Genomic DNA, 144,179 nt, shown 5'->3' with positions numbered 1-144,179 from the left:
AAGTAGTTCTGTAGAGAGATCTTAGCCCTGTTCTATGAACCCCAAGCAGTGTAGAAAACACTGAAATTGGGTATATTTAAAATTGATTATTAAAACTGTATAAGCCTAAGGATGTTTCTTTTCACTACTGCAGTAGTCATGTATTTACAACAATGTAGCAATTAGATTTAATTTCCACATAGGACTGCACTGACATGGAGGGGTGATTTTGAAGAATTACCTACCAAAAGAAATCAGAAATTATTTTTCAAGCTCAAAGACAAGTAATTCTTTCCCTTCTCATGCATTATGAATGAATTAATTCCCAAAAATTTCTTAATACAGAAATACTTTGTTACAGTTAAGGGATAAAAATCTCATGAAACCAAAAAAGAAAATGCTTATTATCAGAAATGGAAAAATAATAAATTGTCAAACTTACCTTCATCTTCGGTTCATGAAATATTCAGGAGAAACTTGAATCCTTTAAATTTATTATTTGGGCTTACATAACATTTTCTCCCTCCAATGTGTTTTGCTTATTGATTATCATAACATTCAGTACTATGGATCTGCATGGCATCTTCACTTGTCAGTTGTGATTAATCACATAATTGTATTCATGTAATTTCTCTTTGTTGATTGGATGAATGTGATTCTCTAAAATAGAAGTTCTTGATGTTGTCTCATGGGCTTTGAAACTCACAGAGAAGGATGGAAGATAAGTGAGTTAGGAAATGATGGAAAATGCTAAAGTTTTTTCTTTCTGGTTCACTGAGGTCTCAACAGAGTCACAGTTCCCACCAGGCTAATGTAAGATTTATTGGCTGGCTACAGAATTTGAATTTAAATTCCTTTTTCCCAATGTCATGTTTCAGTAGATCTCACTTGCCTTGCGAGATGCTTGTTGTGTTTAGGGATTTGCCCAAATCTGGAACTTGAAACTAAACAAGAACACACAAACCATGAAACAAAGCAAGAAATGTGATCCAAATTTGGCTTACACTTGCAGAAAAGAAAGGCTTTGACGAAGTGATGAGTTCTCAGTGGAGTCTATCAATTCAAATGTGTAAGGGCTTTTTTTTTTCCCTTTTAGCACATATCAGGCTTGGTAAGTTACTCAGCAGATTTCCAGATAGCCCTGCTGGAATCTCATGCCAGCAATCCCTCATCTGACAGGTCTTACTGAAATGCTCCGACTACATTTCAGAGGACTATACTTCAAGCAAATCTTTGCAATGTAAAAATAAACATTCGTCTGCTTTGACTTGACCATCTTTCCATTACTTATAGGTTAATTTCAAGGCTACTAACAATCAATTTCAGAGTTATCTATTAAGCATGGCTCCAGAAGTTAAGAATTTGGGCTTAAAAGATCCTAGAGACCACTCTAAGCACCATAGGTGGAGTTATACAATGACAATTTTTCCAAAGGTAAGTTAAAAAGAGACTAGGAAGGAACAGGACACTAAGATAGTCCAATTTCTTTTTAAGTTGCACTCTTATTCTTTGATACAGCTGAAAAGTCTTGCTAGAATATTTTGTTTGTTCCTTCCTCTTACCCCTTCCCAAATTTGGGATAGCAGGATGTTGTTATATTTTGCATTCATTACAGTCACAACCTCCTGAAGACAGGGAACACAAAATTCATTCCATTCCGGAGAATCAAAGGCAAGCTGAAGTCAGAGTAACATTCATTTATATTTGTGGAAAGCATTAATCAAATCTGAAGCTGCCTTTTATTTTTTTTCCCCTGAATTCTTTACAAAATAGATGATAAACCATCGATGTGTCAAAGCTTGGATAATGTTACCCAAATGAGTTTTTAGTGAAAGAAAATCAGATGGTATCTTCTATCATAATTATTCTTTCAGAGCTATTGTTGTGTTGATCACTTGCTCAAGGAGCACAGAAAGTGAGTCAAATGGGGGGTCAAATATAACTTCTGAAAGATACCAACTTATAGATAAGACTTACAAATAGGCAATAAAATATATTTCAGCTTTAATTTTGTAAATGAGCTTCTATGATTATGAAATTATTGCTTTGTGTCAAACCATTTATAGGTAGCTTTCCCCCTCTCGACTTCCCTTACAGTGGTGATTGTTTCTAAGTGCATTTTGGAAACCGAATGAAGCACTAGGTTGTCAGAGCAGTCTGAATTAAGGATATCTGATTCAATAATCCGGAGATTTAGTCTCATCATGAAGACTTCCTAATTGTACTCTCCTCAGATAGACTAGAATTAATTCTTGCCATTCTTCCCGTGAAATGTATCTGGGCTGATATACTGATAATAATTTTCTTATCTCAGAGACAGATAGCTAAGGGAAGAGGCTGGAAAAAAAAGGGAAATGTTGAAGATGATTATCATAATGAGAATATTAATTAACTCTCTTTCAGACACCAATTGTTGTCACATGAATCAGCCAGCAACTTTCCAAGTGTTTTTATAAGCTGCTTCCAATTCTCCTGCTGTCATTACAGTCAGGAGGAGTCTTGTTGATAATGAAAATAAAGGTCAATTTCAGCAGCTGGAAAAAACCCATACGTATAGTTAGGAAAGACTCAAAATCTCTTCTGCTGCTTTGCTCCTTTAAGCACTTCCCATACACAATCACATGAGCATCGGACAAAGTAGTTAAAAAGAGAAGCACAAGGTGACTTCTCTCTTTTATTCAGTGAGCAGGGGGAGGTGTTACACAACTGTGAAATGGTCATGCATGATTAGTGCCAGGAATCTGGATTTGCACATAAAGAAAAGTAGAAGCAGAAACTTATCTGTTTTTTTCTTTTCCAAGAAGTTATTCAAGCCCTCGTTTTCCCCCTCAACTCTCTGTTCTCTGGAAACTCTAAGAGTAACTCTTGTTACTCCTAGAAAATGCCACCATTTCAAGGTACAGCTGAGGCTGATGCTCTAGAGAGAAAACATTTTTCTCTGCTCACTACTCTGATGTGCTTTGTAAACAAGGGCTCTGGGGCTAATATTTGGATTAGTTTTTTTAACCAATTTGCACCACAGGTTAGGATTCTCTGAGCCATACTCTCCTCAGCAGTACTCTCTTAGGTTTCTACAACCCATTCAGAGGATGTTGCAAACTGTTTATATCAGAAGGGTGTAACTGTGTTTTCTTCCCATTTGTCTGATCTTCCTGTCTCTCTGGTATTAAGCCTCTGGTTTTAGACGGGAGTTTCCTAGTTTAATATCAGACTAGAAATTCAACAAGATGACATTTACTCCCATTCCTAAAAGAGTCACGAAATGTACAATTTCATATTCAAGCTTGCTCTGCCCCATGGGACATCACCCCATACTACAGGGTCTAATGCTGCCTGCTGCTTGCATTTCGCTTGTCATCAGAACACACGTTAGCACTGTGCTAATTTAGGTTATAAATTCCAGTAAAATTTCATGGGCTATATCAAGTGCTAGTGAAACTCTGATAAGTTATATCCATTTGTTACTCTGCCCACTCATTACTCAGCCAAATGATACAGCTGAGTTTATCTTAAAAACTCTGCTCTTCATAAGGTCAAGTCATTATTATTGAGAGCTTATTTGTCAGTTACTGGGTTTGGTTTCCCTGAAAATTAGTGGTATGGTAAAGTAGAAGGATCATCTTAGCCATGCAAACTGTGAATAACAGCTGCAGGGGAAGAATATAGAAGTTTGAAGCAGGTTTTGTAATAGATATGAAAAGATATAATACAGAGGCCTTGAAGAAAGAAACGAAGCTGTTTTCAATCCTTAGTAACTTGTAATTACCCCCTTTGTAGCCCTATCCCACAGTGTATAACTCTTATCCTTTAAGCCTCTGTTATAACCTCTCAGAGGACAGGATGCTCTAACTGCTCCATCCATGCTACGTTTCGACACACAGCTGCTCTCCTTAGAAACATTTTCTTACCTTCATCCTCTAGCTTTACTTCAGGGCATTTGCTTAATCAATTCAACTAAGGAGCTTAATTAGTGTCCCACAACCCACTTTTATAGCCTTCTCAATGATAAGCACACCTGGTCCCACAGCTGATTCCAAAGAAGATGTATCAACTAGCTTGCTAAGTTCCAGGGCATCAATTCTAGCTTACAATCTCACTTTTCCTTGTCTCTGAGGCAAAAATCCTGTACTTTCTTTTCCATATTTCTAAAAAATTGTAAGTTTTGTATTTTCCAGATTTTTTTTAAAATGTATGTATTACTACACACACAGTGATTAGTTTGTGAATAAAATAAATTTGTTTATTATTTTCATGACTGGGAAAGTGTTTAGAGCTAAAATTAATAGCCTAGATTTTTTGTGGGCTTTCCTATAGCACTCTTCCCAGCAGTAGCATTTGCATAGGAAAACAGCTACAATTAAAATATGGTGTAAATCCAAAGTGAAAGTCCTGGATTCTTAATACCATTATTCTACTATTTATTCAATTTGTATAATGTATGCAGCAACACCTGAAAGCTACATTGCTAGGTAGTATGTAAACAGACAAAATTTAGGGATGAGGTCTATAAATCCATGATGACCTGTGTTTCGTTTCTTTAAAGGAGTATAAAAACCAGATACCCACCTATAAATATATGTTGTAGATGCTGAAGGATGTTAGACCAGCTGACTGAACATGAGCCAGCAGTGTGCCCAGGTGGCCAAGAAGGCCAATGGCATCTTGGCTTGGATCAGAAACGGCGTGACCAGCAGGTCCAGGGAGGTTATTCTCCCTCTGTACTCGGCACTGGTGAGACCGCTCCTCGAATCCTGTGTTCAGTTCTGGGCCCCTCACCACAAGAAGGATGTTGAGGCTCTGGAGCAAGTCCAGAGAAGAGCAGCAAAGCTGAGGAAGGGGCTGGAGAACAGGCCTTATGAGGAACGGCTGAGAGAGCTGGGGGTGTTTAGCCTGGAGAAGAGGAGGCTGAAGGGGAGACCTCATTGCTCTCTACAACTACCTGAAAGGAGGTTGTAGAGAGGAGGGTGCTGGCCTCTTCTCCCAAGTGACAGAGGACAGGACAAGAGGGAATGGCCTCAAGCTCCACCAGGGGAGGTTTAGGCGGGACATCAGGAAAAAATTTTTCACAGAAAGGGTCACTGGGCACAGGCAGAGGCTGCCCAGGGAGGTGGTTGATTCACCTTCCCTGGAGGTGTTTAAGGGACAGGTGGACGAGGTGCTAAGGGGCATGGTTTAGTGTTTGATAGGAATGGTTGGACTCGATAATCCAGTGGGTCTCTTCCAATCTGGTTATTCTGTGATTCTATGAAAGTACTCTGTGTCTCTGGGGATGCTTATATGCTGTATTTAGATGTACACTGTATTATCACAGGACTTGGCCTATACATCAAGACAATCAAACATCATGTAGCCATGCTAGTATTATGCCAAAGCTAATTATTGTTTTGGCTTGTGATTGTGCTAATGGAGTCATAGAGTGTTTGCTCAATTCAGTATTGGCACAGTCTAGGATAGGTTCTTTATCTTCCCATGACAGCAAGTTAAAATACAGCATTTCTATGATTTTAAAGGACAAGTTTTATAAAACAAATTAGGATGCTTTGACGTATTTTATTTATTTTTGCATGTTTTTTAAAATCACGTTTGAAAAATATTTACCATATTTCATCTGTATTAGGCATTATTTTATACTCATTCTTAGATCCTTTGCACTTAAATTCATTGTGACAATGAATTAGTATTTGCTTACCATTATTTCTAATGACCTATGACATTTCCCATCATAGTCAAAAATCCGTTGTTGCACCCTTCGTAAGAGGAGACTGGATCTTTAGGAGAATTGTTTCTGAGTGCAGTCACAAACCGTTACTCTAACAAGCAGCACACAGACAGGTTTCCTCTCATTTTTCAACAATTCCTCATGTCAGCTGGAATTACGTGTCCCACAAACTACCCTATTTAAATAGCCTATTTATAACTGTTTGAGAATGTCTGAGTGCTCAGATGTGTAACATCAATTCACTGTTTTGCTTTGTTTCTTCTATTTCTGATTAAGAGAACAGTCTCTCTCCAATATAATTGGTGTCACCCATAAAACATTTTTACTAGTTTATACAGTTTTCAGACATTATTCCTGGTAATATGTTTCATCATTTCTCATAAGCTTTGCAAATCAAGACCAAAAAAAATGCTTTTCCACCTTTTTTTCCATATGGGCTTTTTTTCTTCCAGGCTTGTTTTTTACCCTACTTTTTTCTATATTGGTTCATGGTCTTGGATTTATTTGTGTCAGGAATCCGTAATTCCTCGTGGACTGGATTCCTTCAGGCTACCTGTTCCCTTGAGGGCTAGCCAGTACTTCTTTGGTCTTACCCTACAGTTCCCAACTTTGCATGGATCTTATGATCTGTCTGTGTTCATTTTTTATGTGTAGTGTCCAGCTTAAAAGCATAAGTGTCTACATTCCTAAACTTAAATTACACCTTTCTTAAAAACAAATAAAGGATGTAATTGTCAGTCAATGACAGTCACTCAGTCTAGTCATGAGCAACTACACCATCCTCCTTAAGCTTTCTCTCATCATCCTCTTCTTTCTGTCCTTTTATTCATGTTGTCATTTTTAAGATTAACATATAGAGTGGATTAAATTTCTCAGTGGAGAGCACAGCTATTAAAAGCTATACAAATACAAACTCAATGCCGTCAGAAAAGCTGCAGTAATCATATGAAGGAAAATGTTCCAGGCAATGGAGTGAACATGTTGGGGGGCGGATGAAACCAACCTTTCTTTGCAACTTACTGAAGCCCACCAGCTTGTGATACCTTTGCAACACTATGTGACATCATTAACAGGCCATGCCTAGTCTCCACAGAAATTCAAAATCAAGCCTGATGGAAATTATATCTTCCAAAGAGATAACACGAATATAGGTGATTGTTGCCATGGATGACATTTTCTTCTTATTCCTTCAATGTCCAATTGTAACCCTGGTTCTGCTCTCTGCAGGAGGACACTAGCTTCCCCAAACCCCACACAGATGAGCAGAAACTGCTACAGAATTAGTTGGAAGCTCCCCACTGCAGAAAGACATATGCATCTTCATGTATTTTCAGGGTAAAATAATGTCTGCAATCGTAATGATACCCAGTGTACTGAAACCTCTGGCTATCATCTGCAAATAATAGGAAAGCCATGCTATTTCATTTTAGTAATATATTAAGTAGCAAAAAAGAGCACTGGACTTCATCTTTTTATGAAGCAATTCTACTTTCCAGCTTCCGCTGCTGGAAGTTGAACTGAAGGATGGTTCTCTGGTAATTTGTAATAGCTTGGGAGATATGGCTGCCACCTCACCCCAGCTGGGAAGGGCTGCAGATGAATCAGCAGCAGCTTTCCCAGATGAAAATAGCTGTATGTCTTTTAAATTTTTAATGGAGATTAACACTTTGTCATTGCAGCGCATCACTCGGAGTAGCATGTTGAATAATGCTCTGTGTTGAATAAGGCAGGGTAATGGTATGATGCACTGAAAAGATACAATGACAAATCTCTGACACGAAACCTGTCCTTGTTTGAACTGGTATTTGCCTTTCTAAAATAAAGACAGATACATTCCCATGATGGAAGACAAGAGGTGGCTTTCCATTTATTTGTTAGTAGATGTATAAATCCAGAGGATAAAGTTAATTAGACTCCCTGCGTGCAAGGCAGTGGAGTACACTCCTATTGCTAATTATTTTAATATAGGTAAACAGCTATTGACAGTACAAGTAATTTTCCTCCATCCACAGTTAAGAGGCTGCCAGGTATCGGTATAAGAGCTCAAAGCAAACCTGAGGCAATCTAAACTATGGGATTTAATCAATATGCAAATTGCTATTGTAAAATACACTAATGACATTTTAACCCAGCTGGCTCATCACTCCTCAAATACTGCAGCTGGTAGTTCAGGTCTGGGTATTAGTCACTATTCTTAATCCTGATGGCCTGTGTTTCTGAGCTGACATTACTCTTCTTTGTCTACATATTCTCTACATATAGGATGTCTCTCTCTGCATAGTTGCTCAGCCCAACATAGATGAAACTAGCAAGATACAAAACCCCTCCAACTTCCATAGCTGAAGAATCCCAATTGTTATCACTCAGGTTAATCACAGCCCACAACTCATTCTGGTTGCTTTCTTTGCTTAAGCTTCCTTGCTTGTGGGTATCAATACGCGTAGAGAGTGCTTACCTAGGTATTTTGTAAGACTCATGGTCAAAAGTGCCTAATTGTATTTGTTATTGTCTCACAGAGGCAGGCTGCTAATGCTGTAGGTCTGAACTTTTGAAGAACATTTCAGATCATCTACCTCAGCAGCCCTCTCACCTTGTATTGGCCTTTTATTTTCAACTTACTTGTTACCATAATGATAATCAGAAAAAAGAATAAATGCCTCCAAATTATTTTCTTCTAATTTCCTATGCTACAGTCTTTAAGTTATAATCTAATCTAAAAGTTCTGAGTTTCCAGTGTTTTGTGAATAATATTCCTGATGCAGCAAGATGCCTTATCTCATTTGTTATTGCAATTGTGTCAAAATACTATAAAATATCTTAAATTTTAGTAAGTATGTTTCTTTTGCAGTTTAATTGCTCTCTTGTACAATTTCCTTTTGGTGAAATTAAGTATAACACTGGGGTGAGGCATGTGGGGTGTGAATGATAATCAAGGTTCTTCTCTATTTTATTTAGTTTTAAATATTCCTTGGGAGTGCTTGCCAGTTTTAATACGCTTACATATATTCAGCAGTGGAAAACAGAGAGTTCCACTAATATCACTCCTTCCAGCTGGCAACAAAACCTTGACTAAAAACTGTATGGTTTGAAGCAGCTCTGGATTAAGAAAGGAAAAAAAAATATTTTCTTACAGTAATTAATATTTTCCTCCAGCTAAAGATCTAAAGCAATTGGCATTTCAGATCCAAAGATGTCCAAACTGCCTCATAAAGTCAGGGGTAAATACAAAACCACTTTAAAACAGGGTAAGAGGCTAAGAAATTAGCGATGAATTAGTCTGAGAAGAAATACAGAATAAGAAAACCACTCCAGAAGACAGTAGCAACATCCTCTCCATCAGCCTGAAAGCTTCTGCTTTATTATGAGAGATTGTTCTGGGGCAGTGACTGCTGGTGCTAGAGGCAGCAACAGGGAGGCGTCTGGATAAGTTAACCTCTTGACATCCACCACTGGCCCTAAGCACAGCAAAGTGGCCAGTCAAAAAACTGTATGAGACACTACCTTGGCTGAGGTTGGCACTGAAGAGAGTGGACAAGATTCATGGTTGAACTGCAAGACTTGGCAGGTCTATGAATTCTCCAATTAACCACTGACCCACTTTTAGTAAATTTGGTAAATTGATACACTTATTACCCAAACATTGTCTATCTCAGCCCATTAAGCATTATTAGTGCCGGGTTCTATTTGGATCTCCTCACATCCACAGCACCGTGGCTACTCACCCACCACTTCTGTTGAATTCTGCAGAATTGCTGGTGACACCATCCAGGATTTGCTTAAAGTCACTATGTGTTTCTTTTTCTTTGAATTGAGCGCTGAACATGTTCGTGAGCATATAGCAAAACTTCTGGCCTTTGTAGTAACAAATAATTTGAAACAATCAAAAAGTATCCCCTTAAAATATTAAAGATTAATGTGTTCTTGTGGATCTCTGTTCTTCTGCAACTTTGAAACTTCACCTGAATCCATTGTAGACATAGAAGTCGACTCATCGTTACCTCTAAAATATCCAGGATACTTTGGGCAATAAAAAAAGTAACATCGTGAATAACATCATGAAAAGTTTCTGTCCTTCAGCACTACTTTAGAGAGGCAGATTCCATTGGGATCTGTGGACTGTTATTTTTATGTATTCATTGCTCATTGACCAGGATAATCAAATAGAATATTCCATTTGCTTCTTGCTGCTTAAATGCCTAATTCAAAGCTAATTGAAGTCAATGGGCAGATATTCATAGACTTTAATGGACCAGCCATAATCTTATGTCTACTCCTGTTGTAAGTTATTTTATTTATCCTAATTATTTTCATTTTCACATTCATGCATGTATCTTATATTACATTCATAACCTTCATCTGTAGCAGAAGTATTTTAAAGTAGTTGTTAAAAGGTATTTCAAGACATATATTTACAAAGACCTATGGCTATGATAATAGCATATATATAGGTTTTAAAATGGTATTACTTTGATATCCAGAGTAACAATTACCACTATTAAATCATATTCAGATTGCAAGGGGTTTTGTTATTTCAGCTACTTGGGCAGAACTTAGACAATTAATGTGATTATACAAACAACCTATGCATAGTTACACTTTAACGGTATAAGTTTTCAACTACTGTGAATAGAATATAGCCTGAACAACATAAGATCTTTTATATCCTGCAAAAAAAAAGTCTTTTAAAATATTTCAACAGTGCTTCACAGGGAAAAAGAAAATCCAACAAAAAACCCCCACAAAAACCCAAGACAAATGTGAAAAAATATATAATTGTTTTCCTCGATATTAAAATATTATCATTTAAAAATTGTTCTTCCTCCAAGTTGTATCCACAGGTATTAACTTATTTCCATCTCTCAGTTCTAAGGCAACCAGCCTGCAAATTTTTCAAGTGTTAATGAATCTTATCAAACTGTGATAGGAATTGAAATCAATATATTCTGTTCAGGCTGATATTTCTGAAGTAAGAATAATTCTGGAAGCATGATATGAAACAAGATAACCAATGATATGCACTAATAATTCGTATTGCCTTCTGGTTTCTTTGCTGACAATGTTTTTGAGCATTTTTATAGTCCTTATGGTGCTGAAAATTCTAACGTCACTCCTTGTGAAGGTGTGAATCTTGTGTGAAAAATGACAATCTGCCTTTCTACCTTTCTCAGATGCTTTTTTTCCTTTGCTTATATTTTGAGAAACATCTTTATGTGCTATAAAAAGTTATTCTTACCAAATTTTTTGTGGTGTTGTTGCCAAGAATTTGAAATTGCATGTCTGACAAAAAGACAAATGCTAAATCTGTATTAACAGAGGACCTGTGACACTTCTTTCTCCTGTAATGAAATACAGCATTGAAAAATAAACTGAGGATTTTCTTAATGTGACAGCTTTATAGAGTATCACACATCCTAATGGACAGCCCATGATTGCAGGTGTAAGCAGCAACGCATTTCCTTGTGATGAGTTGTAATACCTGGGACAAAACATAATGCTGGTTAATTCTGTCATTGATTTCTCTTAGTGTAACCACAGGTCAGTCCCAAATGTTTGAAAAAATATTTCCTTGCCATAGAGTTAGTTCATAATCCAAGCATATAATTACAATTTCATATACACAATATTTGGATACTTAACAGTGTATTAAGCAAGTTACTCAATATTTAGGCATAATTTGATCTCATTATATGTCAACATTTAACTCTTAATTAATAGCATATTTACTTCTCTTCCATACATTAGTATGCGAATTATGAGCATAAATACCCTTCCCAGTTCAACACACACAAAGAAACTTAAATACTGAACTTGTCTATGATGTAACTCCATCAAAGGCAATGAACTCACTTCAAGAATATGTTTTATCCACTGCATAATGTTAATAAAATCTGAAGGTATTTTATGGATTGTATTTTCCTTCTGTGATTGTTATTGCTTTAATGGATACTGTACATATCTAATAAAGACAGAAGTGCATCAGAGGTACTTTAGTCATAACCTCCAGTTTGCTATACACGGATTATTACTAGTTCATCTACATTTCAGGTTTATTTTGGCAATACATTTGCAATTAAAGCAAACACATCAAGTACTATGAAAACTGAAATTGTGCCTGACACGCTATTTTTTTGTTAGAGAATTGATTAATTAAGAGGTTTATCTAGTCATTTTTCATCAATCAATTGAGGAAGAATTTTGACAGATGTATATTCAATTAACCATCTTCCATCTCATTTCACCTTTTCCCATTTAGCCCTTATTCTGTGCAGAATAACTTCATTACCTGGAATTCATAAAGAATTTATGTCTTCCATCCCATCTTTTTATTGAATCAGGATAATGGAGCTTTACTCTTCCAGACTTTCTCTTCCGACTGTATAGTTTTATGAAAATCCTCTTTATTTTCTTCCTATCTGTAGATACATATATATATATGAGCAATAATATTGACATTCTATATTTTAAAGCAGTAGATTTAGTGAAAGAGTTTCTATGATTCTTTTAGAGAATCATGTATTATTATACATCATTATACATGCTTGTATATAATTCTTATATTACAATATTATATTTTTTGTATTGCATTTTCTAGGAGTTTAAAGTTTCTTCAGGCAAAAAAATTATACTGGTCGGGATCCATTTCACATTCTTACATCATTATGCTCTTATTGGTCTATGATAAACTGTAGTATAAATTGCTTAAATGCAGTAAGAAAAGACTGAGAACAGAGTTAATATATCCACCAGAGGACGTTAAATACAATATTTTCCCTCTGGACTCCACAACAGTGCTTACTGCTGCTGCTCACAACAGATTTGTCTCAAAAAGGCACAGAAACCGGAGTATATGCATGAGACTTCGTGAGCAGCTGGGTTTTAACCCTTCTGCTTTGCTGAGGATGTTTTTCTTCTGGGAGAACTTGCATTTCATCGCAGTACTAGTACAGCTTTAACGGCTGGTCTGAGACTTCGCTTCTCTCCTTTCTCCGTGCACTTTATCAAATGCTCTGTGAGTTGGGGAACACAAAGGGGAAAAAAATAATCAAACCCGCCCCCGCAGCACAGCTGGGGAGCAGATCACGACAGAGATCACAACTGCTCTGCAGGGCAGCTGGCATTTCAGAGACTTGTGACCCTTTTGTTTCCCAGTGTTTCTGTTGCTGAAATGTTTCAGAAATTCCCACATGAAGAAGGTAGTAGCAGAGTAGAATCAGAGAAAGTAATGCACAGAAAAGAAGCAAAATAATTACATGAGATCATCAGCAAGTGAAGAGAGATTATGTAAACAGCAGCAGCATGGCATTTAAAATACATTTATTTAGTAGTATCTGATAAATATAAACCATGTTAGCAGGGCAGAAATCATCTGGACATAGGTTGAGAAGAATTTGCGTGAATCTTAAATGAAAGACAACCATAAATTACTTTTGGAATACAATTTTAAAATGTTGATACTGTAAATAAAATAAAAAAATGACTCAATTATTTCTGTTAGAATTCAAGAAGAATTAGAATTCAATTAGAATTAAAATTCAAGAATTCTCCCTAGAAGGAGAAACAAAGGAAGTTATATGATTAACACATCAACAAATTGTTAAATATTGTCAGAGCAGAATTTTACTTTTGTCTTTCTAAAACAATAATGGAAATGCTAATACAAAGATTGAGTCACTTCTCATTAAATTCAAAGCCAGTGCTAGCTTTGATAAGACAAAAAAGAGTATGGAAGTGCATCCAACCTTAGTTTGCAGAGATTTCAGTTATTTTGGTTATTTTATTTTAAGTTTAAAATGTTTTAAGAAGTCAGATATCACCATCTTTTGTTGCCAGATACTGTCTGTCCAGCTCTAGTGTGGCGTTCCTTGCCCGTCTGTAGTTCCTGACAAGTTTCTTTATTTGCCTTGAGGGCTCCCAAGTGCTTGGTCAACACTCTCTTGTTTCTAGCAGAAAACAATCATCATCTTTATTTTACATAACAGACGTCCAGTTACACTCCAGTTAAGACGGAAATATTTTTTTCTGAAAAAAAAATCTTTCCTCATACAAAAATTCTCGCATTTGTTTAATAAATTTTTCTTTTCTCCATGCTGCCTTCTACTGACCTCTTTGGAGACATGCAGAAAAAAACCAGCATTCAATAAAAGCATATCACTACAAATTATCACACCTGAAATGTTAAATATCAAGGATCAGGCATGCAGTTAATTGCTGGCAGTTAATCCAAAAAGGAAAACAATTTACCAAAGTTCAGTCTAACCACGACTACATTCAAGGAAATTGTAATCAACTCATGACGATTCTGCATTGAGGAAAAGACTCTGAACTCACCAAGTGAATTATTCATTGTGGATTGTTTGCAAGTATTACAGCAGGCGCATATTTTTCCTGGCATGTCACTGAAAGAAATGCAATTGGATTTCCTTGAAAATGCAAATGTAAATATAAATGCAAATGTAAATGCAAATGCAAATTCAATTGCAAAAATGAGATTTTGATTAGTTGTCATTGTCATTAAAGTGTAATTTATCACAGTGATTTAACAATAAACTTCTTGTCTACAGGTTAACATCAGAAAAAGTACAGTAAAACTTCAGCCTGTGGCTATATGTTCGTTTTCAATAAAAAAGATTGCCCGACTGGTCAGAAATGCAGCTCAAAACTGCAGTTCTTCACTCCCTTATTAATCACAGAGAAATAGGATCAATGCTTTTTCATTTCTTAGACATTCCCACGAGGTTTTCCTGTGACCAAAAAGGATGTACTGTTATTTTTTTTTTGTCTCTAAAACTTTGAACAGTCAACTTGATATTGAGTTCCTAGAAAACTATCTATCAATATTAAGCCAAACAGGAGTTAATATCATAGGAAACCGAAGTATAACTCTAAAGAAGTAGCTTCTATATTTGTGTTTTGAAGTTCAGAAAACCTTCTGAACCAAAACTTTTTGAGGGCTGGAGTACTTACTAGATATGTGGACAACCTCAAGGAATGTTTTTCAGGATATTTTGAGGAAGACTTAGGCTCTGGTACTATTTTCTACCAGGTAAGTGTTTCAATCAGGTTCAGTGATGCTATTTTGGGAAGGACATAGAGAAGGGTTTTATAGAATCATAGAATGTTTTCTCAATTGGACGTGTCTAATATGTGTCTTATGTGACAATAATAAACGGCACAGTGAAGTAGATACCCTTTAATTAGCAATGAAACGGTACCTAACATGGCACTCAGTTATAAATACAATAAATATGTTTTCTGGTTTTTATCTGCAAAATACTGGGAAGGACTAAAGATGTCATAAAATAGGTAGAAAAGCATTATTTCTCTAGTAGGTCCCATTCTTTGTTGAGGAGGCAAACCTGAAGTTAATGCAGTGTAAAAGCAGTTGCCTGAAAAACAGTGTAATGCCCAGCTATATCCACTAAGGCTTAAGTGGTTGCTTCTCTTATTCCCAGAGGAAAACTAAGCTAATATCACTTGTATGATGGGAGCCATTTTCTCCTTTGATTATTCACAGACATAACTTGGGATCATCACTAGTCCCATTTTAAAAAAAAAAAAAAACCAAAGAAACTCAAAAATCCCTAGCCCCCACCACCAGTTGAACTCAAAACCTCAAAGACCTCAAAATACATACATGCGAAACATCTTTTCAGTATGCACTTCTGTTTCTTTATTTGTAACTTCTGATCAAAAAGCAAGGTCTAATCTCATGTGTGGTTTGCCCAAAATGTTTTCATTTCTGCTATAAACTACACCAAGCACACATGGCGGCATTAGTCTATTTTCTTTTGATTGTTTCTTCTAAAACAATAACATTAAATACTAACATATGAGATATCCTTTATAAGTAGTTAGAAAACATGTTTCAGTATTTACCTCTATAAATTCTGTTTCTACACCTATATAGTAAAGCAAACTTGGAGAAGGGGAATCTAGTCTTGTACTTAGTTATAAATAAATTAAGATTTAGTGAAAAATACAGGATGCTTTGTTAGGAATGCATGATGAGAATATTTCTAGGCTTTTAAGCTCATGATTTGGAACATATCTTGCTGGAAATATGGAATTTTTCTGGCACACTCCTCCTGGCCTCTCACTAACTACTTTTTAAATAGGTTTCTCACCACAGCCACTAAGGGCCTTTTCTGTCCTAGTTACTAACAGTAAGTGTTCATTTACTTTGCTGCTGTGGAATTCTGCTATGGCTATAATGGGTTTACTTGTTAGAATAGTACGAGGAAAAATGTAAAAGTCTCGCTCTGAAAATTGTCCCCAGAATGTCCAAATTTATAATTCTATGATCTTTTATTTTCACAACTGATTATTAAATGAAACAGAAAACTAAGAAAAAATAAAGATTATTTTTCTGTGAAACCAGTAAAGAAAGACCCGGATAAGCTATAAAGGTAGACGTCTGATGAGGCGTATCACTCTGGAAACACTCACGAGGCTGAAAAGCATTCATTCTGTACCTCATTTTCCCCTGTTTAGTATTGAACTTTTTCCTCTTCTTTTTTTTTTTTTCACTTTTCCCTAGAATGTCTGATTCATTCACCTTATTTTCAGTTTGAATGGATTTAAATGTCATGACTGTTTTCATTTTTAATTATTTTTCCATTCTGCTTAGCAAAGCAATCTAGATACTCAGAGATTGGAATTAATAAATTTTCATCTCAGTGGGTACCTACTAGGTCCTCCACTACCTATCATCTTTAGTTCACCTGGTTGACTAATTACTTTACTTATCTTACCTATATGCTGTTTAATGCTTTCTGTCATTTTTCATTTCTTCACCATTTTCTAGACCCTTTCTCAGATTTATTTAATTAAAAATGTTTAAATAAGCTACACCTATGTAGTTTTACCCATTTAGACTAATATTGACTGACTATATAGACAAATTTTGTTTTTGAAGAAAACAGAGGACGACTCTTATTAAAAAATGCAGTTTCAGTGATGGCTGGAAGATCCAAAAAAGGCATAAATGAGCTGAACTTGTCTGTTGTGCTTCATTGCTCTTTTTGATTAGTATTATCCATGCAGAATAAATAATGAAGTAGTGATAAACTGAGTTGTAATGCCATGTAATGGATATCATACACATGTATTAAATCGTGACACTGAAATCATGTTATGACTCCTTATTATTAGTAATCTAGTTAAAAGAATTTATTACTCAGAGCAAAAAGTACCTCTTAAAAGCTTATACTCAATCTATCAGGAATATAAACTGTGCATCTTTCTCCTTAGTGCTTTGAAACGCTTACTTCAAACAACAAGTTTAAGTAAAAGCAAGAATTAAATTAATTATAAAATCCTTACCTTTAATTTATACAGCTTTTTTACATGCTTTCTTCTGTATAGGCATTTTATGCAGTTTTATTACTGTTTCTCAAGCTAATTCTCTCAGAAATTGTATTGAAAAATAATGCAAGAGCAAGGAAAGTGCTCTACTCTTTGAGAATCTGAAAAGATTCTGAATTAATAAGAAATAACAATTAAAAAATAAAAAAGGAACTTTTGCATAGAACACAGATAACAACATCACTTTATTTCATTCAACATTGTTGCTGTTAATATTATTAAAACCAGTAATGCTAATCAGCTTCAAATTTGCATTAGAATGCCAGCATTCATTCTACATTGAATATTATTCCAAATTTCATTATTACAGTTTGGCATCATTGGAACTTGCAACACACAGAGTTTTATGAATCTTCTTTCAAAGTTTATTTTTCTGTAAATTCAAACAGTGCTTATGTAAACAAGATTATCATGTTTGGGAAAAAATGGAACTGGAAAAATACTTTGCTTTTCCTGCTTTCAGATATACCTAAACAGCGAAACTTGTGAAAATATGACAAGTACAGCTGAATAAGAAAAGATATTGAATACTTTATAATGTTAAGATACAGGGCTGCCTTTACATTCTGTCTTCCCACTGCTGTTCCACTGCTGCAAAGTGACCACAGGCTTAATTGAGCAATTAAGGGAAAATAATAAAATGCTGGTTTGCCTTTTCAGGTCACAGGAGCCAAACAGTACTTGGTATTCTGGAATACGGCAGCAACACCTCTCAAAATCTGATTGATGACACCTACACAAAATAGTTTTATCTTTTTAATTATGTATTAAATATGTTTAATCTGCCTAATGCTGAAAATGCAAACAGAGTTATGTTGTTCAGCAAGAAAAAGCATACCTGGATTTCCCTGTAAATTAAGGAAGGCCTGAATATATTTGTCTGCCTCACAAACAGAGACACCATACTCATTGTAGGGGGACGAAGGGAAGAGTCCATTAAAACACCTCCTTTTTGGTGTTGAAAAGACTTTTCAACACTTTATTTTAAAGTTCATTTCAGAACCTAACTTAATTTCAGCCTGGTACTGAATGTTTTTGAAAATCTGGCTAATTCAAGGAAGCGCTTGAGAGAGCTGGTTCTATTATAAATCCTTATTATAATACAGATCAAATTGGCAGTCTCTTCCATGTAGTTTCTGTTAGAAAATGCAGAGGGTTCTTGACTGCTTCTTCTCATGATTAGAATTGTTTTCTGTCATGCAATTACATTTTTTAAATTCTGTTCAGTAAAATATTTCTAACTCCATTACAATAAATTCAACCCCGTGTCATAGCTACACAATTCATATTAACAATTGCCTCTCCTGTTGCTGCCTGTTGATTAGCATTCAGCTGCAAATGTGGAATTGGCTAGACATTTTTTCTCTCCTTCAGTTATATCCATCCTTACATTGTGAAAATAAAACTAGTATAAAGATATAGGAAATAAAGATATTGCAGGCAATCTGCTAAGCCTTGTCTCTTCCCAGTTATCAGACAGCAGATTTGTTCTTCAGCCTCATTGAGAGGTTTGACATCTGCCACAAAAGCTCAGTTGGCCTTCTCCCCTTTTCTCTGTTAAAATCACCATCATCAGGAGGCACTGCTGACACTCAGGCTGATATCTTGAAGACCCATTGACTTTTTAAAGATCTCTTAGGCTCCTTTTTTTTTCCTTACAATTTGTTATAAGCAAGAACATACTCCTAACTATGAAGAGAAGCTGAAGAACTATAGGAAATACCCCGATATACACAACAAATCACCTGATAAACTCTTCTGGTAGGAGTAAAAACAAAGAATAACTTGACAGTTCCTGAACACTTGCTTTGTGTGGTTAACTGACAAGGATCACGCTCACTTCTCTCCAGGGAAACAAAGTCCTTGTAATCTGCTCCCATAGAAGCCGATAGCTAAACTTCATTAATCTGTATATATCCAAAATTTCATGCTCTGTATACATGTATCTCTTTTTGTTATAATCAGTTTTACAGTATGCTGGTCCTGATGGAATCTTTTTTAGGGGGTAATAATTCTGACCCCTCAGTGGTTGAGCTGGTGGAAGTGAGTACCAAAGCCTCTTCATCTTACTCTCTTGGAGGTGTTTTCTTTCTAAGCACCTCAGTTGGCCAAAAACCTCCTGTCACCCAAACAAAACGTCTTCCTATGCAGTTAGCTGAGATATAACAGCTTTACTTTGTTAGCACAGAAATGGGAATTTGTCCTACTCATTTTGTGAATTTATGTTCTATAGTCATGCAAAATAAATAGTATGTTGTTTCTAGAGCCTCATGCGTTGATTACCCTTGGGAGTCAAGATGTGATATGTCACCTGTTTCTGTTCCTTATCTCTTAATGACCTTTCAGAAATGTAGAAAATAAAACTTTCTTCATACAACTACCACTTGCAATATTTGAGTAATTTCTGTATGAACAGTAGGACCCCTCAAGTATTTGGCCTTTTGTTTAAAGTGAATTTAATCAACACTTGTTCTACTAAACAGATTTTTTAGACATAAATGTGAAACTTCTAAAGAAAAAAATTAAGTGGATAGGAGAAATATATACAACATCAATTAAGTTGTTAACTCTAGATGAAATTCCATGTTTTTATGTTTTTCAGTGGGCTGATGTATGATGTATGAAATGACTTGTACCTAAATCAGTAACAATCAAATTACCATTCTCCTCACAATCCAACTCTGACTGGTTTTGATGTACAGAAATTTAAGAAGAAAGCGATTATATACACAGATATTTGAAGTTATATAGGCAAATGGAGGAAGTGTGAAAGCACAGATTTCCACAAAACTTCACAAAAACTTAGTATAAAAACTGAAAACACTATAAGGATTTCCTCATTACCAGCATATGAATTTGAGAGGACATAATATTCCTCTTTTGTGACATGAAAAATGCTGCAAATTTTTACCAGACCACTGGTCAGTCAGGTCAGAAGAGAAAGCAGAGCTATAAATAAATTCATGTAAAGACACAAACATTTGGCTATCTTCAAAAAAGGAATTAAATTGCTTTAGTGATTCAAAATTATCTTTCCCTAGACAGTTTCCTCAGTTATATAATTCATGACTGAACTCTCTCAAAAACTTTCCACTTGACAAAATGAGAATAGTCTATCTTCTGAACAATGTTTTTGAACTGTGGATATGGCAAATAATCCCAGTGCATTTTCTGCGGGGAAGACAAAAACATGGGCTCTGTTCCACCCCCAGTGAACTAGCAGGAGTTTTGCCCTGGGCTTCAATGGAAGGAAAATGAGATTTCATGTCTTTAAAGAGGGAAGACTATCAAAGTGGACACCACACAATACACAGATATACTAGAAAGTAATTATGTATTGCAAAGAGAAAAATATAGGCCACTGTTCTTCTGGTGTAATTTCCCATTCTCTTTCATATCTCAGCATCTCCCACTTTCTGCTCCTGCATAATGAGTTGATGAAGCTTAAGTTGCCTCCATCACTCTGATCTGCCATTCCTCCTAAGATGTATTATGTATACAAATTATTATACTTAAGAAAACTTTTGTTCTGAGAAATCTCATCAAAAGAAAGTACTTTTCAAATGAAATAATTAGTGATGCTATTTGATGTATGAGAAAACACAACTCTGCTTTGGCATAACCATTGCCATTTCTTTAATGCCTGAGGCCTTTTATACACTTGGGTTTGGAAAAATTTGGCTTTTAAAGCTTATGAAGTTATTAATCTTTATTTTTGAAGGCTCCTCATCAAATTAACAGGTTATTTTCAAGCAAAATAATTGATGAATCTATCTCTTTCTTAAGATATCAACTATCAGAAACTTTGTAGACAGAATGGGGCTGAAAGTAGTCATATGACAGTAGAAGAAGAATTCATGTGGATGTTTAATGGACAAATCACTTACCACCTGAGACCCGAGCAGGCAAGTTTTTTGGATGGCAGTCTTTCATTTTTTCCTCAGTAGAACAAATCCCTCAAAGATCTGGTGCATCCCTAAAAGATTAGAATTTCATTCTGCATCACGGGTTTGAATTTTAATCACATCTTCTAATCCAATCCTGCCCCAGGTGATTACGTACATCAATGGACTGCTTACTGGTGACAGAAGTGCTGTGCTCCTGTTTAACTGGTCTAACAAGCCAAATATTGGGTCAGACTCAGGTTAATGCTGTCTCTGTTTTATTGTATTTTTCCATAATCAGAATGGTTTGCAATCATTAAACTTCTCTGTAAACCTGAAAAACTTTTGGATAATTAGATAAACAACTTTTAAGTAGCTGGTCAAGTCAGGTAGTGTTTCCTCTAAATCACCTTGAAGTGTTGTACACTTCAGTGAAAATTATTTGTGGAGATACAAAAATGGAATAGCATTACTTGTTGTGTTTCAAGTATACAAAATGTATGTATTTAAGGTGCTTGAGCAAGGGTATACCAAACAGTTTAATAATGACATGTTTATTTACATCATGTATTCAGCAGTTTCCAAAGGGCTCATCCTTCTGGTGAAATTCAAGCAAGAAGATTAAAACTTTTCATGAAGTTCTCAGCACTCGAAGATCTGCTTCTTCACTTAAGCTGATAAAACTGTCACCTTTTGGGTGTTTTATTCAGCTCCATTTTCAGAGGGGAAGTCAAACATTCAATCCCAAATGCCCTTGGAGCAGAGAACTTGCACGCCCTGTTGCTTTGTGATGACTGTTGTCAAAATAAATGACTACAGCTTTGTGAATGTATTTCAAATATGGAATAAATTCATCGTGTATAGCTGGTGTGAAAGCAATCTGAAGTCTTCCTGGGAAATATATAGAGAAGTGTGAGTGCAGATGTAGGTGTTTCCTGGCTAGGTGGGACGGCATTTTAGTGAGTCAGTTTCATTCTAGTAATATTTCTTTAAAGTGCAGCTAAATTTGCTCTTGTGTGCAGGAAGTGTATAATCAAATGAAGAATAATGAATCTAAACGTGCCTTATACATTCCACTTATGGATCAGCTGATATGTTCAGGATCACACTGGACAGCACCAAGTTGCCTCACAGTGGTGGAGGTTTGTTCACTGCACAAACGCAGCATTTGCATAGATGGGAAAACAATGGAAAACCAACAACTAAATGTTTGTTAGTATTTTCAATACATTCTCAGAATTGAAGCGTTAAGTAAATAATATCATCCTTAGTAGCTAAACACACTAACTACTGCATTCCTATATGCAATGAAGACAACATGTCCCTTTGCTAGCAATGTAAACCTATGTTACTGTGTTTAGCATTATCCACAAGTCATTTTAAACAGTAGCTATATGCTCAGTTATTAAGCTTTCACTTTTAGTTAGATTTTACTTTCATTCTCAAAACAGCTGAGTTTACTGTCTCAAGTGCCTTTTTTTTTCGGCCTGTTTGACAGTTCAGGATGGCCTGAGTAATTCTTTCTATACATTAACAGGTAACTTTTGCCTGTCTCTCATGATACTTAGATTTTCTTGAATGCAAAACCGTGACTTGTTGTTAACTGTTGCACTTCTGAATGCTGCTTCTGGATCCAAGTTAGCCACAATAATAGTTTTAAATTCCAGGTTGGCAACTGACTTGTCAGGCAAGCACACTGAAACGGATCATATAATGGTTATTCCTTCCAATCCTGCAGTGGATATGAAAGGTTTAGTGCCTCCTTCCTCTTTCCCATTAGCTTTTCTTGAAATAAGTCGGTCCTGCTCAATAACATGGTCCTGCTTAAAAACAAAATTTACAATCTGCTGTACATTATTGCAAAACTTATTTTGGGTTGAGGCTTTTTTTCATCAATAGTAAACTCCAGATCTTTCATTATCAAACTTTCATCTCTTGAAAGTCTTCTTATATTTCATTCCTTCCAGACAAATTACTCCAGCATCCTATCTTCTAGTTCAAATTGGATAACTGTTAACATCAGGCTTGTGCAAAATTGTACTAACATCACAGTGAGACAAACACAAACACAGTCTTCCAAGAGGAAATAATTAATTAACATTATACTCAAGTACATGATGCACTGTGCCTCTCTGGGACAATTGGTTATTTTATTATTATATTATTATTATACACTTTCTATTATTCAACATCTTCAAGGCTCATACAATTTAAGGAATATTTTTGTCTTAAAAACTAACTGATCTTTACTGTCCTCTTCAGGCTTCTTTTTAAATATTCTCTATATTTTAATGTAACCTTTCCTATGGTTGGACTTGATGATCCAGTGGGTCTCTTCCAACCTGGTTATTCTATGATCCTATGATTTTATGTCTAATGAAAATACTTCTGAAAACAATGAACACCTTCCTTCTATAATTGCTACCAAAAGCTACTAATAAAATACTTCAGGAGCTGTTATTTCAGTAGGACACAATCAATAAATATTTTTCGAGCAACTTCACTGCTTCATTCAAACAATTTTTCACCACACTTCAGGAGATCATCTTTAATACAGTAAAAAGTATTGCCTACCTAGTCAACAGCGTATGCTTCTTCCCTCAGATGTTATCAGTTGTTAGAGTCTGGTCAGGAGTGGTAGATCTAGGACAGCAGGCACCTGAGGAAGATCTGTTCAACAGGTCTTCGCTTCAGAAGAACTGAGCTTCTACATCACATGCATAGCCTTGCAACTATAAAATTTGGTATTTGCTGTCGTAGAGAATTTGCTCCTCTGAAAGTTGTATTTGTTATAAAGAAAAGTATTTCACACAGGTTTTTTTGCAAGTACAATTAGCCAAACATATGCCATGGAAAAACAAATGTAATTATAAATAAATTGTTCTTTCTGCAACATAGAAAGAAGATCTAACATATAGAAAGGACAGATCAAACTTTCAAAAATGAAGCATCATAGTTATCAGTGAGCTAATCAGAAAATGCTTTCCTCATTGAAAACTCAGCCTGTATTTTCATCATATCTGTCTATGGGCTTTCATGTTTCTAAGAAAAGCAAAAAATAACGTCTGCACAGCAGGACAGAAACTTGTCAATACTACAACCCCTTAAGAAATGGGCTCCAAGCAGTTGGAAGTACACAATTATATGCATGACTGGCTGCTAGAAGAGGCAGCTGTCCTTGGGTATGCAAGCAAGAATAAAGTAGGCAGTGCAGATGTTATCCAATCCTAACCTCCACTCATGGGGCTAAATCACTGCTGGCAGAAGGAACAGCAACCTTTTGAAGTCATTTCTAAAATTTAAATAATTAAAAAAAAACCCAAAACATTACCCATATAGTGTAAATTTAGAGTTACACCTACATATTATATAGAATACACATGCAAAGTGTAAGAATGGAGCTAATTAAAAATAAAGTTAATTTTAAAAAGCTAAAAGAAGAAATTCTAGAAAACACACCCATAAAATTCACAAACTCTTGAAAAAAATATCGGAAACTCAGCAATTTGAAAGGGTTGAGGCAAAGCAAGGAAAAAACTTTGACATCTACTTGTTCCTGTGTGCGTATTTAGCAGTCATACATACCTGAACTTGAAATAGACACAGACTTTATTTTTCCTGTAAAAGTATTTAAATTTAACAGTCTAGATTCTCACATCGAGGAAGCAGTAGCTGACTGACGTCTCCCAGATGAGCTGCCTCAAATCCAAAACAATACAGCTGATTCAAATCTCCAACTTCTGTTCCTGAAAGAGTTACTGAAGTGCACGGGAAGAACAAGGAAATCAGAACTTCACAAGGCCACGACTTACTTCAGGTATATCATCTTCAGATCTAACAAATACACCTCAGATCGTCTTCTGACTTTTAGACAGCTATCTGAATAATCTTTTCTCTAAAGCCATCAGTTATTAAAAGGTCAAGAAAGTGTTGCAGTCCTAGAGGGAGAGATCAGTTAGGAATGTGTGCTGGTTAGGTGATTAAGTTTTAAAAGCTGTTCATGCTAAAATAATATCTTTGAGATAATGTATGCTATAGCACTCCTCAAACTGTTTTATTTCTGTAGTGGTTCTATGAACTTTTTGAAAGGTTCTTGAAGAAAAAAAGAGTGGAACCCTTTGACTTGAAATAAATTAAAAGTCTAATGAAGAAAAATTGTAAGAAACCTAGTTTCTTTTACCAGGCTCTCATCAATACTTTCTGTGTACACATTATGCTAATACTAGGATATTGCTTTTTGGAATGCCTCAGTTTTAATTTCTTCTCACATGCCCTCAGGAGTTCCTAATATGAGCTAAGGCCTCGGTTTATAAAGATAGTTAAGAACGTGCCTAATTTGATCGATCTGTCAACTTAATGGATGCTCAAATTTTTGAGGAAGTTATAATCTATCCTACTAGCAAAAAAAGAAAAAAAGACAAACCAAAACAAATACAAACCACAAACAAATCCAAACCAAAGTTATGTAAAAAACCTCACCCAAAATGCAAACACAGTCTCAGTGTCTATTTCCCTTGTTAGATAAAGCTGTATTCACAGGTTTGATTTCAACCTTGTTGAGAAAAGCATTCCCAGTAGTAGCAACAGTCTTTGTTTCTAGACCCTAATCCTTCTCTCTAATTATAAACACTGGGTAGAAAAAAGGTCAGGTGAGTATAGAAAGAGAACAGGAAAGAATTTGATGCTCTTACCAATACAAGCTTAATTTTTCCTCCAGTTACTGCAGCTCTCCATAATCTTTTCTTGTATCTCTCCAAAGCCTTCTCGTGCTTTCCCAGATGAGAATATAGGTGGAGGAAATCAATGCAAAAGTGGAGATTCTGCTAATGTTTAATGGGATAAACAATCTGTTCTAAACTTAACAAACAGCTCCTCTGAGATGTATTTGGCAGATGCTTTTCAATCCAGATAAAAAATGTCCCATTATCTTCTTTTCATGTGGTTGTCACTTGGCTCCTCAAAGATTCTTCTCTCTTCTCAATTGGAAATATCTTATTCTGCAGGGAAATGGCTTTCCTCAAAGAAGCAGGGACAGAAGAGGAATTCTAACAAAAGGCTTAGACAATCAACTCAAATGGACTTATTACCTTCAAGAACCAAATGAAGAGAGCATGTTAGCTTCTCAGAATAAAAAACTGAAGATCTTATGCAAAGATTTAAAAAAGTTCCAAGTTATGCTTTATGAGATATGCTTTATGCTTTACCTGATATAGTGGGATGTCCCTGCCCATAGCAGGAGGGTTGGAACTAGATGATCTTTGAGGTCCCTTCCAACCCTAACTAATCTAATCTATGATTCTATGATTCTATGAGTCGATTTCTTTATTGTATAGGACAAAATGTTGCTACCACGGCAGGGAGACTAGGACATCCTAGTCAACTGTGCACATAAGAAATGTTCTGAGTGAGATTGCTGAATTGAAAATTTTTAAAAAAAAGCAAAACATTGCAAGCTGTGCTTAAACTGCCAGATATATCAGCTGAAAGTGGAGGCCAAGTTTGTTTCTAGTGGAATATCTACTAACACAATGGCAAGCAGATTTCCAAAGTGGTTGTTCTGCCTGCCAGTATGCTTTCTCGTCTTTACTCTGCTCTAAGATGTCCTAATATATTTGCTATCAAAATACTAGTAGCTAAAATGGCAAAATACAGGCAGTTCAGAAGACTGAGATTGGCCCAATTCAAATAATCTGCTTCTGAGTTTCTAAAACAATGAACTGCAGAAAGTATGTGAGCAATTCATTAGTTTTATTTCTTTCAGAGGAACCTTGTTTATGTGACTGTTTCAGAACTGAGAATTTTTCCAGAACCATTTGCTATAGTACTTAAAATTAGGCATCTCCATTAAGCTACCTACTGGTTATAATTTGCAAATGTGCAAATGCAGTCCTAGTTGTTGCAAAATGGATTATAGATGCCTATCTTGTATATCTAATACTGAAAGCTTGTCCTTGGGGAACTCAGACAACCATAAAGTCATATTACTAGCTTTCTATCATCTTTTAGAGATGAAAACTTGAAGAGAATTCCCAGACAAAAAAAAAAAGGACCCGAAGCATTCAAGAAACACTTTAAAAGGGAGATTAGGAATGACAGGTTATTCTCACAATCATCTGACAGCTCTCTAGGGGATATTCTGTCTTTTGCTTTTCATAACCATAAAAGTTAAAGAATTGTAAATGGAAGATTGAGAATGAGTTTTCCATCCTTAGGCTGTGTAAATCAACAGTAGCTCCAGTTTACCAACTTCTAAAAAGAATAATGAGTAATTTGCCATTTGACTGTAGAATTAAAATTAGGGCATTGTGCATTATAACATATCTAATACACTTATATGTATCAAAAGCCTTGGTGAGTCAGGATGTTAAGTGTGTCAGAAGTTTAATTTGCACTACAACTTTTGGTACATTATTGTTTCCCAAAATATTAAACCACATCCACCGCAATTTAGTCAGTCTTTTAACCTCTGTGTCAAAACAGGTGCATGGCTCTTGTAGAAGTTCATCAAGCTGTGAAAATTATGAAGATTTTCATATTTTAATATTAAAGTATTCATTTCAGAAAGGGAACACCTGTTGTTTTGTGTGTGCAAAACTTCAGAAACAATTATCTTTCAGGAGGGGACACTGCTTTTGATTGAGGCTGTCAGAATTGCCTGTATAGAACTCTTGTTATAATAGATGCAATATTCATACCCCCATTTCCATAAAAATAGATTTTACAGAGTAACTGTTCAGGGATTTATTAGATTTTCCTGCAAAGATTTATAATTATCTCATACATCAACCATAACTACTGCTTATTATAAATGCCAGTTGCAATCATTTCCTGATTTTCTTGATGTTCTAAGAACAGTGGAGTTATACTTCAGTTTATCCAAAAAAACTAGTTCATATGATTACATACTGTGTGTTTATTTCATTGTATTTAAATTAATGGTAAATGTATTGACACAGAATAAAGCTTAGAGTTTTTTTACTGCTTATTGTTATTTCAGAACAGTTTATGTAGAACAAGGTTGAGTTTGGGAAAAATATAAAGCAGAAACATCTGATTTTTTCCGCTAATATTTAGAATGAGAAAATGTGTACACAAATTATTCTAAACAAGAGTTTTGATTAAATGTCTTCCTCGGGTCTCTTCCAATCTGAATTATCCCATGACCTGTTTAATCTTTGCATGATTATACAAAAATTTAGCTCTAAGAACCCAATGCAGTAAACATCCTTGTGGTAACAAAAACCTTTAAATACAGTTGTAGAGCCCAGTAGTTTGTCAAATAACTGAATATTTAAAAGTCAAAGAGGAAGAAACTGCTAGACTATGTATAAAAAAATTTATATTGCTTCCTAAAACAGCTCTGTAATATATCAAAATATTTTTGCATTTGGAAGAGAATTAAAAGTCCAACAGTTTTGGAACACTGGTGTTTGAAATGGAGTAACTAGAAACTCTTCATGTTTGTAAATGTTATATTAAATCTCCTATGGAGACTAGTTTTTTACCTTTAATGATTTATATGAATTTCTATGTGCACAGCACAAACTATTTATGTATTTATTGGCATGCTTTTTCCTATGTGGTTATAGAGGGGAGTAGTATTAGTGACTTGAGATGAATATATGCCTGTACTCTGTGCTATTATATGAATATGTTTTTGCATCATATACACAGTTTCTTTTTAAGTATGGAACAGAAAAAAATAATTTAATTACAATGAAAACACTGAGTTGCAGTTTGGGAGGACTCAAGTATTTCAGTCACAGTCAGCTTTCTGTTTGGGACACTGTCTCCCCTTTACCTGTTGCACCTTCTTGTCATGGCACTTGCAATGCCAGTACATGTGGAAAACAAGTGAGACACTTAGCTCCTTCTGATGCACATGTCAGTGGACGTTTTCCTTTCAGAAAATATTGACAAAGCCTCTGATAAATATTTTTTGTTTGTTTGTTTTTCTTATATGCTGCATTTTTGCTTTGGGGGTGATGTTTTTGAGTCCAGAATTAAGCTTTTCTTATCAGTCAGATGGCAATTATGCTTTGACGGCTTTGATATATAATTCTTTCTCATGCACTTAACTCAGTTTCATGTGTTTGCAAGGTTCTCCTTGCTTGTTGTCCAGCTAGCCCAACAGAATGACAGGTTTTCCTGCAGAGCCTTACCTTGTATGCTTTGATCATAGTTTTGTTTCTACCGCAGTAGATTTTTCCTCAAGACAGGCATTTTCAAATATCCTCTCTCTGGGATGCAAAAGTGCTTGAAAGTACTAGAAAAAAAAAGAACTGCATTAATGTATTTAAGTATCTGGCTCAAAACATTACATTGTTTTTCCCAACTTGCAGGTTGAACAGCAAGACCTCCAGAGCTCCCTTCCAGTTGTTTGTTTCTTTGTTTTCCTCTTGATTATATATTTCTCTGACTGAAATACCACTGACTTCTAGGTTAATAGCTAATTGAAAGAAATCTCAAATCTAATAAAATAATAATTTTTGGTAGTTATCTCACTAGACTGGGTGCTCATCAGTTACAGTTTCTTAGGTTCCCACCATGGGATGCTTAAAACTTGGATGTTCTTGTTCGTCGTTTATAATGACATAAATATTTTTCCACAAATATTCGGGAGGAAACAGTGATATTAATCTCAGAAACACTGTTTCTCACTGCTGAAATTCACAACATTAGCACTTCCACAAGTACAGAGTGGAAGCAAAGAAAGGTGGAGAGGAGAATAGGCCATAACCTAGTTTGTGCTTCAACAAAGCAATTTATAAATACTACATTTCTATGAGAAAGAATTGAGAGTTTTATAAAATCTCAGAGGTAATTAGCCAGACAGTTTTCAGTGCTTGATTGATTGCTTTTTGAAAAACATTGAAGCCCCCAGAGCTGCAACAAAGTTAAAAGCTTAGGTCTAGACATGAGGTCATCATTCTTCATCATTATCACCTTGTGTGAAGAAATAAAAAAGCGATGCACTTGTGATTGAAACCGAAGTACTTATTGATATAGCTCTCCACCATAAACCTCCCTTTTTCCTCTATCTGCTATGTAACAAATTATGCTATTTACCAGATGGCTATTACAGGTGTTTTATAACAGGTTCCTTACTCCAGTCTGAAGCCAAGAAAATTGAGCAAATACAGAATGTGAGGTTAATATACACTTGTTTGCAGACACAGAGCTGATATATTGCTATAAATTGTATACTTCCTCGGTGTCCAAATAGTCATGGATTATAATAGGGCTGGATGTGAACCTGACAGACAATTATTTATGTTACCCTGTGCTGTGATCTCATTGTATCTTGCTGAAAGAACAATTTCTGCAATGAAACTTCCCAAGGCTACCACACCCTTGGAGAAAGTATTAGCAATGATTCATTAAATACCCACCAAGTTAGTGCTGCACTTATGGCCCTGATGGATGCTAGTTGCTCTTGCCATATAAAAGTTCCTATTGGGTTTCAGATAGATGAAAAAGATTACCTTTTACTCATTTTTTAAGTAAGATATTTTACAAATCTTTCAGGACTGCAAAAAATGAGTGCAAATACTGCTATATTAATGACCATTTGGTGAATAACACAAAACTTTATCGTATTCGAATTCAAGACACAATTCACCTCGACTTGAATTTTCATAGGTATTTGTGCAAGCTGCTGGATTCTCCCTTCACTTGAGAATTTTTCCCCCATTTTCTTATAGTCCTTTCTAGCACACTTCAGTGGGTGACTGTGAAGAGCTTTACCAATTTAAATAATCAGGTGTGATATTCACAGTTATTTTAATTTTTTCTTAAGACCATGAGAGTGCGTTATTGTGCATAATGTAAAAGTTTCAAAAGAGCCTTTGTATGCAGGGAGTTTCAAGAAACAATTATAAATGAACAAACAGAAAATAGAACCCCTAAACTGTAACTGTCCACTATTCTAATAAAAATTAAGATGTGCTTTGCTAACCATTCTTTAAATAAATACGTGTTTCTGTAGTGTTTACAGAAGAAATGAGTGATATCAGATGAGTTTTCTTCTCTATAAGTGGCAGAAGTCTTTGTATTTGCTAACGCATTGCTGGTAATGAAGTTTCTCCTTTTTATAAATAAGTTGTGCCCTCTCTGCTATGGTTATTGCCAAAAATATTAAGAATTAAACCCTTTCAGTGGAAAACTTTCTCATAAAAGGTATTGTAATTAAAGCATATCTTGCAGATAGCATTCCTTTCTTGACTAAACCTGGGGTGGAGATGTTTGCCCTTTGCTTTGAAAATTGTAGAAAATATGTGTTAGATCATGACATTTTAGGTAATTACAGATTATTTGAAAACTGCCATTTTCACGAAGATTTCAAAGGGAACAATTCTCTCCCAGCTGTGTCTCAAGACAGAGTACAGAAGATGAAGCACTCTTTATGAGGAGTTTTAATCCATCTCTATGTTATTCGTTTCAAGTTTCACGGCAACTTATCAATGTTACTTGCCTGTTGTTTTTCGTTTGGTGTGGAGTGACAGAGATAGAAAGAGAAGGGTTTTTTTTTCATATAAAGAATACAATTTTCTGTTCACAAAATATTTAGCAATGAGCTGTGAAGTTCTCAGACTTATTATTCCAGAAGTATTTAATAATTTTAGCTGGGATAATCTTCACCCTTGGAGAGTAGTTCACAAATAAAGATGGAAAGACTTTCTACCTTGAGATGCAAAAGTCACCAGGCTTACGTCTAGTCAAATCAGGCATTCAGTATCAGTTTCCTTCTTTACTTGAGTATATAATGCTGACTGGCAGAAAATACATTTTGAAGCTTGTATTTAGGAATATTGCAACCTACATTTCTGTATGCTTTTTGAATTAATATGAGTCTTGTGAAGATATGAGGTTATTGCTATGCGGATGCTTGTTGCACTGCATAGAAGTGAAGTACTTGAGGAGTCAATCTCTCCTCTAATGTGCAGAGACCATAATGGGAGTATTTGGGGACTGAGATTAGACAAACGCTAATCAGAAATGTGTCAGAAAAGTTGATTTTACTTTGGACCAGTAGAAAAGCTCATTGACTTTTTGCACTTTCTTTGAGCCCTATATTTTATTACCAATTTAGTAACAGGTTTTAAATCTAGCCCTTGCTTAGATTTAGATTTAGCTAAAGGTTATTCTTCTTCAGCTTTTTAAGTTTATACACAAATTTTAATTAAAAAAAAACCAAACACATTGTTTATAATGGTATCTGGCTTTGAAAATTATGCATATAAACCTTCAAGAAAAACCCTTAAAATGCATCCACTAATTAAAGTATAAATGAAAGATATAGCCTGAACTTGATAGGGTGTTCTTCCAAGAAAGAAAACATTCCTGCAAGGATTTATGAAAGTGTTTCTGCCCACTTTTATAAGTATGCCTCTGGAAAACTGGAATATCTCAGAAAATCATGCTACATCATTTGGCTGGATAAGACATTGTACAATTTGCCTCATTATATTGACATTAAAACAATACCACTATGACAAAAGTTATGTATATACTAATGAGAGCCAGAGATAAGCTAATGATAAAAAGTCCCAATACATCTTCCGCTAACACAAAATTCATCTTTCGCACTTTTAAAGCATACCAGCTTCTAATTCAAAACCTGTTGTTGAACAAAATCTCACAACAGAGCTCTAGACCTTTATATGGCACAGAGCTACAATTTTAGTTATATTTTTCCTTGCTCTAAGAAATATATAGTGGTGGATTTGTATATGATTAGTCTAAATAAGAAAAACCATTGCATTTTCTCCTTATGGAAAATTAACTAGTTCTCAACGGTATCATTTTTAGTTGATTCTTGACTGTATCCACCACACCCACCACCACTCACCCTCCAAACCAACCAAACAAACAAAAACTAACAAACCAAAAACCCCAAACCACCACCACAACAACAAAACAACAGAAATACTCAGAAAAAAAAACCAGCCAAACCCACACACATCCAGACACGATAAACCTTACTAATACATTGTTATTAAATGTGTGTCTTACAAGGTTCCCTTTTACAAGATCCTTGGAAATAATGCAGGTGGAAAAACAGGACTACAGATGGTTGTTTTCTACACATTTTCCTAAATAAGCATGGCACAACTCTTCTGAAAGGCAGATATACAGCATGTTTGATGGAGAAAGGAACTAGCCATCTTTTATTACAAGAAAAGCCAAAAAAAGCTAAAGGACTAAAGGAGAGAAAAATCTATAATTGTAGTCTGTGAAAAATTTGAATGACTCTTCCACTTTTAAATGTACTCACTACAACTATCAAAACAAAATTAAGAATAAAAGTTACCTCAATATCTTGGGAGCAGTAGTATTTAATTTCACAGTGAATCTGGACTCATACTAATTCATAAAAATCACAGTGCAGCTTGGCAGAGAAGCTATTTCCAGGGATTACCAAGATATGTCTTTTTTAAACTTTTGAAAACAATATTTCACTCCTCACATAAAAGTGACTAGAGGACCTGACTGAAAGTCCACTGATTCTTTTGGTTGACTAAATGCCATTAATGTATTGTACCATTTACTCTGGTGAAACTGAGACATGATGTGCTTTAGTCAGGAAGCTGATGTGTCTATGGTTTTTCATATTTCACTTTATCATCTATTTTGTGCAAGTTGTTATGGCTGTACTCAAAGTGCATGAGATTTGTTTCTTGATAAGGTACGCTGAACAATTTCACCTCTTCCCTAGATTTTCTTTTCAACAGCCATTATAATATACTATGCTTACAGTTTCCATAATATCACTTGTATATCATTTGTCTTTTTTTTTTCTATCTTTCTTTCCAATGGCTAGCAAAACACTTACCTCATCTCATAGCATAAGTAAGACTCTACCTTAATGTTAGCCTGCCTGTCAAATCATAGAAGAATAACAACCAGATAGTATCTAAGTTGATTACATGCAGTAAAAAAACAAGTTAAACATGAAAACAATACTCAATGTTGAGTCTTGTGCTGCGTTAAAACCTGCTTTCAGCAAAACTTTACAAAACTCATCTAAAACCTGGATTAGTGGAATCTCTGCCCAGGTAGGTTTTGTTTCTATATTTAACACAAGTTGAAGAAAACATGTCCAAAGGCTCACGCATATGTTAGTGCCATTCTGGGGACCAAAACATGATTTATTACAGGGACAGGTTGTAAAAACGATAAGATTCTCCTTCATGCCCAGAGTCTATTGCAAGGCATATGTATATTTTAAATAGATTTGTATTTACTAATAAGCACCTCAGGTCTGAGAAAAATAAGCAAAGAATACCAGCTAGTCAAATTTCTTCAAGAGGAAAGTGAAAAGGCTGGAAAATTATAACACTACATTCATTATACAGCTTTGTAATACATCTTTGTGTTTTAAGGAAACCTTTCTAATTCAATCACAGCATAACTCTTAAGGATTTCTCCATGAGTTGCACCCTAATGGTGAGAGAAAAGGAAAACTCAGAAATCAGAAGCATTTTTCCCAGTCACTGCTCAGGCTACATCTGACTGCAGTTTTGCACCCTCTCTGGCTTCCAGCTTTAGGCAGAACTGCAAGGAAGCATTAGGAAAATGAGACTTAAACTTCTCTCCTCTACTGACAAAAGACATGACCTACTAGTGCAGTAAAGCTGTTTGTTGCCTACAGTTTGGCTTAAATCCAAATTCTGCTTATCACCAAGATTAGCTGATTGTTCTCTCTAGGTGTAATTATGCAAACTTTCTCCTCCCCCCCTTCATTATGCAATTTCACTTTTTAAGAGCTTTCCTACAGGTGACACCTGCTGTGTTAGAATCTGAGAAGATAATACATCTTTACAGTTCTGCCTGCTCTGTCACAGCAATATATGCAAGCAGTTGTTAACACTGGCCTCTGAAAGGTTTCCGAGTGTCCGCAGAAATCAGGATATGCAGGAGCAGAAGGCAGTCCTTCCAAGGTCACAGTGAGAAGCTTTAAAAGGCCTTCATCATCTCTCAGAGATGTTGATGCATGAGAGTTTAACTTGATGAGAATGGCACCTCATTATATTCTAATGTGATGACTCCTTCAGCAATAATGCCATGTTAGAAGGTGGTATGACAAATCAGAACGCTGACTACAAGGGGTCTTCAGAGAGATGTGACATTATAGACTGTGATAGTGACAGGCAATTCTTTTAAAATTATATTGCAATTTGTTGTAAAATATTTTCAAGACATAGACATTTGCCTGGTATTATTAAGGCAGATTCCAGTAGCTACAGGAGTCCTTCACAATCTCATCAGGATTACATTCAATGCTTCTGAAATTTGCTGGCAGTGTAAGGCAATGGGATTGCTAAGCTATTTCTTTTTATTTTTCCTTTGTCTTTTTGCTTAATCATGTCATAAATGTTATGAGTTCAAATCGTGAATGAGCTTGGTTATTCTATTGATAGTCAAAACGATCAGTTCCGAAGGTAGAAGGTAAAGAACTAACATAGGAGGAAAAAAGATTAACTCCGGCAAACAGAGATTCATCGAGGGGAGGGGGAACAAACGAAAAACAAACCAGAAGAACCCAAACCCCACAACTATAACAACTGCATTTAATTTGGAACTCAAAGAAGAATGAAAAGAAAAAATCCCCAAGTCAAAAAAATTACTGACATTTGGGAACCAATAGGAACATTTTTGCAGAAGGAATACACATTTTTACAAAAATTAAAGTACATTATTTCCACTAAAAAATGTATTAACTTGACTAAGGTGGTAATTCACCCTGTGGAGCTCATAACAACCTGCAAAACAAGGATGTTTATGAAACCTTTAACTACAGGACTCATTCACTTGAATGTTCTTATATTGTTCTCTTTCTTCTTTGTTCCTAAATAGATGGTTAGGGAAATGTTTGAGATAGTTTCAATATACAACTACTGCTTTTGAAAGATGCAGCACTTAATTAAATATTCCAGTTGCTTTGTGTTTCCCAGTTATTGAAAAAATGAAAGAAATCCCAGCTTTGACTGAGAAAAATTTTTGTCACAAAGAACTCCTAGTCTCGATGTATACAGTACTCTATGACAGTTCCCTGCATATTCAAAAATACATGCCAGTTCTCAAAATTTAGCAGTAAGGCATTGACTTATTTCTCACTTCCTTTCATTTCATATTATTTTCTTATTAACTATTTCACATTATTCCAGATCTTTCCTCACATATTCAGTTAGAATATTTTTTTCCACAAAAAAGTGCAAAAAAAAGTAAGTGAACCGTTTGGATAAAACTTCCAAACATTAGAAACTAACTAACTGTTCTTCATATGTTAGAAACAACTATCCCTAACGTGCAGAATTTGAGCTGAAATCTTGTTGAAATCTGTCTTGAAATAGTTTAATTTTATTTAACAATATTGTTACCTAAAGGAGATATTATTCCTAGTTATTTTATGATTTAACTATTTTACACTGCTCGTGCTTGGTTCTGCTAGTACAAAACTTGAGATGAGATTGTAATTGATTGAATTTTAAATGTCAACTAGCTTTATGAAGCAAACATCTCCTGAATAAGACAAACATTAGTCAGAAATGTCTTCCAATAGGGACATTTTAAGGCTGCGTATTATTTATTTTTGTCTAAATTAAGGTTTCTAAGAAGGAATGTTTGAGAACCACAGACAGTGGTAGTAGCAAACTGGAATTCAGTTCAGGCAGAACTATACTACTTTTTCAGGAGATTTTGTAGCCTGATCTGAACACCCCTGCTTGGATAATGCTGTTCTTACCTTGTTCTCACAACAATGATGGCAGCAACAACCGAGTGGTGATGTACGCTTCTAGGGGGAAATAAAAAATAGTGTTTGGATAGTACACAGGGCTTCCAGAGGAGAAAAAATTCCTAGCAAATAGTTAAAAGGACCAATGGGCTGAGTCTTCAAGGCAGAACAACAGTGAAATTAGGCATTAGTCAGAAGATTAGCAAAGATTTTAAAAGCTTTCTTCCCTCTTCCATGTGCACATAGTCACAGATGCACAAAACCCTTTTCTAAAAAATATTATATTGCTGCTCCTTAGCATGAAGAATTCTGAATTAAATGCCCATTAATTCCCCAGGAATTAATGTTTATTAATCAAATATGCCCTCCCTACAAAAACTCAAACCCTAGAGGTATAATAAAATAATCGGTTAATATTACAACGTAATATGTCTAGTGAAAATCTGCAAAAATTTAGACACCCCCTATCAAAGCCTTGTAGACTGTAAGAAATACTTCAAAGGAAATTGTAGGGTTATATGTGTAACATAAATGCATTTATTTATTTAATGGAAATAAAAGGATGTTTCAAATGGAAAACAAATTCAAGAAATTGTTTTAGAAAATATTTATGAGGTAATTTAAAGGACTATTTTACCTCAAGGACCAAGAAGCCTGAAAAAAGCAGGGTATTATACGTTTCAACATCCTTTTCCTTTTCAAAGGACTCTAAAAAGTGAATGCTATTCAAGAATATGTTTATACCACACAACGGTACAATCTATTGAAAAACAGAAAGTTATTGCATTTTTCCACTATAATTATTAGCTTGAAACCAGAACATTTAGTGAGATATGTGAACCAACTGGAGTCATTGACTGATCCTATCAGTGTGAAGTCTTTAAAAATTACATTTCCTAATACAAAAATGATTATAGGTTGCCTAGAATGTGACTTCCAGGATGTAGAACTCTTCACCTTTTACTAACACAAAGATTTTTTTCATAGATACCCTTCCCCCCAACTCTTGAGCTTTGAGGTTTTAGAATAAAGTTGATGAGAGAAGAGGCATAAAATAAAAAGCAAATGGAAGGGAAGCCAGCCTCAAAGAACATGGAAAGGTAAAACAGAAAACATAGAAATGATTTGCCATTTACAAGTTTGTCTTGAAATTAAGATATTTTAGAAGATCCGAGATTCCATTTTCTAACTACTTAATTAAGAGCGAGAAGAAATTTTATCATATTTGTTACAGAATAAAATAGTAAGTACTCCAGCGTTTCAAAGAACAGTTTATTTTAAGCCAAGGACTGTATATTATTTGTTAACCTGCATAAACCATTACTCAGCCTCTCCATCAATTAACAGTTTGTGACATCTATCAAATATTTATGAAATCTTTTAGAAGTATTTGAGATGACAACATTAATTACACTAGAAGATAATCTGAAGTGTCATGAAATAGTGTGAATTTTCTGGAGTGGAGATGTCTGACAAACTGAACCACCTCTGATGCACACCTAAGAATTATGGAAAGTCCTAAAATTATCTGCCATTTTCCTAATTAAAAAATTTTGATGCATATTAATGAAGCAGGGCAAAATTCACACTGAAATTTAAACATTTCTTTTAGACTCTGGATTGAAAGTGTGTGAATTGTGAAGGAGGAGAGAAAATTAGGGGCAGTGCAGAAAATATCACAAATTTGCACTGATATTCAGCACCTTCCTGAATTTCTGATAATTCTTTTGCTTCCATGCTTCTTTATCAGTGAGGAGGACAGTTGTTCTATAGCCTCTCAAATTTAAGAGTCAATTACTACTACAACACAGCAATGCAAAAGGCTTTTATCATAGACTTGTCCAGTTGCTAAATGAATTTTCCCTCTCAAAACTCTCCCTGGCCATCATAGATCACTGGTAAACCACAGTGATTTCGAAGGACCCTGTTAAGAGAAAAAGTGTACGTGTACCTCTTGTTTGGACACCTCTAGTTTATCAGCACCATTAATTCATTGTGGTTCTCCCTCGATGAACACAATATTCTAGTTATAATCACAATAAGGCTATGGGAATGTGCATTATGGCTTTTTCTCCTCATGAGGAATGCACTTCAAAAGAGCCATGGCATTTTCCCCTAATAGCCTCACATTTTACTTACATTTAATTTGTTACCTGCTGTCTCTCTTAGAATCTTTTCTGCATTGCTGCTCTCTGTTCTGCTCTCATGTATTTTATTTCTGCTTGTTATTCTTCTTTTCTGCCCCTTGAGAGAAATGCCTTGCATTTATCCACTTTCAGCCACAAATTCCTGGACTTGATCCAATGTTCTGAACTCTCCAGATCTTTCTACACACCCTCCCCTTTTCTACCCTTTTGCCAGCAATATGCCTCATGTTAGCTTTTCCAGTGCAAAACTTATTCGGTTTTTCTTTACTTCAGTTTCTCAACCATTAATTTAGCTGATCAGAAGGAAGGATAGGTAGAAAATGAATGTGTGCCAAGTGGCAGGCCTCTGACTGAAAATCAGATAAACTTCCTATTGATTTTACTTTCTTGCTGGAAGTCTTTGCTCTCTGCTTACCAAGGGCAGTGGCAAACAAGAAGAGAAGTAGGAACTTATTAAGGATTTCTGATGGCAGCAGGGCCACAAGAAACACAAAGATTTCGTTGATCATATTCATTCTCCAGCAGCCATATGAAGGAAGAAGAAAATTCAAAACATAAAAATAGGTTTAGATTGAATTTTATAATTCTATTTTACTTCAGACATAGTTTGAAAATAAGCTATTGCTCCCTCATTCCCCATCTGTAGATCATATGAAAACAGACTTTTAGGGACCACTATGAAAGAGCTACTTATGCTGATGTGCACGAAAGGTGGGAGAAGAATGAAATTAACACATTCAGAGATTCTCTTTATTATTCATTGCTTTCTATGATAATAATGTCTACAAGACCCTTCCCAAACAGGTACCAGCTGTCAGCCTGACTTTCAAAAGTGTTATAGTCAAGCAACCTACAAACAAGGAATAAAGGGTCCATGATGACATTGATGAAATTTATAAGCAATTTTGAAATAAAAAAAAACACAATTTTACTTTTTTTTACTAGCATCACTGGGACATTTCAATAGGAGTTCTAGTAGAAATTAACAGTCTTTGCAGTGCATAAATGTTTCTTCATCAGAGCAGACAACTGTTCAAACCATTTTGCAGATATTTTTACTTACTGACTGTGCTATATTTTCTTTTGAAGTAAGTGCCATTGTCTTTCTTTAAATGATACATTTTGTATTTTAGAGATGCAGAAAATAAGACTGTGAAAGAGTTGTCTTCTCTTTTGAAAAAGCTGACTTCTCTCTGGCATAGTCGGCTTAATTTTGTTTCAAAATAAGAGGGATTTCCCCCACTCATTTTCCATTTCTGAAGAAAATCTCAGGATTTTTGGTTTTTATTTTTCACTCTGAATTTTCATTCTATTTATTCAGATATTTTAACTACCTTTGGAAGGGGCTCTTAGATGTGAAATCCTGCATCTGTCTCTATAAAGAGTAGGCTTTGCCATGGCATCCTGCATCCAACCATCCTAATCCCCTGGTGGCAGTGGGAGTTTTCATTAATGCAGCACAAAGAAAGTGAAAAATCCCACACTAGCGAAAGCATTTTCTATTCAAACTGAAGAACTTTACAGTTATACGCCTTCTGAGGACATGTGTATAGGAGCCAAACAGTGACAGGTACAGGGGAGGAAGGGCAGTCTTTGCCATGGGAATCTGGTGAATCACTCCGTCTTTCTGTCAGTCTAAAGTAAGCATCAAAAAAATGTTGCCTCTCTACTTTACAGAGTATGTAAAACGCTTTGATATACCAATATGCACTTCTCTACAATTCCCAATAGGTAAGTAAATCTCTGAAAAGAATAAATTATTAGAACAGATACTTGCCTGTATTTTTTTAGCACTGAAAACACTGCCATTTGTAGAAACTTTCGATAAAGGTGATGCTCTTCAATCAAGGATCTGGACAGAAGCAAATAGACAATTAAACATGATTATTATTCCAATGCTAAGTGGAGCCCCTCAAAGAAATAATCTGCTTTTGTTAAACAACAGAAACACTATTACTCAAAACCTATATTTTGGTATAAACTCATACAGAAGGAATATAATTTCCCTAAAAAATTTCTACTGGAGACAGTAGGGCTAACTTATCAAGGAGGAGAAGTAAGCCCCTGGCTGAGGTTGCAGAGGCTTATATGTCTTTTTCTGCCTGGCTTGTGTTCTTCTAAAAATTTTCCTACAAAGAGGAAAAATGAGAAAGATGTCTCAGCGAATTGATTAATAATGTTGCTAAACTCATCTGGCAACATTTTATCCTTTGTAAAAGACAGGTGCCCTTTGCAGAGAAATATTCCACACTTTTTTTTTCTTTCTTTCTTTTTCCTCTTTACAAGCTCTACCATCAAGGGAAAGAGAGTACTTTGTCTTAATGGCAGTGATTGTCTGCTCTGGAAAGACCTGGGAAGACAGAAAACTGAAGATGGTTGGCAGATGGAAGAAGAAAAGAAAGAAGTTTTTCTACTTTTAAAAGGCCTGATAACCCACCCCTACTATGATGACGGTTAATGATATAAGGGCTGCTAAAGATTCATCTTCTTCTGGAAAATAAATAAGTTCTCTTACTACTGCAGAGCATTGCAAAGCATCAGTTCTGGGACACACATGGTACAGCAGCAATAATGAGTACTGAAAATAAAGGGAAGCCATCAATGTTACTGAAGCCTCCTACAAAATAATGGGTCATAGGGTTTCAGTTTAGTTTCAAACAGTGGTTAAAAGCTACTTCTCAGCTTTAGGACTCTGAGCTTCTTTTCTATTTGTACAAACAACCCCTCCACCTTTCAAGCAAGGCTGAACAAAAGCCACTCCTTCTCTAAGTGAAGTTAAAAATTCACAATACAAAAGACTAGAATGACAAGCTGGATTGTCCCAAACAGAATTTGAACAGCCAGAAGCCTTATAAATAAAAAAATGACAAGCTGTTTCCTTGCAATAGTTAAAACCCATTCTTCCATAGTCCATGCAGAGCTTTGAATGTAAGTGTGTTGAGTCAAGATCCAACACAATTACATTTCATATGGAGCAGAAGGTGGAAGAGATTGTGTTAATACTTCTGTGTGGGCTATTAATATGCATCAGCACATGCCGTGCAGTGTAAAATGCTGGCACACTGCTAAAGGACCACCTTGGATTTCTGCAAGGACTGAGCTTTGGGGGTTCTTTTCAATGTGAACTCAGTAAAGCTGTTGTTGTTGGCACTTATTTAGAATCTAGTTTCCAAGAGGTACATCGATGCATGCTTGGCCTGTGGCTTATTTGAATCTGCCAGGGTCTTAACCATCATTGACTCTGTTGAAGTGTCTTTTCAGGGAGTGATAGATTTAGCTAGCAGCTCAAGAAAAAGAAAATAGCTTCTGTTTCCTCCCTTCCTTCACCCGTGTACATCATGATGTTTATGCTGCAATAAATAAAGACAAGATTAAAATATCTCTTATTAATCTTCCACCTTTCACAAATGATTTAATATTTTACAAGCTAGGGCAGTGATTGCTGATAACATGTCAGGGAACACGGAAGCAGACTTTTCTACTGCATTTAATACAATATTCTTTCAGTCATAATCAGTAACAAACTTAAGCTGAAGAACAATGACAGCCATCACTATTTCTCTTATTATAAGCTAATAACTGTGGTCATTGCTCAGGTGCAATGACAATTCATTAGCATGGGGCCTATGGAGAGGCATGCACTGTGACAGGAACAGTAAATGGTAAAAGGATGGCTTATGGCTAGGAAAGAAAAAAACAACACTGTGCTCTTGAGGGTTGATCTCAAGAAGATGTGAAAATATTACACTTCCAAATAACAATGGTGATCCAAAGAGCAAAGAAAAGCAATTAAAAAATTACAATTGCAAATTGAGGAGAAATAATAGAACAAAACCAACATAAATATAACCCCCACCCCCTTTTCTTGTACATTCAGCAACTTCTTACTCCTTCTTTTCAATGCGTTGACAAGATCTACAGCTCTGCTTTAGAGCTGAGAGTCTGAAATTGCCATCTAAATTGTTTCTAACCAAACCTGCAAATGCTGTAGGACATGACAGGGGAAATGATGCATTGACTTTATCTAATGCACTGGTATTTATGGTCTGGTCCTTTGGAGCAGAGATTATTTCAGTGACTTTTTAAAAAGAGAGAGCTTTAGGAGTTGGTAATCTTGCTACTGAACAATACGAAGTGGCTGGCACTGGAGTCATTCCAGAGGAATCAGCATTTTTTCCTGATTTAAAAAAGAAGACTCAAAAAAAAAAATTACTTACAATACAACTGACAGCTGTCCCAGCTCTGCAGACTTCTCACACTGCAGTACCTATACCAATCCATGAATATTCAGAATATGTTCTAGGGATATTTTTGATCTCTTTTTACATAAGAGAATACTGTACCTTAAAAGTCCTGTTACTGAGATGCATTATTATTTGTATTTTAACAGTAGGTCCTACCCAAGATCTGTCATATTAAGTACTGTGTTACCTAACTAGGGAATATGGCTGAGAACATCCTTGATTGCCTGCGGTCTAAACTGCCTACACGAAGTGTTGTAGGAGATTCTGAACTCAGATTTCCATGGTCCAGCTCTCATATGCCAGTCACAGACTTTACTGTTTTCCTGAGCATAAAGTATGGTCTTCCTCTAACATAAGCCATTAGTTTGAAGGTAAAGTTTGGTTGAGATTAGTCTATTTACCTTACTTTCTAATACCTTATCTTATTTCTAGAACATGTCAGAGAAAAGTGATGTACAATTACAGTTTTGTGAGGAGAGCATGCAGTGTTTCTCCAAAGAAATGATAAAAAGCACTCCTTTTTTACCTACTTCTGGTTATGGCCAGGTTTTGAGAAAGTAATGAAGTCTATTACCAGCAGTAATTTATTCTGAGAGGACTGAAAGTTAGAAAACACAGCTTAGGTTCTTTCTGAAAGTCCATTTCAGTTATATTTTTCTGCTCTAATGGTAAAGAGGCAGTAGTCTCTACATGCCCAAGCACTCTGTCTTATCACTATTTCTTCTTTCACAAAGACTTTGATCTGTACCTGTGATTTCAGGTCTCCTACAGATGTCAGTAGAATCCGCAGGGTACATGCCATACATGGGAAAAAAAAAACTTCAGTTGAAGTACCATTCCATCCATCATTGCTGCACATTTTATATTTTTATATTTAACTCCCTGAATGAGGATGAAATATTTGATAGTAGATTGTTTCAACTGAAATTAAAAATTATAGTCCAACTACTTCTTTTTGCTCCATATTGCCATCCCAATATTACAACACTAGCCAATAATACTGTGTGAACATCATGAGGCCACACAGGCCCATTTCCCCAGCTTTTGCAGGTCCCTTTGGATGTCATCCTGTCCTTCTGGTGTGACAAGTGCACCACACAGCTTGGTGTCATCTGCAGACTTGCAGAGGGTGCACTCAACCTCACTGTCTAAATCATCAACAAAAACAACAGCACTGGTCCCAGTACAGACCTCTGAGGGACATCACTTGTCACAGATCTCCGTCTGGACATCAAACTGTTGACCACTACTCTCTGAATGTGACCATCCAACCGATTCTTTATCCACCGAAGAGTCCACTCATCAAATCCATATCTCTTCAATTCAGAAAGAAGGATGTTGTGGGGAATTGTGTCAAAGGCTTTACAGAAATCCAGACAGGTTACATCTGTTGCTTTTCCTGCATCCACTGATGTAGTCATGCCATCAGATTGCTGGGTTAAGAGTGGATGATAGCATTCAGGGGGCTGTTGCAAAACTGAAAATCTTAGAGGTTAGGCATTTTTCAATATTCCAGTAACAGTGTGAATAAATTTAGACTAAGAATCCTTGCAGCAGACAAATCTCATTTCTTTATATTTAGCAGGAAAATAAGCAAAATCCCAGTCTTACCATGATCAAAAAAAAAAAAAAATGCAAATGCAAACAACCAAATAAGACATTCTTTTCCTAAAACCACTGCTAATCCTCTGGAGTTGCATAAACATTTATTCAGAAACAGAACTATTACACCATGACCAAAGAAAACAACTTTGTATGCTTAAAAGAAACTCCTTTAAATATAAAAGGCTATGTAAAACAAGCAACAAAATACTCCTTCATTAAATTTATTCCCTTTTAGTGGATAATTTTTTAAAGCTTAGATGGTACAAATAACTGATTTTCAATGACAGCACACATCTTTCTTGTGTCTGATTAGCTGTTGGTATTATTTATAGCTGAGTGCATGTGATAGAAACATAGAGAAGACAACATGAATCTTTCTGCCTCTGTTGACAGGCCAACTAATCCATTACTAAGTCTCCTCTATTCTTATTCCACTTACCTGTAAACCAATAGTGTCAGTGCTGAATTATATTTGATATTGAAACTATTGATGAATTGCAAAGGTTAAAATTAAAGTGTGATTTATGTTGTGATCAGCAGCATGGTGTTAGAGCACTTAGTGATCTGTGCAAAATTATAACCATAAATACACTTCAGGCTTTGCTTTAGAACCTCTGCCAAATAGCTCTGCACTTTTTTGTTGCTGTTATTTCATTCTCTCTGTCTCTTGTTCCCCTCTCTGACACTGTAGCAAAAGAAATGCAAATAATTTGCTTGTACGGATCATAAGGTCCTTGGTTTTGATGACTTTCTGCACTAAAGGGTGTTGTTCTGTTTCACTGGAGACTCATCTGAAATACTACATCAGCCATTGCAGAAAACATTGACCGATACAACACACTAAATGTCTCATTTGACAAAGGCTACAGTTTATTAAATTCCTGGTATAATTTGCTGCAGGTTAGTAATACTGGACATCTCTACTAATATGAAATACTTGGCAAATGAAAGAATTCTTTCCTGAAATTTGAATAAAAATTGTCCCTATCTATAACCCTCCACTTTCTTCATGTAGGCATAAGTTTTTCAGATATGTTCAACAAAATTGAATGGTCTATTTTCTATATACAAGATCTGTACTTTGTAAGGAAGCATTCCTAAAATAACTTTTTGCCCCTCAGAAGAAGGCTAGAAAACCTTAATATTATCCTATTGATATCTCTCTTGTTTGTATCCTCTTACAGTTTTGGTGCAGAACAAAAATGCAGGCTCCAAAATATCACTAAAACAGCCCGACCCTGCAGATCTGCACCTTCAGGCCTCAAAGAGTAAAGGCTAATGACACGTGTTGCCTCAGCATATCTCCCACTCCATGTTGCATAACGAAAGCGCACTTCAAAAGCACTCTTGCATGTATCTATGCAGCCAATTCCTCCATGGCACAATATGAGAGAGCTGCATGGCCTCAATCTCTGGACTTCAGCTGTTGAAAAAAGAATCAGAAAAATGTAAACTACTGATTTCTGGAAACAGTAAGTCCAGCCTTCCTTTTCCTTCCCAAACACATACTAGTTAAAACCTGAGCAGGGAGCAAAGACTAAAGGATTGTGAGAAAACAATGCGAAACTCATTGATTTCTTACCCTGAATGAAAAAGGTGTATCAAAAAGTTTCATTAGATGGTCTTCATAGAATTAGAATGACCTGAAGTCCAAGGATGTATAATTCCTGAATCTGCAAGGAAAGTAGCCTTTTAACAGTCTAATCCCAGTGATGCTGAAAGTCAGAATTTCCTGTACTGAAAAGCACAGCAAGTGCCAGGAATAGTGCCAGGCATGACTTCAAGTGGCTAGGAGAGAAGAATTTCTAAAGCTCTAACTAAAATCTTAAAGAAATATCTCTCCTGATACTTTAATTCTTTCATCTTGCTGAAATATATGCTTGACTTTCCTGGAGTAATTTGGTGCTTATTTAACAAAGAAGCAACTAGAGAGTAACCCAAAGGGGTAGATTTTTTAGCACAGTCATGTATTAATTGGCTACACAGAGATTTTATACTTCTACAGTTCATGTAGAAAAGGTAGAAACAATGACAAATAAATAAATTCAAACTAAACAATAACAATTAGCATTTTTTTGCTTACAGTTTCTAGTCACAGAAAAAGGTTGTTGTGTCTGTTAATCCTTTTATTCTATATACCAAGAATGTGTTATTTCATGTACTGTTTCTCAAGCACTGGTCCACCCCTTCCTGATAGCGTAGAAACAAATTTTCTCATTAAAAGTGCTCCCTGGTTATCTTTTGAGGTTTAAAGGACAGTCAATCCACTGTTCTCAGTTATCTGATTAAAGGGGCTGGACAGCTCTTTGTTAGACATCAGGAGAATGGGAATATATGACAATTTATCTATCCACCTATGCATTTGTCCTAGTTTAATTGCAGAAAAATATCAGCGTACCTGAAAGATAAGTGCCCAGCAGAAAGAAAGCCTGTGTCACAGGATAAAATTAATTCTCTCCCAGTTAAGTACAACTACAAAAATGTTTGTCTGATTTTCAGATATTTGCAGGTTTTCATCCAAAACCAGAATATTATCTACAATTACATGGGGAAAAAAAATCAAAGCACTGACCTTCATAAACATTACCAGAAACTCTGCCTGACTTTAGCCCTAAGGAGATGAAGTGAGAGTCATACTTTGAGACAAGTTGTGAAGAGCTTGAGTGAGTAAATTACCCAGAAAGCGTTTGCAAATCCCTGCTGAAGAGTTACCTCAGCGGTTCCTGGACTGTCATCACCCCATTGTCATTTGCAGTACCTAATTAGAGCTCATCATGGAAAGGGACATTCAGACCTTTATTCTTAGCAGAGATAAACCTGGGAATCAGGCTAATTTCAGTACCTCATAGATGAGAAAAATCTTAGCACATTTACAAAAGAGAGGATGAGAATTGCCCCAGCAGTGAATTCTTCTATGTGAACCCCTCAATGTGTGAATCCAGAGTTCAGATACATAAGCACATGGAAGATGGAAGCTTTGTTTTCCTACAGTCTACTAAACTGCCAGTCAGACTATTTCATAAATATAATTTTACATTTATAACTTTCTATCTAGAGATATATACATTAAAATTAACTGACTATAATTCTTAATTATCATAATATTAACTATTTAAACATGCAATGGCAGGAGCTGAAAGGCAGCATGTAGAGAGGGTGGAATCAAATATCTGATTATTTTGAAGATCCATAAATAGTTTGGTACCCTAAGCAGACCATTAAAATCTACTGGTAGGTGTTTGTACAAGTTTGGGGGCTGTGGAAACATTTTTGCAATTACGATGCAAAAGATAATTTTCAGTACAGAAAAGGCAGTTCTTTGGGTTGCTTTTTTTATTTTTTACCAGGGATAGGAAGTACTGGTTTAGGTTTAAGTGCTTCAGAAATAAAGGGCACATTTCAGGGGGAAACTGTTGTGAAATTATGAAGGGGGAATCTCCGCACAAAACAGTTAAAAACACAGCAAATTACTTAAATAGTAGAGTTCTGCACAATAACGTAGCTGTTCTCCTCAGCAGCAATAGGCTTTTTCCCATGTCATTGCAGATCAGAATGACAAATATATTTCCATGATACTGAAGCCAAATCTTGTCATCCTTATTCACACTGAGCAGTACCTTATTTTGGTAAGCCTGCTTGCTGGATGCAGTTCAAGAACATTTGACAAAGGAGGTGGAATGTCTATTTTCACATATGTTGAATGCTTCAACCGATTTCAGAAGAATGCTTGTGGAATAACCCAGTGGTTATGGAAAACTGCCCATGCAAAGGATTTTCACATCACTTCCCTGAGGAGTGCCAGTATTTCCCAAGAGAGCACTCCAACAGTTGTCAGCGAACATCTTTGAGACTCCCACTTATATTAATGAAACCACACAGCATGAACAAAAAAGCTTGTTTAGTCCTATTCAACATTTCTTCCAAGAGACTGAACACATTCTGTTCTCTTCAGAGCAGTGTTTCATTGTAGGGATTCACTGGAGACATGATTAATAATTATTACCCTGTCCATATTAAAGAGGATCTTGTAGGTGAAGAGAAAGATTATATGTACATCTTAAAGTTACGTCTTAATGAATACAGTTTGATTTAGCTATTGATTTAATTTCAGCTTTCAGGAAACTTTATAAGCTGCCATTTCATTTTGATTACAGGAGTTGTGAAAACAATAGCTAATATAAAGATATTTGTATAGTAGTATACTACAAATACATATTTTTTTTAATTGATGCTCCTTCTCACTCAATTAAGAGGTAAGCTCTGTTCTCTTTTTCTGCAAAGGAAAGATGCTGGTCACTAGAACAAAGCATCATTGCATTACCAAATTTCTGTTTCTCTTCTAAACAGTGCAGATTTGTGAGATGGATTTTCAGTAACTTATACAGAGGATAAAAGATCTCTGTTCCCAGCCTAAGGGCAGGTTGAGTCTAATTTTATATTTTTCTCTACTTCTATCATCACAGAGATTTCCTAGCAAAGAATGCGCATATATTAGCTTTATATGTTCAACTAAACATTTATCCGAGATGAGACACAATGGAGGTGTCTCTGGTGGTACGGTCTCTCTACAAGTAGAGACAGAACTTGGAATAAGAAAGAGAGCAAAATTCTGACTAAAACCTCCTTCAGCTTTAAAATAAGCTCCTAAATCTAAACTATCTATACATTAGAATACGAAGTATGCAGAAATAAGAAAAACAAATTAAAATGTATTTCGTATATCTTTTCAGAGCAAGCCCACAGTGCACCAAAAATGGTGTTTACAGTGAATATAAATGAGTGAAAAAAATCCCTCTTAGTCTAACAAAGATTGTTCTTTGAATTGTACAAGTGTCACAGTGTAATCCCAATATCATTTATTTGAACTTCCTAATATGGAAGCCCAGCAAAATGACACAATTTAAAAAGCAAACAGTAGGGTTTTTTGCTAAGTTTCTTCTCCAACTGCAGTGATTAGCAATTCATCATTCTATTTAAAATTCAATATTAACAAAATAGTAATGGATCAGCCTTACTCTGAAATCAATTCCATAGTCATATCTATGCCCCGTTATGAAGTAATGGCAATGCTAATTTTATTCTGCCAAATGTAAATGGACTGATTTATCATGCTATTACATAGTTTTACTACTCCTTTTATTTATTTTCAAAATAAAAGTAGGCAAAAAAAGAGAAAGCTCGGTATTGGAACTACTCATTTTTTTTAGATAGCACTGTGTTTAGATGGTCAATCCATATAAAATGTAACAAAGAATTTTAAGAAAGGTATCAGAACCATTTACTCTGAAATTGTAAATCAGTATGGTCTTTCTGGCTTCAGCCTTCCTCACAGTTTCTGACTCTGCTTGTGTTTTATGTCAATTGGGAACCTAGCCCTCAATTTCTGCTACATTTCAGGTAGCGATTTGGTAATCTAATATGGGACTGAGAAACAGAAAACGTTAGGTTCTGTTCCTGATTCAGGACTAGCTTGCTGGCATGACCTCAGTTTTTCACTTGACAGTAAAAGGATGCCATATGAAGGCATTTTAGGAATTCTTAGAGATCTAGCAGAAAAGCCATGTAAAGCATCCACAGATTTCTAAATAAATCATGGGTGTTCAGGGAGATTTTCATCATCATCATCATCCTCCTCTCATTAGAAGTTTTGTAGACCAGATGTCACTCTTAGCAGTCTCTAGTAACCCAATAGTACAAGATTAATGAACTGGAGCTAAGTTAGCAAACCCAAAGCATCAACAAAATGGAGTGTAGCTGAATCGAAGTTATCTGCCAAAGTACGGGGAGAAAAACACAAAACTGTCGCCAGAGCATGCAGCAACATCACCGCTTTAAATAGTCTGCAGCCAGCTGGAACTGTGGCATAGATAAGGCCTTGTCATGCTGAACCAGTTTGCACTCAACTGTTTCTAAAACCTGCCAGTTATAAATCCTTTATGCAGCACAGATTCTACTACTTGAAATATCAGGAAAACTCCTTTGGCTACAAGTAGCGAGCTGTTGCAGTCGCTGCCACCAACCACCTGCCATAGATGTGATTCCACCCACAAAATGGAAAACAACATCAGCATTCAGAAATAAAGTTCTTCGCCTGAATTCACTTCTATAATAGAAATAAACCATGGTTCTTACTGTTCACAAAATACTTGCCCTGCTCCAAGTTTCAGCAATCTCTAATTGCTGTTGTGAATAATCTTTTATAGGCCATTTTTATATTCTGTAAATCTGTCTCTTACCCCTACTGATTGCATATCTAATTTACTGTGAACAGAAGAAGCTAATAATATTACATCTGCTAAAGTAGCTGAGATGCATGAAAAAGACTAGCCATTAATGCTTTGTATTATTTAGCTTTTAAGGCTTTTGACTGCTGGCATTATGCAAAGTACAGTCATTTTAGCCATTGCTTTGGTAGCTGCTAAATCTTCCCAAGAACATGCTACATGTCCTGGAACATCTCTAAATAATGATAAAAATTCAAAATAAACGTATTTGCCTTATAATTATGTAAGATGTACTCTAAGCTAACCTCAAATTATAACATATATTAAATTTAAATAAGACCTCAGATTCTTGGCCAAGTCTTCAAGGATTCATGTGATCCTGTAAAAAGTAAGGGTAATATAAAAAAGCTATAAGAACTCCTTATCTGATTATAATGTTGGTCCTGTGTAATTTTGTGTTTGTTTCACCTTTTTTTCTAATGATTCCTGACAGGAAGTATGCTCAGTCTACTGAAAATACCTAATCCATGTTCTAAAGTCCAGGACAGCTTTAGAACAGCTCAGAAAAAGCCCAACTTTGACATCTTTAAACCATCACTGAGTAAACACTGGGTAGCTCTTCCTAGAAAACTTTTGAAAGTGTACGTGTTTAGTGAATTTGCAAGATATTTTTTTTTAACACTGGAACACTTTTTTTCTTGTGGAATCTAAAATTAAGAGAGACAACCCTTAAAAACATGCCAGAAAGGATAGCAAAAAGAAACAAAAGAAAGTATCAGGAAAATAATCCATACTAAACTAATAATAGAAACAAAAAAAATAAGGAAAAAGGAAGTTAGACATGGTGGGTTCTGCATTCTAATTCAGCGCATAACCCCAGCACCTGCATTTATCCTAGACATCTTTCAAAAACCTACTTTCTAGTGAATTTTTTTTAAAAAAAAAAAAGCCCTGCATTGATTTTCCTAGAAGGTCTGTGCATTAGCAACGAGACAGAAAGAGGTGGTGTGACTCATGGGTACGATGTGGGGACATTGACTGTCTGCTCTATAGGACAGATATATCCTGAAGGTCTTCTTGCCACCTGCTCCCTACACTTCTTCCCTCCTCAGATATTTGAGTACTCTTCAAAAAAGACTGACCTTACTAGAGGTTTTAAGAGGTAGGAAACCTTTGCACTGTCTGCATTTGCTCTTTGTTTGTGTATCATTCTTGTGATGGAGAGAAAATTTTGTTTTAAAAGCACTGAATCCATTACTATCTGCCAAAAGTACATGAAAAATAGTGGCAGAAGAAAACCTCATGAGATTTACAGCATGAAAATGAGAAAATTTCCCATGAAGTTGAATCTATTTTATAATATCTTTACAACTTATGGCTCATCAGCTAGTATACAGTAATTTTCTAAATGAATACTTCTGTCTCCACAGGGCCCTGCAGGTCAAAGGGGTAATTTTTGCATGGGGCAAAGGGCAGCAGAGCTGGTGCATACACACATGGTCTCGCTTGCTTCTTTTTGAGTAGTGACTTTGTGAGACACTCTAAGTGCATAATCATTTGCCTTATACTTCTAAATACCAAATTAAAATGTTCCAAGGTATTTTATGCAAAAGCTATAGCATTGTTTGTAGTTAGAAACTACTTATGTTCATATTCATCTGGTTTGACCTTCCTTGAAAACCACTTCCTTAAAAAAAGAAGAAAAAAAGAAGCTGTTAGTCATGTAGTGCTCTGGGAAGTAAGATGGAATATCAAATTGAAGATAACTTTCCTGTTTAGCAGGAAATCTTTTTCTCAATCTCTATCCCTTGCTATTTCCAGCTGAAATCAGCTTATGCTGAATAGTAAAACTGAAGTACAGGATAGTCATAAAGTAATTATTACTCTAAGTCTGATTATAAGGTATTGATTTGGTAAATCTGGAACAGTCTCTCTTAAAATGAGTATGTTGACTTATTAAGTGAGATAACTAAAAAAGGAATGACTGAGAGGAATTCACTACTGGATTGTTAAAATTGAGCCACTAAAATCCTCCTATGGGAGGAAGACATATGTTCAGTACAGATTTTGAAATCAGATAATAAAAGGAGTTACACTCTTTCCCAGATGAACACTTTTACTCCTGGGGAAGCCAACAGACGTTTCCCCTACCGTGTTGTGTTTACTTTATCAGTGCTCTGAAAATCCTTACTGCATCAGACCCAAAGAAAGAACAGTCAGAAAAAGATTTAACCTGTGAATTTATACAAAGCATAAACACCAAGACACACAGAAATAGCTAAGCTTTGTGGTGCACATGTGCACTGAGAGACAGAAAACAGAAAGTATGAAAACTTTATTAAAACTTAAATGTCAAGACCTTTATTAGCAGTACTGGTGTCACCGATTTCTGATAGTTAGATTTAGATGCTTTTAAAACTCCTTGCAATTCCAACCTTTAAATCAAAGGTGCTTTTGAATATGCCAAGACATTCTATGTAGTTACACCATCTATGCTTTTAAGGATATTGCATTATCCATCTGTTATAATAAGGGGTTTCACATAGAATCTCATCTTCTCTGAATCAGCAAAGAGCTTGTTAATAATTAATGACTTACAAGACATAATATTTGTGCACAATGATGCTAATTTGATGGATTCATGAACAGCTTCTTAAGCAATGTCATTATTTATTGTCAAAGGAGAGGAAAGTTCAAATAAACCAGCTGCCTGTTTTCTCCATTTTGAATGTTGCTTCTAGAGGAGAATTAAAAAAATTCAAGAAACTCGGCATAATTCACATCATCAGGATGAATTTACCAGTCACACAGAACTGAATTATATCTACTATTAACTAACAAATTCAATATTTAATATAAAGGCAATCTAAAGGAAATTATTATTTTTACAATATAAGCAGAAGATTATAGCACGCAAAGGTACAAATGGTCTGAAAAATGGCATTTCATAACAATGTATTTCACAAATAGCCCTATGCCTGTGAGTAAATTAGACCTTTCTGATTAACTTTGGAACAAGAAGGGGTTGCAAATGGTTATATTAATTCAAAATATAATTTTCATGTAAAAGATATGTGTTTTTCTGCTGTAATGAAGTTAGTGTAATGGTACATTTTAAAAGAGAAAAACTTGAGCTGGAAGGATCCAGATAGCATGGTAAGAGTTGTTCCAGCTGGTACACACATAATTTCAGTTTGCAGACAGATTTTTTTCTTCCTTAGCAGAAATCTCACTAGCTATCTATTAAGCTCCAGCTGTGACCATTGCCCTACCTAATGCTTGCTGTCAAGGTTGAATGAGTGCTTGTGTAGTAGACCTCTGGTGTTCTAACCTCTGCTAGAATGTGTCTTTTTCTTCTCTGTTTTTTCTCTTTTTCTTTAAATAGTGTTCAGGTGTGATTCAGTGCAATTGACTGAAAAATTAAGACCATATATACATTTTTTCACATATATGTATTTCTACGAGACAGTGCTCAAATTGTGGACAGGGAATCAGAGGGTAAACATACTTCTGCAATAGAAGTTCTGCCTGAAAATAAAACTTTAGATTTTTAATCTAGTAGCAGCTTAGAAAGATCTATTTGAGAAAAAATGAAGTTGAGAATTATCCCGTATGTTTTTCTATAATTTCTTAAGAAAGTCTTGCCATAAGCAGGTTGCAGTATTAAAATTCCTTCCAAATAGTTTGTAAAACCTTGGAACCCCATTTTCAACAGTGTGCTCTGATCACAGCTTAATATTTAGCTGTTATGGAATTGCACTTTATCATGTCATTATTACCTATTTCTAGCTATAAAGACGACAGATACCTGGAAGTCTCCATGTTGTATAGTCCAGTATGTTCCTCTGAAGCTATAGTCTGATGCTAGAAAAAGCATACAGAAATAATAACATAGCATTACATTTCTTAGTATCATGTAAAAATAAGCATTAATGTGGTCTGCACATGTAATTCTAGAATGTTTCATGGTTATGAATACAGATAGCCCACCAGACAACTTTGACAGCCCAATAGCTTAATATATTTGATATATTTGAAAAAGGACATAGGGTTCCCAAGGAACCATGCCGTCTACTATTAAAGCATACCAGTAGATGTTAAATTATTCTAGGAGACTGTATATCTATAGTCAATGCATATTTCTAGTACAAATTTCAAGTCAACATAGAAACACAGTAGAGGAAATATCAAGAACTGCTGAAAAGTCCTATTTCCCACAGATTCCAAACCTGGAACACACCTTACATTTTTATTGCAGCAGAAAGATAGCAGCGCCTTTTCTATCAGCAGTAAAAATACCTAGTTTGAAGTTTCAGAACTCATGTAAATGGTGCCCAGAACCTCTCAAGACTTCATTCAGGCACTAAATCAACTCCAGAGACAAATGAAAAATGATCTCTAAAGAAAAAAGTTGAAATACCTGGCAGGTAACAGTGCTTTTTTCATCTTGCAGGTCACACATTATGTAAATGCCAGCCAGGCAGGAGAACATCTGCAGAATTGTAAACTGAGATCCCAAGTGGAGTTTTGGTTATAAAGCTGCAGGAATGTACGATGCACTTACTCATTCAGTTTGTTGCTATCTTCAGACCACCAGAGCTCAGTATAATTTAGTACAGTTTGGTAACTTCTGCCCAAGAAACATGCTGCAATGTGATTGCAGGAGAATTGAAGGTCAGTTCTGAACTGCATCATCAAAACAAAATGCAATGTCTACTTGCACTATATTTATCTGTAGTAAATATTGTGAGACAAATAGGATAAAACTAGAGTTGTATAATGGGCAGAGAGATAAAATTGAAAGCGAAATGTTTGCTAGTTAGTGTACATGCAAGGGAAAATCTTACCAGCTTGCATTAGGCAGATCTACAACTCTGGGAATCAGTATAGTCACCATTCTGATAGGTGTTGACTGAATTTGTAACTTTTTTAAGAATCAGTTGTGTTTAATGCAGAGGGGCATGGCAGAAAATGAATAATTGTATTTGAACACAGAAGGGGGAAAAATAAACAAACAGAAAAAGCCCTCAACCTTACACAAAATATAAGATACTTTTAGTAAAAGCAATGATATTTTAAGTAAGTGTACCACTTCAGCCAGCCAGCCAGGCAGGGTGCTTAAGGCTTGTTCTGGTAAGCAGAGTCTTCCAAATACATTGGGAAATATCTCTGCTATAAAAAAAGGTTTTACCTGGAAATGTGACCTAAATGCTAAATGACAATGGATTTTCTATGCAATCAAATTATGCTCCTATTAATACTTTTCATGAAACACATTTTCCATTGAACACCATTGTGATTTACTTATTACTCACTGTGAAGTAAATTAACACTCCTTTTTACAGTTAATTTATCACACAACTCTTCTGCTCCTCTTGCACAAAAAGCAGGGAAATATCACTGAGTTATAAATTCCATTTTTTTTCCATCCACTCATTACATAAATTATTCAGCACTGCTTTTATAAAGTAAGGACTTCAGACTCTCCTTTATAAAAATAAGGAGAAAAGACAAACTAAAACAAAAAGCATGGGTAAGAAATATAAATTTGATGCAACTTTTAATTATCCTTTCATTAAACTGCAGCATGTTCACCAGTTTATAATCTCAAGAAAATGTCCTTCGTACAATAGCAGAATTTTTTTATACACTTATCATCTGCGAACAACTCTCTCCCCAAAAGAAAAGAGGAAAGAAAACAACAAAGGAAATATTCCCAAGGCACAATATTTCTTTTGTTTTTCAGCTCTCAATTTGCATATTCATCTTCAACAAGCAACATCTAATGACATCTCCACAGCTGCATTTTTACAGCAAAACACCATCTTCCTCTGCTGCCAGAAGTCACCACCTTGAACATTGCCAAGTGATGTATTCTAATGAAAGAATTTCAAATTTTGACACACTTCTTAATCAAAAAATATTTCTAGTTCCTAGTTTGAAAATAATCAAAAAAGACTTTTAGCCTTTACATCTAAACACATGCTCCTAAGGGCACAGAAAATTTAATACCAAGTACCAGGAAGAGTCTATGAGCATTTTAAATTTTATTTCCTCATTAATCCACACCCACCACAGTAAAGCCTCATTCCAGGTAGTTGTAGAGAGTGGTAAAATCTCCCCTCAGCCTCCTCTTTTCCAGACTAAAGAACCCCAATTCCCTTAGCTGATCCTCATAAGACTTGTGCTCCAGACCCTTAGCCAGCTTCATTGCCCTTCTCTGGACACACTACCACAACTCAATAACTTTCTTATAATGAGGGGCCAAAAACTAAACACAGTATTTGAGGTGTGGCCTCACCAGTGCTGAGTACAGGGGCAGGATCACTTTCCTGGTTCTGCTGGTTACACCATTTCTGATCCAAGCCATGATGCTATTGGCTTTCTTGGCTACCTGGGCACACTGCTGGCTCATGTTCAGCTGGCTGTTGACCGATGCCCCAGGTCCTTTTCCACTAAGCATCTTTCCAGCCACTCTTCTTCAAACCTATGGTGTTGCATGGGATTGTTGTGACTGAAGTGCAGGACCTCGCACTTGGCCTCATTAAAATCTCATAATTGGCCTCAGCCCATTCATCCAAACTGTCCAGATCCCCCTGCAGAGCCTTCCTGCTCTCAAGCAGATCAGCACTCCCACCCAATCTGGTGTCCTCTGCAAACTTACTGAGGGAGCACTCAATCCCCTCATCCAGATAATTGATGCTTCAACAATGTGATTTTTTTTCTTACCTCCTTAATATGCATTTGAACTTTAAAGGATTTTTTTAACTAATAAATGTAAACAAATTTCATAAATGTGCAAGATGAAAGGACTTCATTGGGAATTTGAGAAGTTTATCATGAAACACAGACATTCTAATAAAGAAATTCTCATGATGAGGGAGTGCGAAGGCCCAATTGAATACAAAGTTGTTTTTTAATTACTTAGTCTCGTGTACACTTTGGTAACTGATTTTGTAGTATAGAAATCCCTTGTTGTTATCATCCAGCCTATGAATATTAGCATTAGCCTCAGTGTGGCTAGCCACAATATTTGTAGTATATTTACTCTTATCTGGCTTAGTTCTATATACTTAAATCACAGAATCACAGAATCACAGAATAACCAGGTTGGAAGAGACCCACCGGATCACCGAGTCCAACCGTTCCTACCAAACACTAAACCATATCCCTCAGCACCTCGTCCACCCGTGCCTTAAACACCTCCAGGGAAGGTGACTCAACCACCTCCCTGGGCAGCCTGTTCCAGTGCCCAATGACCCTTTCTGTAAAGAATTTTTTCCTAACGTCTAGCCTAAACCTCCCCTGGCGGAGCTTGAGGCCATTCCCTCTTGTCCTGTCCCCTGTCACTTGGGAGAAGAGGCCAGCACCCTCCTCTCTACAACGTCCTTTCAGGTAGTTGTAGAGAGCAATGAGGTCACCCCTCAGCCTCCTCTTCTCCAGGCTAAACAACCCCAGCTCTCTCAGCCGCTCCTCATAAGGCCTGTTCTCCAGCCCTTTCACCAGCTTTGTTGCTCTTCTCTGTACTCTCTCCAGAGCCTCAACATCCTTCTTGTGGTGAGGGGCCCAGAATTGAACACAGGATTCGAGGAGCGGTCTCACCAGTGCCGAGTACAGAGGGAGAAGAACCTCCCTGGCCCTGCTGGTCACGCCGTTTCTGATACAAGCCAAGATGCCATTGGCCTTCTTGGCCACCTGGGCACACTGCTGGCTCATATTCAGTCGGCTGTCAACCAACACCCCCAGGTCCCTCTCCTCCAGGCAGCTTTCTAGACAGACTTCTCCCAGTCTGTAGCACTGCATAGGGTTGTTGTGCCCCAAGTGCAGGACCCGGCATTTGGCCTTGTTAAACCTCATGCCATTGGACTCTGCCCAGCGGTCCAGCCTGTCCAGATCCCTTTGCAGAGCCTCCCGACCCTCCAGCAGATCGACACTTCCACCCAACTTAGTGTCATCCGCAAACTTGCTAAGGGTGCATTCGATGCCTTCATCCAGGTCATTGATGAAGACATTGAACAGGGCTGGACCCAGCACTGAGCCCTGGGGAACCCCACTTGTCACTGGCCTCCAGCTGGATTTCACACCATTTCCCACCACTCTCTGGGCCCGGCCAGCCAACCAGTTTTCCACCCAGGAGAGTGTGCGCCTGTCCAGGCCAGAGGCTGACAGTTTCTCAAGCAGAACGCTGTGAGAAACTGTGTCAAAGGCTTTGCTGAAGTCCAGGAAGACCACATCCACAGCCTTTCCCTCATCCAGTAGCCGGGTCACTTTGTCATAGAAGGCAATCAGGTTAGTCTGGCAAGACCTGCCTTTTGTGAACCCATGTTGACTGGGCCTGATCACCCGGTTCTCTTGCATATGCTTCATGATAGTAAATGAATGTATCACAATTTTTACTGGATAGTATCTTGATATCCTTCCATGTCCTTTTTATTCCTAAAACATTGTTAAACTGTTTTCCAAGAATTTCCTCTGGGAATTGTGAAATCTGGTGAAAAAAGTAACAAAGATATCAGGTAAACTTCACTTAGTATCAGCATGATTAAAAACATTGCACATCGCTAAATGTGTCTACAAGATGGATTTAGCAAAGTTATGCATATAGATGAAATATCATGGAAGAAGATAATATTTTATTGAATGTAATGAAAGTAATGTAAGATGTTAAAGTTTAAAATTTTTCCATGTTCTAATTCATAAGATTTTATGGCCAATATTCATGCAAGACAAGTGCTGTGATAATTACTTATTATCTAACTCTGGAGAAGTTAACTCTATAACACAACTGCAGACAGCAGAATGATTTTATTATGCTAGCAGTTATAGGACAGATTGTCTTCTTTAAATTTATATGCATTGTAAAGTATCTGTTCTTTCAAAATTTTCCTTGAAGTAAAATAATTATAATGCATATTATTATTTTTCAACATCTGCATATGATATCCTTATACATGTATTTCTTTGTCCTAGACAGGGAAAGAAACCTAACAGTACTCCTGTCTTATCAGAAATGCATCAAAAGCTAAGATCTCTTTCTAGTGAGGCAGCTAATAGAAGTAGTTTAATAATCATTCGAAAGACGATAAACACTAATATTTTCTAAGGCTCAAATTTGAACTGTACAGTATATTAATCTAGTAGAGAAAAAAAGGGATGAATTCTAGATAAAAAAATAGAAAGAGGCAGGTGCATGCAGCAGTGACCCAATTAAAACAGGTATTTTTGCAATGGCATGCAGCACTCAAAGAAACATAATGTACACACTGGGGTGAAGCTGAAGACAGGAATAGGTGGGTCATCTTCTCTTTTACAGGTTTTCATGGAGGGGTTTGCTCACTGTGGAGAGAAGTGAGAAAAATTAAATTACCATTATAAAGGAAACAAGAAAGGATACTCACAGCACAATAAAACCATGATGTCTAATTATCTTATATAAACTGTAGCATTTGAAATTCTATTAAACCAAGTATTAAAAAACTTTTAAATGTTGCTAGTTGCCTGCAACTTCTCTAATGGCTTCCAGTAGCATTTAAACCTGTATATAAATACTACATTTGTAACACGTTATTTGGACAGACGTTTTAGTCACTTTTACTTATTAACATTCATCAAATCTAATCTGTCAAAATCAAGCTATTTTAAGTATTTTAAGTAAGAGCTAAGAGGAGCTAAGAGAAGAAAACAATTGCATAATAATGAGACTTCTTGAGAAATTTTCAAACATGGTAGATAATCAAAGAAAGAAAAATGACGAAAAGAGAGAAAGACTGACTTTTCATAATTTGTTGGTATTTTTGCTTTTGAGTGATTAGGAATAAAGGATAAAAATAAATTATGTTATTTATATCTTATGAATTGGAGAGAATTTTTATTTTCTTTATTTACACAATAAAACTAATAGAAGCAAGGAAGAAAAATAGACGCTACAAAAGGTTGCACTGAGATTTTTTTCTAGATAGGGTTGAAAACTAAGGAGAAGGACTCGTTGGAAACTTTGCTCTTATAGTTTGTGTTATTTTTAACTGAAGTAGGTTTGTTAATCTATATGATTATTTCTGTTGCTGTGAAGTGATTTAAATATGATGGCATTTATGATCTTTTAAAATGGGTTCAGAGAGTCATATGTAGATGTCTTTATAGAAACTAGGTATTTAAGGTTGCATCCTGATTACAGGATGTGAAGACCCAGCTCAAATGCCCATAGTTTAGTGCCAATTAAAACCCCTGGCATATCCACCCTCTGCGTGGGTCTGATCGCTGTGGCACAGGACATAGGAAACATCAATGTCCTATTTAAGCTGTGGGTGATTTCTACACAGGATACCCAAATAACCCAGGGGAATAAGTGATACAGCTAAATTAAACTCAAAGTGGGAAGCTAAATTAAATTCGGAGTCAGAACAAGCTAGTAAGTCCCGCGACAATTGAACAGGCCAGATGGATTCTTCGGCTTCAGGGTGAACCGAGTATGTTGCCAGATTTCACTGGCTGTACTTACAAGATGTCCAGGGCCCCTTCGGGTAGTTGAGGCGTCTCATTCACACGTAGATGCCTACACTTGGAGCAGCCTTTGTATATTAGAAATTGTGAATTATCATTAATCATCTCAAACAGAGCTTTTAATCCTCAGTGAAGATAGATATACACTACTAAGAGAAAGACAAAAACAAGCTCTCGAATAAAGAACATCTACCTGTTAATAAAACACTTTTATTTACCTCTGTCTCATGAAAGAATGTATTGTATCACACTCAAATCCTGAAAGAAATGAACGGTTTTGCTGTATGTGGGTGATGGCTCGTCCGCAGCCATGCTAATGCCAATGGAAAACATCCACTTTTTCTCAGAAAAATAGCTTTCACCATTTCCTACTAGCTCTTTTTATTTTGTGACCATGTATGCATGCATGTTTCCTAGGAACTCAGAACAGACAACTGTCTCCATTTGTACTTCTTATTACAGATTTGATTGTTTAACTTTATTTTAACTTTATCAGTATGAAAGCATGACATCTGAAACTCCCTCCATCAAACAATAGATTCAAGGATAAGTTTGAAGATGTTAAAGCAAAGCGTTAATGAGATATTTAGAAGTAAATTAGTGCATCTATTATATATTTTCCCATCCCAAAAATAAATATGTGTTTACATACACATTTTGAAAAAGATGTTTCTAATATTACTGATCAACCTCTTCTTTATCTTGCCTTTAATATCTATTCAGTCCTAAAAATCTAAGATTTAATTAACTAGTGATTTTTTATTTTATTTTGAGTGAATATAATATGCTATACGTATTTATTTTGCTTCAGCTAGTATCTGATTTCTCATTCAGTTTAACACACAACATGAAAATTAACATTTATTACTTTCATTTACAGTTAACATTACCAATAAATAACATATATTGCTAGAGAATAGAAATTATGACTGCCCTCAATACAAATTTCCCTTTTAACTCTGAAAAGAAAGTCTTTGATCATAGAATAATTTATGTAGCAATCACTGGGCTTTTTCAGGCAAGGTTTCTCTGGTTGCCAAAGAAACCAAAATTAAATTCTAGATGAAAGTCACTAGATGTTAAAATTAATTGAGAAAGTTGCAATATTTTCAGGTTTTGGTGTTAATTATAGCTCTTAAACTATTGTGCTCTTCAGTTAGCAATGGAATATTTTATAACTCTGTCATATACTTCATTCTACTTTAGTTATACTGCAAATGTTTCCTAGCAACCTGGTATTGGGAAACTTAAAATAAAAGCAAAAGATTAAATTTTCCTGGAATCACTGAAATGCCCTCCTAGTGTTTTCCTATCAGTGTTTCAAAGGCAAAGCAGCAAACTCTGATCTTGATCTTACCGATTCTGTCTTGTTACAGATTTATATAAATGATTTTGTTATAGACTCTTTGGCTTGAACTGATGGCTATTTGGAATCAAACTCTTATAGCCACATTGCATTTGTTTGTAAATTGTAAGCACTCACCGATCCTTCAGTCCATGTTGGAGCATCCATCGCATTCATTTTTATTCTCCAATTTTTCCAGGTTATTGTGGCCATATACTAGTACTACACTTTAAGATATGTTTACTTACAATGTTTCTCATGAGTTCTCTAAGAATGTTTACTTCTTGTCTGCCTTTTGCACAGAAGGCTATTTCTTCATTGATGCACAAGTAATTACTTGCTTTGGTTCCAGGAAACTTGTATTAGCAACATTAAAGTCTCTCACAATTGGAAATATACTGGGTACTGTATGAGACTGTATTAGTGTAGTTATATAAGAGGTGGTTATAAAAAAAATGTGAGTGTTCTTTAATTCTCATTATCCATAAATATATTTAACAACATATATTCTCTAGAATACTAGATATATCTTAACTGTAGCTGGTAGGATGTGATTTCTTTGACTTTGATTTACTCAGCCAAAAGACAGTACAGGAATCTGACTGTTTCACAGCAAACAGCTACTGTAGAGGCTTTTGTTTTTTAATTATTGGGGTTTTTTTCTGTAGCATTAGGACGGTTTGAACTTCATTTTAAACTGTAACATGTGCTCAGGAGTATGGTAGTTGCAACCCCAGTCCTTCAGTGTGAGGGAGGAGAGAACAGTTTGCAATTGCCAGCAGCAATTGCTCAAGCTAGCCAGGAAACTAACCACACACCATTGCTTCCTGCAGTTCCCTGCCTTTAGGGTGGGAGAGGGAGCACATCTACCTTCAGCTGAACAGTTTCTCATTCCTTAGCTCTGGAGAAACCAAGCTCCTTCTGACAGATGAGCCTAAATGGAGCAGAAGGGGACTGCACCCTCAGGAAAAGGTTGAGAAACATAGTAGTAAAACCAACCATTAGTTACTAAAGGATATTAGTATTCATTGTATCTTTGTGTTATTGAGGTACAACATTTCTGCTTCAGACAATTAAAAGTTCATACTGTACAAAGCATCAGACAGACAACAAACTGGAGAGGTGAAGCAGAGGTGGTAGGGGAGAACTCTTCCCAAGTAACCTTTCCAGAGCTACCCTAAGAAGGAAGCTGCAGCATAAACTCTGTTCAAGGAATTATTGGGTCACAGGACTAGGATGCCAAGGAATACACCAAAAGCTTCATTTCTATTACAGAACAAACATTAGTGATAAAGCATGAATTTTCACAGTAAGCAGCATCTTAGACATCAAAACCTTGACCTAAGTCTGTATGCTGGAAAACTATGGATACAGTTTAATTAACTCCCCTGACGGCCACAGCTGCAGCTTCATCAAAGTGATTTTAAGCAAGAGTGGCTGTTACTGCACTTTCTTCCAGTCAGAAAGAATCTGAACAGATTTATCCTATTTGATTGAACCAGCTACAGCTCAGAGAGAAACACAGTTCGCTTATGAAAATGTTGATGGATCAGTAGAAAGAAAGGAAGACTTTTGAAGTTTCTTGAATTAGCCTTTGGAAAAAAAGAAGGCTAATTTTTCATCTTTGCTTACCTAAGCAAATATGGATGACTTCACTAGCAAAAATACCTTATCTTGGCCTGTTTAGGGTATATAATCTAAATGAGCTGAGATATATTCCTCTGAAGTCTGGCACATATGATATGAAACCTAACTCACTGTTATACCGTTGGAAAAACTTGTAATATTGGGAGAGCTGAGATATTGCAGATGAGCTGTTAAAGATTGTATCTGAAAGTAGTTTTAATGAAGTTATGATTCATTAAATAATATTGCTGGAGATTTACCTTGTCCTTCTCTGTTAGCAAACTAGAGTCAAGGGTGTGTGCATGTTTGCAGGATTGTCTGGTGAGTTTTCTGACACCTTTTTTTAAATTTTACTATTGTTCCTAGTTTATCAAATAAAATTACTGAAATTAATTTCTAAAATTGCCTTTATTTACCTCAATGTCAAGAGGCAGATATGCATACTGGGGATTGAAAGTTATGGCAAATGAATTCCACCACTTTGGGAATATGTCACTATAGAGTCTGTCTGACGCTGATCTGTTCATTTTACGACCATGGGGCTATTGTATGAAGACAGACACTTATCATCTGGATGTTCTATGGAGTTTTAGGATAATTTGATTGCATGGTAACCGTCACCCTATGTCTTTTGCATATCAAAATATACATTGTGCTGTAAATACATCCAGATCTTAGAGGTAAATATTCAAACCCCTCAAGACTGAGTTAATAAGTTAGAGCAGCCTATTCAAGTGAAAAAGAAAGAACCTACTTAGGCTGTCAATACAATTCACAAAATGAATTTTGTGCTCTGTCAAGGGAATGTTGGAGTCAATATTTGCTTCACATAAAATGTCAAACACTATACAAGTACAAATCTGTGTGGCTTGCACCACTGTTTTTAGAAAGGCGGCAAATCTTCTGGTTTTAAAATGACAGCAATAGTTTGGAAGTTTTAACACTTTATTCACATTGTTGTGCTGGGAGATCTAAGAATTTTTTTCTCCTATGTAATTTTAATTTATTTTAGACCTTGAGCACATTGTCAAAAACGTAAGAATTTACCATGGAAGTATATGAAAAAAAAATGAAACACCAAAAGAATAAATTACCTGAAAATTCAAGATGAATTACCAAAGGCGAGAAAGGTCTTCAACTATATACTTATGTTTCTGATTCATGATAACCTAATGGTGGAGGATGGGTTATACTGGCATACTAGAAGTACACTATTCATCTAGAAATCAGCCCTTCTTGCAAAGGTGCATAAGTCTCTGATTCCTAAATGTTTTACTTGTCAGAGATAAATGAGAGAGTGAGAGGAATGTTAACACAGAACCAAGAAAAAAAACCAAAAAAACCCAAACCCACAGCTGAAATAGGCTCCTGTCCTTGTATCAAGGCCTTAAGTTCATTATTTTCTGAAGTGACAGAGAGATGATGACATAGATTAGCTTGCAGGCTGGATGGGTAGTTTAACATTGCTGTCTTCCCTAAGCCAGGAGCATAATTGTGTTCTGTTTGATGCCTATGTCGTCTTAAGAAGGAGCATATATATCCAGGATTTTGCAGTGCAAACCCACTTTAGGAGAAATTCCTGACAGATTGAGTATGATCCAAATGTGAGTTGGATGACACGAGTATGTAGGGAAATCTTGCCATGCATTCCAGTGGAATAAAACTGCCTCCAGTTTCAATGGATAGAAAGAAAAAAGGTCTTCGTGCCCTGCACCAATATCTCCTCCTTTTCAGAAAGCTCCTCTTAGCCCACAGGGATGCCTTGGCTCCAGCAGCAAAAGTAACTCAAGTAAAGGTCCAGTCATAGGGGCTAGACATGGACAGACCTATGGTGAAGGTTTGGCAAGAAGTGAAATACCCAGTTTACAACTGTGGAAATAAGAACAGAGATCATTAATACTAAACAAGCCCTTACAGTTACTACATCCCATATTCTCAACTTTATTTTTAGATGGAAATATTTTGTGTATGCACTGGGAATAAATGTAACTATTTAAAATCTCTATTTACTAGAGTATTTGCTTCCTCCATATGTCTGTATTAGAAGCTTTCTCAAGTGGTCTTAATTTCTTTACCTCTTGACAAACCACCACAATTAAAAATGAAGCTCTTACATTTCTTTTATCAAGACATGCATGTTTTACAAAACTGATTTTCCAGGTCTCCTCTGGGAAGGCAAGGTATTCTGGTTTTGTTCCCAAATAGACTAATAGACAAAGGTAAGGGATTTAATACACTTTTTTTTTTCCTCCTGGAATTGCTGAATCTGTAAACAAAATAAAAAATACAAAGGCCCTTTAGCTGTGTTGTGACTTGGAAAAGCTCAGCACAGCCAAGGAAGTAAAAGGTGACTTCAATATAAATTTGACTCCCAGAAATGCTTAAAGGTAATTTAGTTGGGAAAATATGCTAAGGTGTTATTTCATCTACCAAATGTTGTTAATTTAATGAAAAATAGTGCTAGGGCCCTGGACTAAACCTTTTACTCACATGGAGAGGTCTGTAGAACAGGACCTCTGATGATCATTTATTTGAATGTAAAATTCATTATAGCTACAATGCTCATAATTCACTCTTAGGTTATTAGCTGGAAGAAAACAAATCCCTCTTTATCAGCAGAATCCAGCTTTCTATTGAACACGTACTTATAGGTCCCACCAAGCAAAGCCTGTGAGGAATTTTGAAAAGTTTCTTTCAGCTGTAATATGTTTTCTTTTGCAGACTTCATTCCAGTTATTATTATAGAAATCTAGACTCATGCCTGTTTGGATATCCTGGATTGGCAGACTTTGAATGATTAAGTATATGTAAGTAATTTCTCCCTCAGATAAATACACTGTTGCATACTACAAATGTCTGTCATGCCTGTTATAGAAGTCTGTGTTATTTCTTTCCAAGGTGGATACTGACACTTAATGACAGTTACTCCTGAGATAAATGGAAGTTCTTTAAATCTGGGTAGCTCAGATGATATATCATTATCTGTTAAGAAATTCTTGCATATGATTTATGATACAAACACTTATCCTGTGCTCTGTATGTTCAACTCTGTGCTTTTAATTCTGTCTAGCACTTCTGAGTGCTACAGAACATGAATATTAAAAGTAGTACTTAACATAACTGAAATTAATCCACACCAATTTCAAATTGCAGAATACTTTCTAGGATTGTGTCATTATAATTTTTCTTTCTCGGAAAAGTACCTACAGACCCACTTATAAATCTGGCCTGCAGACTTAGAATCTAAACTGCTTCACAGAGTTAGAGATTACCTGAAAGCACAGTGTAAGCCTCTGATTTCTCAGAGAGACTGTAAGTTTCTTATATTACTTTCCTGCCTAGTACTTTCCCATTCATTAGATGTGACAAAAATTCATCACATGCTTTTCTTCATCCTTTCATCTTCTCATGTCTACAAAAAGATATAAGAACCAGTCCCACAGACTAGTTGTCTTCCTAAATCACGTTGTTTGAATCACACAGAATTACAGAATCATTTAGGTTAGAAAAAGCCTTTAAGATCATCAAGTCCAACTGTACACCTAACTCTGCCACGAGGAACGGCTGAGAGAATTGGGCTAGTTCAACCTAGAGAAAAGGAAGCTTAGACCCTGTAACTGTCTACAACTAACTGGAAAGAGGTTGTAGCCATGTGGATGTTGGTCTCTTCTCCCGAGTGATAGCAAAAGGTCAAGAGGGAGTGGCCTCAAGTTGCACCAGGGGAGATTAGACATTAGGAAAAGTTTCTTCACTGAAAAGGTTATCAAGCACTGGAACAGGCTGCCCAGGGAGGTCGTTGAGTCACCAACCCTAGAGGCATTTAAAAGATAGGTAGATGAAGTGCTCAGGGATATGATTTAGTAGTGGACTGGTACAGTTGGAATATGATCTCAAACATCTTTTCCAGCCTAGCAATTCTATGATTTCATGATGTCTTTCTCTATTATTTTGGGCCAAAGTTTTATACAATGGCTCATTTGCTCCTCTCACAACATTTTGCCCAGTGGTGAAGAGTGAAGAACAAGAGAAACGAGAACTGTCACCGTTGCCTGGTCAGGCAGTAAAGAAGGCTACAGTTTTCCCAAATGGACATTAGAAGACAGAAGAGGGTGATTATTTATAAATTGTATTTAGCATATACTTTTTTTAACTTGTGAACATTTGGCTTAAGATTTTCAGCTTTTGGATTCAGGGGAATGAAATAGTAGCCAAAGTTTTTCATTTTCACCTTTTTGGGTAGAAGCCTGTGAGGATATGTTAAATCATTGGGGATATCAGCTCATTTTAAAATAGTTTGACTTCTATAACCCCACAAATACAGCTTTCCTTAGGCATAACCAGAAGGCAAGGATTTCATTAGCCTGGATGCGTTTCATTTTACTTCGATGATGCTTGCCCATCACTCGATGAGGCATTTGACTGAACCTGGAATACTTTGATCTGGTCTAAATCCCAGCAAGTAAAACAGCCTTAACAGAAGTTTTGTTTTAGTCTAAGTAGCAAAATCTTTTCCATAACCAGACTTCATGCTACAAGATTATACAGTACATGACTATTATGATTTGGAGAAATAGATTAAAATGAAAACATGAATATCTCTACTTAAGAGAGGAGGTAATGACCCTTTTGTTAAAAATTTACCTAAAAAGTGTAGTTTAGATTTGAGTTATTAGAATTACTTAGTCTATTTCTTTATTTGAAAAAAAAATGAAAAGGAAACCCTATAAGATTACGAAACTGGGAATTTTAAAATATTAGACAAAAGCAGTAAAATATATTAATGAAACCAGATAGAAAAAAAACAAGTTCTTGCTTTTAAACATAGTATTCTAATTCTCCACATGAAGCTATCCACCAGCTTGTCCTTTTCTGTTCCTTCTCTTCCATCTCCCTAAATTCTTCAGTGCTGCAGTATTCATTATCATCATGTGACACCTGCCTCCTCCCACTCCATCCATTTCTACAACCCAGACCCTGCTGCTCTCTACAGTAGAACCACCTTCACTCTACAGTGTCTAGAATTCTCTTTTGCTATAATTAATTTAGTTGCTGGAGGAATTGCCTCAAGCAATTAAAATCAGAAAATCAAACAGAACAGTTCTCTGGGTAACGTTTACTGGTCTCCACTGGAGTGAGAATGTCAATATATCTTGATGAGTTTTCATTTAGAAAAAAGGAAATGAATTAACAAATCAGAGAAGGCTCATGATTTTACCACAGCAAAACAATATCTGAACACACACAGCAGAAGCAAATAAATCATGCAGCATGGCCTTTATAAAGGTCACCAAATAACAAGCAGTTCAAGACTAACTGGTATTGGCAAATCTATTGTAAAGAGAGGGAAAAGTGATTAATGACCAAACAACAGAAAGAAATCTAGAAAATACATACATGGTAAAATGACTACAAGGTCAAAGTAATGACTTCTGATGTGAGTACATGAATGCAAGAGTGGAGATTAGTGCTACCTATTTAAGTTCGAGAAGAAATTATAAGTGGGTTTTATTACAAAACCAAAATATTTAAATAATAAGTAAAATGAAAACCTTTATGAAATGCATTTTGCTGTGAAAAGGGAAATTTGTAAAGTAGCAGGAAGTTTTCAAAAGACCATCTTATTTCTAGATTGCACTGGAGTAAATTACATCTTCCCAGAGCACTCACAAATAATTCTGGCATTCCTGAATGCACTTTCAATAACTCCTTAGAGAGCATTAACTGCCTTTGTCTGAGCAACTTTTAGCATAGCTTAAGTTTTCAATCTTGCTATTGTAAAATATAGAACTTAGAAAGCAGGTAATACTATTAGAATGCTTAAACATCCTAAGTATACACCTAGTGTAAAACTATTCACCAGGTACATCCTGAGTACTTAAGTTTGAAACAGTCATTTTGGAAAAATTCCTCAAAAAAAAAAAATAAACTCAGGAAAAGATACTTTTGTGGTTTTCTCTCTTTACTGAGGGACATATCCAGAAAGCTTAGTCTGAGCTGAAGCTAAAAAGCCCCGAGATGTGAATCACAGAATCACAGAATAACCAGGTTGGAAGAGACCCACCGGATCACCGAGTCCAACCGTTCCTACCAAACACTAAACCATATCCCTCAGCACCTCGTCCACCCGTGCCTTAAACACCTCCAGGGAAGGTGACTCAACCACCTCCCTGGGCAGCCTGTTCCAGTGCCCAATGACCCTTTCTGTAAAGAATTTTTTCCTAACGTCTAGCCTAAACCTCCCCTGGCGGAGCTTGAGGCCATTCCCTCTTGTCCTGTCCCCTGTCACTTGGGAGAAGAGGCCAGCACCCTCCTCTCTACAACGTCCTTTCAGGTAGTTGTAGAGAGCAATGAGGTCACCCCTCAGCCTCCTCTTCTCTGACTGAATGACTGAATACAACCACATTTCTACCTCAATCAGTAAGCAACTTCAGCAAAATCATTACCTGTTTTTGACATACTTTTTACGGCAAGTTTCTGTACCTAAAGAATATCTGAAGACATAACTGAAAATATTAAGCTAGGTTTTCCTAAGAACATTCGTAGCTGATTGGGATGGGAATCTCAGGACAAGCATTTACAGTTGCTTAAAAAGACAGCTCAGTTGATCACATACAACTAGTACGTGCATTTATATTCACTGTATTACTAGTATGCACCTCTGATGTATTTTCACAGTAGGAATAAAATGAGGAGAAAATTGTAACATCTTTCATGGAATACTCCATCTCCCTTTCATATCAAGTTCTTACTTTGTCATATATTACACTGCTTTTCTTCCCTTCACTTCATCAACATGGACAGAAAGAGACAACTCTGCTTTTACCTAATTAAGTTACAAAATAAAAGAATGCTTCTGTACTTGCACTTTATAAGCAAGTATATTGACCAAAAAATATGTCTGTTTCTGTGTAAATTCCTGTTACATTATCACAAAACTCGCCTATCTAAAATCCCACTATAAGCTGTTTGTTTCTTTTAGTTCCCTTTACATCAGGAAGAAATCGCTTGCTTGCTCTGACCACTGCATACTTGCAATCCACACTGTTAATATGGACAATGAAAAACCTTTATGGTATATAGAATTATTAATCTGAGAACAATAAGGCACCACTAGTATTTACCTACTATACATTATCATGGTGACCATTTTGAAAAACAATATTCAAAAGAAGCTTGTGAATACAGAAAAGCAAGAAATTGAAATTATTTTCTATGAAGTTACAGGTCTTATTCTAAGAGCAAAAAGTCACTGCACAGACACAGCCTGAGGATCTTCTCATTTTTTGCCTCCTCCATTCACTACTCTTGGCAGAGAGTTAGGTAATACGTATGATTATTTGTACATCTAAATCAGGAATGTATAAACACAGGTTAGAAGTGGCTGCTCATTTTATGGTTGAACACTGGTTTATGGACTCTAAATGTCAGTTCAAATTCTGCATTGTCGCAGCACAGTCATCACATCCAGCACCCAAGCAGACTGAAGACTCTGCAGAGTTTACACTGTCACTGCCTTGCTCACCCAGGTACCAGGAGAAAGCAGTTACCAGAATTTTAATTCCAGAGGTAAACTTTGAGAGACATTCATGGAGTAAGGCTATCCTGATATAAATAATATAAGAATAAGCATTTGCAATAACAATTTATGGAATAATTTCACTCTAGGGAACAAAGAGTTAATCAATAACATTTCTGTGCTACGTTTCCTTTAGAGGACTGATGCTGGAAGAGTCTGACTAACCTGACAGGAAGTCTCTTTCACATGTACCAGAGAACTAGGACTTGTATAAGGATTAAGGATTTTTTCAAGAGAGGGGTGGAAGGGCAAAGCTCAAAGATTAATTTATTTCCAGACAGATAACCACAGCAATAAGATTAAGATCTCCTCCCTTCCTGCAAGACAAAAATAAACAACCAAGAAGAAAAAGCAATAAAATGATTTTTTTTTCCCCCAGCTAGTAAGGTTTATTAGCTCTTCAAGAGAGTTTTTTAAAAAAGTTAAAAAAATTTATTGAGCTAAAAAGTAAACATCTTCCACCTTTATAAACTGAAGTTTCCACTCCCAGCTGAGCAGTCAGTGGAAAAAACATAGGGATTAGGGCTTGATTCAGGAAAATATTTTGGTCACCTTTATAATCAGTCATGTAAGGGTCACTGAATTTAGTTAATCCCATCCACCCACGTGGTCATAGTGGGACCATCAATACAGATATTTGAGAATTATTTCAGAGATCTGCATATCTGAGCTAGTCCAGCTGCCAGTCCTCCTAGTTTTCCAGTTGTGCAAAGGCTGCCGTGGGATAACTCAATTTCACTCATTGTCTTGGTGTCTCAGCCCACAAATACTTAAATCTTTACCCTTTACGGGACAGAAATATTTGCTGGCTGAAGCATACTCATACCATTTTCACAGGGGTATTTGCTATTTGATTAGCCATTTGCTACCCATACAGGCTACCACCCATAGGTGCATTATCAATATCAAAATCACTTTTCCATGCTTCACCTTAGCTTCAGAGTTCCTCTTAGTCTGAGGAGAATCTTGAGCACACTCTCTAGTTTGTGGAGAAACTCTGAGTAAAACCTTTGCCTGTCAGTTCAGTATTAGGATGACGTATTTATTAATTTCTTTTCTCTCAGCTTGAACCACAAAATACCAGGGATATCAGTTTCAGCTTTATTGTTGACTTCAGCAACTTTGGCTTAAGTTCATTATTATAATCATGTTGTTAGTGATGCAGAAGCTGGTTTTAGTTATTTTAGTTATTTAGTTATTTTAGTTCTAAATTCACTTTGAGCTTTCCCCCTTCATTTTATGAGAATATTTAGCTGTAATGGTAAGTTTCAAAACAGTTTGTTTCAGTTTGGCTTGGTTTTTTTGTTAGGGTAGCTTTTAGACTGAAGTAGAGTTTACAGTATTCTTTTATTTATCCAAATAATACTAACAGGCTGTTACATTATTAAAACATGTGCAGTAAAATCTTATTTTATGGAAGATAATTTTCTTATGTAAATGACTTTGGTTATGACTAGATAATTTATAATCATAAATACTTAATTCAAACAAACAGAGATTGATCATTCTAACAGTGCAGTGGGAAATGGAAATAGTGTATCCTTGTGTGTCAGGCTTACAGGAAAAGGTCAGCCCTTTATAGTCTGTCATTTGTGTTTGCATACAGACTAAAAGCAATTAAAGAGTATTCAGTGTGTAATAAAGGACATCCTGTCATACTCATACTTAACTGGTATTCTGGAATCAAACCATTTTTGAACCACAATTTATTTTTTTAATTTTAACTAAACAAGTTTTGAAAAGAAATTACTCTGCCAGTGCCAATTCTAAAACGACTCTCTAACTATGCATAGTAGATGCATATCAAACATACACCTTATTTCCACAGGCATCTTGTATAAAAATTGTTCTGGTTTCAGTATCACTTTTTGCCATATTTGTTATATTTAAAAAAGGTAAAATTCAGAGTAAAACCTCTTCTGAGAAACGCAAACATCGTTTTTCAGATGCCATAAGGGACATTCTAGTTAGTTGCAATATTCCTTGACACTCAGTACATAATTATTCTGTAGGAACATTACCAGGAGCCATGAAAGACCTTGCTTACTGTTAACTGCTTAATTGGAAATGAGGACACAAAACTTGTCCTCATGCTCCATGCACACAAAGGCCAAGGGGCACGTAGTACTTTTTGTACAACCAAAACCAGCAGGATACAAACAGCTTTATTTATCATTTGGAGTTGTCTTTGTTGTAATTCAGATCATATTCATTTCAAAAGCACTCATCAGTCTAACGGAAAGGAAGAGAAAGCAGACAACAGACATAACTACTGAAATAAATCTTACCTGGCAAGTCTATGTTCATGAAGGTGTGTTTTTCACACAATTCCGATTTCCAGCAGTTTAAACATCATAGGTGGAACTGGCATATTGTGCAAGCTCCAAAAACAGGAATCACAAATCATTTTCATTTCTAAGGAAGGCAAAACACAGAAGTTGTTCATACCCCACTATTTCACAGAACCACAGAATGGTTGAGGTTGGAAGGCACCTCTGGATCTCATTTTGTCCAATCCTCCTGCTCAAGCACGACAACCATTTAACTAAAATACATATTTACTACACATTCTGTTTCCCTTATTTCTCAACCATAATATGGGGGTTGCAAGTTGTTATCTATATTTACGAAATACAAGTAACAAATCTGGAAATAATTTAACCACAGAAACATTGATTTCTTTTCTCCAGGAGGACAGAAATTACTGTACAAAAGAAAATAAACAGTTCTCATTCTTAGATTTCCAGTTGCCTGCAGAAAAACAATGAAAGGTTGACACCATATCTACACACAGGACACTTCTGTACAAGTGCAAATCATGGCACAATGGTTTGCATGAAAACTTTAATCAGGCTCTGACAAAGAAAAATGTGGGTTTAAAACTCAAACTTCTCTTCTTCAGTCAGTGGATCTGGACTCATAATTAGAAAATTAAGGAATGAAAAGAGGTCATTGCAACTATCATCAGGCTGTTTCAGAAAACACACCATACTTCTTGATATATGGGACAATGTTTTTGAAAAGCACTTCAGTGTGGTGACAACTGGGATTTCTTGGGACAGCTACACCAGCAGTGAAGTGACTTATTTAAGAGGAGTATGTGTAAAAGAGCTGTAAGTCTTTTCATCCCAGGCATATGAATACCTAGCATATATTTTCACATAAATCAGACAGGAGCAATTGTGTGGCCTGTGGGCATAACTTCTCCCAGTTCAACAGAGTCTGTATTTTTTGGCACTTATCTGAGATCAATACCTTTCATCTGCCCTTAAGCAGAACAGATTGCAGCAATGCTTCCTCCATTACTGGAAGTGGCCACTGTCAGAAATACAAAAAGACCATACTGATGAGTCTAGTCTCTGCAGATCCTGAATGGGGCAGAATTGAAAGATGACAGAATGTATTGTTTAATAAAAGGGTAACATTTTGGAAAAATATTGCCTTCATATAATTCTGATAATACCAGGAGAGAAGCATTACAGATTTGAGTCAAGTGCTCAAAAGAAGTGACCGTTCTATTTACCTCACTATTCTATTTACCGTCACTATTTACCTCAGCTAGGACTGTATGTAGCTAAAGACCTTGCTCAGTTCTCATATAACAGAATGGCTTCCTTCCTATTTTATTCAGCAGCAGAATCTATAGAGACTTCCTTGCCCATGATATAATGTCTGTCCTGATTCCAGGTCCCCAACTGAATCAGGAAGGAATAACTTGTGATGAAAACCCATAGTCCCTCAGGCCACATGTAACTGCAAGAGAAAATGGCACCTTCAGCTTGCAGTGCAGAGCTCTATATGTTCAAGCTATACTTGCATCCTCCCTGGGCACTCAGAACGACTTACAAATAAAGAGAAATAAATCACTCCAAGCAATGTGCAGTTGTCATAAGGAATTAACAAATAATGACAAGCCACTGGTTAACTAATTACTCTATTCATCAACATTTTGCACATACAGACATATCACCAATATACTTATCTCCTTTCTTCTGCCAGATGTGTGGTTGCCGGTTCACTTGCAATAAAAAACAAATTTGCACAGAAAATGAAATGCCTTGAACACTTCTGGGGATGAGACATTCACAGCTTCCCTGGGCAACGCGTTCCAGTGCCTCACCACCCTCACCATAGAAAACGTCTTCCAAATATCTAATCTAAATCTATCCTATTTCAGCTTAAATCTCTTACCTCTCATCATATCACTGCAGTCCCTGATGAATAGTCCCTCCCTAGCTTTCCTGTAGGCTCTCTTTAAGTACTAGAAGGATGATGTAAGAAAACATAGGGTACCAAAAAAAAAGAAGCAGTTAAAGATCTGCTATTGGAATCTCCTCTGACAACACACTTGCCTTTGCAGCTATATATCTCACAGATATAACATATCCTGAAGATAAAACTTATGACAGTAGTGTTGAGAAGTCTTGCACTGAAGACTGACAGGTGCTTTTCAGATATCAGGCAGAATGCATCCCTTAAAAGGAAATTTCTTCCAGGAATATTGTGAAAATACATTGTCTAAATTTTGAATTTCTATTCAACAAGTAAGATTTATGGTTGATATACTAATAAAACCTCATTTTGAATTTAAGAGCCATTGGGCCATCATTGGGAAGCTCACTTTGTAAGCATATGTGCAGATCCACAGATGGGTCTGTGCACCCATGTCTGAAAGCCACCCATGGATCTTGTCACACTTTACCTGGCTCGTGTTCTCAGAGAAGTGAAGCAACTTCACCACTATTAAAACAATCCCACTTGTGCTTCTGCTAAAGAATCCTGCCACGTTAAATATTTCCTGGAAGTTTTTAATCACTAGACCTTCTAATAAATTTTTCTGCTCTTCTAAGTGAGCTTAAATTTTGATTGGTGCTTAATGATGTGTTTTCCTGTGATATCAAAAGACTGATCTGGGGGCAAAGCAAATACCTTCAAGATCTATATGAGATATGTTCCCTAAGTACTAGTGTTCAGTGGTAAAAACTTTCTCCATCCACACCCTCACTAGGATTATAATTGGGAAAAAGGTTTTAAATTGTTCAGGCTGAATTTTGGCATTAAAAATAGATGCTTTTTATTTCCTCCCTGCCTTATATCTTTTCTTGCTTGAGCCAGCCAGATGTTGTGAGTGACCTGAAAGCCTGGGGAGCAGAAAATGAAATAATGAATAAGAAAGCCTAGTCTCTGATTAAACAGTGATACCTCTTGACCTAAACTCTTGCCCTTTTCTTCCTCCCTGTACAAATATTTGATCTGTAGCTGTGAATCTGTGCTCTGCTGTGGTTAAAATGCTAAGTATTTACCCCTACCAAAATGAGCAACACTTGTAACTCTAGTAGGACCAAGAGGAGGAGGAGAGAAGAGTAGCAGAAAATGGCAAAAGGCAACATCAGGTTTATGTATGGAAGTACCTATAAAGTATGGATGTCTGTGAGAGCACGTAAGTGAAACTAGGGATCTTCTTTGGACCTGGGCTGCTTTGTGTTAGCTGGACCAGGGCTAGACCTGTGCTGAGACTGTCAGTTCTCAGAATATTATTCTGTTCCATTAAGGTTATCCATGAATCTTCACCTGTGAAAAAAAACCCAAAAAATTAAACTTAAAATAGTCAAGTAGAAATCAGTTATGGTCACATTTTCCAACCCAGATAAGCATATGTCTCAGCTGCAAAGTTAAAGCCGGGTAGAGCTGAAGTTATAATGACGGAGAATGTAGAAGACTGAAGTGATTCTCACTAAAAATTAAGCTTCATGGACTATTTCCACTCTAGTTAAGCTTCCCACAGAGCCTGCATAAAATACTCAAATTACAATTGTTGTAACAGCATAAGAATCCAGCTAGAGTGGATTTAAAAAAATGTTACAAATTCAAGTTAAAGAAGTTCATTTTAGACATAACATCTTCTTTTGTACAAGATTTGCAAGTATCTATTTCTAAAATAGTTTTAAAATAGAGAGCAGCATGAGATAAGAACACAGGCTTTGAACCTGATGAACATTTACTATGAACCCACATTTCAATTTCACACGAATCTCTGTATATAATAATCAGACACAGTGTCCATGATCTCAACAATCAAAGTTCAATTACAGTTCATTTATAGTCACATTTGTGGTCTTAAACTCATCTTAATAACATAGTCTTAGGATTTCTGAGAGATCATGCTACAAGATCTCTACAAGTTTTTTAAATGTGAGTTCAGTGAAGAAAATCTTTTGGAGATTAATTCAATAAGCAGTATGTAAATAAAGTAAAACACTGGATTTAATTTGAAAACTTCATAAATTTATGTAATTTTGCTTTTGATTTCACACGTAATATATTTTCAATCTGATTAATTTTAAGAAAAATAATTAAAGTCTACTGAATATCCTTATTAGCTGGTAGGTATTGAGCTGAATTTCTACTACACATTTTGCACACTGAAATTTAAGTCCATCTGTTTTCCTCAGTAGAAAAATCTGAATTTACATTTTATTAAGATCTATTTTTCAATGTGACTAAAATTTTAATGAAAATGTGCACGCTCTCAGTAATTAAAAAAACCAAATCCAAACAGCAATCATTAGGAAGGAAAGCTGAACATTGCTTATATAATATACAATTGTAGTAATTATATTTGAAAAAACTGTATTAATCTAAGTATAAATTAACGCCTTTGAATTCCATCCCCAGAAAATAGCTAGGAAAAAAAATCATTTGATCTGCTTGTATCCATGGTACAGCTCCAAAGAAGTAATACAGTGCAGGTTTTTATCACTTCAGAAACCTATGTCCTTTCCATGTAGTGCCCTTCCTAATTTGCTAATTCTGAACAGCTGAGCCCTCTACATAAATTACTAACCATGCTAACAGTGTAAATAACTCTGATTTATGGCATATTCTTTTGAAAGTACACATAACTATGTCCCATGTATTTGAGTTGATATTTGAGAACATGCCAAGGAAGTAATAGATAATTATTTCACAATAACCAAATATGCTAGATATATACGATTTTACATTCCTTTCTAGTTAATGACATAGTAAATTAGAATTTGGGTCCCTATATCCCTGGAGTTCAATTGAATCAGATGTTTCAAAAACAGATAGTAAAACAATTTTATTCAAGCAACATTCAAGAACATTTTCCAAATAAACCAGAAGGCAATTTATCTAAGACTCAATGCACTGCATACTAAAATTTTCTCTTTGTTTAACACTATTGCTTTGAAAATAGTTTGTATGTGGGGTACATTTTCCTTATATCAGGCACAGGAAAGCCTATAGGCAGCATTCTGTTAATGCCCAGAGAGGAGTAGACTTTCAGAGTTCAATATATCTGTTATCTTCACAGTATGTGAGGATTTCATCTAATCATGCATATGTTTTATGGTTCTTATTATGACTATTTGGGATTACCAGAAACTAATGTATATAGCATCTATAAGTTTCTTTATATACCAATGCAGTTAAAGAAACAATTGAGTTCAGAAGACTATGAATAAAACGCATGCCTTCTCTAAATACAAAGTTCAATACCTTGTTTTTTTCCTCAGGTTTTTTTTTTTTCTCCCAGCATCCTTGTTTCTGGTAACTTAACATATGTTTCAGTAGATTCCAGTGGGAATCAATATGTTGCCTTTCCTCTGAATTAATAAGCATCTCAGTTGCATGTGAAATGTTACACTGCATTAGCATGAAAGCATGATCAATAAATGACCAATTCAATCAACATCTGGAGAGACCTTGCAGAATGTGAGGTCATGCCTGATGAGAATAAAATAGTAAAAGTGTCACCAGGCAATTGTAGTGATTTGACAATAATTAGGATATTGCTTTTACTTAGACACGAATCTTAAACAACTCAGCTGTACTAGTAAACTATTTGTCTAATGTAAATGCTACAGGTTTGAAAAGTGTTGTTAATCGATCTCTTTCAAACAAAAAAAAGTCACATTTACTCCTGAAGAATCTAATGACAATTCCATAATTTCTCATGCTGTTCATCTTATTCAAGGAATACTCATTTTTATTTCGACTGATTTGGACAGTCATTGTTTCAACAATAATGAATATAAATTGCATTTCTTTTGCCATATTATAAATCTAAATTACATTCAATATGTATACCACAGAAGAAGCAAAAAGATACTCTTTTAAAGTCTAGCATTCTAGAAGGTGAATGTATTCAATTCTTTTAAACTTATGTGAAATTAAGATTCAGCACTTTGTGGCATCAGCAAGCATAGTAAGAATTATAGAGAAAATGCAGAGTCCCATGGATTTTTTGTGTCTCCATCAATATTATCATTTCTTCTCTTTCAGCTACTTACTATCAGAATGGTAAGTAAGAAACATTATAGAGCTCAGCTGCTTCTCCTGCATCACCTCACTCCCTCCATTGCATAAAATCTGGTTTTAGAATGCCCAGCTTCCATAATTTAGGGCTGCTACTCCTGAGAAATGAAGACTGCATCTTGCATCTTTGAAGACCAAAAACATCTAATGCAAAGTCTAATCTCAGAAAGAATGATATCATTTTGTTCAATTAAAAAGGTACTTGGAATGAACTTAGACACAGAGTCAGTTATGAAGACTCAGCTGAGAAACAGTAACTTGTTAAATCATAGTAATGTGGTCATTTAGAACTCTCTGTTCTTAATTTAAGCTTTCCCTACAGGTCAATAACAACAAAGCGAAAGAAACAACCATAGAAAATGAAGTAGCCTGTTTCTCAGTTACTCTGCCTTCTGCATTTAGCTTCCCATTGTCTTTGCTTTTTTTCCCCTGCCATCTATGAGCTAATTCTTTCCTCTTTCTCCTCTGGCACAAATTTTAGAATATTAATCCACTATCTATATTTTAATAACTGTATTTAATTGAAACTATTAAGCTGCAATGAGAAAATTCTTTTCCTTTACATCTTCAGAGGCCACAGCTGGGAAAAGCAGATGCCTCACTTAGGAAATTCCTAATGAGTGTGTGATCAGTAATCTTCTCCCTTTCAGTGACTTAGCTTTCTTTAAACCTATATTAACATAAATTTATTATTTGTCCTTTATAAATATATTAGCTAATATTGCATGCTGCAACAGGTCTAGACACCAATAGATGGTACTATAATTTAAAATACACTTTTACATAGGTATAGATTTAAAAAAAAAAGCTCACTTATTTTTAAAGAACTGCGGCAATTTCAGAATAAACTTGTAGTAGTTTCTGAAGTTATTCCATGTTCTTCCATAGTCATTGAAGAGAAAAACCTGGAAATGACACAAGGGCAATAAAGGAAATATTACTGTTTCATAATGATAAAGATACTGATTAACCACACAGAGTTATGCAAAATTTTTGTTACACCTTAAAATAAAATCATGCCAGATAAATGAGAAAACTTAATTATCATCATAATTATCAAAGGAATTTTTGTGCATAGTGTCTTTATCCTATAAAGTGACGGGTTTATCTATCTATTACTGTGACAAATAGAAAATATCACAAGAATGGGGGAAGTGCATTCTAAAGGTATTTTATTAATCTGTCAACCCATTGTTTATCTAAGAAAATGAAACCACTTGTAATAACATGGTAAATATTTTCTAGCCTAATTATTTTAAAACAGCAGTGCTCAACGTAAGTGAAGTGTGTTCAAAATACGCTTCTATGAACAATGTAATTTTTTATAATTATGGATTTCTATTATAAAATTTCCATGACACCTTTACATATAAGATGGAGAATCTTTTGCCTTTTTTTTAAAGAAAAGAAATATTCCATTCATTTAAAATACAAATGGATGTTCAGTCACTTCACAATATTTAAACATTTTCTTTGTAAGCTTAAAATGAAGTGCTAAAATAAACACTGACTAATATTTGATTTGACTATATGTCCAATTTCTTCTCTAACATAATATTTTTCAAAACTTTACTTCAAATCCACTGCACTGTCTTTCAATCAGTTAAAGGAACTTTATGGTTAACCGTAAAAAGTGAAATTCTCATTTCATCATTGTACAAATGTGTCTTTGTCTCAAACTTTCATGAAGAGTAAATATTCTATTATCTAGATATTGTTTAATAGGAATTACAGTAAAATAAGTGGGAATTGACGAAAAAATATCAACTCTGGCAAAACCAAATAATTTTCTATGAAATGGCATGAGGGTATTGTCTTATACAAATAAGAAAATAAGAATAATAAGAAAAAATAAGAAATAAGAAAAAAATAATTTATTGAAATAATTTATTAAATATAAAGACCTCACTGAAATAAAGCATCAGTAAATTACTAACAGGAAACTTACCTTAATCAGCTGTGTCCAAAATGAGTAGCCACTACCTTTATCAAAATAGCTCAGATCTTGATTCAGGTATATCCTAACTTTAAACAAGTCTGACTAAGTTAGAGGCAATTGTTTGTTTAAAATTAGGAAGGACTGAAATAATAATCATGAGTCCTAAGGAAGCCTTTGGAAAAATAAAAATATCACAGACCAGTCTTCCGATTTTAATATCTAATTATACCTCAGCAATTCCTCTTTTAAGATTTAAAAGAGTAACCATTGATGATTTCATTAAATCAGACGTAGATACGTCACCTTGTATTTTACCAAAAATTACTTCTTTGTTAAATACTAATCCTCCCTTCTTTCCCTTTGATGCATATGCTCCATGCATACCCTGCAAGAAATCTATGATTTGCTCTTCTGTTTTCATTTTTCTTTCATGGCTTGATCCAGTAAAAGCTTTATATAGACAATCCCTGTACTCAGACATATCACAGCTTTAATTTTCCCCTAGGTATCGCAATATTTTATAAAATTGGCTTGATATTTTGTCTCCTAGTAACTGTACCAGGTGTTTCTGAAAGGCTGAACCTAGATTTTGTACAGACCATATTTGAAAGCAGCGTGTAGACAGAAGGTCTAAGGTAGAGTGAAGTTATTTTCTCTCAACTCATGAGTCAAGAGCTCTAACTGCAATCAATGTGGCAAGTGTCATTGAAATGTACTCATGCACGAGAGCCTGTAGGTTTTGAGCATGTCCTCAGGCACTGTGTGGCTTTCCATCCAGCTTCATGATAGGATGTGCTAACAGAACAAATCAAGTAATAGCCAGATTCTCTGAGATGTGCTGAGTTATCTCTACTCTACTAGCCACTCTGAATTTATTCGTATTAGATGTGGGCAGTAAATGACCCTAAAGTCCTACCATAAACTCAATTTTAGTATTTCAATCATATCAAATATATTATTATATTCTGTTGTAAATTCTCATGCATTACTTGTAGGTAAAGCTTGTGATGGTATCTGATATATTTTAAATTCTCAGGTAAAATAGAAACTACACTAAATATTTATGAGTTCTCAGAGAAAGGCCAGGCAGAGTGCTACAGAGCAGTATCATCAATTCTAAACTGATGATAGCAATAGCAGCACGCATTTTTCCCTATACAAGTATTTGTGTTCCAAGTTATGGTCCAAGTATTAATTCCATTATAAATGTCAATCAATATTTAGAGGTTTAATCCTTCTCTAATCAAAGTCCTCGGTACTAATATTTTTATTACTTTAATTTCAGTGGAACAGAAATAGGACCTGTCTCATAGAAATAAAAAATGCCTCTGTACTGGAAATTATTCCACTGCTTCCCACTTCAAAAGCAAAACTTAATTTTCTCTTCATAGAGCCAATTACATTTTCTGTGTTTTAGGACAGATTTCTGTAAGCTGGCCTTTGTCTTTCACTGAAAATCATTTTCACAAAGCCACTAGATGATAATTAGGGACTAGAGAGGACATTGTACATCAAAACATTAAGAAAAATAATCAAATTCAATGTTCTTACAAGAAGCAGGTGAAATTGGAAATTACAACAGCCACCACAGATATTTGCTAATATTGGATTTTAGAAATTATATTTAGAAGACAGCTTTCTTAGTGCTTCAGGACTAAAAGAGTCTTTCTTTAAAGTGTGTTTTAAAGATGTATTTGAGAGAGACAGGATATGGACACTGCAACTATTAAGTCTCCCATTGTCATCTGTAATAGAAGCTCAGGTGCCTTATGTTTGCCATAATAAGCACCCATAACATACACGGTCTGTAATCATCCAGCTACGGACTATTGAGATGAAAATTCTTCTTTGAAATCAGTCTGTTTTAGAGTATTTTCCTGGACATCGTTAATGTCACAGGACTTTATTGTTTTTCTTGTTTATAGAATATATATTGAAATCCAAGAACAGGGAAAAATAATATTTTTATGGTTAGTTTTCCATTATATTTTAAAAATCAGTAATTCATTCAACAAGTGCATTGAGTATCAGGTATTTGTTGTATTTCTGTAGCAAAGCCTGTAGCGAAATGTTTACTAGGACTGCAAATATGGGTGTCGGAGGGTACAAACAGTGACTCAAATTGTTCCAAAGGTAGACTGAAGCAAACCGAAACTAGATGTGGGACTGTCAAATATATATTTCATAAAGAGCTGGAATATTGGCTTTTACTTCAAGTTGAAATTTTAAAAAAGAAAAAAGTTTCTATGAACAGAAAGTTCATATTCAAATATATGTCATCATCCCTGGAGGCATTTAAAAGGCGGGTAGACGGGGTGCTCAGGGACACGGTTTAGTGGCAGATAGGAATGGTTGGACTCGATGATCCAAGAGGTCTTTTCCAACCTGGTGATTCTATGATTCTATGATAAGTGCAAAATGAAAGTAAATGTCAAGAGTATAAACTATAAGGAAATTGCCTCACTTTTGAAGTAGAGGGACTTACGAAGGAATAAATATGACCTATTGATCATATTAACAATATTCTGATTTCCATGTAAATAAACAAAGCTAAATGTCGAAAGGCATTCTATCTGAATGGGCAAGTTGGTAATACAATTTACACATTTGGTATAGTACTTACTTACTGGTTTTGCTTCTGTATGAGTCATCACCTGTCTTGGAAACAAAGATGTATCAGAAGTTTAATTTCAAGTCTACAAGGAACTGATAATTTATTTCTGATAATAAGAGATAAAAGATTTAATTTACATGCATGCTAAATATCTGTTAGCATCTACACAAAAAGTCTTTGTTTTAATGGGGTAGATTTTCATATCTTTTAATCTAGTAAAAGTTTAAATATAATTTTATGACTGTAGAACTATGAGATTTTACAAATTCTATTAATTCACCTATATTGAGAGACTATAGTTTTCAGAAACATAACACTGATCTGGTCCTATTTTCATCACCTACTTATATAAGTACATACACATACCTATGTATACAAACACGTACATGTAATTAATACAAGCTTGTTGTCAAGGAGACATTGCGACTCAGTAAGAAAATAGGTTTAGAATCACGTACCAAATATCGAGTCTGCACCCACAGAATAAATGTGCTGTAAATACAAACTAATCTGTACAAAACTTGTTTTGACATAACAGCAATTGTCATATTGCAAGGTTTTGTCTCTTATGAGTCATAGAAGAGAGGTCACCCTCATGATTTCATGGCAGCTCTTTCCCTGCCTCTTGTCAACTGCAGTAAGTTGCACAGAGATGGAAAACATCTTTACCATCATTTGTCACTGCAGAAGGCATTGTTCATTCCTTCATCATCTGCTTCTGAAAGAACAGGTTCTCTCTGTCTCTTCTGTCATTCAGATGAAAGACAAGAATTCTTTTTGTTGCTTTTGTAAACTTTTTACTCCCCTTGTTATTTTTTTTTGCTCTATTGTCTTTGCTAAGAGATCAAAAAATCCAGTTTATAGATTTAGTGTGTTGAATTTTATCACAAATGTCTAGAGATAAGATTTGTCTTATGCAGAATACGTATACCCTGCTGTCCTTCCTAAACACCTATTTGTTGGTGTTAGCTGTTCATTTTTACTTTCAGAATAGAAGTACTAAGAGCTGAGTAGAGCAGAATCGAGCAGAATATGAGTTTTGGCTTAGGATAAACAGTTACCAAGCGTGGACAAGTCAGCACTAGATTCTGTCCAGTTTCAATGACTGAATTAGCACAAGTAATCAGAAAAAGATGAGACCCTATTTGTATTTATCCAGTTTTGACATAACATCGGTAGCTCAATGTCTGGTTCTTTCTCTACTGTAGTGTTGCTTTGAAAAATCTATGAGACTGAAGTGAAGACTTATCTGTAACAGTCATGCTATAGGGATTTTTTTAAATGTATTATGTATTAGCTGCATACCCATTAACATGCTAGTAATGGAATGAACTGCTGCAGCTGCAATGAGGCTTTGCAGTTGTTACATGTACAATTCATTTACAGAAACCTAGCCTCGCTTGTTACTGAAGCAATGAAATAAAATGCTTTTCCAAATTAAATATTCTCTAATTCTCTAGTCTAGTTGAGCATTATAATTATGAATGTAATGAACTGTAAATGTGACATCAGAATTCTTGTCTAATACCAAGAATTTGGATTTAATTAAAAAATAAAATTATACTAAGCAGATATGTTTAACGATTATAGTGCAATTAAAATACGCAATCAAGCTTGCATAAAATACATAATCTTAGGATATATTTACACAATGTTTTCTTTGTTTAACTAGAAACTATACTGGTTTCTAACACTGTACTAGAAAACTGGCTGAGAAGCTCTCCTAACTGCACCATTGACAAACTTCTTCAATGCCTCTCTGCTAGAGCACCTTGACAAATATTTCCATGAACAAAGAAGATTCCAGTTGGAACTTCTAATTGCGTACATTATGACAGTCTCTTTTCTTCATGTCTTACAAGGTCCTTTTAGCTCTGCCTTTTTCACATTCAACATCTCCTGTATAACCTATTCAGAAGTGAATGACAGTTCAATTTGGCTGAATTTATGCTATATGCAAGGGGATATTATGGAGCATAAATATAGAGGGAAAGGGGAATTAAAAGAAGAAACCTTTGACCAATTTAAGCAGGTTTTGCATTGGCAACATGGGGTACATGACTCAAGTCACTCTGCATATGTACCATGGCATTAGGCCAGCTCCCCAGGGTGGATGCACCTGCCACACTCACCATTGCAAAGCTTTTGGTAACCTTTACAATATTCAATAAATCTAGAGGAACTTAATAAAACCATGCCTACTGCTACCATGTCCAATTTGGTTTATTTTCCCTTTCATAATTAAAAATAACTCTGCCACAAAAGGCATATACATATATAGCTTTCTATGATGAACTTGAGAGAAAATGGAGTATTGTGCCACGTGGCACTGGGGGTATGTGTCTGCTTTGCAGAAATGTGCAAGGATTGAACCTTGATAAGGTTGAGATGAGTGCTCACACAGCTCATGAGCTACAAGAGGTCCCTCTGGAGTTACAGCCACCCAAGAGGTGTCATTTCATTCTCAGCATCTGATGAGAACACCAGCAACTTTGCTTCATGGCTGCTAGTAAAAGCAAAGACCTGAATCAAAATTAGGAAATGCAAGTGGGTAGATTAAGAGAGTAATGGAAGCAAAATAAAACAGTGCCAAATGTAGAGAAGTTCCACATCCTCAAGGCCTCAATTCTGTCCCTAGATAGAGCTGAATAACCCCGCTAATTTCACTAAGTCATCCCTGGAATAGCTGAGAGCAAAGCACACTCTGCCCTCTTTTGCCTTTATTTGGTTTCTAGAGAAAAATGACTTTGATACAGAACTAATTAAGGAGCATAGGGCATTTCTTGGGTAAGTCTTGAAACGGTGGGCAATAACTAGAGACCTGTTCTCCTTGCATGCTGGATAATAGAACTTGCTAGCATTTATTTAAAGCAATAATGAACACTTTGATCTCTTTAATCACATAATCCTGAGAAAATTATTCTTGACCACTTGAAGAACAAGTTCCAAATGATTAATAGTCAACTGCAAAAGACTTATTTTAACCTGATTTGCCCTGGAGACACTGTGCTTTTAGCTTGAAAAGTTTTTTTAACCAAAAGATTTCTATTCATTTTCATTCTCATTTGTTCTATTTCTTTTTCATTAGCTGGTTGCTTGATTTTTATACTACTAAATGTGATTTCAAGAGAGCTTTAACTGAAAACTTAAACAACTGGGATCAAGTCTTTCAACTGGACTTTAACCAAATTATACTCCTCTAATTTTTATATATATATTTTTTTTTTATATAAAGTGTCCTAAAGCAAGTAATAGCCCAAGTGGAGTTGAAGGAACAGATTGGAAACGAAAATTATAAACTGAGGTTTTAAAAGTGGAGAGCGGCAATCTAGCAGCAGTATTTAGATTGATACTGTATTTGAGGAATTACCCACAGTCTTGTTGCCAACAGAGGGGAATGTCAAAAATATAACGTCTGTTAGAAACAGTAACAGCAGTGGCAGATACAGAGTGAAAATAGGGAAATGACCTTTTGGTTGTTGAGTAGGAGAGACAAGCCCTGCTCTTGTCTGTGCCTCAACCCAGTCAGGTTTTGCATTGTAATATCAGTAAGTTACATACATGACATCAAGATTTCAGGAGATTTCTCTTACTCCTGTCTTTAGACTAAAACAAACTTTTAGCCTGATTCTGCAGTATGTGGGGAACATCTCCTCTTACCAATCCCTGTAAATACTGAAAACAAAATGGCAATTCTATCTCAGAGTAACTAGGCTTCAGGCTTTTCTTTCATTCATCACCAAAGGTAAAGAAACACATCAAAACTTTTAATGGAAATAAAAGTGTACAGGATAGGAATGGATGTTGAAATGGTTACCTTAGGGTGAATAAAATCAGTCAACAATTTCATGTGCTCGTTACTTTATATCAGTAAAAAAACTAACATGTTTTCTTTCTCTCCCCTATTCTCCCCCCTAAAAGAAAGGTAATTCTTTGGAAAGAGGAATATTTTTTTATTTCAGAATAGTTTAGCCCTTTTTTTTTACCTATCAAGAGACCTGAGAAAGTAAGCAAGTGCTAATTTCTTAAAAGACCAAAACAAGCAGCTCAAGACTGCTCATAACTTAAACAAAATATGGTGAATTCTCACCTTCTGAAAATTTGCACTAATACTAAAGTTAATATTTTTGTGTTACATTATTTAATGACTGAGTCTAAGGCACCTAGCCATAACACAGTAAATTATTCTGAGTGTTAGTTTCCCAGAGTCTGCAAGGTCTCTATCCTCCTTTCATGCTTCAGCAGAAAGCTCCTAACGGAGCTTTAAGCTTCATGACACTGGGTTGTGGTTCCTGTGATACAACAAAATTACCCTGCTCAAAACTGCTAGAGAAAGCTGCATGTACCTTCTCCATTTTGCATAAAAAAACTGTTCTTAGCCAACAAATAATTCCATATTTATTATTGTCTTCTTTTTTTTGTCTTACTGAATCATTTTCAGTAGAAGCGCCGTGATGGCTAATCACTTGCAAGAAGAGCCAGCCCAGTGAACTCTTTATCTTTGTCTCCCCTCATTAAAACAGTAAAATTCAACTATGACTCACTCAGCATTCCTTCTGGTACACTAGAGGCATTATATAGTGGTTGAATAGGATATTTTACACTCATAGTATCCTAACATTAGTTATTACCTTTATGTACTTTCTAAAGAAGCTAATGGTATATAATTAAAGGAAATATACCTGCCCCTTGCTGTATCATCCATAACAGTAATTGATTTGTCTTTTTTATCTATAAACCTCCCACTGTCTTAATCACCTGGAGTTTTACTGAGGTATCCACAAGACTGGAAAGGATGTAAGTTTTTTGTAAATTTGTTGTATGCAGAAGATTTTTTTTTGTATCATAGGTGAGCTGTCACATACGTGACATTATTAGATGAGATTATAGTCAGGGGCAAGAGGAATTTGCTATTTGTTATCTGTCACTTCACATTTTTCTGAATTTAAAACTACACTAGGAACAAATGGATTCCCTTGTACTACTCCATTCTGACTGGAATTAGGATTGAATATGTCAGAAATTACATAGCATTGTTCAGTTCTACACTCCATAGTCTTGAAGTTTCTGTAGCTGCACGAGCATCTTTGGAAGATGATCTGAACCCTCCAAAACCAGTTAAGTTTCTATAATCCTTTTGAATAACGTTAAGGGTAAAAGCTTACTTTAATAATTAAAGCTATATTACATATTTCTATATGTTATATACTATTATATAATATGTATGTTAACTGTTTACATACTGAAGGAAGACATTTATTAGCGTAGCATAAGGCTGTAAGTTCCTTTACGTGTATAACATTTGCTGTCCATCAACAATATGATCCACAGTCTGTCTTGAATACATAAAACTTTTCTTGAGGAAAAAAACACACAATCAAATATCAGGATGTGATTATCTTCTGTGATTAGTTTGCTTACTTGCAGTCACAAGAGAATTCATGCCTTTTACTGACTTAATATGTGTTCTATAGAATATCTCAAGAGTGAGGGTGATTATTATATTTCTTTCATGAGTATGAAAGTTTCATAACTCATAGGCATCACAAGTGCCTTCAGAGTTTGAGAGTTATTAAGGTCAGTCATGAGAAAAAATACAATCACTTCTTACTGGTGAAATATTAAATTTTTTTTATGAGAAATATTTTTTATTGATTACTATTCCAAGAATAGCAGGCAGCTAATAAAGCACTCAGGAGCATTTTGTCCATCCTTCTATCTTCCCATATTAAAATCACAACTATTGCTTGAGGGCTTTTATACATTAGATAAAAAACTTAGAAGTTGTTTAAGAGAATACTGTTTTATTTAAATGTCTAAAATATTTTACTTCTCCTCCATTAAAACAAATTTGCCTTTCTTTCTTCTCTGAGTCATATAGAAGTGTTTTCTCACAGATTATAGCCATTAGAGTGCTTTATATGAAATAGGCATTTTGCTTTGCAGTATATATCTAGAACATTCATCTCTATCAAAATTACTTCAGAGTAGAGTTGATGCTAATAAAATTCTCTAAAATACAGTGGGATTGCACTGTTCTATTTTAGGTCCTGGTTCAGCAAGGTCTGTAAGTTCATGAGTATCTTTTTAGGGAATAATACACTGTGTTTCATGTGTTTGGCACAGATGTATTATAGAAGGAATGGATTGAAACCACTATGTGAAAATTAAAATAAATCCATCAGTGTAAAATAAGTCATAACTGATGAAAACATGCATGTAGATGAATAGAACTTAAGGAGAAGAGTCCATACATAAAATGAATGCAGAATGGAGTACTGACAGACTTCCTGAGATAAACAGAATGTTGTGGTAGGAGCTTGGGTTCTTACAGGTAATGCATGGGTTTGAAACTTTAGTTTCACACTCTGTCTTCAAACAAGTCTGCACTCCTGCTCTATATATAGAATCATAGAATAGAATAGAATAGAATCATAGAATGACCAGGTTGGAAGAGACCCACTGGATCATCGAGTCCAACCATTCCCACCAATCTCTAAACCATGCCCCTCAGCACCTCGTCCACCCGCACCTTAAACACCTCCAGGGAAGGCGAGTCAACCACCTCCCTGGGCAGCCTGTTCCATTGCCTAATGACCCTTTCAGTGAAGAATTTTTTCTTTATGTCGAGCCTGAACCTCCCCTGGCAGAGCTTGAGGCCATTCCCTCTTGTCCTTTTATGTTTGTATATGTGTACTTTGTATGTATATACAAACATACATATAAATAAATGTATAAAAATGTATATATATAGGTCCAGGAGGTACCCAGCCTCCCTCAGCATGAGGTGAGGTCTGGAGGGCACAGTCCAGAGGCATCCATGGAGGAAAGCTGTGGCCTGTCCCTCCTGCCCAGCTTACACTGTAGGCTTTACACTGCTGGTCCCTAGCACAGCACACCCAACCCACACACATCTTAAAACAACTTTTTCATCGCATGTTTGTATACAAAATTCATTATATCACAGTGTGGAATGCTGAAGCTTTACAAGGTGACAGCAGAGGAGCAAAGTTCTTATATTTCAAAATTGGATTCCCTGGAAATTAATTGAATTTCTAGATTGGGGATTTAAGACTCCAAGTAATGCATTTTATTATTACAAACACTGTGCACAGTGGATTTAATGTACCACTCCTGTTAACAATAATGTACCTCTAATCTGCAGTGCACTTGTAACTGTTCTGCAGTACGGAAGGCTTTGATTCAGTTAAGAGAGGCAAGAATAAGGAATGCTTGACTTCCTTCCGATATAGTCAAATTAGCTGCCTATTAAAGCCCCTCAAAAGCCAGAGCTTCCTAATTTAGAGGCGAACATAAAGCAGACATGGATTCTGAAGAAAGGGTTCAACTAGATAGAACAAAAAGCATGACTTGACCATGAATTATCCTGAAATCAGTTAAGTAGTATAATTCTGGGCCATGAGAAATTGAAAGAATTCATATAACATGTTTCTGCCCTACTAAACTATGAAATTCTTCCTTAGAGGAGCATTATATACTAGTTATACCTCATTACTTTTATTTATATATTAAATTTCTGGTGCAGATTCATAGGAAATTAGACAAGTTTTATTAATGTTCGTTAACTTTGACACCTCGGTAAAATTATCAGGAGTTAGCTAAGTATCTCCAACAAAACAGGCCTCTAGAGAGAAAAGGATCAAGTGGCCACAATAGACAAGATCCAAACTTCCTGGGAATCTCTGGAGAGAAAAAACTTTTCAGACTCCTGCTGTCAGTACCAGTGATGGTATTGTAATTCCCATCCTTTTGTTGTGTGTTCCTAAAACAAACTCCAACTGGGAGGACTTATTTTTAGGAACTCTGTGAACATCGTATTGGATGTTTGGCAAACTTACATACTGGATAAAACCAGTTAGGATCCAGAATAAATTGTATTATGCATTTTTCATCAAGGGCATAAGAAATTAGCACTGGGACCTGCCAGTAGAACTTTTCCAAATACTACAAGACAGTGCATGAAAGGCTTAACTCATGTAAAGAAATAATGTTCATTAACTAAACTGTCAAACTCAGTTTATTAATGAATTTATCCTCTCATTTGCTTTCACTATGCATTTGCATTATTTCAGTATTCAACTGACCTTTGTGCAATTAAAGCAAAAATATTTGTGTATAGATCCTAAACAAAACTAGTTATGGTACTTATCCGTGAATATATGTATAAATTTATCAAAACATGTAGTGTGATATTAGATTTTTGGTTGTTTGGGTGCATTTTGTTATTTTTAATGAATGATAAAAGGAAACTTTCCATTTACATAGATGTTCGTGAATTTTAATGCTACACTAGAAGGAATTAAACCAAAGAGCACATTTAATATGATTAGACTTCTCACAGACAGTTATCAAAGATATGAATATTTAGTTTGCATTTTTTGTGAAATGAGACAATCAAGAGTCTTCCCCAGCTACAGACTAATTCTGGTACAGTAACTGAACTCAGGATGTGCAGCAATGGCTTCTTATAAAATAAAGGCATATTCCAGAGATGCATTTAAGCTTTAAATCCTTTCAGAAGAATTTAAATAATCATAACAATTACTCTAGTTAAAAAAAAAAATCTAAGAACATGACCTCCCTTAGGTTTGTCAGACTTAAAAGACAGATCACAATGCCTCTCACAGAGGCCATCCTGAATTGTTCTAGGGAAGTGCATAAGCATAGGGCAAGTGATACTTCCCCAGGATGTAACCCATCCTCCAAAAATTTGAGCTCAGGAGCAAATAAATCCCTGTCTATTGAAATAACAATAAATTCTTCACTGATAAGTCAATTAACTCACTATAGTGTGTGGTAAAGCATGGCAGTACCGTGCTAGAGTCCATGTTCCAATACGAACAAGAAGTGACATAGACTCACAACATTAATCTGCAGTCTCAGCCTCTTATTTGGGGAAGGGCCTGGGTTTTGTTTTTTTTCACTCATTTTCTAAATAAAATTTTATTCAGCTCTTTGGAAAAGGACTAGAGTATATTTTAGAGCTGGATTAAAAAGAGAAAATACGGCCAGTTCTTAATGGAAATAAACTACTACAGCTCCAGTGCAATCAAGATTGAATAGCTCATAATATCTCTTTAACTTGATTGTTCTTACCTGTGGAGAAGCTTGTGGAATTCAAGTTATTTGTTAAAGTAGGATACAAAAGCACTTAATGATTGATTACAACAGACCCATGTCACAAAGCTAAAGTAATTTGCATATTTTATATACTTGTATAAGAGATGCTAGTTAGGGTTGGCTATGCTTTTTAGTGCCCATCCATAACGCTGTATTTATTGCTTATGATTACCAGTCATTTTTGTTTGAAAGCATAAAAATTGTACAAAATGTTAATTTCCACCATAAGCATGTTTTTCAACTTTATTTCCATTTTTCTATTTGTAAGTAAAATCCCACTATTTGTACCTCATTTTATTATCAAATAATTAATAATTCATTTAGATATAAATATGGTCTGCAGTATAGAGATGCTTAATTTCTTATCACTGGCAGTTATTTTCAGTTCTTGAAAAAAGCTCTCTGAAAAGTAAAAGTCTTGAGAATTCCATTGCGTTTGCTATAAAACTTCTAACTTGGACCACTATTATTCTTTGTACAACCTTTGGCATTGATAAGGCTGCTGTGGGAGTACACCTGAGAGTTTAATCTAACCTGCCTTCATGATAACATACAATATTTGCTAGATCTCGATGGAATTTATATTCACTTCAGTAAATTCCCACTGATTTATAAGCCTAGATTTATCTCATGTCTATAGTACACGGCACATTACTCACCATCTAGAAGGTTAATACATTATTATATTTACTCCAAAGTAGATTCTATAAAAATGCATAGAGTTCTAGATAGAAAGGCACTGCCAGGAAAGCCAGGGAAGGAAAAGTTTTCAGCAACTCCAACTTCAAGTACATTTGAAAATAGACAAAAGAGCTGTATAAGAAAAGTAACTGCCTAAACATCATAGGGTTGTACACCAGGTATGGGAGAAGAAATAAAAAAAATAGCAAAACACCACCACACTGTAGTCAGGATATTTTTCAAAGTAATGCCCTATAAGAAAGACTTCAAGTGAAACGCAAATGATTAAGAATTTAGTGATTTGCTACATGTTGGAAATAAACACGAGGTAGGCAAATACTGAGTTCAGACACTTCACAGAGAAAAATTAAAAACTTCCGTGTAAACCACAACTAAAGTCACCAGGAAGACCCTAACCACCTTGATGATCAAAAGGAGATGACTCAAAAGTATATATGCAGATGTATTTCTAACACCACACTGTTGTTTTAACTGATATAAAGATATTTGGATGCTAGGATCTTCTGAAAATTCTAGTCTCATCAATCTAATCTCAGGTTTCCAAATACTTTAGCAAAGACATTCATGACATGAACTCAATTGGCACAATTAAAGGGTAGCATTACACTAAATCAGCAGGAATACACTAGCTTTATTCCAACTTAAGCATCAGAAATCTTATGAAATGTATCAGTAACCATTCAACAGTGAATCGGCACAGGCTGGTTATGCCTGATACTTCCCAAGTTCTATCTCTAAAGTTTCTGTGACAGCCATTTTAATTACTGAATATATTTAATTTGTCATCAGATCCTTTGTCATGGATATAATTTACAGCTATTTGACTTGTAAGTAGTAGATGGAAATATATGTCATTTGTACCTTTTTGGATACAGTCTTGTTTTGCACGGAAATTTTAATAGGTATATTCTGTGCATGCTTTTGTTCTGTGGTGGTGGCTAATCTATCAAATTTAAGATAGCCTGTTAAACAGCCTTTTCACATGTTCTCCTGATTAAATGGCATCCTGCATCCTGCTGAGCAGTAGAAGATACGGTTTAACACACTCCAGCTGTGTTTATACTCCATAAGTTGTTGAAGAACCAAAAAAAATGCATCAAATTGAGTGAGTATTTTCCTTTCTTTGGGAGAGCACAGTCTAAGATTGTGGTCCATGACTCAGTTTTTTACTTAGTCATATTTCACGTTCCTTTATAAGATCATCATTTTAAATCATTTACCTTCCTACAGTGAGTATTTATGGGGGAGGGGAGGTGGTGAGTTTTGTTTGTTTGGGTTTTTATATTCAGTAATTGTGGTCATCCAATCACGAAGACTAAGATCATCAAGGCATGTACAGATGCACTGATGTACATCTAGAAAACATAGTCTCTTCACTGAAGAAACATTTTTCATTATTAATTAGAAGCATGGAAACCCCTTGGGTACCCTGATCCAACTCTGCAAAAAGGAGTCCTGTTCAGCTTTCCTCTCTGTAGTACTTCAAGCTGCCTTTTAAAAATGAGTTCTTCTCCAAGTTACAAGATCTTTCTAGATTATATTTGTCTTTTAAGTGGAAATGACATAGACCTGAAGGTTTTGTATGTTGAGTTATTCTACTAGTTTCAATAATGAAACAAAAAAAATAGTGTTATTAATTAGTTGTGATGCCTTGACCAGAGACATTTAAATTATGGTGGTGTGAACTGAGGACACTATCCAATATTGCTTGTGTAAAATGCTTGATGTGTGGCAGAGATGGTCAATAAAATAATGACTTACAACAACAAAGAGGTAGAATTTGAAGGAATAGCATGAATAACTGGCCAGATCACGTGTTTCCCCCTGCCTGAGTTTACTAGCTCTTTTCTCTAAAGTGCCTTGACATGAATCAGGTTAACTTGATATTTTCTGAATCAGAACACTTTGGAGGAAGTCTCACAATTCTACTCTGTGCCAAGGAGATTTCCTAGGGGACTTTGTAACTACACATATATTTCTTAAAAAGAGACCATGAGTCATACAGTTGCCTAAACAGACTTTAATAACAGGTGCTATTTTGTCTCTTCAAATCAAGCAAACTTATATGTCATATGATATGTAGATAAACCTGTGCATTCCCTTATTCATCTGACTTGTTCCTGAATATGTTTGAATAAATTGCTGAGGAGAGATAATCTCTCACTTCTAATTTTTTTGTTTATTCATTCAATTCCAGCTAGTCTTCACAAAAAAAAACCCATCCGAAAAATATAACCTATAATCTGAAAAGTGGCCCAAAGAGGAACACAGATACTTTCTTCTCTTTCACATATGAAAAAGGCAAAAGAATATTTCCCAAAAAGGAATAAAATAAGTCACTTCTGAAGCCAGGCAAATAGCAAAAAGCATGATTGGAAACAGCAGGAAAGATTTAATCTTTCTGGTTTTTTTGCATACTGTAACCTTTCATTGTGAACCTGCAAACCCCCACTGTGTGGAGGTGGTGCTCTGGTTAGTATTGATGGGTCACAGCTTCTGAAACCTGGGAAGTTTTCCTAAGAAAACTTCAACAGGAAAATCAATTCAGATCAAAGCTGTTTAAGGATACATTAACATAGAAGAATATTCTTAAAATATTGCCAACCAAAATTACTGCTATTATGAACTGACGTAATTTCACTGAATTTAGAAATTCTGACAGTTTACAGTTTAGTGAAGAAGTCTGCAGCTTTTTAATACCATGTGCTTTGCCTTATAAAATATCAAAAGAATAATTTTACCAGTAGATGGACCCAGAACTCCAAAATACTTTTCTTCTGGTTCTTTCTTCAATATCACAAATTCTCTTCTTACAAGTTCTAGATAAGTCTTATTTATGAAAGATGAGATGTTTTCTTTCTCACAGTCATTTAAATTGGGATATTAATGTAAAGCCCTGACTATGCTCATATTTTTGGTTACATTTTATGTTCCTTCTGTTCAGTCTTTATTCTACATAACAATGAGTGAAGCCTCAGTTTTCTGCAAAGGTTCAAAATGTTCAAAGGTTTTAAAACATGTATCAATCATTGAATCATAATTTTCAAGCTATTTATCTTTTTTGTTGTTTTTTTCCTTTGATACACTCTATTCAATGTCCTTCTATGCACCAATATTCTGCTTAAGAAGAGTAGCCCAGTCCAAAAAGAACAGACAGAAGATCACTTGCTATTTCCTTTATTTTTTTTTTTGATAAGCTGAATGCCAGACTTATTTCTTCCCCTCTTTAAACTGAGAAATAATTCACTGATCTTAATCTGTAACATTCCTCATTAAGGTCTACCTAACTACAGCCAATAACGTGTTCTGAGACTGCCTTTTCTCTGTCTTATATTGTAAAGTCAAAGAAACTCTAGAGTTAGCATAACTAATTATAGGACTGCAGAATTGGAATAATCTTTTCGCAAGACCGAAAGAGAACATCTGTTCTTCAGGGTCAGCCCCCTCTCTCCTGACTCAGCAAGTACCTGGGGAAAATGAAACACAGACAGGATTTCCTGAGCACCAGTGTTCCCAGGCTGCTCCAGAAGCAAGCCAGTACTAACTATCAGCAACAGGCATACATCACACTATTTGAACAGCTATAAACTAGGGGAAGCACTCAAGTTCAAAGGAAAAGCATTAGGAGAATGAAAAAAAAAATATATTTAGACACCTTTTCAAATACCTCTATTTCACTGAGATGGTGAGTTTGTCACTATCCTCTATGAATCATAGAATCATAGAATAACCACGTTGGAAGAGACCCACCGCATCATCAAGTCCAACCATTCCTATCAAACACTAAACCATGCCCCTTAGCACCTCGTCCACCTGTGTCTTAAGCACCTCCAGGGAAGGTGACTCAACCCCCTCCCTGGGCAACCTGTTCCAGTGCCCAATGACCCTTTCTGTGGAAAATTTTTTCCTAATGTCCAGCCTAAACCTCCCCTGGTGGAGCTTGAGGCCATTTCCTCTTGTCCTGTCCCCTGTCACTTGGGAGAAGAGGCCAGCACCCTCCTCTCCACAACCTCCTTTCAGGTAGTTGTAGAGAGCAATGAGGTCTCCCCTCAGCCTCCTCTTCTCCAGGCTAAACAACCCCAGCTCTCTCAGCCGTTCCTCACAAGGCCTGTTCTCACGTTGTAATAAATTTGTATAAGCTTAATATAGACTTATATGCAGATGGTTGATGGGTTGATGCAGTCACACAAGGACATGTATTAAGAAGGCTAAACCCAGTGGGGAAACACCGCATACTGGCCAACAGTCTTAACAGAAGTCAAAATGATTCCAGCAAATCTGAGATAAGATCTGATAAATTTGGGAGTAAGAAGCAAAGCTAAGTAAAAGACAAACTACTCAGATAAGAATAATCAACCACATAAATATATAACGAAGGTAACAACAGACTACATAGTTGCCATTAATCTGAGATTTTGTGATATACAGAGAAAGGTTCACCAGTTACAGTCACTGGTTGGAGAAGAATGAAGGAAGATGAAATAATAGTAAATATATGGAAAGCCTCCTCAAGAGCAAAGACTGCTTTTCATAGAGATAGTGGAGAAAGCTGAAGCAAAAAGTGTAGGATAATATCAGGAAAAGAGGTTTCTTGTAGAAAAGATAATAAGGCAGTGGAACAGATGGGACTTGCCAGCGCTCCAGGTCTTTAAGAACAGATTAGACATCCATGAGATAAAAATTAGAGTTACAGCTATAAAACCTGCCTCAGAAGAGGAGGATAGACCGGACGGTCTCTTCCAGTCTTCTACAGACTTGTGACTCTAATTTTAGCCCCTGTCGCTGCTACAATTTTCATGCTCCTGTTGCACATTAGCAACCTCTTGCTTCAACACCAAGAGCTTTAGCTACAAACAGGTTATCTGGAAACATGCTCAGGATTCACTTGGCATGGTTGGCTTATTTCCTTACCTGAGCTCTAGCAGTTTCCTTTCTCTTAGCCCAGAAGATTTCATATTTCTTCTGCCCTTAGCACTTGTAAAGACACTGAAGAGTGGTGGCCTCGTGCCAGGATCCCATCTATTCTTACAGTGCTATGGATTATACTAGAGAGCGTGAGAATGTTTTCTGGAATCATTTTTATTAACCTAGCTCATGGGAGCTGATTTTTCAGTCACTCATTCTGTACAGGCAGTTGTGACTCGTTCTAAACCCAATCCCTTTCAAACACACTGGCAGATTTCACAAACTTCATAAAAAAAGTAAAAGATTAAAACTTAATTCTGTTGCTTCATGTTTAATAAAAAAGGGTGTTTGAGAAGAACAGAGGCAGGACTTCGAATATGTGCAAGTGTAACCATAACCTTTCTTTCACTGGGAAATTTCTACAATCACAGTAAACTAATATCTTACTGCCAAATTTATCTGTGGTCAAGAGTTCAAGATTAGGAAACTTAGCAAAGTTAAAAGAAAAGATCATTAGTATGTTCTGTCTATTTTGCACAAGCAAAACCTAAACCACAAAATGCCAATGAAAGCAGGATCTTTCAGTGACACTGAAGGGTAAATTGTATTAAGTCGTATATAAAGCATGTTTAAAAGCGAATAAAGCATAAGTGCTCCATGAACCACAGCTCCTTGCAAATTAACAAAATAAATAGTAGCATAAATGGTTATAATTACATTATTTTCAATAATCCTTTCTACAGCTGTATAGAATACTCAGCCTGTACTCAAATATTGAATAAATCAAAGCAAAGTGAATTTAATAGGTCTATTAAAAGCGTATTGCTAATGCATCTTTATGTGACTTAGAACAGCAGTACTACTTCTACAGAAATAAGGATAAATTCAATGTGTCCTAACAAATAGCAATAGCTGATTTTAACAGGTACTTGAAAAGAGAATATTTGTTTAGATCAATATCCAATTAAGAGTCTAGCTATCCAGAGTCTACTCTTCGGTTTCGCTTCAAATTGCAAAGCAAAAGCTATTTGTAAATCTTATTAGTTTCATGCTGGTCTCTTGAGATTTTTTTCCACCTGACTACTTTGTGTCCCTTAAAAGATAACGCAAAACACAGTGTGATATTGTTTCAAGGCACTACTGTGAACAGATCAAACACTGTGAAAGAAACTTTTACTGTACACATAGTCAAAGTGAGGACTAAGATCTGTCAACATCAGAGGTTAATAATTTCCACTTTACTAAAAAATTAACATCTAATCAGTAACTGAAGAAGAGAATGGAGCCCTACTTGTAATCATATGGGCTCTGAGAAACATGGTGAATTAGTTGCAGAAACATCAGGAAGGTATGAACTTCAAAGTCTGTGAGGTGTGCAGGTATATTATTTTGAGGTGTGAAGAACAGAAATTAACTCCTTTTTCTGTCTTTTCCTACATTCTTTGTGCTCTGTCTGTCTAAATGACTATCAGTAGTGTAATATCATACGTCATGATTTCTTTCACATACTGAATAATCATACAAGATGAGAAGTAAGACTAGAAGTAGATTTCTTTACTGAAATAGCTATCCATAACACTTCATAAATACTGTGCGTATTATTTAATGGAAAGGTCTTCTACATTGCAATGTTGAATGAGAATAAAAAGATTTTTCTTTTCCAGAATAGGAGATGGGAATCTGGAACGTCTCCCTGTCTTCCCATTCACAAGAGGAGTTTTTAAGGGATGGATTCTTTATTTTCAGTCTTCCAACATCAATTTTGTCATGCAGGAAAAAGAAATGTCCTCCTAGACTTCAATATTATACCCAGAGTTAGTTTGAACACTTCCATTAAGATATTCAAAACTAAACACCACAACTAATTCCTTATTTTCACTCATTTTCTTCCTTTGCAACTAAATAAGGGATGGACCATGGATGGCTGATTCCCCTAGAGGGATGGAAGCTTTATATGTCTTTCCTGCTTCCCCTCAGCTAATAAATGTTTATTGACATAAGTGGCCTGGTGCTGTCTGCTAATTAGACTATCACTTACACAGTTTAACTAGATCAGTGTGACAGTATGAACACAGTTAGGAAAAGAACCTGATAATACTGTAAAAGAAATGGTAATAAAATTGGTTTTCTTCAATGAATATATGTAGGAACACAGAGTTATAACACGAAAATATTTTTAGTTTAGAACAAAGGGAGAGAATCATTTTCATTTCACAATCAAAATTCTAGCACATGCCATCAGGTTTCCCTAGTAATAATTGTTTTGATGAGTGATATGAACAGCACATAGAATCATAGACTCATAGAATAACCACGTTGGAAGACACCCACCGCATCATTGAGTCCAGCCATTCCTATCAAACACTAAACCATGCCCCTCGGCACCTCGTCCACCCGTGCCTTAAACACCTCCAGGGAATGTGACTCAACCTCCTCCCTGGGCAGCCTCTGCCAGTGCCCAATGACCCTTTCTGTGAAAAATTTTTTCCTAATGTCCAGCCTAAACCTCCCCTGGTGGAGCTTGAGGCCATTCCCTCTTGTCCTGTCCCCCGTCCCTTGGGAGAAGAGGCCATCACCCTGCTCTCCACAACCTCCTTTCAGGTAGTTGTAGAGAGCAATGAGGTCTCCCCTCAGCCTCCTCTTCTCCAGGCTAAACACCCCCAGCTCTCTCAGCCATTCCTCATAAGGCCTGTTCTCCAGCCCCCTCACAGCTTTGTTGCTCTTCTCTGGACTCGCTCCAGAGCCTCAACATCCTTCTTGTGGTGAGGGGCCCAGAACTGAACACAGGATTCGAGGAGCGGTCTCACCAGTGCCGAGTCCAGAGGGAGAATAACCTCCCTGGACCTGCTGGTCACGCCGTTTCTGATCCAAGCCAAGATGCCATTGGCCTTCTTGGCCACCTGGGCCACTGCTGGCTCATGTTCAGTCGGCTGTCAACCAACACCCCCAGGTCCCTCTCCTCCAGGCAGCTTTCTAGACAGACTTCTCCTAGTCTGTAGCACTGCACAGGGTTGTGCCCCAAGTGCAGGACCCGGCATTTGGCCTTGTTAAACCTCATGCCATTGGACTCAGCCCAGCGGTCCAGCCTGTTCAGATCCCTTTGCAGAGCCTCCCTACCCTCCAGCAGATCGACACTTCCACCCAGCTTAGTGTCGTCCGCAAACTTGCTAAGGGTGCACTCGATGCCTTCATCCAGGTCATTGATGAAGACATTGAACAGGGCTGGACCCAGCACCGAGCCCTGGGGAACCCCACTTGTCACTGGCCTCCAGCTGGATTTCGCACCATTTCCCACCACTCTCTGCGCCCTCTATCCAACCAGTTTTCCACCCAGCAAACAACTCCTCTTGATTGTCAGCCCCTTAATATCAGACAACATTCACTATGGTTACAATATTACATAGTCCTGCAGAGATTGCATGACTAAGAAAAATAAAAAATCAAACCTAAAAATAAATAAATAAAAATGTTACTAACACGAACAAGACAATAGAGAATTATTACAATGACACAGTATTAATAGTCTTGGTTGAACTAATGAGGCAAACTCCCCTAATTTCTTTATATAGCCATAAAATTATTTGTCTGCTATCATTTCTACTTTTGAGAAATGAAGATTTTAATTTTTTTAATATAATTTAGAGATGTCTTTAGCTGGATGTAATTCAAAGCATTCCAAAGGAACAGGAAAGCCATTACTGACTAAGAGCTTTGGGATCAAATAATAGCTTTATAGATAGTAGGAGAAGAACACAACTTCTTTCATTGTCAAATACAATATTTTTCTCACTTCAGTAACATATTAACATCAACACAACTATATGGGTTCAATCAGAAAAGGAATCATATGTACTATCTTCGCAGAGCCATTATAAATTCTTTTACATTATGCCACTCTTCTTTGCAGTTTCCACTGCATGTGAGAGGAATGTGTCCTTGTTACAGGATTTCCAAGCTATGTGAAATTACATGTTCTGTGTTATCCCATACATAATATTTTTTTACATTATCTTTCATAAGCAGTGTTACAGACCATCAGTTGAAACCACCACTGTAAATGTTAAGTTCTCCAGCACTTCAGCTATAACAAAATTAAGAGAATCACAAAGCCTATTGTAGCACTCAGCATACCCACATCAGCATATCAAATGATTTTTAACAATTTGATGGTCTCATGTGTATGTCAGCAACTACCACTCTGACAAAATTGAAGTGAACTTCATCTAAACCACTGTTTACACTTGAAGGATGTTTATTACAAGGAAATATGAAGTGTATTAGTGAAGGGACATAGCTAATGTGACATAAAAGCACAAAACTTGCATGATGACCTACTTTCCTTGTTCTGCTGAATGAAGTTATGTTTCCTCATGCCTTGAGAGACTCTGAATATCATTATATGCAGTACCAAACATATTATGCACTTACCTTCAATGACAGATCAAAGCGTCGTGGTAATCTGGGCAGAGTGGTATTTAGCTGTAGTGACAGTTGTGCACAGTTGAAGCCCTGCAAGAAGGTCACTGCAAATAAAGGAAAAGAAGACAGTATAAAATATCACTGCAGTGGAAGACATTGAAATTATCACAAACATTAAGCTTGAGGAAGGCAGACACATTCTTGTGGGAGCTCCACCCAATTCCCTGGTGAGTTCTAAGTCCCACTAACTATCCTGACCTTTCCGACTTTAAGGGGGCTAAGTGAAGAGGCTAAATTGCTTAGGTGATACAAGTGGACACAGTGGCAGGTGCCAGATAATCTAGACTTTTAATTCACTGTGTTAAAAGAAATATATGAGCAAAATATTATCTTCCTTTTTGAAAACGGATTCCCTTGATCACTCAGTTGGCCGTGTATATGCAACATTAATGTGTAACTATCATAACTCCTCAACAGAGTTGTATGAATCCTCCAAACATTTTTACCTGTAAATATTTTTAGGATCAGGAAATTCAGACAGCCTTGTTTCTGAAGCTTAGACTCTCTTGTGCCATTCACAGTTATAAACTTAATCTTTGCTAGGGAAAAGAAGATTTTTAAATGAGGTGGGAACTGAATAAGATTATAAAAGAATAAGATTATAAAAGAATAGAGTTTATTCTATGATGAGCCCAGAGTTCCTGACACTATACTTCATGGGCACTGAGTTATTAGTTATTCGATAACCTTTAGTGCACTTGCTAGTGTAAAGGACATAAAATATCAACCAATACAACTTCTCCTTTTATCTCTATGACTGCATCTGTCACAAAGTCTAACTTACTGATTAATGGACTCCAAAGATATTCTGTGAAATTGTGTTCTACTTATTGATAATTTTCTGACATTTCCAACTGCAAATAAAGGGATTTTTGCTGTTACTTCTTTACACTTGTTGCCTGCAGAACATGAGAATATACTTACTGCTATGTATACATATAGACAATTAAAGTGGTATCTCCAGTCATTTCAGGATTTAAAATATGTTATAGCTAATGTTGTACCAGCAGATGCAGGGCTGGTTTCTGCATCATTCAGCTCACTAGTAGCAGAAACACTCGGGAGCTTCAGTTCTGGCAGAACTGACAGACTGACCCAGAGAGTGCAGAGATATGATGTTGACCATACAATGAATATTTATGAAGAAAACTGATTAATTTTTCACTATTTGCATGAATTTGGATTCAATCTCTAAATAATCACTGAATTATCTATTCAAACGTAAATAAGAGTATAGTTGCCTAAACTTCATTTAAATCAGAGTACTTCATATTAGAAAGTAGAGGTGCATTCTTACTTTCACTAAAAACCTTCTACTACATTTCACTAAAGCCATTCTCTTAAACTAAATTAAAGGCTAGTTAAAAAGGTTTGAGCACATTTATATATGCAGATCTTTATGGAAACTTTTTTTCTTCTAAGATAAACAAAGTAGCTCATGTCTGGAACTTTCTAAATTGTCTAGAAACTGTCCATAGTTACAGAACTAATTACCACAATGAACTGTATTTAACTATGTATCAGAAATTACAGCCGACCTTCGAACCAAGTCTATTCATTTTTTCCAGTTCTTCCATATCTCCTTATTTATATTTGGAATGATATGTATAAGACACAAAGTCTGTAGCAAGCATACGGTAAATATAAATACCTCAGAAAATTCCTTTTATTTCTGAAGATGATATTTTGACCTATATTTCTCAGATACTACAGATAATTCAAAATTGCAGAGACAGTTTAAATAGACACATATTCTTTTCTGTTAAATAACAATGCTCAAGCAAATCACAGTAAAGCTCAAATTGTCACATCATCCTTTAGAAGGATAACATACATAAGCTCTTCAAAAACACATGCCTTTGTGTTCTGTTTTATTCTGCATCACACATAAGAAAACTTATTCCGCTTCACAGTATTGTTATAATAAAGTAGTTGACACTATTTGTCATGGTTTAAAGATATACAGAGTTGTTAACTTAGCTCATCTAATGCTTTGTGACTTGTCATCAGCTTCATCTTGAGAGTAACCTTAAAGAAGGGCAGGGCAGCTAGGTTTTGTTTTACAGAGATTGCACACAACTTACAGCTTCAAGATTTCTGTGTCACTTCATTTAGCACTTTCCTGAAAATTCTGCAAGATAAAACTGAATGCCAGCCAGAGAATTTCTTGTACACATATTCAAATAGCAAAAGAAGTACTCAGCTTTTGTCAACTACAGGTGTGGTTTTTACCTTGCCAAAACAGAGCTCAACCTTCAAAAAGTAGATTTACCCACATTGAGCACATTTTTGGTTGTAGTTAAATAAGTCAAGACTCTGGCTGGGGTTTTAACTCAGAATCATTTCCAAATAAGGCTGGCAGCAGGTGGTTTTGACTTGCAGTCACAATTTGCATAGTTATAAACTCAGCATGATCAGCTATATATAATTTTTACTTCTAATGTAATAAAACAAGGCTATTTCTGAAATATATTGGCCTCCTGGTCTTTCTTATCCAACAGCTATCACTGTAACTGATATGCAGTAATTTTGCATTACTTTGAAGATATTATATCCCTTCTGAAAATTCCTAAATCAAGGTTTCTTCCAAGTTATTGACAACATTCAATTTCTAGGGTAGAAAAACTAAAAGATGTCAAATGAATTTAAACCAAACAAACTAGTTGCTAGCCTCCTTACAACATTTTTAAAAAGTAGAAAAAATTACAGACATTTTAGGCTCTAGATTTCTGAGGAAAAAACTTGACCCTTCAATTACTTCAATAAAAAGATCAAGTGAAAAAACACATTCCCATTATGAAATATATTCGTAATATCGAAAATCCAGAGGGGAAAAAATATGTCTCCATGGTTAAGCTGTATTTGTTTAGTGCAAGGTGGATTTTTCTTTTTTTCTTTTATTTTTTTACATTTTTATTTTGTTTTGTTTTTAATTTACACAGTCTCAAGTTACCAAAGAAATTGCTCCATGAACATGGGCCTATATTAAAAGGCTCTCATTCCAGTAGGTTAGTCTGTAAATATTCACACCTTTATCTGTGAACATACAAATGTTGATGAGACACACATGCAAACCTAAACCATATTTAAGGCCTCAGATTCTCTCTTTTTGATAGAACAACGCTTTCCAAGCACTATCATGAGTCTGGCCTTCCTGGCTAAGTTTCTGAAACATTAAAAAAAGCTCTTTGTACTCGTTTTAGCACTGAATTATGACAGGTGACCCACCAGAAGTGAACTCTGTCAGCTAATGATTGCCAAGTGGGCAGGAGTGAACCAAGACTAATGATATTAGACAACAATTGCCAGATAAATGCTTGGTGAGGAAAGATAAACAGTGTCAGCTTGAAATGGTGACATGATGAGCAGCAAACAATAATGAACAGTGTCAAAGGGAGACTGCCAAAAAGATTAGGATGAGCAATGTCCCATTATTCAGTCAACTTAAGTAAATGAAGATAAATGACACTAGTCATTGATTTGTGAGCAAATGGTCCAAATGTGGGTAAGAAGTTGACTAGGCAAGTTGAATAAAAAAAAAAATAACTTTTTAATCTTTTTATATAGAACATTCAATACAGCATGGTTATACATTATAGTATAGTTTTTTTTCTTATATTTGTTCCATAATTCTGGGATTATGCAACCCAACATGGTATAGTTTCTTACATAAATAGATGATTTTCAATTTCACCCCAATGGCTCCTGCTTTCAAGACATTTTGTTCTCATTCTCTGTCCCTGAAGACTTGTCATTCAGTTCATTAACAAACCCAAAAACTCTGTGGTGCCCTTGTAGATTCTGTGGGTTGAGTTTTCTTTCCAAAAAAATTACCCTAGAGGAGTTAGTCAGCACTTTCGGGATATAGAATGGAATATTTTTCAAAACACTACCCGTGAAAATGAAAATGAAAAACTGTAGCTATGAGAGTAACTGCTGTGAAATATAAGCAACAAACAGCAGATCCACTCTAAGGCTTATGTACTTGATTCTCTGCTAGCAACATGCACTGAAATGTTGCCTAAGAAAAACATGGCCAGTCGACATCTTTTGTGATAGAAAGGGAATCCTGGGAATGCTTGTCTCTGGATTGTTTGGCATATGACATGAATTTCAAGAAAATGATTCATGAGCTTTGGGAAAGATTATTTTGTGAATTTGTGGAGCCACATCAGTGTTAGGGAGCTTGGGATGATCTTAAGGAAACTCACTGTGTCTCACAATCAAAAACCTGATAACTGATGATCAAATGGAAGTTACAATCCAGAAGTAGAGAGCCTTGTGCTGGCTGGATAACTCCATTACTCTAAATCCTGAGTAGAGCAGTGTACAAAGTGTACATAAACCTAGACACTTTGAACATAAGTTCCATGTTTAGTCCACAGGGATAGCTACATCCCTAACACAGAGAGGCTAGTTTCACTACATATACAAAGGCCTATCAGAGCACCACACAGAGCTCTAGCACCCTTGAATCAACAGTCACAACCAAGTTTACTAAGAAAACATTGAAAGAAGTATTCCCTAAAAGGAGATAAAGCAAGAGAGATAACAGCCAACAGTGAGCTGAGAAGGGACAAAAAGAACAGCTTTCTGCCAACAGGATTGAGAGGTCTATATTTTTCACTATCATTTCTCAGAAGAGTAGAGGCTGGACCTTTGCTTTCGCTAAAATGTACTTGATGCAATATTAAAAGCACCCACATTAATGCAAAATATTCAAAAAAATTGTTACCATCTCTATCTAGTCTTCTGAATGACATTGAACTTTATCAGTCAAATCAGAGAGTGGAGATTGGGAAAGATGTAGGAAAAAAAAGTCTGAGTGAACGAGAATTGCTGAGAAACTAGTTCATATTTTCCTCACCCTGGAAATACAGAAGTGCTTGAAAATATTCAGAAACAGTGCAAAAGCTAATTTCCTCTTCCACAGCTGTGATGCCCTGGTAGTTTTTGCTGTTCTTGTATTTTGTCATGCTAATGAGCTTCCAATGGATGAAGAATCAGTTACAGATCTTTCAGGTAGCGGATCCAGAGCAGTATGTAGGATTGTGTAGAATCATATTTCTACCGAAAGGGTATCATTTACAGTGCAAAACAACATTTTAGCAAGTAATTATTTAAATTATAAAAAAACCAATATAAAAATTCAGACTAAAACATGGGACCAAAAGCTGAGGTTCAATGAGGTTGAAGGCATGAGGCTTCTTAGATACATAAGCCATAGGTACCTACATCTAAATCAGCCACCCTTGCTCTGCATCTTAGTCAGTAACAGCAAATAAGTATATTTGAAGGCAATTAACCTCACGTTGGTGAGTCCTCTCTGTTAGTCAATGAAAGGGGCTCATGAAGACCAGTGTAGATATAGATATCTGACTTCTAAAGGTCTGGTGAGATGAACACTCCACAAATCCTTCGTCACTCATGCACAGCATTTCCAGCATAACCTTTACAAAAACCTTAGTAAGAAGAATCCACACAGTAAGTTAATGCTCACATTTTTCAGCAGTTTGAACATGGAACTCGCACTGCCTGGTTGGCTGAGCAGAGTCCCTGCACCTGCTGGCAGACAGCTCTGTGAAAGGGGTCATGCATAGAGCATCAAATACTATTCCTAGCGAGAAGTTTAAAAAAAGCATCCTAAATGTCAAGTGAACACTCCTTTCTGTGAATGGACAACCAGCAATTCTTCAAAATTCATCATTCAGTCAATTCCACTTTTGTAATAAGACAGTAGTTTGAGACACTTGCTGAAAGAGAAGCTCAGTTTCCTCACTAGCCACAATGTTGGCTTTGAGAGTTTGTAACCTGTCTTTCGTGCCTTAACTATAAAAAAAAAAAAAATACTTACTGTCCAGAATGTGATGTTAAATAACTTTACTCTCAGCTCAAGAAAAAGATATTGCAGCTTTTAAAGAGCAAGTCATAAATTCCCTTAATTCCAATGCAGTGCAAATATTTCATGCCACATATACTCCTTTGAGCATATTTCAGACCAAATGGCCTTCCCTCTTCTGCTTCTTTACACAATATTTGTGGGTAGTCACTTAAGAATGTATTAATGAATCATGCTGAAATGGTTATGATTATCTCTTTTCGTCTTGATTATTTATAGCTCAAGCCTCCCTTTACTGAGATATCACAATTACCTGAGGTGAGCAGGTATCTGTGAATCCAATCCACAAATTGTAGCACTTTTCATTACTCTTTCCCCATATGTGCCTAACCTCCAATAGGGTATGAATCCAAAAGCTGATGTCCAGTTGGTGTATGACATCCTTATTTCAGTAAATTGAAGGATTCTTTGGCAATCTAAATTCTCCTCATGAAGGCTACAGTTTATTTCTTCATTGGAACAAAATCATCAGATGATAAAATATCATGCTAAATTGAAGTGGCATGTTGCTTTTCTATTTGTTTTAGTGTCTGTCCTTAATAGGTGCCAAATGGCTACCATAACTTGATCCGTTCTCTTGTGCTACTAAGTTGAGATATTTTCCAACCTACAACTTCATTCACATTATAAATGTATATATAATTTCTAATTATTAGAAATCTGCTTACCTTAAGGTTTGGAGTCAGATTTTAGCTCTATCTTCAATGTAATAGATGTTTGCATCAGCTACAGATATGATGCCGTGTGGTGAATTCAATGCCCTTTCTTCTGATGGTTAGAGTAAAATAAGATAACTTCTTTCCACTGTGTATTGTAAAAGACAATCAGTGTGAAACATCATCCATTTCTTCATAACCTTTGATAACAAACTGAAATGTACTTCAGTGATGTGCTACTATAACTGCATGCAAAAGCATTCATGATGAGGGAATTAAAAACGGCTTTTAGAAATAAGGAATTTTAAAAATTAGTTGATAGCATAGAAATTGTAATTTGTACAAGTTTACAGGCTTGTTTTACAAAAGTATGATGAGTTACCCATTACAGCTTGCTAAAGAAATATTTTCCAAGGCAACATTGCACCTCATTCTGGAAGATTCTTTAATTAATTTGAATGGTGAAGCACTGCAAAAATAAAAAACAAATAACATGTTATGCAACATTTAGTTCCACTGAGCCATACAGCAGCATAATTTTTACAAGTTTCTCTGTGTTCCCATTGTGTTTAATTCTGTTATTTGTATTAGACTGCAGATGTGTCTGTCTTTCCCCCACAGCTAAGACTGTTCTCTAATACAGTAATGGCTACAATATAAGCCCCCAGATCTAACACAATTCACTTGTTATGGAAGGTTAATAAATATTTTTTTCACATTTCTATGGAACATTTACTTTCAAACACATACTGTTGACTGAGGTGTTAATTCAAAACAGTCCTATGAAAAGGCAGACAATAAGAAGTAAAATCTAATTTCACAAAATGTATAAAATTTTGTAGACGAGAAAAACATCATTTTTAGAGAACTGCCTGCAGATAACATTGAAATTCTCCTCAAAGACACATGACAATACTGGACAGAATAGAACCTCATTGCCTTGTCTAAACACAAAAGCACAACAGCCAAACTTTTAAGATTTAGGAGAAATTCACAAATCAGGTCTGTGTCGTATCTTTTCCAAATTGGTTTCAGACCAGCTTTTCTGCTAAGAGCACTTAAGTGCCCCAGCATACAATTATACTTCCACTCATAAGCCCTGCCTCTTAGTAAGGACAAAATCACCCTGTTCTGAGACTTCTAGCTAGTGCTGAAAGAGCAGTAATAACAAAAATTCTTTGCTTCGCACATTTTCACAGGTAAATAAATAAATAACAACTGGATGCTGGGGGAAAGGGGGTTGGTTTAAAGCCTGCACTCAAATGCAGTCACCATGATCATAAATTTCTCAGCTTTGTCTACTCTCTCTGAGCATTATTCAACCTGTTGCCACTAGAAACTGTTTTGGTTTTTTTTTAAAAAAAAAAAAATGATACTGCTGATGTGTGTTGAGTATAGAAAGCCATTCTGTCAGACTGTAGAAGGAATCATTCTTCCCACCCAATGCAATGAGTGGCATTTGTGAATAGATGTTTATTCAGAGTGAACAGAAGAAAAAAAGAAATAAGTTTATCAGCAGTCGACAAAGAACACATACTGTGATGATTAATATGCGTTTGAGTGGAGAACTGCTCTTTTTGCCATTAAAACTTGTATTACTTAAATCACATCTTTCATCAAAGTCTTCTAATTGCTTTACACTTTGTGATCATTTAATTATCTGTGTTTTCTTTGCAAGATAGTATCTTGAAAATATGTCTCATATATTAGAGGGTACTTCTTCACACTTAAGTGTAGCAGGAAAATGGGTGTCTCCTACAAAGAAACATTTTCTTGGCCACCTTGGCCAAAAGCAAGTCAATAAATGCAGAACATTCTCAGTTCTTCATCTGAAAACTCACGTAGGTAGATGTCATAATTATAAATTCCTGTTGCAGTTTAAGGTTGGCAGGACAAACTTACAATAGCTTCATTACAGATTCTGTGTGATCTCTTCATGCACCTTAAGCACCTGGAAGATTTGTATTTCTGGTTTTACTGGTGCAGCCTTAACAAGAGAGATGTATCTTTGCTCAGTATAAACTAACTGGATGAGGCTCTGAATATATGTTTTTTCTGCAGGTAACTGAATATAGAAACACAAAAATAAATTACTAAAACAACTGAAAGGGTGGCCATTGTATTGAGGTTTAGATTTTGACATACTTTACTCACCTTTTAAGGGGTTGCCTCCACTTAAAGTGAGTGACATTGAGAGGGGTTTCTTTTCTAAATGTTGTTTGTCCTGCTCCCAGTGAGATGTTCAGAATTAGAGGTTCTGACAGGTCTGTTTTGAAAGAAAAGCAAAAGCAAAAAACAGTTGAGTGCCTATGCATCATAATGTATACTAGGTTCATTAAGGTTTATTCAGATGAATAGTGATTTGCTGCTTTATTAAATGTCATCCGCTTAGTAGAGAATTGCACTAAGGAAAATCTAAACATCCTGGGAAATTAAGATTTATCAAAATAGCACTTTTTCCAGTTAACACGTAATATAGTTCTCTAAAAGGGATAATTATGCATATATTGATTTCTGTCTTTTATACATGTGTCTGTATATTAATACAAAACCCACAATGAAATGTAAGGAAAATACTTTGTAATGTGATTGAAAGAAAAACCTCTCAAAATTAAACTAGTGATAAAATTTTCTTTTTTCTTGTGAAATTCTTTATATACACTCAACGTATCTTAATGACATTTATTATCGTGTATGGCCGGAAATTAATTGATTTTGCTGCCACACTGTGTAGGCCACAAGATCTGATGGATAGTTTTTTAGATAAGTGGGAGAAAAATTGTGTGTGATAAAAATGCATGTACTACTGAAAAAACTGATACCAACATCAGTTGACAAATGCCATTCCTAACAACATAATTTTTTTACATTGGTAAATAATAAATGCAGGTAAATATGAAACATACTTCCAGAAAATTTTACGCTTCTTATAGCATTATCAATATTTGCATCTCTATAATTACATTCTCTTATTATCACAACAGGTGGTTTGCTTTTGACAGTAAGAGGTATAAGTTTTATATCACAAGAAAACATTATTTGTGCTACCACATTCTTTCTTTCTTCCCTATCTGCTATTATTCTCCATTTTCCATTTTTTCAAGAACATCTTTTCATCCCAGGAAGAGTTAACATAAACATAAAAACCTTAGTATTAATGTAAAGGCATTACAGAAATCATAAATATAAGAAATGGAATATGAATGCTAAACTTACAAAGGTGTCATAGGTAATGATAATAATATATTGATATAACTATGTATTAGCATGTACTTACAGATCGATTTTATATTACAAAACCATAAATGTATCACCAGTCATCTGAGATCATTAGCAGCAAGTCACTTACTTTATTTTCAGCACAGCTTTGAAGCCACTGCTACAGTCCCAGCATAGTAATGAACTCAATAAATTAACTTTTTTTTCCTTTTGGAGAAAGAAAACAAAATTCCTCAATTCATAAGCCAAGGCAAAATAAAGCTCATATAGCACTAGCATGGAATCAGATAAGCAGAATGATTTGGGTTGGAAGAGACCTTTAAACGTCATCTAGGCCAACCTCCCTTCAGTGAGCAGGGATGTCTTCACACAGATCAGGTTGCTCAGACCCCCATCCAGCCTGACCTTGAATATTTCCAGAGATGAGGAACCTACCACCTCTTTGGGTAACCTGTTCAAATGTTTCACCACCTTCATTGTAAAAAAGATATTCCCTTAAATCTAATCCAAACCTAACCTCTTTAAAATTAAAACCTTGTCCTATAGCAACAGGACCTGTTAAAAAGTGTGTCCCCATGTTTCTCATACACTCCCTTTAAGTATTAAAGGCCACAATGAGGTCTCCTCAGAGCCTTCTCTTCTCCAGGCTGACCCACCCAAACTCAACCTGTTTTCGTAGGAGAGGTGTTCTATTTTTCTAATCATATTTGTAGAGAGGAGGGTGCTGGCCTCTTCTCCCAAGTGACAGGGGACAGGACAAGAGGGAATGGCCTCAAGCTCCGCCAGGGGAGGTTTAGGCTAGACGTTAGGAAAAAATTCTTTACAGAAAGGGTCATTGGGCACTGGAACAGGCTGCCCAGGGAGGTGGTTGAGTCACCTTCCCTGGAGGTGTTTAAGGCACGGGTGGACGAGGTGCTGAGGGATATGGTTTAGTGTTTGGTAGGAACGGTTGGACTCGGTGATCCGGTGGGTCTCTTCCAACCTGGTTATTCTGTGATTCTGTGATTCTGTGACCTGATCCAATAGGTCCATGTATTTCCTGTGCTAAGGGTTCCAGAGCTGTGTGAAGGGCTCCAGGTGGAGTCTCACTGAAGTTGAGTAGAGGGGCAGAATCATCTCCCTTGACCTGCTGGCCAGACTTTTCACGCAGCCCAGGATGCAATTGGCCTCCTAGGTGCAAATGCACTTTGTTGGCTCATGTCCAGCTTTTCATCCACCAACGTGCACTTGAATCCTTCTGGAGGTGTGATCACAGCCTTAGAAGTCATGTGTTCTTGTACCCATTATACCAGCTAGAAAGAGGATATTCATTGTTCAAGAGCAAAAACTCTTGGCATCTTATGCTACATCATATTTGCATTTAAATGAGAAAGGGTTTAATAAGATATGCAGACTTGATCTAAAGGAACAGGTGGGAAGCCAACCATATTTTTCTTTTAGATTGCATGGAAAACCATTCCACTTAATTACACAATTATCTCAACTAGCATTTTTTAGTGACTAAAAAGGACACAGAAACATATGAATTACCAAATTGATGAGATGACTGGTTCATTTGTTCAGCATCTTATTTCTTAGAATGGCCAGTCCTTGGCATTCAGACAGACATACAAAACACACTGCAGTATGCAGGTTTTGAACAATTTTTCTATTAGAAAGATTTCCTCCTTTCCCTCATAAGGAATACAGCGTGTGTTATTTCAAACATTTGTTGGCTCTATGCCTGTGGTCAGTTGTTCATAACTGTTAGCTATTCATCACTTCAAAAAGCCAGCTCAGCAGATTTCAGGCTTTAGAACCATTTCCTATACACACAAATCTACACTATATTTTCCAACAGGGGGGAAGTGAGGACTGCAACCATCATTTCTCTTATTGCTTCTCCCAGCAGAAGGGAATATTTCTAACATTCCTAATATTTCTAATACTATTCTATTTGTTATTTTTTTACACCTTTTAGGAGAAAATGGGTTTTGAAATAATTCCTCTCACATATATGTTAAACTTTTAGTTTCAGATAGCTGATAAAATCATTATTTTAACAGTGTAACTGGTTGAGGTAGGTGTGGCTTACTTAAAATGGATAGAGAACCAGGATAATATTTGTTGCTAGCTAAAAGTGTAGGACTCTTGTTTTCAGTTTAATTTTGCCGATATAAATTCATTTCTATTATGGCTATTTACCAACAAGTTCAGATTAGTTCTTAAACACTTTTTACGCAGTAGGAATAAAACACAGAGCATTCCTTCAAAAGGAAAAGCACTGTGATGCAAAAAGCACCTTGTGAATTTGCAAGCTGTACTGAGTAACATACTCGCCATGTGTATATTACTGTTAAATGCAGAGTTCTGGTGTTAGCAAAAATATCATTTTTAAATCCACCCAAACAAATATTACCCTTGTTACTGACATTTTTAATCCTTTTCTCCTGCAGCTAAAAACTGAAAGTAGGTCATGCTGCAGTATTACCTGTTATGGATTCTCCATCACAGTTGAAAAAGAGTAACTGGCTCAGCAACTTGATAAAATTAATGAAGAACAAAAAAACATAAGATATGAGGCTTTCTTCAATAAAAAATTAACACTGAAGACACAGAAGCCATAAATAGGACAGAACATTTAACAGAGAAGCTGATACAACTCCAAAAGCTGCAGATGCTAATTTCTGGTTAAAAACGTGAAATCAGGCTTCCCATAGACCACATTTCCTGAGACTATGATGTTGAACTTAATGCATGAAGCACTGATGGCTGGTACAAAACCTACCTAAATGATCACAGTCATCTGGGAACTGACTGATTAGAGTCACCTGTAATCGGGATTTATAATCATCCATTGCATTCTCTTTTCCAAGGACAGGTTTAAGAATATGGAGGAATACAATATTAGTCATCATTTTACCCAAGCCTATGGACTTGAGATACAAAGAAATTGTGCTGAATTGCATGGATTCTCTAAAAGGTACTGGATCAAATCATATCATTTGCCCTAGACACATGCTTTTTGATATTTGCTCCTGTAAAGGTGTATGGTACACAACATATCTGGGACAAAACAGTGCCAGTGTGTGAATGCAAATTTTTTTTAATATATCTACATAGTCATACATGTATAGAGATACATATATTATAGAGGCAGTATACTATGTATTATTATATCGTGGCAGGATGGGAAAAGCATTATTACTTAATGCTACAGAGAACAGAGATGATTTTTAAGTAAGTTCCCTCACCCATCCAATAAACATAATCTAATGCTATAGTAAGTGAAATGCAGCTCCAGAATTCTCTCCAAGTTCTTTAGAAATTTACAATGACTCCATAACTTTTTAAATTTTCCAGAGCTGTACTAAGCTTTTTGACACAAAATGGATTGCAAAAAACCACTTCACTATGAAAATTCATAACATCCTATTTTATTTTGCTATTGGATTCTCCGCAACAAGATACTTTGGCTTCTGTGTACTTTGCATAATATAGACACCTGCATATACTAGGACTGCAATATTAAGTTAATTATGTCATAAGTGTTACAGGTCCTTACTTTGGATTTACTCTGAGAAGGAAAGCCAAGTCCCAATAACAGGTTGTCAGCTTTCCTTTGAATTGCCACAATAATTAATATCCTTTTCATCTAAAAGTATGCCACCAAAATGGGACAGGTGTTTAAAGAGTTGCTATCAAGTGCTAAACATCTCTGGCAATGCTGCCATAAGGTGACTAAAATGATGGCCTTTTCCTGAAAAACTACCCAGTCACAACCCTAGTTTATTTACATTAATTACATTTCTACTGGTTTGTCTATATTATCATGTATATAGGGGTGGGTTTATGTTTATTTATCCTCACAAGCAACAGGGATGATTACTGAGTGCAAAGAAACAAAGGAAAATATGACCCAGTATTTCTAGAATACTAAAGAACTAAATTTCAGGCTCTGAATCATAGCTCATTATTCATCACTGAGCTTGAGCGCAGTCCCCCTTCTGATCTCGGAGGGTAAAAAATGTCAAAAAAATGCATTGTGGTTCATAACAGTGTAACAGAGAGGGAAGAAAGATGAAAAAAAAGAAAGAAAGCCAAAAATGCACTGGAATCTTCAATGGCAGCACTATCTCTGAAAGGAAATTTCATAATATAAGCAACCATTCCTTCCACGTGGCTCTGGTAATCTGAGAACCACACAAGATGAATTAGCCAAAAACCATTACTAAAGTTTTCTGTTAATAAAAGCTAAGCTGCTGTGCCACCTGGTGAACATTTTCATATGCAAGAGACTCTTTTGCTGTATTTATCAATATAAAGCACTATTTCAAGTACTCCTGGCAACTTCTGGGGATGCTTGCAGTAAGACATGTGAATAGTTGCAATCAGTAATGAGAGAGAAACTCCTATTACTACAGTGTCGGTCTTTTGTCAGCACATAACAAATGTGCTCCTTAGTTTTCATAGTTTTCAGCAATACATATTTTGATTTTACAGAAAGAAAAGCAGCGTTATTTGTGGCATATGACAAATAATCTACAGGGATAATATATTTGATGAAAATTTCACCTCATTTTCAGCTCATGAACTGACCACGATCAGTCATGATTGATGATCCAATTATGATTAGATGATCAAACTTGATCATCTAAATGTGTTGATTTTCAATATTTTTTTCACTGAACATTAAATAATCCTTGGCTCATCAGCTGTATGAATCAGTCTGTTGAAAGTATTTAATACCACTCTGGTATTAAATGCTATTCAAAATGTTAAATCGAAGCTATCAGTTGCAAAGCACACAAGATACGGTGTTCACTCAGTGGATAAACTTCAACCCTTAGACTCAAATATCCAGAACAAAGTCTTCATTATATATTTGAAATATATGCCCTGGAAATACACTGTGAGAAGTACTTAAAAGTAGCTGGTTTGGCCCATACCTTTGCCAACAGACACCATATTTATGAAATAGACAAAACACATTGTCTCATGCAGCTCAGTGTCACTCCAGTAAGGAGAAAGAGAAAAATAAGAGAAATGTAGGAATCTCAATAATCTTATCTATATGATGCAAACATTACCTAGTGAGTATTTATTTTGGAAAAGTCTGGATTCAGATCAAATCTTCATTCTCATTTCATGCTCTAGAAAATCTATCTTCTCAGAAATGAAAGAAAATATTTTCAAAATTTTAGAGAAGTTTAAAACTGAAAGTATGCCTTGCCCACTAGTTAAAAAGGATTTGACTGTTAAATTCTTCTGTGGTCCTGAATTCAGTTTAAGGAAAGTAATTTTCTCCAAGCGTTGCCTTACCAGTTTTTTTTTTATACAGTCAACATACTTATCCTCCTTCGAGAATTGGTTAATTTATATTTTCTATTGGCTTCTGTGTAATTTCAAGTATTGGACCTGCCTCTGCTTATTTATTGTTTTTGTAGTGAAGACAGACAATTTTCTGTCTAACTTCTGCATGAAAATAAAATTGAATTAACCCCTTTGTCCAGGAGTCTAAATTACACTGTGCTTTCTGATAGAAAGTAGTATTAGATTTTGAGCACATGAATGAATTTTTTTAATAATCCAGAAATGTATTTTCTACAGCATTTCTATTAGGGAGTTATAGTTTTCAACTTCACTCCCTTTAGAAATATTCTTTTCTTATACTAAGCAAATAATATTTCATCACAAGAACATAAATTTTTTTTGCATGGATGTAAAGATTGTATAAGATGACAGGCATGCTATTAGCCATTCTATGCTCATGCAGGCTTTCTGTCTTTTTCTGCCTTAGTATCTAAGGCATCAGACCTTTATAGAAAGGAAGTTAATTAAAGTTCAAAACTTTATGTTGGAAAGAAAATATACATTTCCCTTTCCTAGAAATCAAAACTTTCTGGATGAAAACTTTGTCTAATATTAAACTTACAAGGTGAAATGAAGGCTTTGCTTGGGTAAAATATAGGATTTTTCTGTATTTTTCTTTTGGTCTCCTGCTCAGATGCCAAGGGTTTTGACAACGTGGAAATCTCAAGTTTATCTTCGATTATATTTACAAACTTCATGAGACAACATGCTACAGGCTTGAGTCAGCAAGGTTCAAAATATTATTGCCAATTCCTGGGTGGGCATATTTGCATGATAACTGCAGTCCTATTTTACTTACTTTTACCTGTGACATATATCCTTTGTGTATACAGAATAAGTTGAGATCATTTTGCCTAATAGAGTCTCGTTAACCAACAATCATCTTTTTTACCACTGGTACCATTTCTAGAAACCAATGTTCTAAACTTCTGGGACTGATTCTGACCCTTCACTGGTTTTACACCAGGTACAGCCCCAATGCCTTTACTGATGTAACTATTGATTTGGATGGAAAACAAGACTAGACTCTAGCAGAAATCACTGGAGTATGCTCCTTTTTAAACAATGCAATCTACTTCTCATGCAGCACATATCTTCAGGACCTTGTAAATCACATTTTGAGGTAAAAGGCATCATCTTGAGACTATCATGAATTCAGATCTCCTCTGACATATAATTATTTCTATTTTCAGAAAATACATGTAAACTCTTTGCACTTCTGCCTACCTTTCTGCACCCTCCTTATTTCTAAATTTCATCTTTACTATTATAATGCAGATGGCATTCAGCTGTTGAGTTCTATTCTGTCTGCATCTAAGGCCATGGGAAGCTGCTTTTGTACCATAGTAATTTCTATGAGTTGGCTGCTACCAAAAGCAGCTTTTCTGTTAATACTGAAAAAATGATGAATTAGTTGTTTGACTGACTGAGGTTCTATGCTTAGAAATCAATAGTAAATTGCATTTTTCATCAAGTTGGGCTACTAAAATACAGACATATTCATAAACTCCTTATGAAGGAGAAACGTTCCAAAGAGGTAACAAATAGAATACAAAAATGTTGTTTTATTGCTACAATCACAGTACATTAATAAAGGAGTTACCAGAACTCAGCGCTAATATCGAATTTTGTGTCAGAGTTTCAGGGATATCAAAAGAAATGTCACCTTTTTTTCTTTCTTTCTTTAAGTTTACAGTCATTACAAACAAATAGAATTCATCATACATACACTGTTTCTCTGAAACAGTGTAATGTATGGAAAACCCTATCAGGATCAACCATGAAAGCATCTGGGAATGTGACTTACACATCAAGCAGATTGTGCTCACCAGAGGTACAAAATGCAGTAAAACAAATGCATCGTTTACTTCTTTTATGAAAAATGCTGTTGACTTCCAAAGGTTACAGAACTACTACGAAGCTAGGATTACTTCTGGAACAAACTAAAAGCAGGAATGCATTTATTTCTACTATGGGTAAAGGAAAACACGTTTATCGCATTAAGACACTAAGGCTGGAAATACGCTTTGTCATTTCCTTACAAGCAAATCCATGCATCTGGGAAAAAAAGAAAGCCTGCTGTCAGCCAAGATACACAAGAGGTCTGTGCAACAACTCTGTTGGATGCTTTTTCTTAACAAGAAGATACGGTTCATGACAGTTAGATCATTATCATACTAGAAAACTGAATCCTCCAGGAAGTAAATTGTTGTTTACTATGTCTTAGAATAGCTTATGTAACAGTTCTTCAGTTTAAAGCAGTGCTACCCCACAACTGGGGGGATTCAACTTATGAAGTTCCTGTACTAAAATATGGATTATGCACTTCCTTTACCAGATACTCAATCAACTTTATAATGTCAGATACAAAAAATTAAGTTTTTTTGCTTTCCAATATGATTATAACTCATGTTCACCTTTTATATGCTACTCAGTGATGAATCCTAAGTTCTGCAACAGAGCTGAGTTATTTTGTGAATGAACAGAAGCAAAATTCTCTTGGAACTATCTGAAAATGTAATTCATCAAATCCTTAATATTTCTCTTCAGACAAGTGAAACCTATAAAATACTTGCCAGTTAATCCATGGGGTGGAACTCATCCCACTGTCTCCCCTGAGTCAGCGATTTAGACTCAGGGTTTTAAGTAGTGCTCATGCAAAAAGCTGCACTATAAAGTATTTCAAGGAGGAATGTGACAGGTAAGAAGTCTAATATTGTTAGCACACACAGAGTTGTAGTGATATTTCCTCAGGTTTCAAGGAAGAAATTGTATCCTTTCATTTCTGCATAAGCAAGCTCCAGTCTGTATTTTCATGTGGCAACAAGAACAACTGGTTTTGAACATATAAAGCACAGACAGATGTTCATCTATTCTAGATATAAAATGATGTGAAACGAGATATGCTTTCATTATCTACATAATAACAACATTTTTATTTCTGTTTCTGGGAATTAACTAAATAAACAGTACAGGAGAATATCCTTCTTGGATAACCAGACATGTCTAAAGGAGATGGTGCCGAACTGTTGGATAGAGCATTTTAATTCCAAAATCACACAGCAGTACTCCAGAAGAGTGTCAGAGGTATGAATGCTGGGATGATTACTGGGCATCCCATAACTAAGCCTATCTGGGTTTCCTGTGCCAGCTTGCTTTGTAAGTACAAGGCATAGGCTGTCTAATTTAGTCCTCAGCCTGCCAAGAGCTGCAGCTCTACAATTTCTAGACTTCCTTGCTAGCAAGCAGATACCCAGAATTTTATGTAAAAATTCATTTTAATTCTTCAGAAAGAGATTTTGCCAAGAGAGTATTTTGTTATAAAATCAATTACACTTTTCTATCACAAGAAACATTTAGTTTTGTACCACCTGTAGATAGTTGTAGACTAGATTTGGACACACTCCAAACATGTATGTGAAGGCAGATTCTGAAGCTGATTGTTCCCTACAGTTGCAAACACACATCTCTGCTAGAGAGATGAGATTCATCTCGAGAAATGTTCAGAATCTAAAAATTAAGCATCAAACTAACCTCTAAGATTTGCTGAATTAGCCAATAACAACTCAGTCTATCTTCTCTAGCAGGAATACCAATTACTAGCTTAATCTACATGCCTAAATTTTAGGTGACTAAAACTAGATTAAATTTATCCCAACTTAAATAAAAGCTTTCCACAAAAGAGCAGAGACAATACTGAAAACAAAGTGCGTGCCATTACCGCCAAAAAAATTTATAAGTAGCAGGAATACAATTTCATGTTTTTATAGCCTCATCTATATAAGCATTTTTATAGTCATGTGTATAAAAGTGTCTAAAAGTGCTACATAAATATTAATGAATTAACCTCCCCTGCATCCCCATATGGTAGGTATTTATTTTTTACATTGTATAGCTGGAGAATCAAATGCAATAAAGCTAAGCTCTATGCACAAACCCAGCCAGCAATTCTGTTAGAGAACCAGGAATCCTGAATACTGGTTAGTAGATCATATACTACAAAGAGAAGTTATTTATACAGCCATATGTAGCCTATAACTTCAGAGTAATGGGATTTCCAACGACCTTTCCCTTGCCACAGGACAGCTCTCCAAAATCAAACATTTCTAAAAACCTACATGCCTAGAATAAACATGGTGGGTTATTTTTTTATGCTAGATTTCCATATCTGAAAGTATTTCTGCAGGTGTCCAAGTTCTGGGGTGCTTCCTTTGCTATCCTGCAGAAATGGTATCTGCATTATGTTATTTTTAATCAGCTAAAGGCATTATACGCACTACACCTAGGAGTTTATACAGGTGTGCCATCTACAAAGGCAGTATCAGTTTCAGGAGGCAGAGAATTTAAAGTAATTTTTAAAGGAGATAATCCTTTTACTAAATAAACTGATAATTTATTGGGTTTTATTCTGTTAAGCCTGTAGATGTCAGACATTTTCTGTGTGGATGAACATGAGCCTGTAATCCAAGAAGGACAGAAACATTTCAAGGAGAAAAAGTATGACAATCAAAATTCATCCTTGATAAGAGAGAAATTACTAAATACAACTCTTCCCACCAAAACCAAGTTCCAAATCAGAACCAGTTACCAATTAATTGATCTAGCAAGAAAGAGAAGAAAAATATGTTTGAAATTTAGAATGTTAGCACTCACCTGAGGCTATAGAATACAGTTTACACCAAAAGTCTGACAAAAATTATAAAACCAGCTCAAATAACAGACCTACCTTGCTCAAATAACAGTGTGCAAAAGTTATCATAAATCATTTTCTCCTGAATGCTCTTTGAAAAGACAATCACTGAATCTTGGAATATGGCTTGGAAAAAGCCTTCAGAATTTGTATTATTCATTTTAACTGTTGATTTCTCCTCCACCTTTTTCTTCCTATATTGCCACTATCTTCCTTTTGTAATCCACCAAATACAAATGCAAACTGACTAAGATAAAAAGTGCCATTGATGATAAACATGTTCTGCTAATGACTCCAACAGTATTGGCCTTAATAACTAGACTGAACACTACATTGGATGAACACTGTGCTTTTCTTATGCTCCAAACAGATTTTTTTTCCCATTAATGATGTCATAAGATAGAAAGAGATATATTTATCAGCATTCACAGCAGGACAATATGTTTTTTTCCCTTTTCTTTTAAAGAAATAACTGAGAGATCCACTGTCAGTGTGTACAATTAATACCAAACTTTTTTAAAATTTTATTATCACCTGAATGATACTGATGTATACAGGAGCTTCTAGGTGGCACCAAGTTTATGTTTCAGCCAGAAACACATTCAAGAACAGATTTTTTTCTTTTTGATGTCTGAGGGAATTTCTGACAGAAGTGCTATCAGTGATATAGGAAGTATGTGAACATTTCAGATCACGTTTTGATTTACATTGACTTTAAACCATCTTATTTTGATCTATGTTTGAAGACTTCAAAACTAAATCCAATGTTGTTGAAAGAAACACAATTTATTAACTACTTCCAAACTCAATCAGAATTATTTTTGGAGATATACTAGCATGCCACTGGCACCCATTCCTTTGACTTGCCAGAAGGAAAGACACAGCATACTTTTTATGAAATATAGTCATTCACACTTCAGTCAAAAGGGAATGCATCAAGCACTGAGTAAAATTGGATTTAGCAATGGATAAAGTCTAGGTGTTTCTGCAAATTCATTTGAATTCAATGATGCTATTGCTTTATCATGCATGCAGATTATTTAATAATAATAATAATGTAATAAAAATGACCCATTGTCTAAGTTGTGTGAAAAAAGTGTTATTTCTCATCAGCATTTCATTTGTTCAAAATTAATAAACTATATTTTCCTTCAGATATTGTACAGCATGGAATAAAAAAATCTGAAATCTTAATCTATAAATCAAAGTATATTTTTCACAGAAAAAAAATCTATTCAGTTGCCAATTGACTACAAACCCAAAATCTGACACATCATATCGGCATAGCAAAATCCACGCATTGCACAAAGACATAACTTGAGCTTCATTCCAATTAAAGTCAGAGAAAAGATTTTGCTGACTACAGTAGAGAGAGAATTGGGTAATTAGGCCAAATCCTATAGTGCATATTTAGGATTTAAGCTAATGAGAATAGTCTGTAAGTGATTATTATAATGATATAACACAAACCTATTATTTTCTTAAGTATATTGCAAATATATAGGAAGAAACAGCCTGTGATTGATTCACTAGTCTAGATGGCTTGAAATATGCAGGAAGTAGATTGACATGACTTTAGAAAAATCACACATCCCCTTACTCGCAGAAAGAACTTTCCTTTCTTCCATAAGAGCACAGTCACTAGTGCTGGAAGAGTTTTGCACTTGGCTACCAGTGATGCCAGTGAGTCCCAAAACAGAATTCGGGGGGAGCTGGTGCATTTCAATTAATTGCCATTGAAGTGTATTTCTTGGCTTTCTCATCAAAATATAGCACAAAATTATCCCAGTCTCACGGGCAGCAAAATTTTTTCACAGTTTTAATTTAACTTTATTTACTTCTTGTCACTTTGGCAGCAATAATAACACTCTCAACATGATAACTTGCCTGGATTCTTATGTTGATCTTCTGGGGACCTGGTAATTTTTACTGCGCAAATAACATTAGTGTTGGTTTTATCTGATTATTAGATACTGCAGAGTTTCACTCTGTTCTCTTACGAACCAGATGACAGAGTGGGGAATAATTACCCACCCTTTTAGTAATCCTTCCAAATGATGCAACAGGATTTTTTTTTCTGGTTTTTTTTTCTTTTTCTTGTGTTTTGTGCAGCCACGGGCTTTTAAGTTGTGAATCACCACAAGAATCCCTCACAAAAGACAATCTTTAACATTTTGGTCAAAACTGTCAGGACATCATTGTTCTCCTTCTATCATTTCTAATATGTCTTTCCCTCTTATCTCTCCCTAAAGACATTTTGGATTATATGGGCTGAGAGAGCCTTCTCAAGTGATGCCTCATTGAAGCATTTACCTTTTCATGCTTTTGCACTTTCACTTCATCTCTCTGCAGTGAAATATTGGTTCTTTCTGACTTTCATAAAATATATGCAGGTTTCTCTTTTCTGCCGCACTGTTAATTCTATTGAATTATATAAGGAACAACTTCTTATTAGGGAAGTATGAACTTAATGAGATCAAAGCCCTACTTTCAGCTATGTTAAGATCCCTTTATGCTAACCTGACTGTGTAAAGGTACTTTAAATGAAGTCTTGGTGTCTCATAATAAGCAGATTCAGGGACACATTTTTTAATATTTTGGCATGAGATTCTAATATTGTGTGACTAGCGGCTGATTCTTTTCGGATAAATTACTTTTCAAAAAGGAAAGACACCTATCCTGCTATATAATTGTAAAAGAAAACTATAAATTTGCTTGTGGAGAGTGTTTTTCCTTTAGCATAGTGGATCCACTACATGTTTTCATTTTGTCAAAGTAGAAAGAATATACTGTGTCACAATTATCCTTAGTAGCTGCATCTTTCTGATGAGCAAATATAGTACATACTAGCTGGCACATCTGTCTGAGAGAAATGCAGCCTGGGGAACTTGAAGTTCCTCATTGCTGGTTTCTAGGGTAAGTTTAAAAAAGTTCTAAAATATGGAAAATTCCAACAAGACATGTTCATACTTAGCATATATGGACTGAATCAGATTATACATGCAGAGATAAAAATTATAATATGAATTACACTTACATTGTAATACACTCACAGTGTTATCTGGTTGTAAAAGCTGAATAACATAGTCCAGAAATATTTCTATGGCATTTTGCCATATCAGACTCAAATTTCATCACAAGAAACTCAAGCATCATTACCCAGCTAACAAAACTGAGACACAAAGCAAAAAAAAGCGTCTCAGTTTCATGCTGACTTTAGAATACATGGGGCTTTACTATACTGTGGGCACAGACAAATGTAGGAAAGAGAAAAAAGTGAGCCTGTCTTATGTCTAGATATAGTTTGGCTGGATTTGTGTATTCCTATAAGCAAACTAAAAATCATAATGAAAATATCCTAGATTTCTAAGAATCTCTAATATAGATAAGAACAATAGCTTCCAATGGTAGAAAAAGGAATCTTATAGTAAATATAAGAGAACATACTGTTTTCTTATTAAAAAATTTTAATCTTCAGAAGTGAATTAGGATTGTATTCCTCTTATGTGATTCAATATTCTGATTCAAATCTTTAACAGAAAGATTATTAAATCCAAATGTTATCTCAAGGATAGATTTCATACTTTAAAATGTCACTTAATGAATGAACATAAAAAATTCCCTGAATTTGCCTATAAAAAGGGAAAGCAAACAGAACTTTTCTAAGAATCTCTTTCCTGAGTATTCACAGATGAAAATTAAAAGAAGCAAAAAAAAAAGGAGAGAGAGAGGGAAGGGAAGAGAAGAAGAGGTTGAAACACTGCCTATCAAGATTGCCTATATATAGATGTTTGACTTTGAGTGGAATTGCTGTTTGAATAAAGGCCAGAAGAGCTCTGGTATTTTAAAACTCCTAAATTCTCATATATTATTATGTCAAGTCTGCAACATTCAAAATGATACCCAGACAATGAGCTCACTACAAAAAGTTATCCTGTTCTCCCTGGCATGGATGGTGCCTGGCAAATCCTTTCTGTTTTAAAAGTCTATGAAAAATCAAGTTACTAGTCCAAACAACAGACTCAAATCTGCTTGAGCTCAATTGCATTACATAGCCTTAAAGATACAGTTACCAGCAAAGCGAGTGTGGTTCTTTCTTTAGAACTATGATATTATTTTTTTTTAATTGGAAATAAATTAAAATTGAATAAATAAATAAATAAAAGGGTGTGAATGGTCTCTCACAATGTTAACCTAGTGTTGGAATTTCCATCTGGAGAAAGATAAACTTGTTGTACTTGCAGCAGCACAAGGTCAAACTTAGAGGAGTCTTGAGCTTCAAGCTACTGTTGCTGGGTCCTACGAGACAGATATACGGCATGATTGAAGCACTCACTATCAGCTCCTGCCATATTCAACCACCATCTGAGCAAAAAATGCGATGTTCAAACATCACTATTTCTGTCTATTACCTGAAAGTTTAATTATGTTCTGGTTTGTAGGTTTTTTAATTTAAAATTAAATGGGACTTTGATGTCTAGTCTTCATTAAACACTTTGTTTTCTTAGAGAATCACACTTCTTATAGATGACACGATCATCTCTCTTTTTTGTGAACAGAAGGAACAGCTGCAGGCATGGCTTGTATCATCTCATTACTCTTCTGCAGAAAGGGACACTAGGCCTGATTAAGTCTAGTTAATGCTAACAGTCACTGTCACATTAATAAGCATTCATTTTTGTTTATTTTGAGATCCCAGACACATTTTACGTAGGCTCATAGAACACAAGGAAGAAATGCACTCAAAGATCACTTAGTCCATTCCCCATCCCTGAAGGAAGGACCAACTATAACTTCATCTGTCATGACAGACATTTGGATGGCCTTCTAATATTGTTTGACCTTCAGTACTGGTGACTATGAGCACTGTAAGCAATCTGCTGTGTTGTCTTACTGTCCTTCTTCTCCAACGTCTAATCAAAATCTCCCCAGCTACAACATAAACACGTTAAATCCTGACTATCTAAATGCTGAGTATTTTATTCTCTTCTTTTCTATATCATTATTTCACACAGTTGAAAAGTATTACTATGTCACTCTTCAGCCTTTTATTCAAAACAAACTAACAAAATTTAAATTTTTTTTCTAGAACCTTATCTATGCTACATTTCCTGATCAATTCATGTGTCTTGAAATGGAGTGCTCAAAATCAGACACAATCTGAGATCTTGGTGTTGAGAAGTTTCATCACACATCTATTCATGCTTATATACAGTTTATTTGAAACAGAATTGCTTAATACATCTTGAGAACACTATGTTTGCGGCTTCTTGCATATTTTGACACAGTTTTCTAGCATTTACTTTACATTGTTCAAGGTTCTACATATGCTGCAGAGTCTCTTCCACAGAGCTGATGTCTGGATGTTGTTTTCCAATACTGCATTTGCAAAGATAGTTAATTGGATAGATTTAGATATAGAATAGATATTAATAGATGATTAATAAATAACTCCTACCTTGATGAATGGTGTTTTTTTATGGTTGGTTAAGATCAGTTGGATTCTTATTCATTTATATTACTCTAGTGCGGTTTCCTAATCAATGTTCCTGTAGCATTTTTTTCTAATATCTAACCTTAACTGTTTCAAAAAATACATAACAAAGATTTTACCCTACCCACAAAGCCTTCTGTCTTATATAAAGAAATCAGATCTCTCAGACATGGGTCATAACTAAAAAAAGATATGTTGGCTCTTATCATGTTGGCATTGTATAAATACCTATGAGAAGTGAAATTAAGCTGATTAGTCTGCAAATCATAACTCCTGTACTTTGCTTTATTCAAGGAAGACATGAATTTTGCTCTCTCCTAGTACTCCAGATGCCTCTAACCAAAATACAGTTTTGATGTTTACTGTGCAAACACTTCTCAGTATTAATTGTGACTATGGCTTCCAACACAACTACATCCTTTATATTATAAAAAAATTCCAAGTAGTTCTAAATCTGCAGAAAGCTCTGAAAATAAATGTTATAGTAATTATTATGGTGGCCAACACTATGATAATTTAAAATATATTTGTTCAAATAAATCCACATGTAAATTAACTTAGTTAGCTATTAAATATAATTTCTATATTCATGAAAAAGATGCCCTGCCACAGTTAACAGGGAAAAGCTCATGGGTTCTTCACTTATTTAGCCTGGGGTTTTTGTTTGTTTGTTTGTTTGTGCTTTTTGAATAGTGACATCAGGGAATTTTTTAACTTACTCCAGGATGTTTGAATAAAACAAGTTATTATGTATTCACAAAATACTACTAAATCATTTTCTAATAACTGACTTCTTTTTAACCAGATAAATTATTTGAAAGTGAGATTAAGTCCTCAAATTTGATTAAAAATATTCTTTTTCAGGCATAGTGACAGCATTGCAGTTTACTATTGACCCCAAATTTTTCATGCATAAATGCTTGTCTTTTAATGGTAGCAGCAGCTATGGTCTGATCATTACCAAGAGCTTCATTTTTGAAGGACAGTACATGATTTATTCTGCAATGCATATTTCAAGATATAAGCTCCAAAATAATTCACTTCCCTAAGATGTCCAGCATTTCTAAAATCTACATTTTTTTCTTATTCAAGGACAACCACTGGTTTCATGACCAAAAAATGATGATAAAAAGGCAGTTATAAGCTGCATTTTAAGTGGTTAAACTTCCAAAGAACAAGGTTAGAATTTTGCTAGCAATTCATTTTTCTTGTACAAGAATGTAACAGATAACTGAGTACAAAAGATAGGTGTTTAACAGAAAGTAGACAAAATGCAGCCAGAAAAATGGGGTCAGCTTTTACTACTGGACTATTCAGTGTCATGAGGAACTGAACACATTTATACAAGGGTAAAATTTGGATCAATCCCTTTAAAGAGTGATTAAGCCTTAATCCAAAGCAGTCATATGTAGAATTGATATTTATATTGCAGATTAATGTGGTCTCGTATCAAGATGCTACAATAAGTGACACAAGCATTCCACTTTGTAGAAGAAAAAGGAACTATAAACGACTATGCAATATTCACTTTTTAATACCTGCTGCAAAACACACATTTTTGCTCATAAGCATAACTGTCCTGATTTGTGCTTTCTTCCCATTTTACACTATACATTCATGGAAAATTGTGCTCATCATCATCATAATAAAAAGCTGTTTGAGTGCATTTTAATGCATTCCTTTTTATACTTTCTTATTTGAGAACACCTAATACCTCACCTGCTCTTCATATTATTCAATCATAATTAGCACTGGGTATATCCATCATATCAGGTGTTGTCAAACATCACATTTTGCAAGCTGTAGGTATTGTTTACACATCTCTAAAACTCTACAAATCTCAGAGTCCAGATGGTGAATCCAACAAAACATTCAAGGGGATGTAAAGCGACTTCTCTCAAAAAGGGGAACACCATGTGGGCGTGGGATGCTACATTAAAAGATCCAGTAAGGTTCTAAACTCTCATGTTTGTACTGTGTTGATCCAGGAGCTTGGTTTGGCTGTTGAACCTTAATCAGTTACATTTTTTGTTCTTGCACTTTGTGAGTAGGGTTTTTTAATGGCAGGCATTAACCTGTAAGTCAGTCCCTCGATTTGGGTGTTGCTACTGATGACACTTCATATTATTGAACGTTCTTCCTTTGAAACAGACATTTATGTTATTCTGGCACAGTTTTGCAAGGAAAATATGCCTAAAGTATGTCGTGAAAGAACAAGGCTGAGAGGCACAGATGTTATTACTTGCTGCCATATTCTGTTAAAGCTTTAAAAATGTGCATTTCTCCTAAGCTGAAAACAGTGCTCTGGCATGCTTCTCTTCTATGAACATCAGAAAAAGAACAGTTCTTTCCTTGGGAAAACACACTAACAAATGCAGCAACACTCTCAAAAGCTCTTGTTACAAAAATGTATTTTTGCCCTGTACAAGTGCATCCTTAGGGGTCTTTTCTAATGATCAAGAAGATCATTAGGAGTCTTTCTAAAACATTTTATATTGACTTTCTTTTTTTCTGAAGCAGCGGCTTTCATTTATGTTCTCATGTCGGTTTACTTGACAGCTACCTTTCACACAATTTTCAGATATAAATGTGAACCACTAAATAACATGGAAACAAAAACCAAAACCTTGTGCATGTCTGAAGAATGTTAATGTTCCCAAAACCTTTGCCACTGTAAAGATTGATATACAACAATTACCTCAACTGCCCGTCGGACAAAATCTCCAGTACAAGTTCTGTTCATAAGATTTCATATCGAATGTCATTATTTTAGCATTCTGTCAAAAACTCTCACAGCTTAGAAAGATTTTCACTAAGGTTATATGGCAAATATTTAACCTAAGTTTCCAGCTGCGTAACTCAACTGACTTTGGTGGATTTCCTCCTCATTTGCATCATTTGCACATGGATGTTTTGTTTCCACCATCCATCTTTGGGAATCCTTCTGTTTTTATATTGTACAGAGAGTAAACTGACCCCAGGCTGCTCCATTACATGTACAGCTATTTACCCTATTTTTTTCACCTTTTAACTATCTTCTTTTTTTTTTTTTTTTTAATTTCATTTTCAAAGTCAGTCACCCTCCATCCTTTCAGTGGAACAGATACCTATGGCTAAAGCATGGAATGGCAGCTAAAAATAATCCCTCTTCCCTGTGCTCTTAATGACAGAGCAAAGCTGCTCTTTGCCTTCAGACCTGGGGAAGTGATGCCCTTGCAGGCTCTTCCCTCCCTCATAGCCAGGCTGAGAGCTCCCTCTCCTGTTTCAATACATTTTCACCACTGTCATTTACTTTAAAGAACTAATACTAACCGTATCTCACAGACAAAACTATGGGATACCTAATAAACTCAGCTCGGAGAAAAGTATAACTTTCAAATCTCTAATATCTAGAATATGGAAATTAATACTAACTTCTCAAATTATAAAATGTCTTTTACCATGTCATAGAGCTTTGGTACCAACTATGGCAAGAAGACCAAACTGTGTACTTGCAGCACTACTGTACTGGTATAAGTAGAAAGACAACCAAGGAAAGCTGGAGAAACTGGGACAAGAACTAGAACTCCTCAAAACTTAAAATAATAAAAATAATAAAAAAAACCCCATAAATTCATTCATTATTCTGTATTTGCAGAGAGATTCGACAATTACAGAATGTGTAACATGAATGATGAATATTTTGTTTTATAAATCTGGCAGAGAAGAAATTCACTGAGATGAAACATATATAGGAGAACCACAGGGAAGGAACTCACATGCTATCGAAAGACAAAATAAATAAAAGACTCAAAGAGCAACACAATACATTATACTTACTCTATAAATATTCAGTGGCTACACATAATTTTCCAATTAAAATATTTTTTAAAAAATAGATTTATTTTATTAAAAAGGAATCAAATAAAAAAGAATACAAATCACAATTTTTAGATTAAGAAAAAAAAACCAACAAAAAACTCCATACCACACATCCAATGTGGAGGAGAAAAACATCCCAAAACTGTATGTCTATGAAGGTAATTGATGAATTCATCTCTACTAAATGAAAAAAAAAGAATTCCAATAGATATTTAGTCAGACAATTCTGGTTCTATGATAGAAGTGCTGGATTGAGCTGACAAATGTTGAAGTTGAAAGCAAAACTGTCATAATCTAAATCAGCAAGTAAATAAAATAATGAAAAAAATGAAATATAAAAGAAACATGAATGACTACAGGAAAAATAATGCAAGTCAATGATCATGAATTTAAGTCTTTCCAGTGACATTAATAAAATTCAGAGCAGGCTTTTGTGCTCAACGTTGGTGGCAGTTTAAGGCGATACAATCATTTTCAAGCATTAAAACACAATGATGACAGCCCCTTCTGTTTGGCGGGTTGTCTGTGTTGGTAGGGTGGGGAGGGGAAAGAGGTGTTAAGATTGCTATTGGAGAAAGATGAAATGTTACACCACTCCAGATTAGAACTGAGAGCCAATAAAATATTTCTGGCAATGCCCTTGAGATAACCACCTGTCACATCACTAGAAAGTGCTTCTGAGTTATTTTCTGATGTAGTTACATTCCTAAGTCCCTATTTTCAGTATAACATATTACTTTTCAGTGGCTTGTACTCTATACAGCGCATGTATTAATTTTCCTTCTTCTGATGGAATTTTTAATGAAGATAAATTATAATCATGACATTTACATCTCAATGATTTTCACAATTGAAACATTCTCATAATACTGGTGCACATGCTTTAAGTGGGTTATGCAGCCAGATACTAAAGCAATCATTTTATCATTGTCAGAATGAGTATAATGCCTGCAGCAATCAACTGGGCTTTTATGGGAACAGTTAGCTCAGCTGTTTTTGCATTCAAAGAAATGCATTGAAGTGCCTATTATCCATCTCCACTGTCAAATGACAAACAGAATCATACAGAATCACCAGGTTGGAGAAGACCCACCAGATCATTGAGTCCAACCATTCCTATCAATCACTAAACTGTCATGATCACAGAATCACAGAATAACCAGGTTGGAAGAGACCCACCGGATCATCGAGTCCAACCGTTCCTATCAAACACTAAACCATATCCCTCAGCACCTCATCCACCCGTGCCTTAAACACCTCCAGGGAAGGTGACTCAACCACCTCCCTGGGCAGCCTCTGCCAGTGCCCAATGACCCTTTCTGTAAAGAATTTTTTCCTAATGTCCAGCCTAAACCTCCCCTGGCAGAGCTTGAGGCCATTCCCTCTTGTCCTGTCCCCTGTCACTTGGGAGAAGAGGCCAGCACCCTCCTCTCCACAACCTCCTTTCAGGTAGTTGTAGAGAGCAATGAAGTCACCCCTCAGCCTCCTCTTCTCCAGGCTAAACAACCCCAGCTCTCTCAGCCGTTCCTCATAAGGCCTGTTCTCCAGCCCCTTCACCAGCTTTGTTGCTCTTCTCTGGACTCGCTCCAGAGAAGATCTTAGCTTTCATTCCCAAGAGTGTGAAACAATTAGGATCAGAGGCCAGGGTGGACAGCAAAAGGACCAAGAGCCCTGGGAAGAATAAATGAGGGCTATCTGACCCTGGGTATGCTCACTGTGGTCAAACAGAGCACTTCAGCTGTGGTTTCAGTATCCACGGAGGGGACAAGGTAGTCTTGGCCAAGATGAAGAGAACTGAAGACAATGAAGGTGCTAAAAAATAAAAAGGTACACGAGTGATAGAAGAGAAGGTTGCAAGAGCCCCAGTTGGAGACAAGTCTTAGAGAAAACAGCAGAATTGGTGCGTATGAAAAATGAGGAGAGATTGGCCAGTTTTCTCTACTGATGAGATAAAAAGTTAGAGTTTTACAACAGCTGGCAGAATAGCTCAGGCAAGACTTTTCTGCAACTACTCACCATGATTTCTAGCAGTTCCAGAACACAGGTAGGTTCACTTCTGTTTCAGGTCCCCAGGTCACTTGGTCCTCTGTTGTTCCAAGATGCCTCACTATCTTAGACGTTTCACAACACTTTTTGTGTTTTAGGTATAGTTAGTTCAGCAGTCTGCACACCAGCTGTCCCATATATCAGTCAGCATGTCGAAATGCTATCCAGAAGAGAGGAACATGACTACATTCCCTGATATATGTGCTAGAGTACCAAAAATATTATCCTGTGCTTATTATTGAGTCTTAGGGTAAACTGCATCATTGATCAGCAGACATTTTGTGAAAGAACAGTAGATAAGACACAGAAGTCATTAGAAGAACCACCAAAATAGGCAAGAAGCTTTCCACATTAAGGGTGAAGTACTCCTGTGGAGTAATTCCTGTGCCACTCTTTGTAAGGTACAGCATTTTATTCCTATTCCAAAGGCAAACAGCTTGGCTTCATCTCCTTTATCCTTTTCTGTAAGTTTTTGTTTGTTTGGGGAAATTTTTTGGTGTTTACTCTGGCATCTTCTAGGCTGATATTGTTCCAAAGTGCTCTGCATAAATAATATCCTCAGAAGCCATGTTTCTTGAAGATGAAGAGGGATTGTACTGCATGATGTATCTAGTATCTCTGTAGCTCAGTGCAGTTCCCTAAAAAGGGTAATGGAGTAATGAGATGAGATTCATAATCATTCCCTATATCTCAAAATAAAGCCAGAATAAATTTGTTTCAACAATACTACAGTGGAAATACCCCAGTAGAATATATTACAGAATCTGGAGCTATCCCCAATTAGATTTGGGAAAATAAAATGTGTTGGTTTTTTTTCTTTCATGTTATGTCTGATAATACCGAACAGATCCTCTGCCTTATTAATATCTGAGCTGATGACATCAGTAAATCCCTATATTCCTAATCTTTGAAAACACCAGGCCTACAGGAAAGACAGAAGACTTGGAGTGATAACATTCCTTACAATAATTTCTGCTTCTATTGTAATACATTGAGTCTCCAGATGTGTTTATCCAGAGATATTATGCTAATAAATCTTTTATATTTCTGAAGAAAAATGAATAGTAAAGGTTAAGGCTGCAATATACTGTTTAAAATAAAAAAAGTAAATACTTCTGTCAGCTATTTAAACATTAAATGGCCAGATATGCAGAAGGAAACCTGTTAATGTTTCAGTTCACATGATCCTTACTCAGAGCTTGTAATTTCTGTAAACATAAAATCTTAATTCTGCAACTTCTATAGTTCAAATGTGCAAGATTTTCAGATTTTTATGAGTAAAGAATAATTCTCTGTAGTTTTCTTCTGAAAAGGTCCCACCATTAATGAATGGATTTCAGATATCTTAGTGTACCCAAAGAACAACAATAGGAATTGAATACTACAGAGGCTTAGTAAAGTTACAGCTTCCACCCCACCATGGTGAAGATCAGCTCCTATGACAGTCAGACAGACTTTCTGCATTTTATTATGTCACTCTCATGAATAGGCCTCTTAATTCATTAGCAACCATGGTGCTCAAGGTGAGTCAGGTGCACAAAGGCACTGCACACGCAGTGTTTGTCTGCACAGATATTACTCAGAAGGGAATTAACAATGTTTAAATTAATGCCATGCAGGAATCTCTCTACTGACATTTGTCATTATAAAGATTTATTTACTTGTTACTGAATAACTTTTTTCACATGATATTTGTCTGAGTAGATATTACATATAAAAAAAAGTCTAGTAAGAAAAATTCTGCACTTGTATCAATTCCACAGAGTAAAATAGAAAAAACTACTTTGCTATTGCCAATATTAAAAAATAAATAGTCATGAAAGTCAACTGGCTACATAAAGACAGCTTAATTCCCCACTCAGTTTGACAATTATTGCCAAAGTTGGAGAATAGTCTCTGGTCTCTAAGATGTAGTTCAGTAGCTGGGAGAAATCCAGCAGATTCCAAGGTTCATCTATTCCCTTATCAGGCTCTTCTGATGTCTAACTAAACCTCCAGACAGAATCTAGCACACGTGTTAGCATGCCTGGTAGACAGGCACCTCGCTGCTCACAATGCTTCACTTCCAAATCTGCCATCTAAGTGGACAGTAAAGCAAAGCAGACTTGAAGGAATTTTAAAAGCAACAATAGATGCTTAGGGCAAAATCCATGGACAGCTGGTTGAGAAGAAACCCATCTCAGGACGCTAGCCTAGGTAGAGGGAGGGGCAGAAAGATATTTATCTGACAAAGGACTACTGGAAATCTCTTCTCCAGTAGTGTGGATGATTGACCAAAACCATCTCAGCCTTCTGTGAGCTCTTTTGTAACTTTATCGCAAGGGCTATATATATTCTCCCTAACCTGCCTTGAAATGGCTTGTGCTTGTCTTTGATTTCAGCTAGTTCAGCTTGACACTCTTTTTTCCCCCAAAACTCGTTATTTCAAAAGCCTACTATGACCCAAGAAGCAGTTTTTCATCCTAAAAAACAGAGATGCGGTAAATGGCATAATGCATGGCAGAAGCTCATGATGCTGGAAATATTATTCAAAGAACAGAAATGTGAGAAGTTTGAAGCTGCCAGTTGGAACAAAGGAGCTGCAACAAAGGAAACTGTAGAAAATTTATTGTCAGTGACTCCTGGCCTGGAATCAAATCCCTAGGTGAGTGTCGAGACAGTCTCTTGAATGGTAATGAGACATTTAACATTATCTAGACTTTGTGACTGGAGAAAAAACAGAGCAAGAAAAGCGAATACAACCCAGCATTTGCAGATCTGGGAGATACAGCGCCCACGCTGCTGGGAGGTCAGGAGAATAAATCTTGAAAAAGCCAGATTTGAAGAACAACAAAGACCTTCACAGGAAAAAGCAGAGGTTTGGTAGCGTTTTACAACCATGAATCTCACAGACCTTGCGGCACTCACCCTGCAGGACACAAACAGAAACAAAACTGCAATCCACATGGGTCTAAATAACTCCTTGAGGGGTGACTGATGGGCATCACACTCTTCTCTGGCTTGTTTTGTTCTGTATTCAGGATGCATTTTTACTCAACTGAGAAGATCTGAAGTAAGGAGTATCTAGAGTTCACATTTTTACACCGACACCAAGAAACATTTTATCACTAATATTCTAGTTTGATGTATTTTAGTATCTAATATTTTTAGATCAATGTCCTAAATAGCCAGCCATCAATAAATAATAATGTTTTAGTAACAAGAACATAAGACATCATAAGAAAAATCTTGAGAACTAAATATGGAAGTTCAATTTTAAACCGTTTTTAGAATGCTGACTTGGTTTGGATCTTCTGAAACCTGAAATAGTAAAGCTCTGCTTTCTATGCTGTCAGATAGAAAATGCTACCACCATATAGTGTTTAAATCTCATCTAAAGAGATATCATTGTAACAATCCCATAGCAACGAAGTTGTCAAAAGCATGATAAGGTAACATACTAAGGTTTCAAACCACTTTTGATATAAAAACAAAACTGGCTTTGAAAATTATCAATCTGCTTTTAAAAATAAGAATTCCAGCAGATTTTACAACCACAAATTCAGACAGTCTAACTGTAATCAAATTTACAACTATTAAGTTGAATACCAATAAAATATCTATGCATAGATAGTTGTCATTTTTAAGCCACTTCCTACATATCAGGGGCCATGTTACCTTCCCATTCTGTGACCAATGTAGAAGAACAAAAAAGTATTATAAGTTTCTTTACAGGGATAACTTCAATATGCTGTCAGAGGTCTTTTGGGCATAAGTGTAAGACAGGTCCTTTTCAGAGTTTCGGAAATCTGTTGAATTTTAATAACCTACAAAACTTTGTGAGAAAACATCAGTACAAAAGGCCCATAGACAGGGAACCCACTGTGAACCTGGGAGCCTTAAAATCAATTCTCTGCTTGCTAAAGGCCACCTCAGACAAGTCAGATAACATTGCACAGCAAGTTTTAGAACCAGTGTGAGATTTCCTTACCTGATGGGTTTCCAAAGTAAAACGCCAGACTGTTGAAAACAAAACATTCTGTGGAGCACTGTCGATTCTGATAAACCTTGGAAGTCAGTAAGAGTAAGGCACCCAGGTACCTTTTTGCCTTGGTATTTGGATAAACTCTTCAAGAACAGTTCATCTGTGAACAAATGTGGTTCTGTAACAGTGCCAAGGTCAGTGATGTGCTGAGTAAGTTCCACTGGCAAGTCAAGATGCCTGCGGGCACCTTGAGTTCATATACCTAATTTTTCCACTATGTCAAAAATTATATGAGAAGAGATTACATCATGTAATCTGCCATCTCCTTCCCTTTTGTTAAATCCTTGCCCTGCCCCCAGCCCAGCTTGTGAAATCCCCTCACACACCTGGCATGTATCCCAGAACTTGCACTGAGTTTCATTAAAGAGGGAGAATACTGATTCGGGGTGATCTGGTTGGCATTGCCATAAAATATGTCACTACCTACTTATTTAAGTTGTACAGGAAATCTGTGATCAACAGAGCATGAATAAGATGAGAAGCCCTTACATATCTAATTTCTTCCTTCAGGTTAAAAAAGGCAAGAGGTAGAAAAAAGCCATCACAATGAATATTATGTCTTTGTTAATACCAGACCGGGCTCATGCTGATAACCATCTTGCAACACAGAAGGCAACCTCTTAATAAACACTAAACCCTTCTAATCTGAAAGACTGCAACCGCTCTAATTACAAGAAATTAAATTGTTCAACGAAGGCTTATAAAAATATAAGTCAATGTGTGCTCAGAGAATAACGATATTTTTGCTGTTCTTTTTTCATTTGACATAACCGAATCCACTGGGCCGTATTAATAGCACACATCAGGTTAGAGAGAGATGCCCAGAAATATAGACAGTTACTAAAAATAGACCTCATTGACAACTGTTCACAAGATTTGCAGTAACTGAAAACTATAGGGATTTTCCAGAAAAATATGTATATCCTCTTGCATATGCCTCTGGCATGCTAATTTCTCAGAGAAAGTTATTTTATAGAACACTTCTGGTGGGGACACGGTGGTTTTAGCACTTACAGGCTAAGATTAATTAAAAATTCACATGTATTTTAAGATATCTCTAAACACACCTGTAAATTATGATGTGTTTGGCTTTTAACTTACTTTTTACCTCTTTTCACAGAATCACAGAATCACAGAATAACCAGGTTGGAAGAGACCCACCGGATCACCGAGTCCAACCGTTCCTACCAAACACTAAACCATATCCCTCAGCACCTCGTCCACCCGTGCCTTAAACACCTCCAGGGAAGGTGACTCAACCACCTCCCTGGGCAGCCTCTGCCAGTGCCCAATGACCCTTTCTGTAAAGAATTTTTTCCTAACGTCTAGCCTAAACCTCCCCTGGCGGAGCTTGAGGCCATTCCCTCTTGTCCTGTCCCCTGTCACTTGCAAGAAGAGGCCAGCACCCTCCTCTCTACAACGTCCTTTCAGGTAGTTGTAGAGAGCAATGAGGTCACCCCTCAGCCTCCTCTTCTCCAGGCTAAACAACCCCAGCTCTCTCAGCCGCTCCTCATAAGGCCTGTTCTCCAGCCCTTTCACCAGCTTTGTTGCTCTTCTCTGGACTCTCTCCAGAGCCTCAACATCCTTCTTGTGGTGAGGGGCCCAGAACTGAACACAGGATTCAAGGAGCGGTCTCACCAGTGCCGAGTACAGAGGGAGGATAACCTCCCTGGACCTGCTGGTCACGCCGTTTCTGATACAAGCCAAGATGCCATTGGCCTTCTTGGCCACCTGGGCACACTGCTGGCTCATATTCAGTCGGCTGTCAACCAACACCCCCAGGTCCCTCTCCTCCAGGCAGCTTTCTAGACAGACTTCTCCCAGTCTGTAGCACTGCAGAGGGTTGTTGTGCCCCAAGTGCAGGACCCGGCATTTGGCCTTGTTAAACCTCATGCCATTGGACTCTGCCCAGCGGTCCAGCCTGTTCAGATCCCTTTGCAGAGCCTCCCGACCCTCCAGCAGATCGACACTTCCACCCAGCTTAGTGTCATCCGCAAACTTGCTAAGGGTGCATTCGATGCCTTCATCCAGGTCATTGATGAAGACATTGAACAGGGCTGGACCCAGCACTGAGCCCTGGGGAACCCCACTTGTCACTGGCCTCCAGCTGGATTTCACACCATTTACCACCACTCTCTGGGCCCGGCCATCCAACCAGTTTTCCACCCAGGAGAGTGTGCGCCTGTCCAGCCCAGAGGCTGACAGTTTCTCAAGCAGAACGCTGTGAGAAACTGTGTCAAAGGCTTTGCTGAAGTCCAGGAAGACCACATCCACAGCCTTTCCCTCATCCAGTAGCCGGGTCACTTTGTCATAGAAGGCGATCAGGTTAGTCTGGCAAGACCTGCCTTTTGTGAACCCATGTTGACTGGGCCTGATCACCCGGTTCTCTTGCATGTGCTTCATGATAGCACTCAAGATCACCTGCTCCATGACTTTCCCTGGCACTGAGGTCAGACTGACAGGCCTGTAGTTTCCTGGGTCCTCCCTGCGGCCCTTTTTGTAGATGGGCACAACATCAGCCAGCCTCCAGTCCAGTGGGACTTCCCCAGTCTTCCAGGACTGTTGGAAGATGATGGAAAGGGGTTTGGCCAGCAGAAGAACTGCTTTGACAACAGTGGTGGCAGCAAGGATGGCTGTATTAAAAAATTTCTGGTAATAACTTAACTAGACAGACCAGCCCATGTATGAACTGTCACTACAGAATATAAAATAAATCATGTAATTATGCCCCATCAAAATATGAGTCCTTCTGCCAATGTCAATGGGAAATTTGTTAGATTAGAGAGAGTGGATAGATGCTGGATAGATAATGCATGTTTACAACAAATAAACAGTTACAACAAACTAAATAACAATTATATCAATTATATCATGTCATATGCATTTTTATCTGTAGGAATAAAGGGTTATTTTCCTCAGTAGCTTTGTTTGCTGAGGAAATGGATTGGAGAATCACACTAGAGAGATCTTAAAATTCACAGCTTCTGTTCATATGCCCTGACACTCCTTTTTTCAAAGACTTTTCTCCATTAACCAAGACAAAAAGCACATCCTTTCTTGTTGTTAACCCACATCACCATATTTCATATTCTTGCTGCTACACTTCAGTAAGTCCTCTGGTGACAGAGATGGTTATTCAGGTCTAGAAGAGTGTCTGTTGAGCTATGGCAAACATATTTAAGTCCCTTTTGGAATATATCATTTGGAAAACAGTCCATACTTTTTATCTGGACCTCATAGATGCCATATAGCACACAAGATTGGAAGACAGTGGCCCAGCTAGCAAGACGCCAAACACACTGACAGCCTCGAGATCATTCAAACAGAGGGGCAGCTATTGGTGTCAGAACAAAACAGGGAAAGAAAGGAAAGAAAAAGTTGTCTTTAAATTATGAGACGTTGCCTAAAATATGGAGTGTTTTATCAAAATGCTTGGAGCTGGCTTTAAAATGTTGATGTCCCTTCCAAGAGAGACGTATGCCTATACATACATAGCCCATACTAGATGTGTCATTTGCCTTCCAGGTGCATAATATACTTATTGTATAATATTACACGACATTATTATGTTGGAACTATTTCCTCTACACTAGATGTTGCGCTATTAAATATGAATTTCACATAGATCAGCATCAGAGAGGTTCATACATACTGATGTAAGAGAAACAGTGATTCACCTATGAAGTATTTGTGTCAAACTCCTACATTGCTCAGATTGCAATAATTTCTAATTTGTGTGCAATATTGACTGCAGATTGCATATTCTATTAATGAAGAACAATGGCTTCAAGCTTTTCATCAGCTGTTTCAGATGCCTCTGTATAAACTTATTGCTAAATTTTCCCTTGACGAAAAACTGAGATCCTTTCAATGTTCCAACGTGGGTACCCGTAGTCATTTTTGAGGCTGTTTTTTGTTTTTATTAATTAAGATCCAGTTTTGTTACAAGGTACCAGAAATGGGCAGTTAAACCAGCTGTGGAGAAATCTGTGACGCATCATTTGGCACTGCACATCACTTAATAAAGGAACATATTTGATATGAAGACAGAGTCTACACACGTAATATACCTTTGCACATTTTGAGTGACACATTTCAGAGCCTACACATAACTACTAGTGAAAAATAAACACAGTTAATTTTTCACATTCTCGTCTTGATATTATCTGGAATTAGTGAGATGATGATGGGGAGGCAGGGTCAGAAGTACTAGACAAACACAAAAATACTTCAGTAGAAGTACATAAATCATTAGTAAAACAAAAGTATTTAAAAGCTGTTCAAAAAGAAATGTATAATTAAAAGTAGTGGTAATATTTATTTATAAATAAATGTAAGAAATTCTCAGGAGGTAGGAAATGATACTACAGGCAGAACAGTGGTTTGAAATTATTTTGAGAAGTAATTGTAAAACTAATGGGATAGTTTAAGAAGTTTCCTACAAGATCCTATGGTCATAGTTGCATATGAAGACATTATTTGAATTTGAGTGGAACTAAATACACTGGAAAACAATAAAATCGTGGAAAGGTATAAAATGTTCGTATACAGACTGGACAGAAAAAGCCCACAGAAAGCAAATAAAAAGAACTTAATCAGTAAAGAAGCTGAATTTTAGAAACTAGAAAGTCAAAACTGTCACATTGAAGACAATTTCACAATGAAAACAAAAACAAATAGCACAAGAATATTTGATCACGTGAATAAAAGAAAAACAGGAAACGTCAAAGTGGTGCTTTTAGACAGTAAGATAAAACACAATCTAGATATAGGAAAAAATGTAAATGGATACACTAAATTTTTAATAAAAGTGGTACTGAACCTGGGGCAAAAGGAACATGGTTAGTGCAGATGAGAGCACAGTTA

The sequence above is a fragment of the Phaenicophaeus curvirostris genome, chromosome 10, assembly GCF_032191515.1.
Source record: "Phaenicophaeus curvirostris isolate KB17595 chromosome 10, BPBGC_Pcur_1.0, whole genome shotgun sequence".
NCBI classification, from domain to species: domain Eukaryota; kingdom Metazoa; phylum Chordata; class Aves; order Cuculiformes; family Cuculidae; genus Phaenicophaeus; species Phaenicophaeus curvirostris.
Note: the sequence above shows the minus strand (reverse complement) of the source record.